At 47.2% G+C, this 143,167-nt stretch overlaps 2 protein-coding genes across 2 annotated transcripts; one reads left to right on the forward strand and one right to left on the reverse strand.

The window, feature by feature from the left end:
* The first annotated feature begins 7,583 nt into the window (after nt 1-7,583).
* GARS1 (glycyl-tRNA synthetase 1) lies at nt 7,584-52,536 on the forward strand. Its single transcript, XM_049641651.1, has 17 exons — nt 7,584-7,897; nt 19,008-19,109; nt 19,855-19,957; nt 21,007-21,148; nt 22,395-22,483; nt 23,400-23,476; nt 26,792-26,937; nt 29,298-29,447; nt 33,498-33,660; nt 34,969-35,133; nt 39,205-39,317; nt 40,148-40,288; nt 44,649-44,734; nt 46,515-46,624; nt 49,680-49,773; nt 50,454-50,644; nt 52,243-52,536. The coding sequence occupies exons 1-17, from the start codon at nt 7,676-7,678 to the stop codon at nt 52,366-52,368; spliced, it is 2,220 nt and encodes a 739-aa protein (XP_049497608.1). The 5' UTR covers nt 7,584-7,675; the 3' UTR covers nt 52,369-52,536.
* Nucleotides 52,537-68,057: 15,521 nt separating this feature from the next.
* Nucleotides 68,058-97,974, reverse strand: CRHR2 (corticotropin releasing hormone receptor 2). The gene is made up of 12 exons (XM_049641654.1): nt 97,802-97,974; nt 97,540-97,665; nt 83,916-84,001; nt 82,162-82,271; nt 81,701-81,818; nt 79,407-79,560; nt 78,830-78,890; nt 77,251-77,323; nt 71,022-71,107; nt 70,705-70,840; nt 70,257-70,298; nt 68,058-68,842 (listed from the first exon to the last, which is right to left on the reverse strand). The coding sequence occupies exons 1-12, from the start codon at nt 97,902-97,904 to the stop codon at nt 68,702-68,704; spliced, it is 1,236 nt and encodes a 411-aa protein (XP_049497611.1). The 5' UTR covers nt 97,905-97,974; the 3' UTR covers nt 68,058-68,701.
* Between the last annotated feature and the right edge of the window lie 45,193 nt (nt 97,975-143,167).

Raw genomic sequence — 143,167 nt, forward strand, 5'->3', positions numbered from 1 at the left:
TCACATTACAGGGATCTCAGAAGAAGACAAGAGAGAAAAGGGGCAGAAAATGTATTTGAAGAAATAATATCTGAAAACTTTCCTAATCTGGGGAAGGAAATAGATATCCAGATCCAGGAGACACAGAGATCCTCCCAAAATTCAACCCAAGGAGGTCCACACCAAGACATATAGTAAAAATGGCAAAAAGTAGTAATAAAGAAAAAAAATTAAAAGCAGCAAGAGAAAAGTCAATTACTTATAAGGAAAACCCCATAAGGCTATCAGTGGATTTTTTAGCAGAAACTCTGTAGGTCAGAAGGGAGTGGCATGATATATTCAAAGTGCTTAAAGGGAAAGATGTGCAGTCAAAAATACTCTATCCAGCAAGGCTATCATCCAGAATAGAAGGAGAGATAGAGAGTTTCTCAAACAAAAACTAAAAGAGTTCATGACCATTAAACCAGTCCTACAAGAAATATTAAAGGGGATTCTTTGAGTGGAAAGGAAAGAGCATACGTGAGTATGAAAAGTAAGAAACACAAAAGCAGTAAAAATAAATATTTTTGTAAAAATCAGTCAAGGGAATCATAAAATAAAAGGATGTAAAATATGACACCTTATACCTAAAACATAGGGAGCAGAGGAGTAAAGAATGGGTTTAAACTTAAGCAACCATCCACTTAATATTGATTGCTATAAGCAGATGTTATATACAAACCTAATGGTAACCACAAATCAAAAACAGTAACAGATATGCAAAGACTAAGGAGAAAGAAATCCAAATATATCACTAAAGAAAGCCAACAAACCATGAAGTAGAGCAAGAGAAGAAATGATCAGAGAAAATCTATGGCAACAACAACAAAACAAATTATAATATGGCAATAAATGCATATCTGTTGACAATTACTTTGGATGTAAATGGACTACACATTCCAATCAAAAGACATCGGGTGACAGAGTAGATAAAAAATCAAGACCCATCCATGTGTTACCTATAAGAGACTCATTTCAGACAAGACACCTGCAGATTGAAAGTGAGGGGATGGACAAACATCATAAAAATGGATGTCAAAAGAAAGCCAGGATAGTAATATTTATATCAGACAAAGTAGACTTTACCTTTTTTTTTTTTAAGTTTATTTATTTATTTTGAGAGAGAGAGGGAAAGAGAGAGGGAGGGGTAGAGAGAGAGATGGGGAGAGAGAGAATCCCAAGCAGACTCCATGCTGTTAGCACAAAGCCTGACATGGGCCTCGAACCCACAAATTGTGAGATCATGACCTGAGGTGAAGTCAAAAGTCGGGTGCTTAACTGACTGAGCCACCCAGGTGCCCAGACAAAATAGACTTTAAAACAAAGACTATAACAAAGACTGTAACAAGAGACAAAGAAGGACACTATATAGTAATAAAGGGGACTATACAAGAGGACATAACAACAGTAAATATTTATGCACCCAAGATGGAAGCACCTAAATACATAAAACATTTAAAAACAAACATAAGGAAATAATCGACAGTAATACAACACTAGGGAACATTAACACCCCACTTACCTCAAGGGACAGGTCATCCAAACAGAAAATCAAGGAAACAGTGGCTTTGAATGACACACTGGACTAGATGGATTTAACAGACATGTTCAGAACATTCTATACTAAAACAGTAGAATACACATTCTTTTTAAATGCACATGGAACATTCTCCAGAATAGATCACATATGAGGCCACAAAAAAAGTTCTCAACAAATTTTAAAAAATTGAAGTCTACCACACATCTTTTCTGATCACAGTGCTATCAGACTAGAAATCAACAACAAGAAAAAATCTGGAAAGAGCAGAAATACATGGAGGTTAAATAACATGCTACTAAACAATGAATGGGTCAACCAGGAAATCAAGGAAGATATCAAAATTACATGGAAACAGATGAAATGAAAACACAGTGGTCCAAAATCTTTGGGATAAAGCAAAAGTTCTAACAGGGAAGTTTATAGCAATACAGATCTGCCTCGAGAAGCAAGAAAAATCTCAAATAAACAACCTAATTTTACACCCAAAAGGAGCTAGAAAAAGAACGAAACCCAAACCCAGCAAAAAGAAGGAAATAATAAAGATCAGAACAAAAATAAGTGACAAAGAAACTTAAAAAATAATAGAACAGATCAATGAGACAAGGGGCTGGTTCTTTGAAAAGATCAACAAAATTGATAAATCTCTGCCAAGACTCATAAGAAAAAAAAAAAAAAGAGCGGACCCAAATAAACAAGATCACTAATGAAAGAGAAATAACAACTGATACCACAAAAATACAGTTACAGACAGTTGTAACAGAGTATTATAAAAACCTACATGCCAAAAAATTGGATAACCTAGAAGAAATGGATAAATTCCTAGATACAAATAACCAACCAAAACGAAAGCAGGAATTATTTTTTTTTTTTAACGTCTATTTATTTTTGAGACAGAGAGAGACACAGCATGAACGGAGGAGGGGCAGAGAGAGAGGGAGACACAGAATCGGAAGCAGGCTTCAGGCTCTGAGCCATCAGCCCAGAGCCCGACGCGGGGCTCGAACTCGCGGACCGCGAGATCGTGACCTGAGCTGAAGTCGGACGCTTAACCGACTGAGCCACCCAGGCGCCCCCGAAAGCAGGAATTAATAGAAAATTTGAATAGACCAATTACCAGCAATGAAATTGAATCAGTAATAAAAAAAACTCCCAATAAACAAAAGTCCAAGACCAGACGGTTTCACAGGTGATTTCTACCAAACATTTAAAGAAGAGTTAATACCTATTCTTCTCAAACTATTCCAAGCAATACAAATTAATTCTATGAGGCCAGTATCACCCTTATGCCCAAACTAGATAAAGACACCATAAAAAAGAGAACTACCGGCCAATATCTCTCATGAATATGGATGCAAAAATCCTCAACAAAATATTAGCAAACTAAATCTAACAATACATTAAAAAATCATACATCATAATCAAGTGGGATTTATTCCTGGGATGCAAGCGTGGTTTAATATTTGCAAAACAACGTGACACATTACATCAATAAAAAAAGAATAAAAACTATATAATCATTTCAATGGATGCAGAGAGAGCATTTGACAAAGTACAACATCCATTTGTGATAAAAAGCCTTTGCAAATTAGGTCTGGAGGGAACATATCTGAACATAATAAATTCTTACATGAAAAACCCACAGCGAACATCATATTTAATAGTGAAAAACTAAGAGCTTTTCCCTTAAGGTCAGGTCAGGAACAATACAATGATGTCCACTCTTACCACTTTGATTTAACAATGGCATTGGAAGTCCTAGCCACAGCAATAAGACAACATAAATAAAAGGCATCCAATAAGGAAGAAGTAAAATTCTCAGTTGCAGATGAGATGATACTGTATATAGGAAACCTAAAGATTCTACAGAAAAACTACTAAAACTGATAAATTAATTCAGTAAAGTTGCAGAATATAAAATCAATGTACAGATATCTGTTGCGTTCCTATACACTAATAATGAAACAGCAGAAAGTGAAATCAAGACAACAATCTCATTTACAACTTCACCAAAACCAACAAAATATCTAGGAGTAAACTTAACCAAAGAGGTGAAAGAACTGTACATTGAAAACTATAAAACACTGATTGATAAAAGAAATTCAAGACAATGCAAAGTGGAAAGACAGTCCATGCTAATGGGTTGGAAGAACAAATACTGTGAAAATGTCCACAATGTCCAGAGCAATATACACATTTAATGCAATGCCTTTCAAAATACCAACAGCGTTTTTCACATAACTAGAATAAACAATCCTAAAATTTGTATGGAACCAAAAAACAAACAAACAAACAAACAAACAAAAAAAAAACAAAAAAAACCCCAAAACCCCAAACCCAAAAACCAAAACAACAACAAAAAGAAACCAAACCCAAATAGCCAAAACAATCTTGAAAAAGAAAAGCAAAGCTGGAGGCATCATAATTTTGGACTTCAAGTTATATTACAAAGTGGTGGTAATCAAAACAGTATGGTACTGGCATAAAAATAAACATATAAATCAATGGAGTAGAATAGAAAACCCAGATATAAACCCACAATTGTATTGGTCAATTAATCTTTGACAAAGTAGAAATGAATATACAGTGGGAAAAAGATAGTCTTTTCAACAAATGGTATTAGGAAAACTGGACAGCTACATGCAAAAGAATGAAACTGGACCACTTTCTTCCACAATACACAAAAATAAACTCAAAATAGATTTCAGTGTGAGACCTGAAACCATAAAAGCCCTAGAAGAGAGCACAGGCAGTAATCTCTTATTGCTCATTGGCATCGGCCGTAGCAACCTCTTTGTAGATGTATCTCCTCAGGCAAGGGAAATAAATGCAAGAAATAAACTATTGGGACTACATCAAAATAAAAAGTTTCTGCACAGTGAAGGAAACAATCAGCAAAACTAAAAGGCAACCTACTGAATGGGAAAAGATATTTGCAAATGACATATCCAACAAAAGGTTAGTATCCAAAATATATAAAGAATTGATACAACTTAGTACCTAAAGCCCAAATAATCCAATTTAAAAAATGAGCAGAAGACAAACAGACATTTCTCCAAAGAACACATACAGATGGCCAACAGACACATGAAAAGATGCTCAACAGCATCACTCATCATCAGGGAAATGCAAATCAAAACCATAATGAGATATCACCTCGTACCAACCAGGATGGCTAAAATAAAAAACACAAGAAACTACAGATGTTGGCAAAAAGAAAAAGAAACCGTCTTGCACTGTTGGTGGGGATGCAAATTGGTGCAACCACTGTGGAATAGGGTATAGAAATTCCTCAAAAAGTTAAAAACAGAACTACCCTATGATTCAGTAATCATGCTATTGGATATTTACCCAAAAAACACAAAAACACTAATTCAAAGGGGTACGTGCACCCCTGTGTTTATTGCATTATTTACAAAAGCTAAATCATGGAAGCAGCCCAAGTGTCCATCAATAGATGAATGGATAAGGAAGAGGTGATATATATATATATCTTCTTATTGTGTATATATATATATATATATATATATATATATATATATATACAATGGAACGTTATTTAGCCACAAAAAATAATGAAATCTTGCCATTTGCAACAACATGGATGGAACTAGAGAATACAATGCTAAGTAAAATAAGTCAATCAGAGAAAGACAAATACCATTTAATCTCACCTGTATTTGGAATTTAAGAAACAATACAAATGAGCAAAGAAAAAAAAGAGACAAACCGAGCTTCATTAAGTTATGTGGTAAAACTGCCTCTCCTCCTAACTCACATTCTGGCCCTCCACTCAGTAGTTGTGTGACCAGAGACAAGTTGTTTATATCTTAGTGTCCTGAACCCTGAACCCATAAAATGGGAATTATTATGGAGTCCATCTCACTGGGCTATGAATAAAATGCAGGAGATACTTAAAATGCTAACTGGTATGTAGTAAGCCTTCAATGAATATAATCTACTATTATTGTCTCGTAGATACAGTTTTTTAAGGGAAACCCTTAGGAAATTCTACTAAGGGCCATGTGGACCTATTGAAGATGCACAGCTTTGCCTTTTAGGGATAATTACTGAGGCAGCAGTGGGGAGGATGAACCAGAGTGGGGAAAAAGGGATTTGGAGACTAAAGCTGAGATTGTCCTCACATGAAAATCAATGAGACATTATTCATCTAAAGAATTAAAGATAGGGCGCCTGGGTGGCTCAGTCGGTTAAGCGTCCGACTTCAGCTCAGGTCACAATCTCGCGGTCCGTGAGTTCGAGCCCCGCATCGGGCTCTGGGCTGATGGCTCAGAGCCTGGAGCCTGCTTCCGATTCTGTGTCTCCCTCTCTCTCTGCCCCTCCCCCGTTCATGCTCTGTCTCTCTCTGTCTCAAAAATAAATAAACGTTAAAAAAAAAATTAAAAAAAAAAAGAATTAAAGATATACATATATATATGTTTCCAAAGTATACAGAATTTGAATTTTTCATAAAAATTCAAATAAAAATATATGTAAAAATTAGAATTGGTTTTCATTACAAATATTAAGCTAAATCCAAAATTACCTATTAAAGTGAAGCCAACTACAACTGTAATTAATGAGTATCAAATCTTGAAATAAAAGTTTTTTTTTTTTCAACGTTTTTTATTTATTTTTGGGACAGAGAGAGACAGAGCATGAACTGGGGAGGGGCAGAGAGAGAGGGAGACACAGAATCGGAAACAGGCTCCAGGCTCCGAGCCATCAGCCCAGAGCCTGACACGGGGCTCGAACTCACGGACCGCGAGATCGTGACCTGGCTGAAGTCGGACGCTTAACCGACTGCGCCACCCAGGCGCCCCGAAATAAAAGTTTTTAAAACACAAATTGCTTAATATTGCAGAAGCTTCTTCTGCACTTGACCTGCTTATGCTAAACTGTCAGTACTTTTCCAGAACCACGTATTGGAACGGGAAGAAGAGAATATGGATTTCCATAGTAGTGGGAAAGGCAACTTCATTTTGGTGAGTCTGTCTACTCTCCTAAACTCCTGGGGTGGAACTGTGGGTCACAGGGAAGGTGTGTGTGGCTGGCTTTAGCAGGAAACCCCAGACAGTTCTTTAACGTGGCTGAACTAGTTGACACTCCTCTCAGCAGTGTGGGACAGTCCCAGAGCCTTATTTGGCATTTTCCATAATTTTCATTTGGACATTCTGGTGGGTGTGCACAATGCTTTTTCTATAACCAACACTTTATCTTTAACGCTTTATTAATATCCATTCTCTCTGGAAAGGGAATCCACCTTTGCCAGCCCACCCACCTTTGGGGCAGAGGGGAGGGAGGGAGTCATCTCTGGAAGGTCCTCAGTGGGGGCCCAAGCACAAGAGGGCAGGTGGGCTGCGGCAAGGCCATGCAGAGGGATTCTCAGCTCCACTCCCCTGCATTACCTTGTTTCCTAGTCTTTCCTCCTCTCTCTGCTTCTCGCTTTTCCACATCTCTGCTGGGTCAAACCCTGCTCGCTCTGCAAAGGTTGCTCAGAACTGACCTTCTCCAAAGAGCCCCTCACCTCTCCGCAGCTATTTTCTTGAGGTCGACAAGGCAAGGGCGTGGTAAGACGGGCAAATCATTAACCAAGTCTTTTGTTTCCTCATGTGAGGAACAGGAGAGCCTGAGCAACATTGAGTCTGCGTCCTAGAGTCGATGTTTTATGAACCTTTAAGGCACTGGGAGCGCAAGAACACAAACAGAACTGTGTATTCCCGTGGGTGAGCCCCAGTGCAGTGCCCAAAGCCTATGCTTTGAAGGTCCTCGGGCGTCTCTGTCTGCAGGTCTCGGATGCGTCTGCGTCTTGGACTGTCCACTCTATTGGGGGGTGGCCTGACGCATCTTTGTGCAAGTCTGTTGGTGGGGTGTTACCTGAGATCCCGCAGCCCTCCCAGGCGCCGGAGGTGAAGCGAGCCCTCTCCAGGCTCCGAAGGGTTGCGGGTTCTGTGTCGAATCTGCTGGCGGTCACCCACCCGGCGCGGCGTCGCGGGGTTGGGGAATGTGCGGCTGCGCGCGCGCCGCGGCGTTTACGCGGCGATTTCATCATGCTTCGGGCCGGGCCGCGCGCGCCGCTTCCGCCGCCGCCCGCCCCGGACCGCCCAGGCCCGCCGGCTCATGCCATCTCTGCGTCCAGCGCTGCTTAGAGCCGCTCGCGCCGTGCTGCTGCTGTCGCTACCGTCCCGGCTCCCGGCCCAGCCTCTGCTCCGGCCCTGCCGGCGCCTCAGCACGCCCGCCCGCGCCCCGACCTCATTCCCCGCCGCAGCCTCCCGGAGCAGCATGGACGGTACCGGGGCTGAGGAGGTGCTCGCCCCTCTCAGGCTCGCAGTGCGCCAGCAGGTACCGGCATTCTGCGTCTCCCCTCGGCCCCGGGCTCTTCTCCCTCTGGTCTGCTCCGCGTCATCCTCTGTCCTCCTCGGGCACCCGTCCACCTCGCGCGTTGCTCCTTTCCTTCATCCGCTGGAAGCCCTTGGTTTCCTGGCATCTTCCTCGTCTCCCCCGATTCGGACTGAAGTCCCCGCGTGCGTCGGCCACCTTCCGTGTCGTGGACACGCGTCCTAGCCTCTCCTTGGGTGACTCCCTCGGATCCCTTTAGACATGCTGAGTCCGTCTCCTCGCGATCTGCTCTCCTTTCCCAATCCTTGTTAATGTCTGCGCCTTTCCTCTCTCCCATGGGGCTGGGATCTGTGACCTTTGATACTTCTCCTGGCCTAGCTCAATAACCTCAACTTCAGTTTTCCAATCTCTGCGGTGTTCTTTGTGCCACCCGGGTGGTGAGGTTCCCAGTTCTTTCCCGGTCAGAGGAGAAGCTGTCTGTTTTGTCTTCTTAAGACCGGACTCTTTTTTTTTTTTTTTTTTGTAAATCTTCAGGATGCTTTGAACAATGTTTCCTCCTTGACACCTTCCTTCATTTAGTGCTTGGTTTTGCCGAATGATGGGCTGATAAAAAATAAAAAGTTGAAGCGTGGATGTGAGGAGGTGTTGAACTTCTTTTTCTAATCATGATGTGAGTTCATCATCCTTAGCTCATCGTCCTTCGCTCCTGTCACCTTCTCTGGGTTCCTAATAGTCTTTTAGACTATTTGGAGTGAGTGAGCTTTCAGATCGTAAACCTGGGAAACTGTAAATATTGTTGGGTTCCTGGGTGAAGTCAGCCATCCTCTGTATGGAACACTGAAATTTGATTTTGCGGAAAGGAGGGAAGTTTCATGGACTGGAGTGCTTGGTAATTTAATACAGGCCTCCTTTTCCTAGGGTACTGCATGAATATTAGAATTTAGAAAGGACAAGGAAAAGATTAGTTCAAGTGGATTCCTCCATCAAGTCAGGCAGAGCCAAAAGCTTGGAATAGGACCCCAGAATTGATGACCTAGGAGTAAATACCAAATAGGTTTCTCCTGCACGGGTGCCTGATGCAATAACTTCCCTTAGCTACGGAGGGTGGAACCCTCTCTCTCTCTCGGAAATAATTCATTGGGGCACAGTTGCCAAAAATTCAGCAAATTTTGCCACTTTGTAATGTCTGCTTCTCTCTAGTTTGAGAGTGACTGATTCAATCGTATTTTGTTTTGAAATTTCACTATAGGCTTAATTTCTTCTTATTCTTGGGGTCAGAAGGCTGTGTATGCTTATTCTCCGTCTCCCTCCACCCTACCCAAATAAATTAGGTGTGGTTCCTTTGTCTTTCCTGTAACTCACAATTTTTTTTCCATATCTTTTACTTGAAGAAGGAGAATACATCTAATTTGGGAAAACACACCCCCAAACCCCTCCCTCTGCCACGTTTGCCTGAAACTGCTGTGCAGATTATCCATGTGTAGTAAGACTATGGGACTAGTGTAACAGAAGTCAACTTTGATCATGGAACAACTTTCCGATGCAGTTACTATTAGTGTATCGTTTATGTTAGCTTGGGGTTTTTTGTTTTGTTTTGTGTTTTTGTTTTTGGGACTTTAAGATTTTTTTCTGAAGATGTAAGTTAGTTGCTGTCAGTTAGTTCGAGTTCTTTTTCCATTTCTCTAGGACCACACATGTATCAGTTAGCTACCTGGAACTTTGAATCACACAGATTCCAGTGTCAGCTGGAAGGGAATTTAAAGGTCACTTACTTAAAGCCTTTTTTTTTTTTTTTTTTTTTTTGCTTATGAGGAGATGAGACACTATCACATCTGTCCATTTGACATACTTCCATTGGGAAGTTTGTGCAGTTGAAGACATTCTTGGAGTGGGATTTTTAAGGCACTTAACAACTGGTCTTGTTAGTGGCATGTTTTTTTTTTTTTTTTTTTAATTTTTGAAAAAATTTATTTTTTGATAGAGACCGAGCGCAAGTGGGGGAGGGGAGGGGCAGAGAGAGAAGGAGACACAGAATCCAAAGCAGGCTCCAGGCTCTGAGCTATCAGCACAGAACCCGCCGCGGGGCTTGAACTCACAGATGGTGAGATCATGACCTGTCTTTGAGATCATGACCTGAGGTGAAGTCGGACGCTTAGCCGACCGAGCCACCCAGGTGCCCGTCATGTGGTTTATATAAATTTGCTAATCTGCTAGACTACGTGGATGCTGCTGCTTTTTCATTTGTTGATTGACTGAAATGTATTTTCCCATGGCATATTCTTAGTCATTTCCTGGAGACTTAGTTATGGAACTTGTTGGAGGGCTTCAGAGTATCTAGAAAACGCATTAGTTGTTTGATCAAGGGCACCCTAAGGCAGTTGAAGTTTTTAAAATTTTTATTATTATTATTTTTTTTAGTAATCTCTACTCCCAATTTTGGGCTCAAATTCACATGCTCCCTGAGCTGAGCCAGCCAGGCAGCCCAGGGCAATTGAGTTTTAAAAAAAGGTGGGTATAAGCACAGTATGGCCAACCTTCCTTTTGCCAAATAAGAGTAATTAAAAAATTCGTATAATCCTCAGACTACCATCTGCTTTCCCCTTTCATTTTATAAAAAAAAGTATATTTTAATACAGAAAAGCACATTATAACTCAAAGAACAGTCTTTTTTTTTTTTTTTTTTTTTTTTAAGGCTTTATTTTTTAAGTAATCTCTATACCCAGGGTGGGGCTCGAACTCACAACCTGGAGATCAAAAGTCATATGATCTACCAACAGAGTCAGGCACCCCGTTTTAAAAATTTAATTATTTATTTGTTTTAATATTTTAGTTAGTTAATATACAGTGCAATATTGGTTTCAGAAGTAGAATTCAGTGATTCATCCCTTACATACAACACCCAGTGTCATCACAACAGGTGCTCTTAGTTACCCCTCACCCATCACCCATCTAGCCCATCTCCCACCCATGTCCCTCCCTCAACCCTCAGTGTTTTCTTTATTAAGAGTCTCTTGTAGTTTGTTTCCCTTTATTCTTTACCCCCCTCCCCATATGTTCATCTGTTTTATATCTGAAATTCCACATATGAGTGAAATCATATATTTGTCTTTTTCTGATTGACTTATTTAGCTTAGCATAATACACTCTAGTTCCATCCACGTTGCAGATAGCAAGATTTTGTTCTTTTTGATGGCTGAGTAGTATCCCATTGTGTATATATACTACATCTGTATCCATTCTTCAGTTGGTGGACATTTGGGCTCTCTCCATAGTTTGGCTATTGTTGATAATGCTGCTATAAACATGGGGGTGCATGTACCCCTTCAAATCTGTATTTTTGTATCCTTTGGGTAAATACCTAATAGTGCAATTGCTGGATTGTAGGGTAGTTCTATTTTTAGTTTTTTGAGGAACCTCCATACTGTTCTCTAGAGTGGCTGTACCAGTTTGCATTCCCACCAGCAGTGCAAGAGGGCTCCTCTTTCTCTGTATCCCCGTTTTTAAGCAGCCTTTTATATTTATTATTTATTAATTAATATTTATTTTTTTATATTTAATAGGTTTAGGTTTGAAAAAAAGATCTAATGCATTGTCCCTTTTAATTTTTTTTCCTTTTTACTGTGTGTTGGAAAAACCTCTGTCTTGGAGTGTCTTGTTTGAGAACTATTGCTCTATGGCAGTGGTTCTCTGGTCTGCAAACCCTTGGTGGTCCTTAAGGTCAAAGTCAGTTTCATAATAAAACTGAGATGTTATTTTTGTTTTTTACTGTGTTGTTAATTTGCACTGAAAATGCAAAAGCAGTGGTGAATATAACTGCCTGCCCTTACTGCTAATCAAATGAGGACACCAAACCAAGTCCTATTGTCTGTCATACTCTGACAGTTAAAAAAAAAAAAAAAAAAAGTCAGTTTTGCTTTAGAGTGTCCTTGATGGAGCAGTAAAAATTATTAATTTTATTAAATCCAGGCCTTTGTTCGTACATCTTCTTAATGTTCTGTATGACAAAATGGGAAATACACGTAAAGCATACTGAAATATGATGATTGTCTCAGGAAGAACACTCGTGTGATTGAGTTGCAAGCTGACCTATCTGCTTATTTTCACAGAACACTATTTGTAAAATACAGTTTGAGCGTTCATTTTCTGGAAAATGAGTGATGTGAGTCTGTCATTTCAAGGAAACAACTGATGGTATATGTAGCCAATAATAAGATCAGGTTTTCGGTTAATTTTAGAGTTTTGGAAAACTTACCTGCTGCATAAGCTTGACAGACTTTTCTGATGAGATGAGTGGTGATATTAACAAATGTACTTGTTTTGATACAGTGTGATAAACAGGTCAGTATTTAGAAGATCTACATAACTCGGTTAACATTTTCCAAATGACCAATACATGTTGTTATGGAATCAAATATTGGTAAGAGATTTATTCAGAGTCTAAGATACATCAATGAATTTAATGTAACAGAGTATAAAAAGTTCCTTGTTATAGTTTCCAATTCCACAATGCTACTAACCTTTAAGAAACTAGACTTGTCAGAATTTTGGCATAGTCTAAAGAAGAATATTCACAATTATTTGAAAAGACTTTTAAAATTCTCCCTTAACTTATGATATTCTTTGTATACTTAACCATTAAAATGTTATTTTGCAAGATAGGCAGATACACACATCTAACTGTCTTCTATTAAGCTAGAAATTAAGGGATTTGCAAAATTACAAAACTGTCACTGTTTTGGCAAATACAGTCATTTTTACAAAAATGTTATTTTTATTCACGTTAGCACATATTGAGCTTTTATTTTTACTTTAAAAGAATTAATAAATATTTTAAAATTTGCATTTAAATTTTTTTTTTTTTGAATCGAGCCCTGCTCAGTTTTTGACTTTTTTTTTTTTAATTTTATTTAAATCCAAGTTAGTTAACATGTAGCGTAATAATGGTTTTAGGAGTAGAATTTAGTGATTCACTTGCATGTAACACCCAGTGCTCATCCCAACAAGTGCCCTCCTTGATGCCCATCACCCATTTAGCCCATCATGCATTTTAATTTCTAATATAGCACAAATAGGTAGAAATAACCCACAATAACAAAAGCTGTTTGGGATCCTCAGTATTTTTTTTTTTTTTAAGTTTATTGATTTATTTTGCGAGGGGGGTGGGGGGAGAGAGAGAGAGAGAATGAGAATCACCAGCAGGCTCTGCACTATCAGTGCAGAACCCGATGTAGGGCTCGAACTCATGAACTGTGAGATGGTGACTTGAGCTGAAACCAAGAGCTGGTTGCTTAACCGACTGTGTCACCCAGGCACCCTGGGATCCTCAGTAATTTTTTTTTATTTTTTTAAATATTTATTTATTTATTTATTTTTTTAGTAATTTTTAACAGTAGAAAGGGGTTCTAAGACCAAGAAGGTGTAGAACTGATGCGTTAGGGGAATGTAAAGGGCTCAGAATGCTGCCCACAGTGCATAGTATACTCTTGGTAAATGTTAAGTATTGTTCTGAAAGGATTGTGGCTTGTTAGAGCACTAGTGTTACCAAACAAACCATTGCTGGCATGGAGCTCACATTTTCTTGGGGTTGCCAGCTTGGTAACATTTTGCACCTTTACAAGAGGATTGATGTCTTCTGAATTTGGTGAGATAGGATGATAGAGGAACCTTTTTAGTGCTTACTTGGGAGGTCTTTAATAATGATTTACTGTCTGAACCTCTTACATGTCTAATGGTGGGAATAGACATGTGAATAACATTATTTGTGTTTCAGTATTTCACATTTTCTTTTGCTGTGATGGGGAAGATACAGGTGAAACTCTCATCTTGGTAGCAGTAAGAAGTCTTAGGGTTAAGAGCCCTGGATTTTTCTCTGCCCTGATTTTTCTGGACTGTGAGTGTACATTAAAGCTCTTGCTTAATCCAAAGGGCAAGTGAAAAGTTTATGAACTTTTTGTCAAGGATTATAATACACTTGGGAATCTGAGATGAACTCAACCCACGTATGTGTAAAGGCAGCATCTTACAAGGCCAGGAAATGTTTTCTTGTTGGTTTTTCTTGGCCAACTGAATATGCACCATGATATATATGAAGGATCCATTAAGATCCCTTGGAATGATTTCTCATCTAATAGCTACCCTGCTTTATAATCAGAGGCTTTTAGTTATTAATACATGTCTTAATGGTAGGAATTTACCCAGGAACTAAGCTTCTCAAGGATAATTTAGAGATATTGATGATATTTCATGTCAGTTTCATTCAGTACACACATAACATGCATGGAAGCACAACCCAAAATATAATCGATTGGTGAACAAAGAAGGAAGAAAAATAGTTAGAAGTTAGGCCTTCTTAAGTACCTTCATTCCATGTTTAGATCACCTCCAGTTCTTTTGTTTTCAGGATTGGATCATTATAAATCACGGTTTAATTATTCTATTATTCAGAATAAACATGATTATTTCCTTTCTTCACCGCATTTTACAGATGACTAACCCAGTGTGGGAATCCTCACTCACATACTGCTTCTTTTTAATAGCTGCACTTTCTTTGATGTATGTATTCTATGCCTGAACCTTAAAAGACCAAAAAAAAAGTGCTTCAAGGGAATTTATTTTAAATTCTTCCTGTCTCTACCTTTACGTGTGGCCTTGCTTGCTAGTGTTCTATGAGAAGCTCCAAAAGAAAAAGTGTATGAAATATGTGGGAGTGCTAATACGTGACATGTAGGGGATAGATATTCAGAAGAACTACTTACTTACTTATTCAGTCACTCATGAAGAACCACCATTTGCCAACCTCTTTTCAAAACAAAGGTTTTCACAGAGTTCTTATCCTCATCAAAAAGCACTGTTAGTGAACATTTATGAGATAGGTGCTCTTGGTAGGTAGAGGAAAGGAAAAGAACCACTGAGTAAAGAATAAGTCAGTAGATACTGACTGAATACTAAGTGCTTTGTACTGTGCTAGGTTTAGTTTGTGATATCAACCAACAAATATTTGAGTGCCAGAATTGACATGCCAGAATTCCCATCTTAAAAGGGGCTACTTTATACTGTGTGTAAATAAGTAAGGCACTGGATTGATAGGGTGACTTCAGTTATTCTAAGTGAAATGAAGAAGCTAAAGTTAGAAGATGACTGAGGATGTTGCTTTAGCTGGAGAGGCCAGTACAACGGTATAAAGACTGCTAGTGTATAATCACACCAGACTCACTTGCATATGATAAAATAAGAGGAATAACTAATTCAGTGGCTCTCAACTTTCAGACCCAGTGTCCCTTTTTACACCAGATATTTTGGAATCCCCCATTACGATCTGATAATGAAATTCATAGAAAATATCTATAAAATCTAATTAAAGTATGTGTACACATTGTGTTTTAAGTGTAATACAAAGAAATAATTTATAATAAAATAATTTGTATTTCTTTTTTTAAATGTTTGTTTATGTTGAGAGAGCATGCAGAGTCCTGGGGAGGGCCAGAGAGGTAGGGGGAGAGAGAATCCCAAGCAGGCTCTGTGCTGTCAGCGCAGAGCCCTATTTGGAGCTCAGTCCCACGAATCGTGGGGTCATGACCTGGGCCAAAATCGAGAGTCGGATGCTTAACTGATTGAGCCACCCAGGTGCCCCTAAAATAACGTGTATTTCATTGTGTAAATTCTTGGGTATGAATCCACTGGAAGTTATGCAGAAGTAAGCGAATGCTTCTACCTGTACATGGATTTACAGTGAGTGTGATTGTAATGGATACACATTGATAAAGGTGTATCCTGTTGGTTGCTCAGATACCACGACAACATTGCCATTGGTTACATGTTGTTGTTTGTTTCAAATAATAACTGTTTGTAAAATTGTGAACAAAACAGTGTATAGTTTATATAATCTTCTTTTAAATTATATTTTCCTGGCATTCCTGGAAAACTCAGTGGATGTTAAAACTGGGAGAATACTTCTTATTATATGTAAGCAGAGTTAGGTTCTAGGTTCAGGTAATTATGAACATCGTTGTCACCTCCTGACCAGGACATTCTAAAGTAGAGTGAATTGCAGAGAGGGAAACTGTCACTGAAAGAGGGAAGTGGGAGCTTAGAAGATGTCAGCAACAAGAGGAAAGGGTAATGATGGGCACTTCAAAGGAGCTTGTGTTTTAGAAGGAGGAAAGAGAAATCAGTTTGAAAGTGCAGAGAGGAGTAAGGAAGACATGATCCCATTTCCAGCCTCTGAAGATCAAAGGGCTGGGATAGAAAACTCACCCTGTAGTTGAAACAGCGTCAAGAGGGGGAACTATTGTAATGCTGGAGTATTTGGGAAATGAATTTCATTAAGTGAAGGAAGATGCTTTTGGATAAGCGGATGAACATTATTGGAAGCATGGGGGTAGGAACAGTCACCAAACTAAGAATGCTATGTGTTTGTGAGAAGTTTACAAAGGTGGGAGAGAAATGACATGAATTAGGGTGGTTTGGGGTGAGTGTATCTCAGTGCAGACACCTTTGGATGAGAACCAAACTGGTCATCTCTTCTAGCAATCTAGTTTGTGAGGTGTGAAAGGGGGAGTGTAGACTGAAATTTGAAACTGACCACATATTGGAGGTAAAGAAGGATAACTTGATGTTTCTTGTTTGGAAAGTGGTAGATGTTGTTAACAAATAGCAATACATAGGAGAAGGAACAAGTTTAGGACAGAGAACAATAATAATTCAGTCATAAACAAGTTCTGTTTGAAGTATTTGAAAATAACTCAGCCACAACCAAGTTCGGGTGTTTTATAGCATGATAACAGCTATCAGTTTTTGTGTGTCTGATGTTTGTTAGGTACTGTTGAAAATATTCTACTTAAATTGTTTCATTTGCTCTTTATAGCAATTCAGTGAGGTATTATCATCCTGATTTTATAGTTGAGGAAACGAGCTCAAAGAGGTTTCAGCTTGTTCAAGGTTTCACGGTTACCTGATCAGGGATGAAAAATCCACGTCTTTAATCCCTCATAAGTACCATATTTTACAGACTTGTCTAGATGTGGATTTTTGTTTTGCATGTCGTTTGAATTTCATTGTGCTTCCTAAATCTGAGAATTCCTGTCTTTGAGCAATTATAGAAAAATTCATAGTCATTATCTTTTCAAATGGAACCTCTTACAGATTTTCTTTACTTTCTTTGAGAATTCTGGCTGGATAAACGTTAGACTCTCTTTTTTTCTGTGTCTCATTACCCTGTTTATATTTTTAACTCTTTGTCTCGCTGCTCCATTCCATGGATTACCCATGGATAATTTATTTAGGTCTATACTCTTAAGTCACTAATTTTCTCTTCTACTTTGATCTGCTATTTAACATGTCCATTGAGTTTTTAATTTCAGTGATTCATTTCTAGATGATCGATGTGGTTCTTTTTTCCCCTTTTTTATTGTTTATATTGAAGTATATCTGACACACCGTGTTACATAGGTGTACAACATAGTGATTTGACAGGTTTATACATTATGCTGTGCTCACCACAAGAATAACTACCACCTGTCACCATACAACACTATTACGGTATCATTGACTATATTCTCTGTGCTGTACCTTTTATCCTCATGACTTACTCATTCCATAACTAGAAGCCTGTGTCTCCCACTCCTCTTCACTCATTTTCCCCAGTCCTCACCCTCTCCCCCTGTCATCTCATGGGACCTGAACCTGTATGGTTCTTTTTCAGGTTTCCTGATGGTTTTTGATAGTCTCTTATTTATTGCTCATGTTTTTGACTCCTTTCATTATTTTTTTTAAAACCGTCTTAAGCGTTTACAAAGTGTATTTGATCTTTCTAATACTTTGGAGGCTCTAATTCTGTTGTCATTTCTGCTGAGTCTCATCTATGGTGGCTTGTTTCCTCATGGGTTTTTAAATTTTGAGCTGAATGCTTATTATTTTGGTGACCTTGATCTGTGAAAATCCTAAAAAGCCTATGTGGAAGGTCTAGAGAGCAGTTACTTCTGCTGGAAACCCAAAGGCTCTGTCAAGTTGACAGCTTTAATTTCTCAGCTTGAAGTTTCCCAGACCATGTAAGTAATGTTTTTGTGCTTTCTCAGATTACTATCTCCACCACATTACCCTAAGTGTTGGGATCAATGTACAGGTGGTAGGTTGTTGGAAGTGAACAAGATATTCTAGAGAAATTAGTGAGGAAAAATTCTAACAATTAAGAAAAGGGCAGAGGCGGGGGATGCCTGGGTGGCTCAGTCGGTTAAACGTCCAACTTTAGCTCTGGTCATGATCTCGCAGTTTGAGTTTGAGCCCCACATCCGGCTCTGTGCTGACAGCTCAGAGCCTGGAGCCTGCTTCAGATTCTGTGTCTCCCTCTCTCTCTGACCCTCCCCCGTTCATGCTCTGTCTCTCCCCCCCCCCCTCTCTTTGTTTTTGTTAAAAAAACAAAAAAGTTTAAAAAAAAATAGAAAAGGGCAGAGGAATATGAGTCAGTAGTGACCCAGAAGAAATGGGGTGTCTGGGTGGCTCAGTCGGTTAGGCTTCTGACTTTGGCTCAGGTCATGATCTTATGGTTCTTGGATTTCAGCCCTGTGTCTGGCTCTGTGTTGACAATGTGGAGCCTGCTTGGGATTCTCTCTCTTTCCCTCTCTCTCTGCCCCTCCCCAACTCACGCTATCTCTTTCTTTCTCTCTCAAAAATAAAATAAATAAACTTAAAAAAAAAAAGAAATGGCCAGAGAAGTAGGTGGGAAAGCAATATAGTCTGTTTTTTATAAATAGGGGAGAGATTCAAGGGGAGGGTGGTTGATTTATTGGCTCTTCGTGTTCTCAGTACTAACCTGTTCTTTCATACTTTTTATTAATGCTTTTCTCTCCTCCTTTTCCATTTGTCCCCTCTCCCAAAAGGAAAAAGAAAGCACACTAGTACTTATCCCCTTAGAACATAGTTATTTGTATAGTAATCTGGGTTTGTGTGTTTTGCTGAGGGCACAGACCTTCAGTTATTTATGACCTCTCACGTAATAAACATTTGAATTGCCTTATTCTTACACAGATGCTTTTTAAAAGGCATGCTTAAAAACACATTCAAAACTTTTCTTGACTTCTGAAACCAGTCCTGACTATACATTCTCTTTGTTGGCCAGGGAGATCTTGTACGAAAACTGAAAGAAGATAAAGCACCCCAAGTAGATGTAGACAAAGCCGTAGCAGAGCTCAAAGCACGGAAGAGGGTCCTGGAAGCAAAGGTGAGTCTTGGGATCCTAAAATAGGAACGTAAATTGGTCTAGGATTGTTAATCTGTCAGGGTGGGAAAGACCTAGAAGAGTGTCTGAACAAATATCATTTGCTTTATCTCTATTTATCCAGAATGCCTTCTCCTCCCCCACTACCCAGCAGACTTCTCATCCTTTCAAACTGCATCTCAAAATGTCACCTTTTCTATGAAGCCTCCCTGACTTCTGACCTCCCCCTCCCCCAAATGCTAGACTCAGTATGCTCCGTGAATTTCCCTAGAAGGCATTGTGCTCACTCTTCTTTATGAATTCTTCCATGCCTGTAAATAGTGGTTTTGTGTTAAATTTTTTCTTTTAAGGAAAAGGTATATCCATCTAATACTTGCTCCCAAATCTTTCAAACAATAAATCTCCCATCACCAAACTGAAATCGTGTGGAATTCTAATTCATGATCTTACTACTGTCATCCACTAAAAATTCAGACATTGCTTATCAGTATCTGCATCTAATAAGTAAGCTTAGTCTTGCAATCTTGGAAATGATCATATACTTTGCTAAATAATTAAGTAAAGGTACCTTTTCTGTAACTCAAAGGGGGAAAAAACCCTAAGGTTTCTATTTTTTAAAGGTATCAAAATCTTGTCTGATAAATTTTATATTGAATTTTGTTGAGGAATCAACTGAATTCACATATATAAATTCATATTTCCACTCACCCCTCCAGTCACACGTTTTCTATTTAAAAATCCCTTACAGGAGCTAGCATTACAGCCCAAAGATGACATTGTAGACAGAGCAAAAATGGAAGATACCCTGAAGAGGAGATTTTTCTACGATCAAGCTTTTGCTATTTATGGAGGTAGGGGATTAATGATAGAGCAGTTATGTTGTTGGTGGTTTTAATATGTGCTTAAATCAAAAACATGGCTTTTCAATTGATACCTAATTGTATCAAGTCACGTAAAACAGGATATTTTGCTTTTGTTCCTTTAAAGTTGGCCATTGGTGTAAAATCTGTTTATGTCTTTCCACCCTACTTATTCTTAAAGACTGCTTTTTTCCATTAGGATGTAGGGAATTGGTAGGGGCCCAGGTATTAAGCACTTAATATGTCCATGTACCTATCAGATAGACTCTTCTTTGGAGCACTCGAGCGCCATTGTAACATTGGCCGGCTGTACTGTGCACCTCCACACAAGGGCAGTGATAAGCCAGGGTCCCCCAGATTATTCTTTATGGCAACTGCCAAGAGAAAGCGTTCTTCACAGGTATGTAGATAAATCTCTATAATTATATTTGCCTATCTGCCTATCTGTAGGCAAATATAATTACTGATTAAATGTGTAGTGGTATTTTTCAGTTAGTGGAGATCATTGCAGTAGGATTAGACTTTTAGTACTTTGCCACTGAAACTTGATTCAGGTTTGGCTAAGCAGATCTCTAAATGTTTAACTTCTTAAGGTTTAAATATAGTGGCTCATATACTCAAGATTAAGTATAGTGGCTCATATACCCAAGAATAATTTAGAGAATTGGGTGCTAAAATATTAGGTCATTTTACCAGCTGCCGCAGCAAGTTATATCTATGGCACAAAACTGTAATCTGCTTTTTCATTCTGTTTCTCATATATGGAGGAACATCATTTGCTTTTAGTTTTTTTCTAAACCTACTTGGAACTCTTAATGTGTGAATATAATAAATGGAGTATGAGCTTTTAAATGTTACATCTGTTGGCTAGCTGGAAGTAAGACTCTTCAGTATTGAGGGATTCGAATTGCTGACTTTAATACCTTTTTAGGGAGTGTGTGAAGTCTTACAGTTTCTCGTGTCTTTTTGCTTTCATTTGCTTAGAGTGACAAGTTTGCTTAGAGTGACAAGTCCACGTTTTACTCATTCATATTTTATAGGCGTTAGTGGTCTGTATGATTTTGGGCCAGTTGGATGTGCTTTGAAGAACAATATTATTCAGACCTGGAGGCAGCACTTTATCCAAGAGGAGCAGATCCTAGAGATTGATTGTACCATGCTTACTCCCGAACCAGTTTTAAAGTAAGATCTCTACTTTGGGGGCTGAAATTCTTTAATAATGCATATTTAAGTAACTTCTCCTGATTACAAAAACTACCCATATTCACTATAAAAATCTGGAAAATAAAGACAAACAAAGAAAATACATACCTAATGTCCATAGACAGCCAAGTTAAAATTACTGTATATATTCTTACTGTGTTCTTTCTCTGGAAGTCTCTGTATATACATCAACATCAGCAGCACACTGCTTTTTTCATGTAATGTAGGTGAACATTTACTTACATCGTTAAATGTTCTTCTAAAGCGTTTTTAATGACAGCATAGTATTCTCTTGTGGATGTGCCATAATTTATTTAGTTAGTGCCATATTGTAGGCATTTAAATTGTTCCTCATTTTTGAGTCTGCTGAACATCTGATAGATGGATTTTTGCAAATATATATGATTATTTCCTTACTCTGAGTTTTTAGAAGTTTTGGGCAAAGGTGTGTGTGCATTTAGAATTGAATACTGCTATTTGTGTTGAAGTTTTAGTGCAGAAATTTAGATTATCCCTACTAACATTGTTGAAAGCAGGGCAGGATTGCTTGAATATAAAACAGAAAGAAGAATTCTTACCATTTTGTATCTCATCACTTCATTTCATGTTGCCTGGTAAAGAGTTAATTTTCACTGTTTGCATCCTTTGGGCTCTCTCAATAATTTCAGCCAATTAAAAGAAAAAAACTGGTAATGGATCTAAAAGATCTAACCTGGATCTAACCTGTCCTTTAGCCGTTTGCTCCACTAATAGGAACTGTGTAACAGGTAATACCAGTGTCCATTCAGGTTTCAGTGGCAGAAAACTCTTTCCTTAAGATTCAGGATCCATGCTGAGTATCATGAATTCTTGCCTAGTTACATTCCCTATGGTTTCGGCCTTTGCTTAGATCGTTAATAATGGGGTAGGCATGGATTAATTGATTCTGCAAAGTAGCACATGCTTTATGGCAACTTGTGGAAAAGTATAATCTAGTTGATGTCTTTTCCCTATGGGAAGAAAGAACTTAGGGAAAGGGTGAGGATGTATTTGAAGAAGAATGTTCTCAGCATACATTATTATCTACCATGGATACATCATTATATACATACGGGAGCTTCCACCTCTCAGATGCATAGATATAAGCTTAATATACTCCATATAGCAGGAAGATTGTCTTATAAGGTAAAATCTATGTTTTAATTTGTATGAAAGTGACAGATTGGCTTGGCATTTGTTAACTTAGGACCTCTGGCCACGTAGATAAATTTGCTGACTTCATGGTGAAAGATGTAAAAAATGGAGAGTGTTTTCGTGCTGACCATCTGTTAAAAGGTATGGTTTTTCATCTCAGACATTCTTCCAGGTTGAATTCATCAAAACAAAGGGTTTAGATTAAACTTTTCTCATATTTTTTCTCTTAAAAATTTGTTGGTGCACCTGAAACCAATTTTACCATATATGTTAACTACAATTTAAATAAAAATTCGAACTAAAAAAAAATTGGGGGCATAACATACAAAGATTAAAGTGCGCAGATCTTACATATACAGGCATACCTCACTTTATTGCATTCCACCTTATTGTGCTTGGCAGATACTGCATTTTTTTACAAATGGAAAGTTTGTGGCAACCCTGTATCAGGCAAGTCTATCAGCACTGTTTTTCCAGCTGCTTTTGCTCACTTTGTCTCTGTCACAAAGAGAATCACAAGAATTTGGTAATTCTTGCAATATTTTAAACTTTTTCATAATTATTGTATTTGTTATGGTGATCAGTGATTAGGACTTTCTGAGAGCTCAAATGATAGCATTTTAGCAATAAAATATTTTTAAATAAGGTATGTACTTTTTTAGATATAATGCTGTTGCATATTTAACAGAGTACAGTATGATGCAGACCTAACTTTTATATGTACTGGGAAACCAAAACATTCATTTGACTTGCTTTATTGCAATATTTGTTATATTGTGGTTTGGAACCGAACCCACAATATATCTGAGGTATGCCTGTATGGATCCAGTCCCTTATTTAACAAGAAGTTTTTATACATGATAAGTAGAAACTCTAAGTCCTGCAAAAGAATCAAGACAGTGTTATGGTTCTCCCTGTAAAATCAACCATGGAGTTTATATAAAGTAAGAACACTATCCTTGGATTCATTTTCTTACCACTTGAGCACTGAATCTCAAAGTGCATTTTCCTTTTTCCCATTGATTGAAATTGACATGTACCAACACTGTTCTTGTAGCTCATTTACAGAAATTGATGTCTGATAAGAAGTGCTCTGCTGAGAAGAAATCAGAGATGGAAAGTGTCTTGGCTCAGGTGAGTACTTTAGAGATGTTATCACAGTAACTCAGGAAGGTGCTGTCTTTCTTTCACTGTTTGGTGACTGTTGAATTTCACATTGCGCTGACCCTGGCCACAATTGTAAAGAAGTAGAGTTTACCTTCTGTCTCTCTTTGCATTTTTATTTTCTTCTTTCGCTGCCTTCTGTGGCTAATACTTTATGTTAGCCCAAACTAGCAATTCAGTGTAAATAGGCATGAAATTTGTTCTGTCTCCTTCGAAACCAGTTTTCTGGATTCAATAGCAAAAACCAGACGAGTGGCTGAAGATGAATGTTGTTCAGTCTTGCTGTAGAGATTTTGGGGAAGATACCTTCATGAGCACTGTCTCATCAGCCACTTGATCTACTTGTGGTTGCACCGTCCCTGACTCCATGCTGTTACTGTTAAAACCCAGTGAGCAGGCCCCTGCTTTCCCTATAGACTAAAAGTTTCATAATTTCTATTTAAGTTGGCAAAGTTTAGGGAAGACAAAAGAGACCATAGAGATAATCGATTCTTGTACCAAGTGCAGGAATACCTTCTATATCAGAAATAGTTCTTATCCTCCTTTTGGGTCACAGATCACTTTAAGAATATTATGAAAACTGCACCTCTTTGCCCCAGGAATATGCACATGCCCATGTACATATGTTGCTGATTTCTCATGTCGTGTATTCATTTAAGCAAAGTACATTTCTCCAACACCATGTTTGATCATGAGGTCCATCAAAGCTTACCTCTTAAATTTTATGTACTTCCTTGGGTAAAAATACACACACACACACACACACACACACACACCACTGCTATATTTATACATCTTTTCTTTATATTGGTATATATATATGTGAGGCTGAATGTAGGAATCCCTACCTCTTTGCTTTTTACTCATGCGAATTTATTAGATACTTTTCCACTGTTGCCTTATTTTCTACAAATATGCTGATTTTTCGCTGTGATATCTAGCTTTCTAACGGTAGAGAAATTTTTTCCTTCCTCGTTTAAATTGAAAGAAAATCTCAATTTGGCTGTTGACTAATCTGCCAATTGATTTTAGTCCTTGTGAGGTATATTTTATCCTTTGCTTAAAGCTCATTACTTTAGTATTGTTGTTCATGGTTTAGTAAATCAGTTCTTGAGTTTTGACAGTCGTAGTTACACATTCATTTCTCATTTCCTTTTCCAAAGGCATGACCTTTAATAGAAAGAAGAAATGAAAAGCACTTCTAATTACCCCTAAATTACTGTTTCCCGTTTAGTATGTTAGACCTACTAAGTTTTTGTGAGTATGTATCTTTGATCTTAGCAGTTTCATTCATTTCCGAGTCAAGTGTCAGACCAGGAAGTAATTAGCTGATTTGTTAAGTCATAATTTATGGTTTGAAATCTGACTCTGTTTCATCTCATATGCATGGTCTTGGGAGAGCAGTCTGTTTTTTGATTTGCCATATCAGATACACATACAAGCTGTCAATGTAATGTTCAGTGAAAAGTTGGGGACTGTGGTCTGGTACTCAGAAATGGCCCTGGTGGATTCACAGCCAAAGGCCCATCTGTTTACTTGAGTGAGTAATAATATTTTCTCCACCTGTTAGTGCCTTTGATTCCTTTTCAGCTGTATGAAGCATGATAGCTTCTTTAAAAGCACCGATTCACCCTCTGAGTTAGGATGAGCTTTGTTCCTGTTATGTGGATCCAGTAGCTCAGAATTAATTGTTTTTCTTCTGTATCCATTTTTGCTGACCTATTTCTGAATGTACCAGTTTTTAAAGTCATTTTTTAACTTCCATTAAAAAAAATTGGTAATATATTTTTAAATGTATATTTATTTTTGAGAGAGAGAGAGAGCATGAGCGGGAGATTTGCAGAGAGAGGGGGGGACAGAGGATCCAAAGCGGGCTCCACAATGACAGTAGAGAGCCTGATGCAGGGCTCAAACTCAAACTGCGAGATCATTATCTGAGCTGAAGTTGGATGCTCAACCGACTGAGCCACCCAGGCGCCCCTAAAAAATTATTTTTTAAAGTTGAATCATTTGTTCCTTAGTGTTTCCTACTGTCTGGATTTGGCTGACTGTATCATTTTAGTGATATTTTACATGTTCCTCCGTTTCCATATTTCTTGTAATTTGGTAGTCAGATCTAGAGGCCCGATCAGATATCTTTGTTAAGACACTTAGTAAGTAGTATAATGTATGCTATGTGCCAGGCCCTGTGCTAAGTACTTTACATAATCTTTTTTTTTTTTTTTAAGTTTATTTATTTTGAGAGAGAGAGAGCACAAGGAGGGGAGGGGCAGAGAAGGAGAGAGAGGGAGAGAGAGGAAATCCCAAGCAGGCTCCACACTGTCAGCACAGAGTCTGACACGGGGCTTGAACTCATGAACCACAAGATCATGACCTGAGCCGAAATCAAGAGTTAGACACTTAACTGACTAAGCCACCCAGGTGCCCCTACATAGTTAATATTCATAGTAGCCCTTCATAGTGAAGTAGGTTCTGTTTTCCTGTTTCACAGAGAAGCAAAATGAGGCTCTGAGAGGTTAGGTAAGAACTTACTTTTAAGTCACACAACCCATTAGTGGTAGAGTTGGGCAGGTTATCTAGCGTTTTCTGACTCCAGAGCCTCAGTTCTTATGGCCATGAGTTGATTTATCTAATTATTTTGTTTCTCTTGGGAGATTTTTTTTTTTTAAGTTTTGAATATTCTTTAGTATTAGATGGTTTGTCATGGTCATTTGAAATTTTTGAATTGGAGGGTCATACATTATTTTAGAGTTTGGCATTGATTATCGATGTATAAAATGTGCAATAAATTGGAACAAGCAGACATGAATAAGAAACAGCTTCTTCCTTCAAGATCTTAATATCTAGTGGGAAAGAAAAGGTATATGCACATTTAATGAATAGACAGGGAAGGGAACCTGACTGAAATATGCACAGAGTGGTAAAATTCAACTTGGAACACTTACTTACATGATTTCAGATGCTTGCCAGTCAGTAGCTATTGTAACTGAACCAGAGACACTTTTGCTTTATCTTTCATTGTGAGATGGTGAATGTGTGAGTTTTAGGTCAGTCCCAGAAAGATACTCCATTTTTCTAGAATGGTAAATGGTAAATTGATAAATGGAAAGTGTGTGAACTGGTTATGGTTTTAATTTGGATATCTTGGGGGTTAGGTTAATTCTGATGTTCTTGTTTTGGGTGACTTTTAATGATGGATGGGTTTTATATATAATACTCTTATCTTATGCCCTGTTTTTTTTCCTCAGTCTTTTACATTAATTATTTTCTTGACCTATCCTTTAGCTTGATAACTATGGACAGCAAGAACTTGGGGATCTTTTTGTGAACTATAATGTAAAATCCCCCATTACTGGAAATGATCTGTCCCCTCCAGTATCTTTTAACTTAATGTTCAAGACCTTCATTGGGCCTGGAGGAAACATGCCTGGGTATGTATCACTTATTCTTTATGTAATGAAGGTATTAAAATTTCTCATAATAAAAAGTGAACATCATTATCAGCCATGAAGGAAAACTTTTGATAAGTGATATGTAGAAAGTGCAGATAAATATATTAAGGAGAAATAATGACAGACATATTATTAAGTATATTCCTTCTAACTCTTTCTGAATGTAATTTTTTTAGTGTATGTGATAATTTTTTTTTTGTCACAAAATAAAAGTCTGTGATCATCATGTCTTCTAATTATAGCTGTATAGGGCAAAAGAGATAGTTGAAGAATGATTTTGGAAGTCATTGAATTTATTGTTGAAGGACACTTAGGGAAGAATTTTGTCTAGATCAGCACTTTGCAATAGAACTTTCTGCAGTGGTGGAAATGTTCTGTAATCTGTGCTGTCCAGTATGGTGGGCATCAGCCACATATGGCTTTTGAGCACTTGAAATGGCATTAGTGCTTCTGAGAGGAACTGAATTTTAAAATATATTTAATTTTAATTAATTTAAATAGGCATTCGACTAGTGGCCTACCATACTGAATAACGTAGGTTTAGCTTGTTATTTTACAAGATGTGGTTTTCACAGTAAAGAAAGCTGAACAGCTTACAATATGATCCAGAGCTGGAATCTGTATTTACAGATTTCTTCTCCATGTTAACACACTTAGCCAAAGTATTACACTTCATAGCTTCAGATATTTTTCTTACGGTCTCATTGTAGAATAATGGAGTGTAGGCATTGGCTGAAGCTAGACAGATCATGTTTCCTGGAGTAGAAACTAAAGAACAATGAAAAGTAATTGTGACAGAATGTATTACTGGAATTGTTTTAGTCACACACTGTGTTGATTTGGGATATTTTATGGAGAGAGGCCAAAGGCAAGCCTTTCATTTTGACAGTACATACAGAGAGTCATTAAATGGGCCAAACCCTCTGACCTGTCATCCCACTCCTGGGAATTTATCTGAGGAAATAATTCAAAAGGAAAGGAAGCTATAGTTATCAAGAGTACATAAATTAAAAGTAGAAATAATCTATTTAATAATTTGAGATGGTTAAGTAAATTATTGTAAAGTAGTTCATTTTAGTAAAATACTCTGCAACTGCTAAATATGTTACATTTTTATGATTATTTAGAAAATGGAAAAATAACGAACACATCATTTTACACACTCTACTTATAAATAATGCATATAGGGGCATCTGGCTGGCTCAGTTAATAGAGAATGTGACTCTTGATCTCGGGGTTGTGAGTTTGAGCCCCATGTTGGGTGTGGAGCTTACCTAAAAATAAATAAACAGACAAACTTACAGCTTTAAAAAAAATGCATATAAACTGTAGTTCTGCTTCTATGTGTATCAAAACTGGAAAGCACCACCAAGATGAGGAGTTGGTGTGTTAGAGTGAGAGCAGGGTGAAATTATAAGTTAATTTTTCTTTGTTGTTTTGTTTTCAAGTTTGTTTATTTTTGAGAGAGAGAGGGTGAGTGCCAGGAGGGGCAGAGAGAGAGGGGGACAGAGTGTCTGAAACAGGCTCTGTACTGATATTAGAGAGCCCGATGCGGGGCTTGATCCCATGAACTATGAGATCATGACCTGAGCCGAAGTTGGATGCTTACCTACTGAGCCACTCAGGTGCCCCCTTTTTTTGTTTTAAAGTTCTTTTCACAAAATATTTATTTTGAAGCAGGCTGTTGGGAAAGCTTTCTTAGTTGATACTTTTGCACAGAATACTTTCTGTAAAATAGAGGACAGTGGATATCTTGGAGTAGTTGCTTGGCTGTATCTTTAAAACATGGAGGAAAAGAGAAGAAGCCTCTGGCTGGAAATGTAGAACACCACAGAAAAGAAAATGACAGGGAGGATCCGGAAAATTGCCTGGCTTGTTGTAATGATCGTGATGAGTGAGCTCTAATGTCAAGTGTTAGCCCATAATGGATTCTTTTGAGCCATCAGCAGCACTCTCCTGGGTGGGTTCGTAGAGGTACACCTAGGCAGGGTCTTATTTTCCGAAGGATCCAAAACTGTTGTCTGCCTCCGTGTAAATGATTAACCAGGTTTTAGGGACATTGAGAGGTGCTATTTGACTCACTAGAGAGATAAAATAAAATCACATTTCTAGTAGTAGTATTACCATGCCAACTGCTTGATACATTCTCTAACACGGGCTTGAGAATGCTCGCCACCAAGAAAAATGTGTATTCCTAAAACTTTTCTTTAGGGCGCGTATGTACAGTTTTGTGCAAAAATAGTATAGTATTTAGGACTTTGAGGATTTGTATCTAGAGTTTCAGATTTTTGGAACACAATTTCTTTCCTTCTAACCAACTGATTTATTTAAACTCTTAGGTACTTGAGACCAGAAACTGCACAGGGGATTTTCCTGAATTTTAAGAGACTTTTGGAATTCAACCAAGGAAAGTTGCCTTTTGCTGCTGCTCAGATTGGAAATTCTTTTAGAAATGAGATCTCCCCTCGATCTGGACTGATCAGAGTCAGGTACTGCCCATATTATTCTGCTGGTAAAAATCGTGAATGACCTTGGCATTGAATGGGAAAGGAAATCTTGCTATGTTGAAACAATTCTGCTTCATTTTTACATGGGTTAGAATTTATTTTTGTCCTCCAAAAGATTATGTTTTACATTTGTAACCTCTGGGACATCAGGTAGTTTTGAGTAACTAATATGAACTGAAGGGAAAGGAAGGGAGGTGAAGGATAGGTCACATTTCTCACCTCCAAAATAATCTTTCCCCCTTGTTCATCATATGTTTAGAGAATGGCAAGATCTTGACTGTCTAAACAAGGGCATTTTCTGTCAGTGGTGATATATATAAGTATAGGGTGAGGTGGGGATGAGGTGATGCTTATGAGAGGGAGTCCTCAGTGTCCAGGGCAAACAACAGTGCTCGACTTGGGCTGAGAGTGCTTCCATAACCAGTTGACATTCCTCCAGATACTTGAGGCGTCTATATGACAGAAAGGCCAGCTAACAGGCTTATTTTTATCTAGCCTACTCACTCGCTTCTGTTCTAATAACCTCCCTTTGCCAGATGTATCCAGGAATATGTAGGGCGGCATATTAGCACTTAGTTAACATTTTTCTTTAGAAACATACTGTGACTTAGCTGTTTGTGACTTAAATTTTTTGTGGTTTCTATACATTTTTCTTACTAATATCATCTTTTGGGGTAATAAAGTCCATATAAAAATAAGATGTAGGTAAACCTAACTATCTTAGGCTCCAAATGATTTTCCACAGCCCCACCACCCCATCCTTCTCCTCTCTCCTTACTCACTGTAATTACAGACTTTAGTAATAGCATGTCCCAACCACTGACTCTACATCAAAGCACCCAAACCACCTGCCTAATCTTGTTAGTCCCCATGACCCCCACTGAGGAAACACTCCTGTGATTGACCAAACTGTATCTTCAGGCCTATGATTCCTTCAGCCTTCTGGTCTAGAAAGGGGAGACTGCACAGAGGAAGGGCTTCAAGACTTAGAAAAACAGGTGGAAGAAAAAAGAGGTGCAGAAAAAAAGAGGTGGTCAGAAACTTTAGCCAGCTATGATAACAGTGCAAAACTTGTCAGGTTTGAGTCTTTTATTTTTCTGTTTTTTTCTGTCTTTTTTTTTTTTTTCCTTTTGTTTTTTGGCTTTCTGTCTGCTCCAGTAGTGTCTGCAGGCATGCTTTCAAAATACCGAGGAAGCTGGGTAAGACTAACTTTGTCTAAAGCCGGTGTTTTAGAGAGGGTTTACATCATGTAGAGTAGCTCTTGGAAGTTATAAAGGATCACAAAGTAAGGCCTTTGGAATAAAAAGTGGTAAATCGGAAAACCAACTCAGAACTGAGGAGTGATTCTAGGAGTTAACTGGTGAAAGGCTGTGGGACTTCATGACATTTTATTCCTTGGTCATTTTCACTTTATTATTATTATTTAAATTTTTTTCAATGTTTATTTTTGAGAGAGAGAGAGAGCACGAGCAAGGGAGGGACAGAGAGAAAGGAGACCCAGAATCCAAAGCAGGCTCCAGGTTCTGAGCTGTCAGCACAGAACCTGATGTGGGGCTCAAACCATGAACTCATGACCTGAGCCGAAGTCGGAGCTTAACTGACTGAGCCACTGAGGCACCCCGGTCATTTTCACTTTAAAGCATCCTGTCTGGATTCTGGCTGGTTTTTGGTATATGCCCCTGTAAGATCCTGACTTAGAAGGCTGTTCATTCTTCCATGAGCCAGTAACCCCGTGTTTTTTGTTACATGGGTTGGGTAGGGCTAGGATTTGTTTAGTGTTATGATTTCCTCTTGATGACATAGGGTTATTAGGTCTTTGCCTGGCTGTGATTTCTTTAGGTTGGGAGTATTGGAGTGTTCATATGAAATTTTTAAAATTAATTAATTATTAATTTACGTTTATTTATTTATTTTTGAAAGAGAGAGGGAATCCCAAGCAGGTTCCACGCTCTGTGCCGAGCCTGATGTGGGGCTCAGTCCCACCACCCTGGGATCATGACCTGAGCTGAAATTGAGTTGGATTTTTTTTTTTTTTAAGTTTATTTATTTATTTTGAGAGAGAGAGAGCAAGAGCGAGCATGGGTGAGAGAGGGGAGAGAGAGAGAGGGAGACAGAGAATCCCAGGCAAGCTCCACGCTGACAGCTCGGAACTGTGAGATCATGACCTGAGCCGAAATCAAGAGTCAGAAGACGCTTAACCAACTGAGCCACCTAGGAGCCCCTAAAAATTTATTTTTACTTTGATTGGCTGGTTCTGTCTTCTAGACCTATATGTGTTTTTGTTCTCCGCAGTTCCAGGTACAGTCTCTGAACTCAAAGACAGGAGACTGCTGGTAAAATCCGTGTTTAGTTTTGATTTCCACCTCCTGTCTGTGAGCTGACAGATGGAAAGGCTTTGGCAGCAGATTATTTTGGGATTCTGGGCCGGGCCCTTATTTTGATATGCCCTGCATTTTAGATGTTCTATTCCTAACAGCCCAGCTCTAAGCTATGTAAGGACAGATATTGTGCTTCTCTGTCATGTTTCAATGCACACAGATGTTTGATAGTGGTCAGAAGACAAGATATAGGTGCTGTGGGGCCAAGTAAATACCATTAAAAAATAAAATTTAAAAATCAGAGCTCTTTTGCAATGCATTTCATGTATTTTTAAAACCCATTTAAGCAATTTTTCTTTACTTTGAAACATCTGAAATAATCATGAAAGTGCAGTAGTAAATGTGTGTGTGGGGGGGAGAGTTTGTTTAAAGAAGAGAGATTTGATTTTCACTCATGGCTTAAACCACTTTTCCCTCAATAGTTACTTAATTGCCATTCAGGGAAATCTCTTTGGGAAACCATTACTATATGCATATTTATTTCAGCATTATGCAGTTAGCTTAGTGTTAGCCTGTTCAATTTATACCTTATGTCCTCAACCTTGAATAACACTTTATTCAAGAAGCTGTTACTCTAAAGAAGCCAGCCGTATGGTGCCATTATCTGTCATTTACTTGTTCAGAGCAAGAAAAAGGAAGAAACCAAACTGCTATAAAAGCTAAAGAACAGTTTCACTTCATTTTTAATTTCACATTGGAACTCATTTAGTGTATATTTATAAAGACTTGCTAGTGCTTTAAGGAAAACCATTTTATTTGGAAGTCACTATTAAATATCTCATTTCTTTTTTGCATCTGACTTTGGCTTAAGTTTTCCTAATATTAAAAACTGTATCAATCTGTTCTTTAAAAATTATTTTCCATTGAAAGTAAGAATCTTTTGTTGTGGTGGTTAGTATCAAAGGAAAAACAGAGATGGACAGTAATGAAAGTGGTAGAAACAGATTTTATTCAAGATTATTATGGTAGGGGAAAAGGATCTCAGTATAGAACAGGGCTCAATTTTGAATATATCATGGGTAAGAGGGGATTTATAGCCAAGGAGCATGGTGGGGGTCAGTAGTTAGAAAATTACTAAAAGGGAATATGAGGGGAAAGGGGGATTCTGACTAAACCAGCCTAACAGGATCTTGCCGAAGGCAGGCCAGGGTGATCAGATACCATGTGGGGGATGGTGGAGGATGACAAACCCTAAAAGATACCAGAAGTGATCACACGTAGCAAGCGGGGGAGGGGTTCTGGCTAAATTGACTTAGCAGGGTGCTTGCTAAAATTGGATTTTACAAGGAAGTGTACAGATGGGCCTAGGAGGAGTTTCAGGAGACTGAATAAAGTTTGGCCAAGCAAAGAATCTTTGTCATTAGATAGAAGGAGTTAATATTTGAGATAAATTTGACTGTATTTATTTCTTTAAAATACTATTTAAGCAAGTAGTGAAGTTTTCATTAATGTGTCTAAAAATAACAACTACCTACACAAACTTAATCAGACTTTTTTTTTTTTTCATGCCATTCCCTTAGGAAACAATTTTCTTGTTTAGTGATAAAAGATTCCTGTCGTGTGAGGGGTTATATCATGGTAGAATAAAGTTGAAAATAAGGGCCTCATTTATTTTTTATACTTAAGCATGCCACTTTTATGTTTTTGCTTCCAGAGAATTCACAATGGCAGAAATTGAGCACTTTGTAGATCCCAGTGAGAAGGACCATCCCAAGTTCCAGAATGTCGCAGACCTCCACCTTTATTTGTATTCAGCAAAAGCCCAGGTCAGCGGACAGTCTGCTAGGAAAATGCGCCTAGGAGATGCTGTTGAACAGGTAAGATTCTGTCGGTAACTTCCTTTAGGTTATTCCTCTTCAGGGACTCCAGCACTTAACAAATTCTGTGTACTGAATGATAAAAAATTTACTTTAGCAGTCACTGTATTATTTTATTATTTTTTAATTTTTATTTATTTTTGAGAGAGCATGAGCGGGGGAAGGGCAGAGAGAGGTGGGGACAGAGGATCTGAAGCGGGCTTGTGCTGACAGAAGAGAGCCCGATGCAGGGCTTAAACTCAAGAACTGCGAGATCATGACCTGAGCTGAAGTCAGGTGCTTAACTGACTGAGCCACCTGGGCAACCCGGTCATTTTATTTTTTATATGGTGTCTGTTTTTATATAGTATTTATTCTATACTATTGTTATAATGGGAGGAAATTACGTGAACATGCCGATTTGTGGGCCATTGGGTCTAACGTGAAAAACAGATTTAGCAGAGCACTTGGAAAAAAGATCTTGGTTTGAACTCTGCATTATCAATCCAACTTTTTTCAGTATGTGCTACTTTGGGGGAGACATTGTGACTCACAGAAAGCAAGCCCTCGGGATTTTAATCTCTTCTGTATTGGGATAAAGTCTTGCATAGAATAAAATTTCTCCAATCATTTGTCTGGAGAAATGAGTGAGTGAAAACTTTCTTATAGTAGCCGTGGCCTGATAGTGGAGTGAATTGCTTCAGGAAACAATGAACTTCCTGCCCCTGAAAATACTCCACTGGAGGCTGGGTGATAACTTGGCAGCTATTTTGTAGAGAAGAGCCCAGCAGCAGGTTGGAGATGGGGGCTAGATGATTTCTAAGATCCTTCTGGTACTGTAATACTAAGATGACACATACAATGTGGGGTGTACAAACTTCAGTGCATAAGGATACGTTAAAATCCCCTCAACGTGTCTTATTACTTCTGTTAATTCAGAAGAAATATATCTTCCAATCCATAGGGTCATTATTATGAATGTCATTTTTAATACTGTAGTTATAGAGGGTGTGAGGTATTGGGCTGAATTTTTTGCTGACCCAGTGAGTATGGCAGAAAGATTTTGAATCACTCCATTATTATCAGCTTGTTAACTTGACGTTAACCCCATTAAAAATAGCCACAGTCACATTCTGGGTATTTGAGATTGTTCTGAAAGCTGGATAAATTAGCTTACTTTGTGTTTCGAATGTTTTTCAGTAGATTATGAATAGATTGAAAACGGTATGTTGGCCTTTGAAAGAATGTGCATGTTTTTTTCCTTCCTCTGTGCTTGCTTGCATGTTTGCTTGCTTATTTATTTACTTGTTTATTCATTAATTTTTTTAGGGTGTGATTAACAACTCAGTATTAGGCTACTTCATTGGCCGCATCTACCTCTACCTCACGAAGGTTGGAGTATCTCCAGATAAACTCCGCTTCCGACAGCACATGGAGAATGAGATGGCCCACTATGCCTGTGACTGTTGGGATGCCGAATCTAAAACGTCCTATGTAAGGAGAATGGAAGGGTTGTTAGCATGTGACCGTCACGCTGTTAACTTAGGAGCATGAATATCAAAATTGCCTTTTATGTGCTTTATGTCAGAGTGGAACAAGGAGAAAAGGTTTTTTTTTTCTGAAGCAAAATGGAAAAGGCAATTGCCTCATGCCCCCTCATGTCCCAAGAGGGCTTTGTAGACTTAGACGGCTTTAATGGAGACAGAGAGTAAGAGAGAGACACAGGGAGAGATGGAGAGAGAGTGAAAGTCTAATGGGGCAGTGTTGGTGTGTATATTCTTGGGGTGGCCAGTATTTCTGGTAATATCCCTGGGTGCGCCTAAGATGGGGTGGCCTCCTTCCTGACAAGGACCCCAGAAAGTGTTGGGAATGGTGGTAGGGCCGAGTAAAGAAAAACATGGTGCTCTTTGTTTAGAGAGCTATTTGGTAGGTTTTGGCAATAGACAAGGAGATTATTATCTCTTGTTTAGGAACTACCTTTCTTCAAATTCTGTGTATTTAACGGTTATTCAGAGAAGACCTCCAGGTTACTGCTTCACTGTACCACCCCATCCCCACCTCCCAAACATGAACATTCGTACTGGAGCTTAGAAGTGACAAACATTTGGGCATAGGAGGGGCGCCTGGCTGTCTCTGTCAAAAGAGCATGTGACTCTTGACCTCTGGGTCATAAGTTGGAGTCCCACATTGGACGTAGACATTACTAAAAATAAACGTTTAAAAAAAAAAGTCATTTGGATATAGGTGATGCTTTCTGCTCTGGTGGCGGTGAGAACAAGGTGGCATCCAGAACAAGGAGGTGGAGAGCCTTCTGGCATTTCCCTTATTTGGTACTGGAGAGGCGTCTCAGTGACTTTTGACAGTCATTGGTTCCCATATGCCCTTCACTCTTTACTTTTCAAAATGACTTTCTTTTAATAGGTTCATTTTTGAGAATTAAAAATAAAAATGAGTCATTTAAAGATGACTCATTTTTGTAAAACGAAAAAAAGTAATTCTGAAGAATATTATGTAGAAAGCGAAACTTCCAGTTGTATATATCTCCCCAAAAGTGGTTCACGTCTCTTCTAGATCAGGGATCAGCAAGCGTTTTCTATGGTAAATGTAAAAATATTTTAGGCTTTGTGGATTTCTGTTGCATATCTTCTTTGCTGTTGTTTCTTTTATTCTTTTTTTTTTTTAATGTTTATTTATTTTTGAGAGACAGAGACAGAGCACGAGCAGGGGAGGGGCAGATGAGGGAGAGAGACACAGAATCAGAAGCAGGCTCCAGGATCCGAGCTGTCAGCACAAAGCCCAATGCGGGGCTCGAACTTCTGAGCCGTGAGATCATCATTTGAGCCAAAGTTGGACACTTTGGCTGAGCCACCCGACTGAGCCACCCAGGCGCCCCTTATTCTTTTTTTAATAACCTTAAAAAATGTAAAAACCATTCTTAGCCCCATAGGTTTTTCCAGCCACTGTGTTAGATGACTTTACATGCATTGCAAACATACACACATGTATATATGTATAATGGTATACAAATACCTGTAGCGGCTGTCACCGATGTTTTAAAATATTCTTTTTCTTTTGTGAATTTAGGAAAGAATTTCTGTAATCTGTTAAGATTTTCTTATTACATTCTTTTCCTCGTAGGTTTGCATGACAGACGTATGCCAAAATGATAGTAGTCATTACTTTTGGATTGTAGGTGAATGCTCACTTCTTTACATGTTTTAGATTTTCTGGAATTTCTTATTTACAGATCAAACCAACAAAATATTTCCTGTTTTGTGTGAGAGAAGATTATTTCTTTTCTCTTTAAGTTCCCTTTCTTAATTTGCTCTGACTCTAATTTCACTAAAGCAGATACAGATTCTTGTCTTGCAGTCTCAATTTAAATTCTGGATGTGGCCTGGATTACATTTTATTTATTCCATTTGTTTCTTCATTTGACATGTATATTTGGCAAGGGCCGTGTACCATTCTAAGTGCTTCATATGTATTATTTTATGTAATCCTCCTCATAGGTTCTATTTCTGAGGAGGCTGAAGCACTGAGAAGTAATATGCTTGAGCCACACAGGTAGTGAGTGGTAGAGCTGGGACACGAACCAGGGCGGTCTCACTCAGGCCCGTGCTCTTAACCATTGTGCCACATTGCTTTAATGAAGCCTGCTACTTCATGCTCCTCCTTTTCCGAGGGCCCCTGCGAGCCGTGGCCAAACCGTCAAGTATTGGGAATGAGAAAATGTGGGCTTCAGTCCGGGAGAGGTGACGAACAGCATGGTGACTGTGGTTAATAACGCTGTTTCGTATATTTGAAAGTTGCTGAGAGAGTAAATCCTACAAGTTCTGTAACCATGTCTGGTGCCGGATGTTAACTGGACTTCCTGTGGCACTCAGTTTGCAGTATGTATGAATACTGAATCAATACATTGCACACCTGAAACTAACACAATGCTGCATGTCCATTGTACCTCGATGTTTTTTTACAAATAAAGAAAATATTTTAAAAAAGGGCATGTGGGCTCAGCATTGAGATTAGGCTGCAACATTTTACGGAAGGTCATTGGAAAGCTAAACAAAACCAGAAGCCTAAAAGTACCAGGCACTTCTCAGGGGAGGGGAGAGCTCCTTTAAAGATTTTTTTTATTGTTTTAAGTCCTCACAGTAGTGATTTTATTAAATTAGCTGCTTTATAAAATGTCATAGTTGTTAACAGTTTACCAAACTGTAGTGACCTGGTGCAATTTGCTGAGCATGTTGTAGAAAGGAAAGGAAATGCCAAAACCCTATTCAAGTTGACCCATTGCAGCCTAGAACAAAGGAGAGTTGTTTCTCCTTCACTTAAATCAGGGAAATGAAACAGGTAAAGAACTTCCCTGCCCATCTGAAGCCTCTGTCAGTACAACAGTCCGCTCAGTAGAAACTAGATGGTCTATGCATTCGAGAAAAGGCTTTAACACTTTATTATTGTGTACTTCATATTTTATTTATTTCAATTAAAAAAAAAAAAAGTTGCTGAGACCTCTAATGCTTCACCCTTTTCTTCTCCTTCCTCAGAGGTAAGCACTAGCCCAGAATTGTTGCCATCCTCAGGCATGTTTTTGTAATGTTACCTTTTACTATGTAAATATGTTGACATCTTTCGTGAATGTCAGATGATCAAGTTACGTGCTTTTAGGCTTCGTTCTTCTCTTTAATTCCTGTTTTGTTGTTGTGGTTATGTATTGGGGCTTCTGAGCTTACGAGGTTTATATTTGCCCTCTCTAGTCCCCACACCCCGCGTGGTAACATGTGCTTGGAAAGCTTATGGTTGCGATGGTTGCATTTTTCCATTCTCTTTGGATCAAAGGCCAAAAACTACATACGAGAAGGACTAACTAGATATCTACTAAAACAAGCCTTTTACTTCTTTAGATCTTACTCAAATAACAGGTTATTAAAGGTCTTTGAAAACAATGTAGATTGTGCTTTTGAAAAGTATCATAGATATTAACAGGAAATGACCCTGACATCTCTGTGGTGGTAATGCTGTGAAGTTTTAGTCTATGACTTAAATGTTACCTGCTCTTTACCGAGATTTCTTTTGTTGGGTAGGAAACTGAATCGAACATTAATGCCCATGCTCATGGCCAGCCGAGGTGTGTGTTTAGCACAGCCACATGATGCCAAGCTGTGACAGCAAGTAGACACTTCATCCTCAGAGAGTAGTGGTTTTTGCCAGATTCATTTGGAATCACGGTCACAAATTTGAAACACATCTACTGGTTTTGTCTAAGTTCACATTTTATTTCCATACATAAATCCTAGAATATATTAGTTTACCCCACATTCACAATATGGCAAAATAAATCTGTCCAAAAAACAAGACAGTTTTGCGTATATGTGTGAATTATATTTTATAGGGTTGTTAGCTGCCTGATATATAAAACTATTCCCATTCCAAATATTTATAAAAGATGAATGAAGATGCTATAATTGAATTATCTTTGGGTATGTGAAAGAGTTATAATATGCATGCATCTGTGAATGAGCTCAGCGTAAGTAATAAGTGTTTTTATCTGTTGTGTCTTCTTAGGGCTGGATTGAGATTGTCGGATGTGCTGATCGTTCCTGTTATGACCTTTCTTGTCATGCTCGAGCCACCAAAGTCCCACTTGTAGCTGAGAAACCTCTGAAAGAGCCTATATCCTTTCTGGTCACTTTAACAACTCTGGACTCAAGTGTAAACATCCTGAAAATGGCTAAGTCCATTTCTGTACACTCTATGGATAAACTGAGATGTTTTGGATGTTGTGGCAACACTTATTTAAACCTATTATACACTTGTCATTGCTTCTTTCCTGTTCTCATTTTTCTAATCCGACACACCCATCCGATGTTTGGTCTTTCAAAGAAGCATATTCATAAAAATGCTCTGAACATCTTTCACAGTATTGGCCAGTTTTTGTCAGCTGTTTCCAAAATGCATTTCCCCACACCTGCACCCACCTACATGCTCTTTGAATAAAGGGCACCTGGTGAGTACTACTTCTATTAAAAGATGAGTGCCATTTAATGGTAGGTGAAATAATAATTTAGTTCACTTGATCTGTAAATCCGTAAAGTAGAACTTTCCATTCTTTACCAGGCAGTGAGTTTATGAGCTTACCTCAGGGCTAGGCCAGTGACAGGAAATAGATCCTGTTGTGTTTGAGACATTTCAGAAGTCCGTTAAATGGTTAGCAGAGGTTATTATGCTGTGTATCAGGGTGTGTTGCTGATTAGATAATATCCCTTTCATGTCACTATAACTTTGTAAAAATCTCTGTTGACAGCATTTACCTATTTTGAGTGAGGATTTGTCTGAATGATTTTGAGGGTAGTTATTTCATTTTGCATTTGATGTCAGTATAAACAGTGTCTGGGATGCCAATAGAGAACTGGTCGTTGTTTTATGTCGACGATGGATTGTTCTCAAGATCATTCCCATAGTATGGCAGTTCTGTGTTTTTGGATTCCTTGACTACTTCATACAAAACAGTCAATGTTGTTCAGTTTGAACCCAATAAGGGAGCAATTGGGAAGGCATATAAGAAGGATGCAAAGCTGGTGCTGGAATACCTTACCATTTGTGAGGAGTGCTACATTACAGAGATGGAAAAACTACTGAATGAGAAAGGGTAAGATTTAAGATATGTACTCTTTTTTTTTTTTTAATTGGGGAGAGAGAGAGAGAGAGAGAGTGTATGCGTGGGCAGAGGGAGAGAGAGAGAATCTTAATCAGGCTCCATGCTGAGTGTGGAGCCCACTGTGGGGCCCAGTCCCATGACTGGTATCGTGACCTGAGCCAAAATCAAGAACTGACTGAGCTACCCCAGGCGTCCCTAAGATGTGTACTTTTATCTGCTTCAGTTAGAGATGTTCTCTCTGCAGGTTCTGAAAGGGTGAGATCAGTTTCTTTAGAAATTTTTTGCAGGTAAGTATTATCTCTTGGCTATATTTCTAGAACTGTCATTCCTGAGATTTTGACATTATAGCCTGGAAATAGATTTGAAATGAACTATAAAGATCTTTTTTCCCCCAATAGCTTTCTTAGAGGAGGAGACTTGTCCAAGGAAGTGACTGAGGAATAATTAGAAATGACATATGCCTCTCAGTCATTGCTCTCTTTTTGAGCTTTGGAGTGGTCTCTGTAATTGTTTTAAGCATGAATATAAAAACAGTAGAGACAAATCTGTAAAGGAATATGACAAAATCCAGCACTAAATGATATAAAATGTACCATGTTTGACAAACAATAAAAAAATTTGTAAACACATGAAAAAGCATGAAAACATAGCCCATATTGAGGAGGTCAGTCAAAAGAAACACCTAGAAGTGACAAACATGATGAATAAATACATAAGGATGTTAAAACAGTAATAAATATGCTTCATATGCTCACAGATGTAAGGGAAAACATGAACATCTGAGGTGAGAAATGGAAATATATATATAAAAAGAGACAGTGGACATCTAGAGGCAGTTTTGCAAATGAAATTTCACCAAATGGGATGAACAGTAGATTAAACATCGCAGAAGGAAGATCATTGAACTCAAAGACATAGCAATAGAAACTATCCAAAAAGAAGCTATAGAAAAAAAGAAAGACTGGGGAAAAAATGTCCTTTGGATTAATATGAGGCTGTCTAACATATCTGTAATTGGGAGTCCCAGAGACGGTATACAGAGAAAATAGCTGAAGATACATACAGTTGCTCAGAAATTTCCAAATTTGTTACAAACAGAAAACCCAGATTTAAAAAGTTCAAACTCAAGCAAAATAAACACAAAACCACATGAAGGTACATTAGAATCAAATTGCTGAAAACCAGTCATGAAGAGAAATGTCCTTAAAGTAGCCAGGGGAACAAAGGCTCATTACATTAAAATGAGCAAAGATAAGAATGCAAACCACAGCACAATAGAATAAAATCTTTTAAGGTGCTTAACCAAAAATCCTCTGCCAAGCAAAATACTTTCTTACAAACAAAAGCTGAGAGAATACATTGCCAGCAGACCTATACTAGGTGAAGTGTTAGAGGAAGCTCTTCAGGCAGAAGTGTGGAAATTAGCTACCAAAGAAATAAAGAGCTCTAGAAACAACAATTCATAATATGGGTAAGATAAAGGACATTTTATTTAATTTCTTTAAAAGATAATGTGCTGTTTAAAGCAAAAACAATAACAACATATTGTGAAATTTACAACATACAGAAGTAAAACGTGTGCCGTCAGTAACTCAAAGGATGAGAGCAAAGAATTGGGAATATACTGTTGTAAGGTGCATATATTATATGTGAAGTGGCATAATACTATTTGAGAGTAGACTATGATAAGTTTGAAAAAATACATATGGTGAACTCTAGAGCAATTACCTGGAAAAATACAAAAACCAAAGGAATGTAACTAATAAACCAATAAGGGAGATAAAATAGAATAATAAAAAATACTCCAGAAGAAGACAAGAGGAGAAAAACAAAGAAAAGATGGGACAAATAGAAAGTAACTCATGAGATGGTAGCAAATTCAACAGTATTAGTAATTATATTAAATGTAGTTATCTAAACAGTTGAATTAATAGCCATCGATTGTCAGACTAGCTAAAGAAATCAAGACCCAATTAAGTGCTATTTACAGGAAATTTGCTGTGATTATAATACACAAATAGGCTTAAAAGTAAAAGAATAAAAAATATTTCCCATACAAACATTAATCATTAAGTTAGAAGTAGCTGAATTAACATCAAAGTCAATTCAGAACAAGGGAAGTTAGTATAGAAAGAGTTACATTTCATAACGTTAAAGGGATCAGTTCATCAAGAAGGCATATTCTAACTGTATACAACTAAAAACAACCTCAAAATATGTAAAACAAACCTGACAGAACTAGAAGGAAAAATAGACATATCCACAATTATAGTCAAAGATTTCTATTCCCTTTTCTCAATATTTGGTAGAGTAAGCAGACAAAACAAAAATAGGAGTTTAAAACAAAACAAAAACAATAGGAGTTTAAAGGTATAAACACTTAATCAACTTAATTGCCATTTATAGACTACTTAAACCAAAGAATACAGGTTTTTTTTTAAATTTTATTGAGGGGTGCAGAGAGTGAAAGGGACCGAGGATCTGAAGCAGGCTCTGTGCTGACAGCAGACAGCCCGATGCAGGGCTTGAACTCATGAACCATGAGATCATGACCTTAAGTCAGACGCTTAACCGACCAAGCCACCCAGGCACCCGAGAGTACAGTTTTTTAAGTGCACTTGAAAAATCTTTTATATTTTTTTTGTACAGCCCTCCAACTAAGAATGAGTTTTGCATTTTCAAGGAGTTACTTAAAAAAACAAAGAGTACGAGAGACTGCATATGGCCTGCAAACCCTGATATATTTCATACTTGACCCTAGACAATAGGCTAAGTGAAAGAAATCTGACACAAATATGCAAAGCCCTGGGAAAGGTGAAACTAGTTTATAGTGATAGAAAGCACGTCACTTGCTGATTGTTAGTGGAGGGGATTGAAATGGAGCCATGGAGCCTTGGCGTGATTGATGGTGGTTGCATGTGTACATACATTTAGTCAAAAGAACTATCATACAGGGCACCTGGGTGGCTTGGTTGGTTAAGCGTCTGACTGGATTTTGGCTCAGGTCATGATCATACGATTCATGAGTTCGAGCCCCACATCCAGCTCCACGCTGACAGCACAGAGCCTGCTTGGGATTCTGTCTCTTCCTCTCTCTCTTTGCACCTTCCTTGCTTGTGCTCTCTCTCTCTTTCAAAATAAATAAACTTAAAAAAAAAACTGTCGTAAGATGAATGCTTATAACAAGTTGAAGATATGATCGTCCATTTCAGTAGGAAATTTTAAAACATTCTGGTCTCCCAGAATTAACAATGCTTATGCTAAAACAACATCAAATCCCATTAAAATGGACAAGTTAGAGCACTAGTTAGATACCATTATTTGTCACAAACATGACCACTTCCTTTATTAATTATTCTTACGTAATGGGTATCTTTTTGCTAATTTCAGCTTTTTTATAACTGTTACCTACTCTGCACTTAGACTGTACTCACAGAGAGAATATGTGATAATGTTTATGTAATGGAATTTTAATGCACTTAACAAACTTCAGACAAAATGGTAAAAATGAAGGAAATCAGTGAAAACCACTCAAAAAATGCATGAGATTATCAGTGCTACAGACTAGCAAAAACACACAGTGCAACATGTGCCAAGTATACAGCTCCAAAGACAACCACACGAGGGCTCTCTTTTCCTGGCACCGAGCTGCTTGTGAGCCAAGATGAATGCAGACCAGTTATAATGTGAGAAATACCTCCTAAGCTGAAATATAGGTACTGCAATGAAGTGCTTTGTAAAGGTAAATTGTTATAACCTGAAATGGAACGGGCAGATCTCAGGACCTGAACACAATGCAAGTCAGTGATTTTTGGAGGGATATCAGACAGAATCATTAAACTTCTTGAAGCTGATCCTCACCAACAGAAGTGTCAAAGTTTATTTTGGAATAGTGTGGAGATTTTAAAATTACTTCCTATTAGATGACAACCTTGTCACTTTTACATTAGTTGGAACAGTAATGAGAACAGTGGTCTTTTTGCCAGCAGGCCTGTTTCTGACAAATTCATTGCAATTATTCTAAAACTGAATTTAAAAAAAAAAATTGGTTTGGGCTTTATTTTCATCTCAAAACAAAAGGAATTAGTCATTGGGTCACTTGTGGAATTTTATAAGACAAGTCATATTTTTGGGTGCTTCCTACAATATTATTTGGTGCCATTGTTAATATAATACTTAGTTTGGTATTCCTTATGAAATATTTTAAATTTGGCTTTACCTATTTTACCTGGAGAGTTGACCAAGCTGTATTCCACTTAAAATGAAAACAGTATAGCAGTTGGTAAAACTCCTTTAAATTAAGGCATAAGGATGCATGATTTCACTAATGCAAGATGTGTTTTGTTTGTAGGGAATTCACTATTGAAACTGAGGGGAAAACATTTCAGTTAACAAAAGACATGGTCAACGTGAAGAGATTCCAGAAAACACTACATGGTAAATTTCTTAAAATAATTAAACACGGAGTGCCTGGGCGGTGCAGTTAGTTAAGCGTCCGACTCTTGTTGGCTCAGGTCATGATCTCAGGGTTCGTCAGTTCCAGTCCCATGTTGGGCTCTTCTGTCAGATTCTCTCTCTGCCCCTCCCCCCCGTTTCACGAGCATTCTCTCTCTCTCAAAATAAATAAATAAATAAACTTAAAATCATCACAATCCTTGAAGTTTTTTTTTTTCTTTAAGTTTTATGACATAACCATTTTACAGAAAATTTGAAGAGGAAAAATAGATCTTTAATGCCACAACCCTAAATCTGATGAATATGTTTAAGGCATTATCTTTTGCCTTTTTAAAAAATTTGTGTCAATATTGAAAAATAGTTTGTAATGCCACCTTTATATTTCCTATGGCCTGAGATGCATATGAAGAATATCTCTTTGATGAAAACCATCTTTTTTTTTTTTTCCTTCATTTTAAGGAAAAGTCCTTTTGTTTCTTAAGCAAAGGAGAGAACTCACCCCTCCTGTCTTTTGTGGCAAAATCTGTTAAAAGTCATTTAGATTAATGATCTTTCCTGCTTCTTTAAAAGACAAGGAGATGATTATTTTTATAGAACAAATTATATGAATTGGGATTTTTGGAGAATATACAGAGGATGCTTATGGTTAATTGTGGCTGAGTAGAAGTTTCTGGAAACTGAGAGTAGTAGGTGGGTATTTGAGAAGGGACTGCTAATGGAGAGAGTAGGCCTACTTTTCCATTTGTGTTTGGCCAGCCCTATAGCCAGGCTTCCGTGAGCTGTAAAAGCAGTCTGAGCAGTGATGGGAGTAAGCAGGGGATACTTCTTGCTTTGGGGCTTTTTAGCCACCACTCTGGCGGCTGGTTCAGAACTGCACTTTACTGTTGCTTGGATGACCCAGAAGGATGGGCAGAAAATACCTTGGTCATATTTCTACCATGTTACTCTTACTCTTTATCACAGACAAAAGAAACAGCCTCCCTTTTCCTCCACATATGTGAATTTTTGGTTCTACTTATCTCCTTTCCCTTGAAACAAATTCTCTAAGGTTAAGCTCAGTTACCTTAGACCCAGTGCTTAGCAGTGTTTTCTTTGTGAGTAGTAAGTAATGAATACATTTCCTATGTGTACCACAGGTATAGCCTCACCCATGTGGGGCCTCTGGTAAATGTCTTTGATTGAGAACAGATTCCTGCGCAAACTTCTCTGAAGGCCTCTTGACCCCAGAGCCTTGGAAGTACAATGGCAGTAACTTGACTTTCTTAAAGAGTTCTCATCAAGATAGCAAGATAAAAACACAAAAGCATGTGATACTTGTTGTGTGTAGGAATTGTCTTTGTTAGTTTTGTCTGCTGTGGTGGTAGATCTTTGGTTCTAGCAAAGTCTTATAAAAGCTCGAGAGTTTTAATGTTTTCTGCAAGGCAAGGCAAGGCAGATGATGGAGTAGCTGCTGTTGATCGTAGCTTACCAACTGTAGTATACTGTGGAAGGAACACTCTGGTACCTTGTGTCATTTTTATTGCCATATAAACAACTAAATTTGGTGAAAAACTTTTTCACTCCACTTTCACTCTTTAAAGGCATCATGTTTCCTACCAGCAAATAGTTTTAAGGAATGTTCTGCTTTTGTTCTGATGTACGGGAGCAGTCAAATCCATCCAGAATAGATATTTTTAGTGCTAATAAGACTTGTTTAGAGAGGAGCTGCAATGCATTACGCAGGGTTTGAGAGAATGTTACTGGATTTCTATCTCGTTTGCAGTGGAAGAAGTTGTTCCGAATGTAATCGAACCCTCCTTTGGCCTGGGCAGGATCATGTATACGGTATTTGAACATACATTCCATGTACGGGAGGGAGATGAACAGAGAACGGTAAGTTGTCTTGTACAGTACACTATTCTCTTACAGTGTCAGAGAATGTAATTTCCTGAAGTACATTATTAAGAAGACTCTGGATGATTGATTAATTACTAAATGTTTTAGTGATGTTAACATTCCTCTTTGCTTAACTCTTTACAAAGCAAAAAACTTTCTTATGTAGCTCACTTGAGCTTTAGGATGTGCAGGTTATTCTAGATGCCATTGTGTTAGTTGCCTGGTGCTCTTTATTCTGAGACAGAACATATTACTTTGGGGGAACTATCTGTGTTGCATCAATGGAAGATACTGGTACATGTTTTCAGAAAATTGGGAAGCAGGGGACAGCTCAGAGAATTTAGCCAAGCCACTTAACTGTATCTGTGCACTGGTGAAGTGTTAAAGGGAACTTTCTCAAACAGCATAAAATTGGGGGATTTGGGGGGTAAAGGTTCTCCTCCAGAGATACTGATTCACAGATCTGAGACCTAGGGATCTGTATTTTTTTTATAAGAACCCCAAGCGATTCTAGTGCGGGAGATTGACAGGTAGTAAATTGGGCAGTAACGTCCGCGGTACAGCCCTCCTAGCATTCAAGCACTGCTAAGGATAAATGTTTCTAAGAAGTCTTCATTAACTCCCACAAGCTTTCTTTTGACCCTGATGCTTCTGAATCACTGCTCCATGCCTTCCACTTTATCTCTTCATTCTGCCTCCCTTCACCTTTCTTACCTCTCTACTGCCTGCAGAAATTACACTCCTTTAATTTATAGGCACAGATTTCCAGGAAATCAATCAGAAGACCGGCTAGAGTGGAGAGACCGTGTATATCAAATTAACTGAATGAAACAGTCTTACCTGCATGGCCATTCTGCAGCTGAGTGTACGTGACGTTAGACGTCAACTCTCTAGTTCTTTTTGGGACATTTAACCTTGAAGAATAGACTGATAAGTTCTTGGTGCCAGTATTTTAAAAAGTCTGATATACTCTTGGTAATAAGGCAGCTAATAAACTTACTATTTTGTTCTCTGCCCTCATTGCGTCTTCATTTCCTGACATTTGAGGAACAGCTTTTCATTCATTCAACAGAACCTAGTCTAGACACCAGACATGTAAATATAAGGCACGGTTATTCTTGAGGCATGGCAGCATACAGAAAGTGTTCTTTTTAGATATCAAGTTTGCTGCAAGCCTTTTCTGTTTATTTTTCTAATAAAAGGATTAAAAAAGTCTTTTAGCTGTTCCTTTGAATATAACAATACGGATATAAGTAGGATTTTAGTAGAAATTTCATAAGGGCTAAGCAAGAATAAATTAGTGACATGTTTTATGAATGGCATAGAGAGTACCCTCATGAAGAGAAATTTCAGTAGGTTCTGGGAAGCCAAAAATGTTTCTAAACTATTATCACATAGTCCCTTAATCAATTTTCCTATAAGTTTGGTATAAAAACATTGCCAGTGAGATTTAAAAAATTATTTTTCTATAAAGGCAGGTCCTCGCTTCTCTCTCACATTAAATAGAATTATCACAAGATAGAGGCGAGGAGGGGTGCCTGGGTGGCTCATTGGTTAAGCATCCGACTCTTGATTTTGGCCCAAGTCATGATCTCACGGTCGTGAGAGCGAGCCCCACATCAGGCTTCACACTGAGCTCGGAGCCTGCTTGGGATTCTCTCTTTCCTTCTCTTTCTCTGCCCCTCCTTTGCTCGTTCTCTCTCTCTCTCTCTCTCAAAATAAATCAATAAACATTAAAAAGAGAGAGAGATTGAGAAGAGGGGCACCTGGGTGGCTCAGTTGGTTAAACATCTGACTTCAGCTTAGGTCATGATCTCACAGTTTGTGAGTTCTAGCCCTGCTTCTCTCTCTCTTCCTCTCTCTCTGCCCTTCGTGTGAGTCTCTCTCTACTCCTCTCTCTCTCTGCTCCTCAATCACTTCTGCCCTCTCTCTCTTTCAGGAAAAAAAAAAAAGACAAGTGGAATGCGAATGTTCTAGGATTTGGGCAGCCATGGAGTCTAGGGTTTACTTACAGCGGGATAGTCACAGTTGCTTAGCATTTAAATAGGCTTTTGAGGGACTTTGCTGGAACCCATGTCATTTATTTTTGTGGAACCTATTCATTCTGCGTTCCATATTCTTGCTTTGCCATGGACCTTTTATACAAATGTTACTGAAAAACTGGTCAGCTCTTATTTCCAACTCAAAATGGTAGACTAGTTTGCCTTCCACAAAATATCTTTGCTTTCTTTATTTCTGAGTAACTCTGAAGCCTATTTCAGGAGCAGTTTAGGAGGATTGTACTTTTTATTATAGGTATACAAAACATCTCTTTTTGTTTTATACTGTTTCTTTTGGATATACATTTGTGAGGTAATTAAGCTTGTCTGTTTTACCTGGTCACTAAGACTCATAGATCCTTTGGCTATGCTGAATTTTTTAAAGGACAGAATTGGATCTTGTGTTTTGGCACTATTTACTATTTGATGATTTAGAGGGAAGTTCCACAGAAAGAAGTAAGGCTTTTATGTGGTACCAAAAAATAACCATCTTCTATAGTAGCTTTCTGTTTTTTATTTTATTTTTTAATTTTGAGAGAGAGAGAGAGAGAGAGAGAGAGAGCATGCATACGCATGAGGGGAGGAGGGGCAGAGAGAGAGGGAGAGAGAATCTTCCAGCAGGCTCTGCACTGATGTGGGGCTTGAACTTAGGAACCGTGAGATCATGACCTGAGCCAAAATCCAGAGTCAGATGCTTAACCGACTGAGCCCCCCAGGCGCCCCTATGGTAGCTTTCTGGATGCTTCACGTCATTCAGCTTTTTATAACGGACCTATGAAGTAAACAGAGCAGATGGTAGACAGGTGCTTTTTAGATGAAGAAACCAAGATCCAGAGCTCACTAAGGTGGTTCGAATTCAGAGCTGCAAACCAGATCCTTCTGGTTCTATCTTGTTTTCTGTCTTTTGTCACACTGCTTTTCATGTCATGTTTTCTGGTATTTTGATAATGAAGTTTGGACCGTAATGTTTATAAACTAATGTATTTGGATGTTCTTCTTTTTAAACCATGTAGTTCTTCAGTTTCCCTGCTGTCGTAGCTCCATTCAAATGTTCGGTCCTGCCACTGAGCCAAAACCAGGAGTTCATGCCATTTGTCAAGGAATTATGTAAGCAAATCTAATCGGGTAATCTCCAGGAGAACGCTGTCAAGTAGACTCAGTTTTAGGAAGTGTATCTTGTTTTCAGTAAAAATACATGTCGAATAAAGAACACATCTAAGTGATTTTAGCCTCTGCTCTTACTTCTAAGAGATGTATGCTTGTTCAGGACGTTTTCTCCTAGCATTTGAGTTAGGGTAGGACCCAAGTGTCAGATTTGAAATATCCTTGCTTCTCTTCTTGACCTCAGTGCTGCTCCCTCCATCAGGGGCTCCTAGTGAGTGTTAACAACCCGAGGGGGTCTGCATCCACTGGACCCATAGCACTGAAAGGGCTCCTCCTGGTCCTCTGGCGGTCCACTTATTTCAGAGTTGGGAAATGGGAAGAGTTCACTGAGCTGCTTGGGGTTGTACAAGTAGAGGTGGTGGAGTCTGGACGGGGCCTCCTGGCCTTGGCTTTTGATTGGATACTTGTTGCCCTGCAGCTGTGTGAGATGTAGGTAGGACTGAGGGGTTGGGCTCCAGCAAGCCACCTAGGAAACTTGGGGGATTTTTCTTTCTTTTGCAACTGTTACTTATTGCTCTCTTGTCTTGGTTCCTTTTATAAGTTTCCTGAGCTTGTATGACGATATTTAGTTGATATTGGGACTTTCTCCATTTTTTATCTTTAATTTACTGTATCTTGGACAGCGGAAGCCCTGACCAGGAACAGCGTCTCTCACAAAGTAGACGACTCCTCTGGGTCTATTGGAAGACGTTATGCCAGGACTGATGAGATTGGTGTGGCTTTTGGCATCACCATCGACTTCGATACGGTGAACAAGACCCCTCACACGGCAACTCTGCGGGACCGAGACTCCATGCGGCAGATTAGAGCAGAGGTGGCTGGCCTTCTCTTCGGCTTTTTTTTTTTTTTTTAATTTTTTTAATGTTTATTTATTTTTGAGAGAGAAAGACACACAGAGTGTGAGTGGAGGAGGGGCAGAGAGGGAAGGAGACACAGAATCTGAAGCAGTCTCCAGGCTCTGAGCTATCAGCCCAGAGCCCAATGCGGGTCTCAAACCCATGAACCGTGAGATCACGACTTGAGTTGAAGTCAGACACTTAACTGACTCAGCCACCCAAGCGCCCAGGCATTTTAGTCTTAGAAATGTGTACTGGTGCCTTCTGATTTGAGCTGGGTTTTGTTGTATTTATGCCCCCCCTCCTCTTTTCTTTCATTTGAATTTTAATCATAGGCTTATATCAGAGCACAGATTCACAAATCCCCTTGGTTTAATTATGAAAATACCGTTAACAGTTATCTAATATTTTATAACCATTTGGCTCACTCTGGGCTCATTCTCCAGCAGTTTGCTTTTATGTAGTTGTTTGTTTATTTGGGCAAGAGAAGTATGATCCCAAGTGGTTGCTTCCATAGTTTTATTGGCAGGCTTGGGCGGAGGGGGGGGGTGCTTAGACATTTTATCTTTATATCTCTTTATAAATGTATACCTGTGTATGTCTAAACTTTTCCTGTTAATCTATTCAAAACAGCCAATAATGGTTCAGTAATTTTACTTAATGAGGAGGGATGATAGGGATAATAGGAAAAGTATGAAAGGGGAAGGAAAGAACAGCCACTTTGACAACTGCCTGACTCCTTTATTAATTTTTAGCAGAGGTTTTATTTAGAGTACGTATTGTGTGCTCAGCTTGCTACAGAGAGTTAATTAGGGAAAACAAAAGTAAAAGGCTGCTTTTTTCCACAGGAGTTTATAGTCTAAGTTGTAAGTCCTGCATTTCTGGTTTGTCTTTTTACAAAACCAGTTCTGGCTACTCTGGACCTACATTCCCATCTGATAGCGATTCTCAGAATGGGGTGCCTGGACCAGCAGCCTTCACATCACCTGGGATTTTGTTAAATAAGCAAAATCTTCACCCCAGACCCACTGAAACAGAAGGGTGGGCTGGGAGGTTGGAGATGGATAGAGGGTGGGCATGACTGTTCCAACGGTCTGGATGATTCTGATGCATGTTCAGTTTAGGAACTTCTGCCGTGTGGTAGCCAGTGTTTGGTTATGGCTGAAGAACAGCTGGCCCCCTTGGTTGGGGCTCTCCAGTTTGCCAGTCTCCGCTCATTCGTGTTCCTTGACGAGCTCCTCTTCTTAGGGTTAAATTTAACACCTGGAGTAGCTTCAGGTGACACAAATTTAGAATAATTAGGAAGGGCTCTGGGGGAGGATTGAGTTATCCAGGGGGAGCCGGTAGACATTCCGGGCTGGGAGGAAAAGCATGAACGCAGGCCCGGCAGAGAAGTCAGTATAGTTAAGGAGGCTTCCGTGAGAGTGACGAAAAACATTCTGTGGGGACCAGTTTGTAGAGGGACTTTGTCATTAGTTAGACACTGATTTGGCTCTCCTGAGTTCAGGGTGAATTTTCTTTCTGACAGTCTGATCAAGTCGGTTGATTCTTGGAATTCTCCTTCCTGTTACTGCAGGTCTCTGAACTGCCCAGTGTGGTCTGCGATCTGGCCAATGGCAGCATCACGTGGGCCGATGTGGAGGCCAGGTATCCTGTCTTTGAAGGGCAAGAGACTGGTAAAAAAGAAACAATCGAGGAATGACGACAGTTTTGGCGACTTCTGACCACTTGCCCTAATTGAAAAAAAAAAAAAAGCTCTTCTCATGTCCACTTGACAAACAGCATCGCATTTGCTCCCGGGGACTGCATTTTATCCTCAGTGGCTGCCTGACCTTACCCCACAATTAAAGTCGAAGGAATTCTGAACAAACTTGTAATCCATTTGCTCATGTTTCTGCACTTTCAGTAGAGCTGTTTTTCCCACTTTCAGTAGAGCTGTTTTTCCCACCGTTGCGTAGACATGCTCATGCTTAATGTTAAACACAGTTGATACATGTTTTTCAATTAACGGCCATATTGGGGTAAAAGTTACATACCATAAAACGCACCAGTTTTAAGTGTCCAATTCAGTGACGTTTATTTAGTGTATTTTAGAGTTGTGCAGCCATCGCTGCAGTCCAGTTTTAGAACATCTCCATCACTCCAGAAAGAAGTTACATGTGCACTTAGCATCACAGTTCATTCCCAGCCCCAAGCAACCACTTGTCTACTTTCTGTCTCTCTAGATTTGCTGTTCCTACTCTTTCTCTTTTTCTGAGAAAGCGATGCATTGCGCTAGAGAGACAGCATTCCCTAAGCAGCTGGAATAACGACGAGGAGAAGCTGAGGTGGGGAGGGGCGGCAGGGGCGGTGGGGGGAGGCACCTGCTGCTGTGGGGGTGCAGGGTGCCAACCATGATGCTCTGCGGACAGAAGATGACGCTCTGCTAGGTCTCCGGGAGGGAACACATTGGCAGAAACCTGCTATTTTAAGGCGTGCTTGTACTTGGCTTCTCGTCGAACCCCTGATGCTGAAGGAGCCCCACCCCTCGTGCCTGACTTGGCATTCTTCACCATCCCGGTGATGATTCCAGCTGGGTGGTTTGGGCTCAGCTTTTGAGGGACTTTACTCATGTTATGTTTTTGCATAGAACACTCAGAACACGTATATTTATTTGTCAGGAAGATATTCAAGGATGTGTGAATTTGAACAACTCTTCCCAGGGTTAGGACTTTGTCTAGTGTCTCAGCCTCCTCTCAGACAGTATAGGGCGGGGGCGGGGTGATCTCCAGAATGTTGCCTTGGCCTTGGGTGTGAAGAACAATTGAAGTAGTGGATCTCCACCACCCCCCATCCCCCCCCGGAGATTCTCTCATTTTTCTCTCCTCTCTGATGATGCCTACCACAGTACTGTGCGTAGTAGGTATTCAGTGAATAGACTTTGGATGAGTCTTGAATTTTTAAGCAAACCTCTTGGGAAGAAAGCCTTTTACTGAAGCTTATTTCTCTCCTGCCTGGTGCTTTCATTAAGCATCAAGGAACTAGATTTTGAATAAACTGAGTATCCATTTTCTAGGGATTTCTTTCACCTCATACTCTTATAATATAGCTCTTGACTTGTTGCATATTCTTATGTTGGGACTGGGGGTTGTCTTTCCTTTTTCTCACGGACTTCTTTTACAGCGAGTACCTCCATAGTGGGTCATCACCACCTCAGACGTTGTTACGAGCTCATTAATAGTAAAGATACATGTAATCCATAGTGGGATCTGCCTACTTTGGATCATAAAGGGATTAGAAGTAAAGCTCTTTTCACTTTTCATTGGCAAATACATCTGTCATGAGTTCAGCTGCTGGATACTAATTCTGGGAGCCCTCCCTTTCTCTGTACCGCCCCCCCCCCCCCCAGGGCAGTGCATGATTTCTCCTGAGAGAACACACTCGGTCTCTGAAGTGACTGATGACCTGAGTGGGGCCGGTGGGCCAGTGGCAGAGCTCGCTGGTTCTGTTTGTGCCATATATACTTGATTCTGAGCACAAGCAGAAGGGGCTCTTCACACATGAGAGTTTTGTGTGTGCACACGCACGCGATATACCCCTCTTCGGTTCCAGCTCAATGTGTATTTACAGCCCGTTCTTTCCGGGTGGCTGTGCTGTGAGGACTTTTCATTATTTATATATTTATATGTATTAGACTGTGGGCTAGTTCGACAAGGGCTAGATCAATAGTACCGTCTCCCAGAGAAGTTACTCTCGCTCATCACTTTCTCCAAAAACAGTGATGGGGAAGAAGCGTCAGATTTGGACTGTTTTTCACGGAATGTACATAAGAATGCAGTAGTTTCTTTGAAACAGATTGGATTTGAGGGCATTTGAATACAATGAGTTAAGTCCGGAGAAGTGGCCTGTGCCCGACTTCTGCAGGAGCCCAGAGCCTTAATACGGCTTAACAGCTCATAATAGTAAAATACGGAATACAGATGGATGTTCCGGAAAAGGAATTCATTGCCACGTCATAAAAATACAGAAATGATCTTACTAATTGGGTGAGATGGTGCTAGAGATGTCAGATGTCAAATGGCTTTCTGTGACAACAGCTTGGAAAATTATCTTGTTCAATAAATCACTTGAAATAGATTCATTTGGGCCCTTTAATATGTTTCCCTGAACCAGTATAAACTTAGGGGAATGGTACCAACTGTCTTAGCCGATGGAATCTATTCATGAGAGAACTGGATGCCCTGGAAGTAAATCCAAATTCTCTCTGGATACAGTTGCACTTAACCTTCTGTCACCAGGAAAAACGATTACTCTGTATCTCTTGGTTGGGGCTACGATGGAGAGGTTTTGATAGCATTGCTCACATTAAAGAAACTTGCACCAGCATCTTTGCTGATAGTCTGTTTAATGGCAGCTTCTAATTTGGCATTGGGCCAACACCACAAAGAAATTTAGTTGATTCAGTAAGTGAACGGATGAATAATTTTGCTGTGCCTCAAAATTCACCTTATTGCCTCTTCAATAATTCTTGCTTATTGGGCTGCTTCTGAGCAGTAATTGTGTTAAAATCATGTGGATGGAATTAAGTTCTCTTCCGGAAATTGGGATACAATCTGGGAGCTTCGACAAGAATTGCTGGAAAGAAGCAGCCTGTGGCCCTGCCCTCTTGTGTTTGTGACATGCTGTTCTCCCAGCTGGATGGTGTATCTTCCTAGCCATGGTAAAGGACATCTTTTTAAATCTGTTGCAGCAATGAAAGGTGTTAACCCCAGCTGCACATTAGAATCACAGGAGCTTTAAAAAAAAAATGCCCATGTCTCTGTCCCCTCCAAACCAACTTAATAAGTTTCTCCAGGGTGGGGCCTACATACCAATATTATTTTGAAATCATCTTAGGAGAGCCACTGCTGTAATGGATGCTTCAGCTCAAGCCATAAAGAGCCTGAGAACTCCCGCCTCCAAACCTGGGAAGGTCTTCTGAATGAAGGGTTTCTTCTGACAATAGGGGTCAAGTCAACACCAAAGTTTCCAGAAAAGATGAATTTCATGGGTGTTGTTTTTTTCCACTCCACTGAGGTGTCTCTAAATGTGCTGTCACAAACCCCGAGCATCTTGTGTTGGGGGCTGAACTCCCCCCTTCTGTCCCATTTGCCCGCCTGCTCTGATTCTGTCCAGAGACTTCTGTGAACTTGTAACAGGATTTCCAGAGGGAAAGGCACTTTTGTAGGGTACCTACCATGTGCCAGGTGGTGTTCAAAGAGGGTCCCTGTGTGTTCGGTCTTCTCATCCATATAATAAGTATTATTAATGTCCTTTCACATAAAAGGAAAAGAAAGCTAAACCTTTTCAGGTTCACTCAGCTAATTGAGGGCAGAACCAATTTTGAACCAAGTTCAACGTACGTGATCATGTCACAGCATGCTGCCACCTGGGTTTTGCTACTTTCTTTCGTGACTACAGATGAAGATCACTTGAGAAAGAGTGTCTTGAAGTGTCTAAGAAAATCTCGCCTTTAAAGAAATGTTTCAGGATATTCAACCTCAGTGAGGAAATCCACATGTTCTCCGACAGCAGCAGGAACACGGGGAGGCTCAAGAGGTAAATGCAATCAAAATGGCTGATCTTGAGCTGAGAGCCAGCTCGATCAGGGTCTTAGAATCCTGGAGTTGGTTTTGTGGCTCACTGGATGGGCTTGCACGTCTGTGAGGGACAGGGCTTCTGGAGAAGCCTAACGAACTTTCCTTCCTGTCCCGGCCACTCTCCTAACTGCACCGGAGCTGTACTCAGTCACTTATTACAACGTTTAAATAGTTTATTGCTCTCAGAACATGCTTACTTGCATATAACCTTGCCCTAGAACTCAAGACCTTTCCTTCCAGTGCCACACTTGGGAGTTGGTGAAAGATGCTTCCAGCCAGGTTAAGTCTATTCTATCATCGTGACTTATCTTAAGAGAACTGTCTGTAGGTCTTGCTTGGAGGAAGGTGTTGCTTACACTAGAGAAGAAGATGAGAGAAGGTGCGAGAAGACTATTCGTAGGCTCGCTGTGTGCTACAGAACAGCTATTTCCTGTGTCCTTGCACCTCACTTTCCGTCCTCAACCACTGACCGCTTAATGCCCTAGCTAGATAATTTTTTCCCCATCTGTCCTTCTCTCCCTTCCTCTCCCTTCCCCCTCCCCCCGCCTCCTCTCCCCTCTCCTCTCCTTCCCCTTTCTTCTCTCTCTGATCTGGCACTTGCTCGTCTTCCTGCTTTTACCTCTTGTTTGCTGTTCAACATTAGCCCGTTTGGGGATATTTGCCCAAAAGAACATACAGTTTTTACTTGGCATCAGGAACTTCTTTCAGAACACTCCTGTTTGCCTCGATACCTGGATTTACCCAAACCATTTAGGTACCATTTGGGAAACTGTTTAAGATTGTTTTGCTTGGGTCAGGGCTCATGTCAGAACTGAGTCAGTGGCCCAGGCAGTTAGCAAGGGCACAAACCTGTGCACAGCTGTGTGACGCACAGTGCTGTGATGGGTGCTGAAGGAAGTATTATAAAAGGAACCATGAAGTAGGGCCCTTGTTTGGAGAGCGGAGAGGTCAGTTGTCACTTGAGTCACTTGGTCCTTTTGCTGCTGTCCTCGGGGGTTATTTCCTTTTCTGGAAGCCGGTTGAGCAGAATGAGTCAGTTTTTACTTAGCCTGCTCGTGAGACAGCCGAATGTGTGTCCCTCCCCCTCACTCCTTGAAGTTTGCCATCAGAGCTGGTTGAGGGGAAAGTTCCTGTCCTGGGCCTGAATTCTCACACCCACGTGGGAATCGGGCTCTCACCCTGCACACAGGTAGTGTTACCGTGGGCGGTTTGTATAATCTAAAGCTGACAAGCCTTCACCATTACAGATACTTCATGTCCTCATTTAAAAAAAAGGAAGCAGCCCTCCGCCAGCAGAGCTTTAGGTAGAGATGAACCTGTGTGGAGCCCAGTGGGGCCAGTGGGGTGGCTGGCTCTCGTGTTTGGTGAAGAAGGCCAATGAGAGCCATTTCTGGCTTGAGTTTTAAATCTAAGGCCCCTCCAAGCTGGCTAGAGAGGAGATCGCAGAATGACAGCCAGGACTGGCTTGAGACGCATCCGTCCTGGTCATGTGCATTTGGATTTCACAGAGAAAGGGGTCTGTTTAAATTGGCAAATGTCCATCTACCCTGAGGAGCCCAGACTCTGTAATGGGTGTGTTCGGAGCAGGGACAATGTAGTCAAGATGAGCGTTTTGGAACCCCTCAGAGGGGATTGTGCTTCCTTTTGGTATTTACCCGACCATCTATCATTGTGAACTCTCTTACCATGTGAACGCTGGACCCATTGCTCCTCCGAAAGGGCTTTCTTTTGAGAAGGTGAATTTATAAGGACCTTGCACCCAATGAGACAATTAGACAAGCGGGGCCGGGTAGGGGGCAAGCGTGCTGTGGGTTTTCAGTTTCCCTGAGTGATCCCATGGAGCCACAGGCTTGCAGGATGCGGGTGGGTGGGGCTGTACTGGACACAGTGCATTCTAGTCCCGACCCTTCCAGAATCTAGATGTGATGATCCTCTATGCCTCTGTTCCAAGCCACAGCCTGAGCCTGAACCTAACTGAAGAAGCTTCATGAGCATGAGGCTGGGAAGAGAGAGCCCTTCTGGCTTTGGGGGCCAAAGCTGTCTGCTTCCTCTTGTAATATTCTGGACTTGGTGCAGAAGTGAGCCCATGTAGTGAAAGAGCAGACCTAGGCCGGCTGACTAGTGACTATGTCCCCGACATGGCCGCAGAAAGAAGTTCCCGCTCAAACCTCAGACCACGCATCCTCCCCTTGAGTAACTTATATTTTCTAAGAAAGCAGGCTACCGATTGATGGATACTTCTGAAGTCTGAGGTGGGAGGAAGGTGAGTGTGAAAGGCATGGAAAGTGTGAGTAGAAAAGGGAGGGCTTCTCTCAGGTAGGGGTCAGAGGCAGGAGCCCTCAACCCTGTCCAGGCTTAGAAAGACCTGGGAGCATTTTACCCCTCCCCAAACCAGTTAAATCAGAGTCTCTGGGGATGGTGTTTGGTGCTAGGTATTTATATAGCACAGCAAGGCTGACAGCCAATGGTTAATAGGTGGCCAGTGAGAAACGTTCTGTATACACTGAGGCCAAATATGTTAACCTCAGACATAATGGTTCTTAAACTTCAGGTGCATCAGAATCTCCTGGAAGACTTGTTCAAACATGGATTGCTGAGCCCCACCCCCAGAGTCTCTGATTCAGTGGGCCTGTGACCACCAAGCCCAACATTTGCATTTTTAACAAGTTCCAGGTGACGCTGATAATTGCTGATCTGGGACCACACTTTGGCAGGCAATCGGCTGAGGCCACGACCCTTCCCCAGCCAATCGGCTAAGGCCATGATCCCTATAAAACCTTTGTGCTTTTGAAACTCGCTCTCTCTCTCCGGTATCTCACCGCTGCTTTGGTGCAGGTAGGCGATTGAGCTCGAGCTAGCTCGAATAAAGGCTCTTTGCTTTTTGCATCGGACTCGGCTCCCTGGTGGTCTTTGGGGATCACGAATTCTGGGCATAACAGTAGAATTTTTCCAGACAGTATCTGCATTTGTTATGTCTTAAAACTCAATCACTAACAATGCAAAAGTAGTTATGCTACCTAAAATAACTTAGGCTAATTAAAGCCTTTTTTTGGTCATCAAAACCCACTGTTCTACATCTGAGTGCAAGTTGATAGATGAAACACAGCGAGATTGTAGGAAAGGAAAAAAACACTGACAAGCCTTAAAAAAAAAATCCTTATTAGCATTCTTTTAAAGATCGAGACCTGGGGCTTCTGGGTGGCTCAGTCAGTTAAGCGTCCGACTCTTGAGTTCAGCTCAGGTCACGATCTCACAGTTCGTGAGTCTGAGTCCTGCATCGGGCTCTGTGCTGATAGCACACAGATTGCTTGGGATTCTCTGTCTCCCTCTCTCTGCACCTCTCCCTCTCATGCTCTCTGTGTCTCTCTCTTTAAAAAATAAATAAAAAAATATATAAACAAATCGAGACCAGACTTTCCATTTTCTGAAAAGAATTACTAAGCAGGCTTGTGAACCTGACTTCTTGGTTAGTAACTGCTCCTCAATGCCAGTCCTGACTGCTCCTTCTCTTACATGCCTCTTCCAGGCCATCAACTCCGTCCTTACTGGTATTCTGAATCTGGCCACCACCATCTCCCCACTGGTTTAATGCAAGACTCTCATCTGCACTCTACCTCACAATCTATTTTCTTTTTTTTTTTTTTTTAATTAATTTACTTTGAGAGAAACAGAGTGTGACTTGGGGGAGGGGCAGAGAGAGAGGGAGAATTCCAAGCAGGTTCTGTGAGGTCAGTGCATAGCGCTCGCACACGAAGCCATGAGATCATGACCTGAGCCAAAATCAAGAGTTGGACACTTAACCGACTGAGCCACCCAGGTGCCCCTTGCAGTGTATTTTCTACACAGCAGCTGAAGTGACCCCATTCATCCTAAAAGTTCAAATTCAGTGGCTTTTCTTCTCAAGAATAACACCTGCATGATCTCCCCCATCTTCCTTCCCATCACACACACAGACACACACACCTCTTTCCTGTTGCCCCAACACACCCAGAAGCAGGACCTTGGCATTCACTTTTCCGCCTGTCTACAATGCTTCCCTCCAGGACCCAGATGCTCGTGAGTACCTCCCAACCCTCAAGACTATTCAGCAGTCACCCCAGCGAGGCCTCCCTAGCCATTTCACTGACAGTTTCAACCTCCAGCCAAACCCTCCTCCCTTCACGTTCAGACCCAAGCATGCTTTATATCCCCTTCCCTGTCTTCTTTTTCCTCCGTAGTGATTAACACTTTATAGCACATTTTACTTCATTATCTTGTTTAATTTTCCCTCTCCTGGTCAGAAAGTAAGTTCTGTGAGGTCTGGGATCTGGGTCTGTTTTCTTCATGGCTATGTGCCCGTTATGCCCAGAGGAGAGCCTAGCATTGGGTGGCTGCTCAAAAAATATTTGAATGGTTGATGAATGAATATTCTTCAGGGCAGCTCCCACATTATTTTTTTTTAATTTTTTTAACGTTTTATTTATTTTTGAGACCGAGAGAGACAGAGCATGAACAGGGGAGGGTCAGCGAGAGGGAGACACAGAATCTGAAACAGGCTCCAGGCTCTGAGCTGTCAGCACAGAGCCCGACGTGGGGCTCGAACTCACGGACCGCGAGATCATGACCTGAGCCGAAGTCAGCCGCTTAACCAACTGAGCCACCGAGGCGCCCCCACATTCAGTATTTTGATGTCAAAACTGGCTAACTTTGGAATGTCTACCCCCTGACGTACATACATAACTTTGTAAGAGCCCTGCAGTCACGGAGTAGTTAGTACCAAGGCAGGGTCACAAAGTTAGTGTGTTATAGTGATTTTTGTAGTGGAAACAAAATCTCAACCCCCCCATGGAATACGTTAGGGAATCCCTGGTTTGAGGAACTTTAGCTAATGTTTTGTTTTGTTTTGTTTGAAGTAGGGTTTATGCTCAGCACGGAACCCAATGTGGGGCTTGAACTCACGACCCGGAGATCAAGACGTGGGCTGAGATCCCAGAGTTGGATGCTTAACGGACTGAGCCACCCAGGGGCCCCCAGTGTTTTGTGTTATTAACCTGTCTTTCAACTGACACCGTGAAAAGGGCGTTTTAAGGTAAAATATTCTTTTAAGATGATTACTTTTAAGATGATTACTAAATTTGTAAGTGTATCACTAGCTTTTAAAGGTTATAACTAAAATGAAAGCAGTAGATTAAAAAATTCTTGTACAACTTGTAGACTCTGAGAAGAGGTTCCAGGTAGAAAAACTGTAAGACTTCAAGATCTTTTAGGGACAAGAGTTCCAGGCCCGGGTTAGACTCTCTGAAAGGAACTGGTAGCTCATAGTAGCTAGCATTTTTTTTTTTTTTCTTTGTAAGATGAGTTTTTCAATATTGCAGGATTTTAAAAGATTATAAGTGAGAAAGTACCTGGAAAAACATTTAGTCCAGTCTGCCATGCAGAGAGGCAGGTGGTGTTCACTTCTTTCCTTTCTCCCTCCAAATTCAGTGCACTGATACATCCGGACCTGCTACGTGTACTAATTTGTGCACCGTCTAGTTTGATTCCACTGAGCTTTGGTAGAAGTTGCCTCCAGCAATCTCACTTAGAAAACTACTTCCTATCCTGGGCACCACAAGTTGAGAGTCCAAGGGACTAGGATTGTGTAAATTCAGTGGTTTTCAGATGTGTGCTTTTGGAACCCTTTGTTCAAATGAAGTCTCTCTTGGAACGCTGACATTTCCTGGATCCTGGCAATTCAGGGCTGGGGCAGACAAGGCCCTGCCCTCGTGCCCGTCATGACCTACTGGAGACCCAACCTTCGTACAGGGGGTGGGGCAGGGAAGGCAGAGCCGTGCTTCGCAGGGGTGAGGTGGTCATGGTGGGAGACACAGGGAGCCAAGGGTCTTGTGTGCCAGGGAGAAGGGCCTTGTGGGCTGGTGGATCCCAGGGCCTTTCTGTGTGAGAAGCACTCCTGGAGCCTGTTAAAAGTGTGAATTCACACCTCCTGGGGTCATGTTCCAGGACGTCTGGAGTGGGCTCAGAAAGCTGTGTGACGCAGAACGCCCCGTGCTTCTAACACACAGGCAGGTTTGAGCACCGCCGATGTAGCAAACTCTTCAATTAGCTACATGAGAGCGTTTTTATTTTATCTTGAGGTCGCAGGCATTTAAACATGGGTCTGTGGTTCTTTTGAGGATTTCTGTAGAAATTTTGTGCACTATTTAATGCACAGTATTTGTACATTTTATACGTTTATATTTTTCTTTTTAATTTTTTCAAGTTTATGTATTTAGAGAGAGAGACAGAGCGAGTGGGGAAAGGGCAGAGAGAGGGAGAGAGAGAATCCCAAGTGGGCCCCACACTGTCAGCACAGATCCCGACACGGGCCTCGAACTCACAAACCACGAGTTCATGACCCGAGGTGAAACCAAAAGTCCGACGCTTAACCGACTGAGCCACCCAGGTGCCCCTATTTTTTCTAGGTAGGAAAAAGAATCCATTACAATTCCAAGGAAGGGCCTTTTCCCCCTCATTCCTTCAGTTGTAAATGTTGAGAAAAACAAAGGTGGGAAAAATATGACTAAGAATAAATCATCTTACAACTTGTGGCCCACTGTTGCACATCTGAGACACGCAGAACATGACATTCTTAAAGGGTCTGATGACTAACGTCTAGATTTACCAGTTAATGAAGGGTAACCTTATCTTGACAATAGCCAGACCTTCAAGGTCCTGCAGACCTCACCTTCAACATACACGAGTTCCTTAGAGACTCACTTATGCTTCACCCCCACTAACTAAAAAGAGTAGAATCAGTCACTCCTTGTAATCACAAGTGCAGTGTGGCCCCGTAGGTCCTGTCCCGGTGCTATAATAAAAGCACCTTTTTTCACTGGGAAATGTTTCAAGAATTCTTTCTGGACCTTCACACTCCACACTCCTGCATTATTTTTTTTTTTTAATTTTTATTTTATTTTTTTTAACATTTATTTATTTTTGAGACAGAGAGAGACAGAGCATGAGCAGGGGAGGGTCAGAGAGAGAGGGAGACCCAGAATCCGAAACAGGCTCCAGGCTCCGAGCTGTCAGCACAGAGCCCGATGCGGGGCTCGAACTCACGGACCGCGAGATCATGACCTGAGCCGAAGTCGGATGCCCAACCGACTGAGCCACCCAGGCACCCCACGCTCCCGCATTATAAAGATCTTAGCATTTAGGTGTGCAATGTTAAGGGGGTGGGGGCAGCCAAGAATCTGTTTCAAACTGAGGACTGATAGATTTGGAGCCACAGGGCCGGGGGAGGAACAGAGAGGAACGAGAGGCACAGACTCCATAGTGCATGCTTTGGAAAGCCCCGAAAGGGTAAGATATTCAGGCCAAGCAGGAAGAATAAGGAAAGGAGGCATCTGCAGGGCTCCTCATAGGTCCACCACCAGTCTTCTCCAGGGGACGTGGAGACCAGAACTGGGGAGAAGCAGGAAGAAAAGACAAGTCTTAGGATTTCCCTGTCTTCTTGGGCAGAGGGGCCTCCGTGGGGATGCGTGATGCTGGCCTGTTCATTGCACGCGGTTGGGCCTCAGCGAGCCAGAGGCGGCCTTGCTCGGTGCCCCGCAGATCTGATTATGAAGCACAATTAACTACTGTCTTGTTTTCACAGCAGAAGCAGAGTCCGTTTTCTTCCGGAGCCAGGATCAGCTCCCCCTGCCCCTTCCTGCTCACTCACGTGCCCAGCAAGACCAGATAAGGGCTTTGCCTTGGAAGGGCCCTTTGCGCGGGTTGTTTTTCCAAAGTGCAGTAGCTAGCATTCCGGACTTTCTGTGGCCCTGGCTTTCTTCCTTCATTTCTCCAGGCAGCATGTGTGGCCCGTGCTGCGTACTCAGACCAATGTGGGGTTTCAGCAGAGCGATCGTACAGTTAATCCTCTAAGCCAGGACGTGTGCTTGGGAGAGCTGCTTCGGCTCCTCCAGCACAGGACAGCAGGCACAGCCCTAGACGGGTGGGACACAGGTGTGGTCGGCCCAACTCTACCCTGTAGGAAGTCAGGGCCCATCAAGGCCTGGGGGCCCCTCAGCCTGAGACTGATGGATGGACACCTGCAGGCGAGTCTTGGAAGGATGTGGGCGTGCTCTTCCAATTTCCTGCCTGCATGCGGAGAGGCGGATGCCTGCAGGCTGGGCCTGGCCCCTCCGGTTCTGGTGGTGAGGGGAGATATGGAGCCGGAGAATGGATTTTCTCCCCCTTTCAAAGCTCATAGATCTCTGGGATTCTGTGTGTCTTTGGTCTGTCCTGCTGGCACTGAACGCTGGCCTGTGAGTTACTAGCAAATATGAAAGGCCAGTTTGTTCAATGAATATTTCTAGAGCTCCTCCTGTGTGCAGAGTTCTTGCTATGGGTATAAGTAATGGCACATGCCTTGAGCAGTTCCCAGCCTGGTGGCGGAGCCTGGCAAGGATTGCCCTGGGAGCTCCTAGAGGGGCCTTGTCTGACTGACACTGGTAGGAGGCTTCCTGGAAGGGAGGCTCTTGGGGCTGAGTCCTGTAGGATGGATGGGATTTGCCAGATGGAGTCCACCGTGGTGGTTCTGTGGTGGGGGAAGCATGCTCCAGCTCTGTGGGAGGGCCTCAAGCTCTGAGCAAAGAAATCCCTGCCGACAAAATCTGGGGAAACTCAGTCAACACGGGGCAGTGATCTCAGGGCGCTCTCCGCCCATTCCCCCTGCTAACTGACTTCTCTAGGTGGGGTGGCTCCCTCAAGAGGTTTAGTGGCATCTCAGGGGGCAAAGCCTGGAAATCATACTAAGCATATTGATGGGAAAATTTACGTGTTCCGTACCTGCTTCTTTCCCTCCTGCTACAACTGCCTTCCCCTAAAGGCTTCCAGAAAGGCAGGCGAGGTCACTCACCTTTCCAAAGTGGTACATGTGTGCGTGTTGGAAAAAGGAGACGAGACGTTTCCTTCTTCCACGGCTCCCACGCCAGACAGCAACAGAAACGCCTGGGGGGCTTGTTAATGTGCAGATTCCCAGATTCCACCCCGTCTGGAAATAGAGGTTCCCAAAGTCTCTTCTCAAAGAGCAACCTAGTTGGTTCCCTTGAGCCACCCAGGCGTGTTCTCAGAGCTGTGGGCCCCTGGCCAGGCTCTTTTCCACAGACTTCTCCCTGACCCCGGCTGAAGCGTCACGCTAGAAAAGGACTCCCTTGGGCCTTGCAGCCCCAGACATACCCCGCGTCAGCCTCAGACACGTGAAGGGGAACCTATTGTGCGACAGCCCCCTTCCCACCCAGCTGCCTCACTGCCCGCCGTGGCAGTCCCGGGTTCCCCGGACAGTGGGAGAAGGGAAAGGAGTAGGGGAGGGCATCCGAGGTTCTTGTGTCCCCCAAACCTTTGTCTGGCTTGGGGCCACCATGGGTGTGGGCTCAGAGAGATGGAAAAAATAGGGAGCTGAGGAAAGGGCCGGCCGCAGAACCTGACTTGTTTTCAGTCCTCGGACCCGACCCTCTTCTCCCCTCACCACAGCACGTGGATGTGGATGTGGACGTGGACACCAGGGATCCAGCCAGGCGGGACACAGAGCACAGATCCTTTCTTCTGCTTTTTACCTTGTACCGTTTGGGAGCTGTTTCTTCCCAACTAGATTCTGAGTTTCTTGAAACAGGAACCTCGCGTTATTAGTGGTGTTATTTCCATACGTGGCACAGGGTGGTGTCCAGGAAATGGGGAGTGACAGACGGATGGGCGCGTGTGTATCTAGTGTCTGGGTGCACCCGTGCGTGTCTCCAGGGGTCTCCCCGGGTCCCTCTGGGCCTCCCTGTGTGGCCCCAGGAGTGTTTGCCTCCACGTCTGCGCACCTCTGTGTGTCTCTGGCTACGGACCCCCACATGTTGGTGGTCAGTTTCTGTGAGCCTTCATTCCGCTCTGTCCATTTTCTTTCCTACTGCTAGTTAGCCTCCTCCACAGGAAACCGGGGGTCTGGAGGCTTCAGGCCGCGGGTAGCACCTCCCCCACATACCCTCCCAGCAGGGAAATGTCAGCTCACCTTCCACCTCCCACCCCACAGATGCTCCACACCTGCCATGCCTGCCGGCATCGTTGCCGTCTACAGGCTCACACCCCAACAGGCACTTCGTGGCCCCACTTTGCTGCATAGCACTCAGGTGCGTTGGCCAGCAGTTAACCTCTCCTGGCTCAGCCCAAGGGCCAAGCAGCTCCCAGATGCCCCTGCGTAGCCAAGCCCTTGGGGAAGGCTGATGGTTTTCTTTTTTTTTTTTTTTAGCCAGATTTAAAGAGGACTTAATCAAGTGGCTGACACATAATTTTTGATGATAGATCGCGATGCAGTTTTTGGCATCCATCTGGGGAGTTCAGAGAAGTGCGTGACCTCTACTTATTTATGTGCAAAGGCTTCTCTGCGTGTGGGGGTATAAAAATGAAGAAAAGAAAAAAGAAAAGAAACGATGCCGAGTCCTGATTCGTTCTGGCAATAAACATTCACCCACGGATTCATGAACGATGAAATGCCTATCCATTCCATTAAGATGTGTTTCCAATACATTTCCCTTTTGAGGTTTAACATCGACTTACAAAAACGTTTAGTGTCTGTGTTGTGTGATTCAATTGTATACTATATCTTATATGAAAAATAGTGGTAACAACTCAATCTGGAAGACGTTTTCAAAAAACTTACAGATTTCGGTCGCAGAAAATTAAATATCTCTATTTCAATTTATAAACATATTTTGTGGCAGAGAAGTATGATAAGGTGAGCAAAGAAAGACTTTCAACCGTAAAAATACTGCATTACTAGAAAATTCCATAGGGGAAATGGAATGAAGATACAAGTTCAAAGTGAAAAGGAACAATGTAAAATTTTTTGCTGTTGAGGGAGAGTTAGCTGGTTAGCATGTTTTTTTAAACAGGTGAGGGTGGTTATTAAATCACTGTTGTGTTGGGATTCTGAACGATGTATTTTAAAGTGTTGTGGCAGGTTTGTGTTAAAATGTGAATATTTGCCAAATGCCAGATATCACTCTCTCTTGCACATTTGAAAACGTATGTAGAAATTTTAGATGTCAACTTAAAAACACGCAAGATGGGATACCGGATTACAAAAAAAAATGTTCTGGGGGTATTCCTAGAGCAAAAGCCCTTTTGAATCCTGGCCTGATGGCTCCTCAGTCCCTTCCACTCCCACCGTCTCCTGGAAACTCCCTCATGGTTGTTTCCATGTGGGGCCCCATGTGGGGCCTTGTCTACACTTGCCTCTGGATTTCAGGACACTGGCCTTTGGGACGGGCTGCGGCCTGCTGTGTGAATTGCACCGGTCCTCTGTGCTGAATTAAACTGCCCTTGGTTGGGGAGGAGGGGCAGACACTGTCCCGGGGAATGATAATGGACAGACCTGCAGACACACAGGTCAGAGATGGAGAACCAGCCCTAGGCCAGGGCCATGGGCTCTGCAAACGAGAATGGATCCAGCCCCCCATCCTTGGCCACAGCACCCCTTCGCATGCCTGGTTGACTTGACCTGAGGGGAGGCTGTTTCCACAGAGGCATGGTTTATTTTGCAGAGAGCAGAGACGTGGTTTCTGAAGGGGAGGCTGAAATGAAGCCCAGTCTGAGGTGGGGGTTGGGAGATTGGTTCTGATCATCAAAGACCCACTTTGGTTTCTGATATTCCAGTCCTACTCCTTGCCCCGGTGGAGGAGTGGGGGGCAGCCTCCTCCTCCCTTGTCCTGCACTACACCTTTTGGTTGGCCTAACAGTGTATGGCTGCCCTAACTGTGTCTTCCTCCCCACAAGTCCCTCCCCAAGGTCTCCCAAGACAGGAAGCAGCATCCTTCCTAGGACCCCAGGGACAGGAGCATGGCTGGGGAGGGGCAGAGAGATGACCTGGTCTGGGGTGGGGGGTAGGTGAGAGCCCCTGGGATGAAGCCAAATTAATCCTTTACTTCCTATTGCTGTGACCACCACCCTCAACCGCAGAGGGCAGCACTGAGCATGGAGGCAGAAGGCAAGGAGGGCCAACTGCATTGAAGGGGGCAGTGGGGACCCCCGGCTCTGCTGAGAACTAGCTGTAGGACTTGGGCAGGCCCCTCCTGGCTCGGGGCCTCAGTTTCCTCATCTGTGAATGGGGCTACGGTGAGGATGCAGTGAGAGGCTGGTGTGGGCAAATGCCTGAAGACTTGTAAACTGCTCCTCTGTGGGGAGGGGGGGGCTGGTCCCTGTGACTCCCCTCTGCTCCCTCTGCACTGACACTTCTGGCCCGGCTGGCCCTGGCTCCTGAGAGCCTGTCAGGCCACCTGCCGCACAGCCTCTCTCCAGCTGGCCGGGCTGGTCTCTTCTCTCCCTTCCGCCCCCACCAGGGCCCGCGAAGCAAGGTGAACCCAGAGACAGGCGCCAGACAAGGATGGGGAAGCTGTCCCTAAGGTGGAGTGATGGGCGAGCGGGGTGGCGGAGGGGTCACACGGCGGCCGTCTGCTTGATGCTGTGGAAGCTGATCCGTGTGGGCGACGTGGGGATGGACGTGGCCCGGGCCACGGGCACTCGGAGGGAGTGGTGGTCTTGCCAGCGGTGCCACCTCTTTCTCACGGCCGAGCGCACCTGAGGGAGAGGCAGAGGCTTAGCTGAGCCTGTGGGGGCCAGTCCTGGGACCCAGAGTCTTCTCCCCTGCCCCCTGCCCCTCGCAGGGCCCTTCAAGGGAGGTGGGGCGCCCTTCTGACCGCCACCCTCACACCCAGGCACTGGCTGGTTCCAAAGGCAGGTCCTCCCCCTGAAGCCCCTGTTGGCCTTGGAATCTCAGCCTTGGCGCCTCTCCCCTCCTCTGCACTGACCAGGGCCCTCTGGCCTCATCCCTCTCCTGAAGAAGCTCCCAGCCCCCACTCTTCCTTGGGACACCCTGCCTTCCCTGCCCCATCCCTCTGCCACCTCATAGCTATGGTGGGACCACAGCAGCTTCTCAGATCTGTCTCTCGCTCTCCCGGGGCATCTGCCGAACTGTGAGCTCCTCATGCATACTCAGCATCGCTCTCCCTCCTGAAAGTCCTTCCTCCAACCTCCTCCACCTGCTGACAGACCCTACCTCACTGACAGCATGTGCTGCTGAGATGGAGAGCCAACGGTTCTATTCGTTTCAAAACCTGACCGTCGCTGATGCCGTATTATTCTCATTTGCATGGTAAGAATTTTTCTGCACAATGGATCGTGTTCCCCATATGCTAGCTTAGCACACGGCTGGACAGAAGAAATGCCCCAGAGACATTCATTGTTTGTTTGCTTTCACGGCTCTTTCTCTCCCTGCCCCGGCCAGTCTCCACCGCTGGACTTTGCCGTCTGCGGTCTGCATTCATCGACCGAGACCTAAGCGAGCAGAGACACCCCACCGTCGTCCCCTACGTCGGCAGGTGACGTGCCTCAGGATGGCACTGGCCCTCCTCCTATTTGGAAGCTCTCAGCACCTGGGGACTGTGTCTAGTCTTTGCCCCATAACCCACCGTGTGTCCTCAACCACCACCGGCCTGTGTGAGCATCTCTCCCAAGCTGGTCACACTAAGATTCTGGGCTTTGCGAGCTAACCAACCAGGCCGCCCCCGGTGCCTCGCTCCCTGGAGCTGGCCTGAGGGTGTATGGTCCTCCCTGTGGTGGGGGAATGTGCTGGTGTCTTTCCTGCTCCCTGGGTCCATAAAGGCCTGGCTGCGTGGCTCACACCTGACTCGCTCCCGGAATGCTTTCCCCTGTCCGCCTGTGTTCTGCTTCCCTCTCCTATGGGACCCCTGCAGCCCGGGCTCCTCTGCTCATTGCTCGTCCGGCTCTCCGAGTGCATTTGTGAAGCGCTGGCGTGTTGTTTCTGGCCAGCACGGTTGGCCTTCTAAACTGGTTTGAGACCCTCAGGCAGGATTCCCGTTTCCCGAAGTTGGGTGGTAGAGCTCAGCAGAGCCAGGGACCCAGGCACTTCCAAAAGGCTGGGCTACTCCACCAGAGTGGGAACTGAGGACTAACCCGGAGCCTGGTCTCCTACCTCTCCATTGAAGAAGCAGTAGAAGACAGACACAAAGAAACCCTGGAAAGGAAGGAGGGAGGCGTCAGTGACTTGCTTGGTGAGCCACGCGGCAGGGCTGGCCCGGAACACTCTGCCCCCGAGGACCCCAGAGGCTAAGGGCTGCGGGGAGCCAACCCCTCATGGCGCGGGTGTCCTGGGGTCTACTGCAAGCGACAGGCTGCCACGAATCCTCAGAACAGGTGCCGGACCTTCGGTAGGTGCAGGCTAGGGTGACTGAGACCCAGTCAGGAGGGGAGCCCACCCTGGGGTGGGGGTGCCAGGGGCCGGGGCTCGGGACCAGTGTGTGCATGCATTCATATTGCAGTGTGCACATGTATACACCAGTCCCGGCGGAAGTCTCTGTGAGGGCACTGGTGCCCGAGCATTCTAGGGCAGGAAGAAGTCCCCATCAGGTCACACGCCCCACCTGGAATGACTGCAGGAAGGAGTTGAAGTAGATGAACACGATCTGCGACAGGTCGTCCTCCCCAGGGTTGATGAAGAAGAGCATGTAGGTGATGCCCAGGAGGGGCAGGAGAACCAGGGTGGCCTTCACTGCCTTCCTGGGGGGGCGGGGGTGAGAGGGTGACAGGACTGGTCTGAGACCACACTGCAGGCAGGGCCCCACTCGGGTGCTGTTTCTTCTGGGACCCCTCAGCAAGCTCCCCGGCTGAGGACCAGGAGGACTAAGAGGGCCAGGCCGGAGGCAGGCTCCCCTCGGGGGGCTAAGGCGCCCACGCTCACCGGTACTGGATTGTTTCCGATGTGGTGGATGCTCGCAATTTCGTCATTAGGATCCTGACGATGTTGAAGAGAAATACAAAGTTGATCTGGAGGGGGAGGCAGGGAAAAAGGAAGGCGCATGAGGTGGGGAAAGAACCGACAGGCAGCCACTGACGCCTGGAGCCCACCGAGACGCATGCCCCATGCACACATCCATTCTACCGGTCACCCCAGCCCCTGCCTGGGGGCCCGAGGCCTCTGTTTCTCCCGCACCAGGACAGGCAGGCACTTTGCTCAATTCCTTGTCACCCGAGGGCTCCAGAGCCTGCTTCTCCACCTCCAGAGCCAAGAGGAAAAGCAGCCTTAGAAAGCAGTGAACAAGGGCACAAAGGCTGCTTCTCCTGAGCCGCAGCTCCTCAGAGAGTCCCCAAGCCCCTGCTCCTGCCTTGTCGATTGAGGGTTCCCCTGAGGCCCTTTGACCCTTGGAGCAGACCTGGCCAGGAGTGACTAATCTCTCCCCATCCGTCCCCTGCATCCAGGAAAACTCTAGAACCGTCACAGACACATCTGAGGCCACGGAGATGAACGATCTGCTGGGCTGACTCCCAGGCTCCTGGAAGGACCTCATTTATCTTCATCCTGAGCCTCTTCCTCAGCATCAGAGCCCATGCACGCAGCCTCTTCCTGGGACCTGCCCGTGGGGCCTCCTCCTGAGTCATCCTCACGCTGTGTACGGTCACCGTGGGCCGCAAGTGTCCCGTCCATCTCCGTCAGCTCGTCTGTGCGACTGGTCTGGGGCGGGTCGAACCTTCCGGTGGGTCTGTTCTCTGTGCCTGTGTGTGTTTGCCTCAGAGAGTGTGTGTTCGTGTGTGAGTGTGTATCTGGGGGCGTGGGCAATGCCAGTGTTTCTCTCTATCCATCTCCAAGTGTGAGCAGACAGGAAAGTGAGACTCCCTTTCTTGGGAATCTCTCCCGAGAAAGTGCACTTGAGTCACAGGGTGTCTGCTGGCTCATGCAGATGCACACACACGAGTACATATGTGTGCACACGCATACACACAAACTCCTCCCGTGTCTCTGTCCTGAGAATCCGTCACTTCTTAAGCCCTCCTAGGTTCTGGGTATATACCAGGCTGGGAGTTGGGCTATACCGGCAGACATGATCAACCACAGCCTGCTGCTCTCGTGCCCATGGCGGCATGGCCAGGGTATGGGGTGGGAGGGATGCCTTCAGCCAGCGGCCCGCTGTGCTCTGCTTCTTCTTCAGGCTCGTTTCATTTCTAGCCCCTGGGTTTCTGGTATATTTCCTTGGATCACAAGAGCACCATAACACATAGGTCAATCCTAATTTTCTCGTACAAGTGATACAAAATACTTGACCTTTTCTGATTCTTTCTCACCTCTCTGAGAGTAGAGGCAACATATTCTCATTTCTGCCACATTCCCTGCATTATATCTATTTACCCATCATCTATCAACCCGCTACCAATTCATTCAATTATCCATCCATCATCCATCCAAGTATCTACTCAACAATCCATTCATCAGTTTATCTACTCACCCGTCCATCCACCCACACACCCATCCATTCTGTCAGTGAGTTGCAGAGCACCTGCAGGGTCCTGTCCCATGTGCTGAGGCAAAAGCAGGGACAGGGTCTAGTGTGGAGGATCTGGGAGATAAGACCTTATCCTCTCTACTCCGTGAGGCAGGCAGTTAGTGATGCTGCCCCTGCCGCATCACAGCCTGGGTCTGTGCAGCCCGGAAGTCACTCTTCCCTTGTGAGCGTGGTTCCCAGCCTCCCCCTCCACCACACCTTCCCCACCTCACCCTCTCACAGGCACCTTCCCCCTCCTCCAGGGAGTCTCTCACCATCCAGCCCACACGGAGCTTTCCCTTCCTGGCCTCCCAACCCTGCCCCAAATCCCAGCTCTTCAGTGAGCACTGCTTACTGTCCCATAGCCTTGACCAGCCTAGTCTCTTCATTCATTCATTCATTCATTCATCTAACTGACTTGCTATGTGTCAGGCCCCTGCTCCCAGAAGTCTTGTGGTCTGGAGGGAGGGGGGGGCATGCGTCTTTCCTAAGGGGTCAGAAAGGCCTAGAGAAATGGCACTGAAGGAAGGTGGGGGATTGTGTCCCAAGCAGAGAAAGGGCCAGGGGAGAAAGCCTTGGGGTGGGGGAGATAGGCCGGCTGGGGCCACTGCAGTGAGTCCAGACAGTGGAATCTATCTACCTCCTTCTACAACAGCAGCTGCAAGGCCCTCCCGGCCTGGGATGTTCCCAGGGCAGCCTGTGTGGCATAGGCTCTGGGAATGTTGAGGGGAGAGGGTGCAGGATGAGAGGGCAAGGCCAGACCCCGTGGAAAAACTCCCCCAGAGAAGTCCAGCCTCGCATCCTCCTGCCCCGTGTGTCCGGAAGCTCTGATGCCGGCAGCTTGGGTTCCCACTGGCACGTTAGGTCCTCGTGAGGCGCTACAGGAAGAATGCCCCAGGCTGGTCAGAGCTCTGGCAGGTGGTGGGTGTCAGGCCCAAGCTGGGGGTCTGGACATTACGGTTGCTACCAGGACCGACACGGGAGGTTCGGTGTTCCCTAACGTGGCCCAGGACTCACACCATTCCAGGTTTTGTTTTAAGCACTACACAGCTACTCCTCAAGCAGCAGCTGTGATCGTTATTCCTATTTTACAGATGGACAAACTGAGGCTCAGATAGGCTACATCACTTGCCCCTGCCACAGACGTAGAAGGCGTTGGTATCAGGATTCGAACTGAGGCAGCTGGCCTCGGCATCCTTCTCCTCACTCCCACATCATGCTGCTGCTCCTGCAGGGGTTAATGAAATCTGGGCCAGACGGAAGGAACTAGAGTGAAGGCCCTCAGCACATGGCCGGGGAGGGGTGATCAGAGCTCAGGATAGCACCGCATGGCCCGTCAGCACAGGATCCAAACCTGTGGCTCCAGGGGCTGGGCGGTGCCCCTGTGTCCCGGGCCGCTGGTCCTCACGGTGACCCCATGAAGCAGGGACTGGCATCCTCGTGTTACAGGTAAGAAACTGAGGCTCCGAGCAAAGAGCTCCCTCGGGGTCACCCCGCAAATCCCAGGCGGCTGCCGCCAGTGCTCGTTCCAGGATGCCACAGAGCATATCGCCTCCCACCAAGGCAGAGACGATGAACAGACGCAGCTCACTGGCTCTTAACCTCCAGCGCATGAGTCCCATGGGCCCTCACCACCCCTGCGAGGGGGAGGGTGCTTGCTGACTCCTGGTGCTCATGGGAGACCCTCCTCCAACTTCACTGTCACACCTGCAGTGGCAGGCAGGGAGGGAGGGAGAAGGAAAGGGGATGACATTTCTGCCTCCTGCCTTCAGACACGGTTCCCAGCCTTGGGGATGTCCTCTGCTCCCTCCAGTTCGGGTATCCAGTGGGTTTAATGGGGGTGCTGCGAGGTTCCTCCTCTCACCGCTCCACAGTTCTCAGCCTCCTGTACTGCACATGCACCCGGGCAGTTAAACACGGCCAGCCTGCCTGAGCCCCGTGCATCCGTGGAGCCTGGTAACTTGTCAAGATGGAATTGGGGGTGCCCTCAAAACGTGGAGACCAGTCTGTTTCACGGCCCCTGGGGGCCTGGTCCTCACTGGATGCCTCTGTTTTCTCCTCCTGTTGGCATTTTCTAGGCAGGTGAAGCCTTAAAGGCCTACGTCCTGAATCCTATGATGCGCGGGATCCTGGCTGGGCCGTAGAGAACCGGACAACACACGTCCCTGCTTGGCAGGGCCCCGGACGCTGTGGGTCTCCAACTAGAGTGTGCGCATCAAAGGTACTTGGGGCCATTGGTCCAAATGCAGATCTGGCCCCCTGCCCCAGGCATTCCCAGTGGTGGGTGAGGGGCCTGGAATTTCTATTTGGAACAGGGGCTGCTAGGACATTGCTGGGGGGAGCACCGAGCGAGGAGACTTTAGTCAGACCCGATGTGGCACACCCTGTAGGCATGCGGGGTTCCGGGGTTCCGGGGACCTGCGTTCACTAGCAGCTGCAGGGGACGTTTCTCGGCCTCAGGCTTCCTCTGGGGTGGGGGAGCTAGTTCAGCCTCAAAGCAGGGGACCTGGAAATATGGGGGTCTCCTGTCCACAGAGCAACCTCCACTGATGGGGCGTGAAATGTGTAGATATGTAACCCAGCTTCCAAACCTTCCACGGGGAGTTCTGAGACTCTTCTGCGTGGTCGCCTCCATGGAAGCCAGCTCGTCACCTCACGCTTTGTTGGTTTCCTTCCTTCCTTGTCTTCCACTCCCTCCTCCCTCGCTGTACTTCCTTGGACCAACTCTCACTTGAATGCCTGGCACACGATCTTGTCACATGGTGCTAATTCTGGCTGTTCAACTGGCATTCAGGTGGCCCTGGGCAAGTTGCTTAATTAACCTCCCTAGCTTCTGCTTCGTCACTGGTCCAAAAGGGATACCACAGAGCCTGTCTGAGAAGGTTGGCACAGGTTAAAATACTCATGGAGAGCACTGAGCCTCGGGCCTGGTCCAGAGCGGAACCCAAGAAGTGCCACATGCCTTTCCCATGACAACAGCCTCCTACAAACTGAACCAACCAATTCACTTCCCGGAACCCAGAAATAAGCTCGTTCATGTCTTTCAGCAGCAGAAATGCAGCTGTGAACCATTGGGGGAGGGCAGAGCACTGAGCACGTATCCAATGCAGAGGACAGGCAGGTGGTGGGTGACTGGCCCCGAGTCTCAGCTCAGCAGGCAGTTTCATCTCAGTTCCTTCATCTGTAAAATGGGCATCATAATTCCCGTTTCCAGGCAGTGACGATATGAGATTTGGAAGTAATGAAGATGGGGCTTCTGGACAGGCTCAGTCTGGAACCTGGAAGCCTTTTACGTGTGATGGCTGGCCGTGTGCTAGGCCCAAAGGGAGAAGCAAAGGGCTCTTGGACCGAGAGGTGAGGGCAGAAGCAGAGAAAGAGGCGTGGAACAACAGGTGAGGAGTGGGGGCTGGCACGGAGCCCTCCGTGCCTTTCCCCCCTTCTCCATTTCCTTACTGCTGCCCAACATCCTTGCAGCCGGGAGTCCCTCCCCACTCTTGCTGACCATCCCCCCTCCCCCCCGCCCCCCAGGCCAGCCTTCCTTGGCAGGATCCCAGATTCACAAAAACCCCTCTCCCTCCACGATGGGCTCTCAGCAGCTGGCTGGGAGGGGACGGGTCTCAAGGGGTTTCCGTTCACACTGGGGGTAGGGATGAGTGACTCATTGCAGCTGGGACTCCAAGGACACTCACTACTTCTGCCTTTGAAATGAGGTGGAATTTCTGATGGTGGAATTTCAGGCAGTGGGTAGAAACCTCCCTAGTCATCTCTAGTGCATATACATCAAGGACACTCCAAAGACAGGGGTCATATGAATCCCAGAAGAAGTCACAAAAAGGAGGAGAGTCAGGAAATGAAAGAGATAAACACTCACTGTCTCCAAGGTAGACCAAAGAACCCCCGTTAGGCACCTGCTGTGTACAAGAGGAGGATGGCGATTGTATCCCACAAGGAGCGGGTGGCCCTTTAAGGAAGCTGGTGCATACAGGAGCCCGAAATTACCAAGCCTGAAATAAGTCTTACGTAAATGCCAATTTCTTATGGGGCTTTTTTGCATGTCTCTTTTTTAAAATGTGTGATATATAGTGGGTTCGCTTTTGCAGAACGCAGCCTCTACTTAAACTCTACCTTAATTAAAGCTCGTTACGGATTAAAGATGTGGCGCAATTATACCTTAGATGTGAATACATTTGGCAAAGGGCGGGGAGCTGGACAAGGAACAATTGCTCATTACGCTTCATTCTGGTACCACTGCTCCAGGCTGGGGGCGGTGGGCTGGGCCCCGGAGGGGGGCGCTGGGGGCTGAGGAGGATGTTGGTCAGAAGTCCACACCCCCTTCTCTTGCCACCAGCTGCCCCCTCACCTGGCTGTCTCAGGACCTGGCAAGGGGATGTCAGATATGGGGGGCGCTAGAAATCTGCCGGTCAGAACCATTCTCTGCCCAGAGAGAGAACCCAAGGGCCAGAGGTGACGGGGCTGCGCCAGGGCATGAAGCTGGAGAAGGGATAGCGGGAGGGGGTTGCCGGGAATGGGCTGGCGAGTACGGAGTGTGTGCAGGGGCCATTCCAGGCCATGTCTTCCCCAGCATCCCTGCAGGGTAGGTCATCTGCTGTCCTCCTGGTGCCCTCCCCATCCCAGTCCCCACTGAGGACCTACCAGGAGCACGAGGATGATGGGGCCTTGGTAGATATAGTCCACCAGGTCACCAGGCTCCTTGCCAAACCAGCACCTGCAAAGACGGGGTGGCTGTGAGTGGCCTGCTGAGCGGTAGTCTGGGCACCACAGTAGACCTGGGCCCAGGGTTCTCCGGCTTGACCCTTCCTGAGACCCAGTCTCTAGGGCTGTGCCTTCCCCAAAACCGTGGGACCTTCTTGGCTCACCCCCGGGGCTGCCTTTTACCTTCCATGGAGGGCCTGGTCTCCCCAGCTGGAGACCTGGGTCTCCTCCTCCTCCTCCCTCCCCTCCTCATTCCAGACTGCTGGGCCCAGGGCGGGCCATGCAGGAGGCTCGTGAGTGATGGGACAGCCAGTCCCCCCCTTGCTGGCCCAGGGCCCAACCACCCTGTACCACCTGTTTCTGCATCGCCTGGAACCTGCCGCCCCACGTGCCAGGTACTCGGCTGCACAAAGCAACAGATGTAGAGGCGGGAGCGGTCTCCGGGCCTGAACTCTGGCCTTTCTCTGAGCTGAGCCTCATTCACCCAGTGAGAGGAGCCCACTGCTCCCAGAGGCTTGGTTATTCTCTGGGGATGCGGCGGGTGGAGAAGCTCGAGTCCAGGGGAAGGGTGGGCCCGGGATACAGTCTGGCTCTGTCAACAACTCCTGCTGCACCTCCGGAAGGTCCACGTGGACTTTGGGCAATTCTGGCTGTGTCCTTGGAAACCTTAGAGGTCACCCAGTGCACACGGCCTTAGACAGGAATCTGCCCCGGTACCTGCCAGCACTGAGGTTTCTGATCTTTGCTTCAACACCCCCTTGGATGGGAACCTCGCTACTTTACAAAGGCGGCCTTCCTACTCTTGGGTAGTTTTTATCTTCAGGAGCTCTTCCCGATGTTGAGCTCTCGGAGCCCACCCAACTCTGCCCCTGCTCCCAAATCCCATCTGCTTTCTCTCACCTCAGAGACCCCTTGGAGATTTTTATCCAGAGACTGACATTCCCCTGTCCCCTCTATTTTCAGCTGGAGGTACCCAACTTCCCAGCCACTTCTTGGCTGACACGTGGCCAGAACTGCCATCATCTGGGTGTGGCTTCTATTATCAGCATCTCTGGTGCAGGGAGGGTCCCAAGATGGGACAATGTACCCTCGGCAGAGACTGGGAGGCCTGAATAAAACAAGCATCCACTGCCCTGGTCCAGGGGTCTGTGAAAAAGGCTCAGTGACACAGCTTTGGATGTGCTCTAGGCTGAAAGCCTCCTGTATATACCCTTGGCCAGACCTGCCACTCCGAGGGGGAGGCCTTACCAAAGGCCAAAGGCCTTACCAAAGGGGGTCAAGCGTTAGGGCACTTAAAGGAGCCATGACTCCTAACTCAGATCAACAAAGTTGACTTGACATCTACCACATGAGTACCCCTGGGTGCCAGGGATTTTTTTTTTTTTTTCAATTTTTAAGACAATGAGAAAATAAATCTGTCCTGGAAGGACTTCATTTCCTGCCCCATGGCTTGGCTGGAGCCCTTGGCTGACCTTTTCTAACACCCCACGGGCCCCTGTGACAGGTCAGTCCTACTTACTGTTCATTTTCATAGTAGAGTTTGCCAATGGCCCAGGCGATGATGATGGGGCAGGGGATGCCTGAAAGAAGGACACACACAGGCTACAGCAGACAGACAGATGGACAAGGACCGTCCTGTAGAACACAGGGTGAGGGGACCACAAGGGGCCTGGAACCAATCGCCAAGTGCATGGCCATCCATGGTCCCAGGAGGGGCCTGCCCTAGACCCTGACCGCACCCTTCCCCCTCTCAGCATCCCCCTGCTAAACAGGTCAGACAGATGAGGGGATGACATGGTTTTCTGAGATTGTTGGATAGAGAAGTGATGCTGGCTGGCTTCTCTTTCCCGGCGAGAGACAAAGGTCCTTGGATTGGCCTTTCCAGGCAGAGAGAGGAGGACTACTTGTAAAATGTTCTTTTGGAGGGACAATTTGCTCCTTCCTCACCAGCAATGGAAGGGAGTGTGCATCCTCAGACTGTCCTGGGGACAGCAGGCAGGGCTGTGGACCTGTCCTTGGACCCAAGATGAAGGGAGGTGACCTTGTCAGCAGTGCCCCCTCCCCACCAGGCCCTGCGGCCTCCCCGGGAACCTCACACCATCCGATGAAGAGGAAGAGCCACTTGCGCAGGCGCTCGGTGGAGTAGGTCATGACAATGGCCGTGTGCAGGTAGCAGCCCTCCACGAACATCCAGAAGAAGTTGGTCACCACGAAGTAGTTGAAGATGGTGGTAATGCAGCGGCACCAGACCTGCACGGGGCAGGCGGCGGTCAGGGGCCGCTTGGGGCCGGGGCCCAAGTGCGCCACAGGCGCCCGTCTGAGTCGTCTAGTGGACACGGTGTTAAATACCCTCGAATCTCGCTCTGGGAAGCTTCAGCTGCCGCCATTTCTCTTTCATGGTTTTGGAACCAGGTAAGGCGCCGGTCTGCCCTGGTTCCTTCTTTGGCGTCTCCCCAGCACTTGCTAATCTCCCTTTTTAACAGAGAAAGAGGGAGCCTGGCTCTGAGCTTTCTGCAGGCAGGGGCTAGAACTGAACAACACTGTGGTGTTTTCGTGGTCATTTTTCTGAGAGTCACCTTCAATCCACAGCAAGTCAGACTGGTGTCCACTCAATATGAAATTGCATGTAGGAAAAAAGGAGGGGGTCAGTGAAAAGAAAGTTGTTATGTAAATAACAGAACGGGGTTCATGAAGGGGAGCTGTAGCTATGGAGGGGTTCTGTAGAATCTCCCGTTTGGGAAGATTCTGGACTTAGTATGATCACTGCTGGCTATGGAGGGAGACTCACCAACGCCGGGCGAGTCGACACATCCCTCTGAGCCTCAGTGGGACATGGAGAAAGTAAGAATGCCATCTTACAGGGCAGTTGAAGATGAGAGTGGCTAAGGCAGGCACCAAGAAATGAAGGTTACGTTGCCATCTGCCTTCCCGGCAGAGGGAAGGGGATTGGTCCTTGTCCCTTTGAGCAGGGCTACTTTCCTGATACCCTGCAGACTGAAGGTGGGCATGCAGACGGACAGAAAGCCTATCCGGGGCCACAGCAAGCCACGGCCAGGCCTCAGGCCTCCAGGCCAGACCTCTACTCAGCAGACCCTCCCTGGCCACCTTTCCCCAGGCTTCGTCCCCCAGGCATACTCAGAGCCGAGGCTGAGATAAGGGAATGGTGGTCAGAAGAGCCCAAGTTCTCTGCCCCCACCTCCCCCCGCTCCGTGGACAGCACATCCCCTCTCTGGCTGGCTCTGATGGCTGTCAGATGGTCCTGTGCCGCTCTGGTCTCTGCCTCTGCAGCTTTCCCCCATGGTCCCAGCCCTGATCTTGGGCCCCATGTGGTTGTCTGTCTCCTCTTCTCAAAAAGTCCTGCCGAGGGGGAAAGCTAAAGATCCCCTCCTCCCAGCCTTGCTTTTTCTCCAGGTTAAGCGACAGTTTATGAGCTCAAACTAACATCGGGCTGCAGCATACCCAAAATGGGATTTAACTCAGTTAGCACTGAGGCAGGGCTTAATGTGGGGCCAAGTTAAGGGTCAAGCCAGGCCGCATGTCGGCGCAGGCCCGCTGTCCAAAGAAAATGTATTGAGAAGTCTCTGATGGGGTGCCACAGAACTCTGTGCTTGGCCTCATTAGTCTCAGTGGCCTGGACATACATAGTACAGCGGCAGTTGATGCAAATCCAGGGGCACATAGCAAACACATGGGGTGGCCTGGTCAAGATCCTGCTGGCTCAGATGTAGAGGCATCAGTAAAGACTCACATAACCTGGGGCGCCTGGGTGGCTCAGTCGGTTAAGCGGCCGACTTCGGCTCAGGTCATGATCTCACGGTCCGTGAGTTCGAGCCCCGCATCGGGCTCTGTGCTGACAGCTCAGAGCCTGGAGCCTGCTTCGGATTCTGTGTCTCCCTCTCTCTCTGACCCTCCCCCGTTCATGCTCTGTCTCTGTCTCTGTCTCAAAAATAAACAAACATTAAAAAAAAAAAAAAAAAAAAAGACTCACATAACCTCCCTGAGCCTCAGTTTCCATGTCTGTGTCACGGGGAAAATAATCCCTACAGGCGTCTCATTGGAATTAAGCGACATAAAGCTCAACAGAGCCGACTTCCAGCCTCTTCTTCTCTAAGGGGTCTTTGGGAGGCCCTGAATTCAGAAGATGGGCCGTGGGACAGGATCAACCAGTCTTGTGTGAGTTTAGGTCTGCTTCCAAGACCTGGGCCTGGCAGTGCCTCCCTGCCCCCACCCCTACCCAGCCCTGACTCTGGCCCCAGCTCTGGAGGGATAACGACTGGGGCAGAGGTGAGCTCAGGCCAGGCCTACACCTGAGGACTGGGCCCCAGAGGATGCCGCCAGAGCCCAAAAGCACCCCCCCCCCCACCCCAGCCCCAAGCCTCAGCCCAGTGACCTCGTTGCTCTCATGCACTTCGTGGTCGATGAGCTGCAGCAGGAACCACATGATATTTCGCAGGATAAAGGTGGTGATGAGATTCCAGTGAATCACGTTCCGCAGACAGCGGATACTCCTGTGGGAGGCCCAGGTCAGGGGTCAGCCGGGGACGGGGAGTCGGCGGAGATGGGCTCTGCCTGGGGTCAGGGACCAGTGGGAATGGTGCCTCCCAAGGCCTGGGGTGAAGGCAGGTCTGCACCAGGAGCCACATTCCCGCCTGTGGCGGCCATGGCTGGGTCGCTCAGTTCCCCTTTTGCATCCTGCAGGCCTGCCACAGGTTGGTGGCCTGGCACCTCCCCGCACTCCTGTCCACTGGCTTCAGGGCCCTCAGAGTGGAGGCGAGAATGTCTGGGAGGGGTGAAGGGGGTGCTGTGGGGGGAGGGGCAGGGAGAAGCGGCCGTGGGTAAGGATGGACTCACCGCAGAGCCAGGAAAAGCAGGAAAGCGGCCACCAGGGCTGCCACAGAGACGCAGTGGCCCAGGTAGTTGACAACGAGGGCGACGTGGTAGTGTATGTCGTACTTCCTTTGCTGGACAGACAGACACGTACACAGGCAGACGGAGGCACGGGGCGCATGAAGGTTTGGCTGGGCACTCTAGCTATGGCCACCCTGCGTGTCCTGACCTTGGAGGCAGAAGTGGCTTCAAGTGTCATCATCACACCTGGCTCCCAGGGCTCACGCCTGTTGGCCATGAGGCTTTTGGTATAAATGGCTGTAATCAGGCCTCCCGACATGCAATCTGGGGGCAGGCTTGGACACAAGGCATTCTGAGATATGCCCGAGGTGTGGCTCCCTAGATTTTATGGTCTCTTTAACTCTGGACTCGGGAGTTGCCACACCTGTGTTTCACCTCAGCTCAGACCCTTGCTGGCTGAGTGACTGTCAGTTGATTTCTATCACCGGGCCTCGGTTTTGACATCTGTACAGTGGGCCAAAATGCCCTCCTGCCCCAGAAGCAGCAAGCTCTGGGAAGTCTGGGGGAAGCCTTGGGATCAGTCTGTCCCGGATGTAGCAAGGAGGGGGTGCAACGTCTGTAGAGAAGTTAAGAACAGTATCAAAACCAAATAGAAGCCAGTCTCCTTGTACTGACCCCCATGTGCCGGCAATTATAAACAGAAGCAGTGATAAAATACTCCTTCCTGCCAGGGCAGGCTGTCCCCACCCCGTGCCCACTGTGGTCTGCCGCTGCTCAGAGGTGGGGAGGGGAGGACAGAGGTCTGGCAAGAACCTCCTTCTTTCCTTTATGACCTGTCCCACTAGCCATTCCTGTGGCCCCACTGCAGACCCCCTTTGGCTCGAATTTTGTAGAATCACGTTCTCAGGGTAGATAAATGTTTTTCCTCGGAACTTGAACTTCTTTGGGGGGGCAAGTTCCAGCCTCACTGGGGGCTGTAATGGGTGAAGGAAGAGGGAGATGAAGGGGGCACGTATCATTTTGGGCCAGGAGGGAGGCGTAGCTTCAAAGGAGAGGAGGCTGGCACTGTAAGCGGCAGGGGGTCTGGTTCCTGAGCAAGGGGGCTGGTGAGGTCTGAGCAGGACCAGCTTCTCATGGGGCTCACCCTTCTGGGGGCTGTGCTTATCTCCCTGCGGAGTCACAGAATCAGAATGCCAGGTGGGTTGGGGCGCCTGGGAGGCTCAGTTGGCTAAGCATCCGACTTCGGCTCAGGTCATGATCTCGTGGTTCGTGGGTTCGAGCCCCGCATGGGCTCTGCGCTGACAGCTCAGAGCCTGGAGCCTGCTTAGGATTCTGTGTCTCCCTCTCTCTCTGCCCCTCCCCTGTTCTCTCTCTCTCAAAAATAAACAAACATTAAATAAATTTTTTTTTTAAAGAATGACAGATGGGGGGACTGAAGCCTGGGGAGGAAGGAAGTCACACCGCCTATTAGATGTTGGGACACTGATCACACCGTCATTCCTTTCTTATGTCACGTGCCATCTTGGTTGTGTCTTCTGCTAGCCGGAGCTCTCCCAAAGGTGGGGGTCCCTGTCCCCCTTCTCTACTATAGTGTCACTGAGCAGGGGACAGGACATGGGGGCAGGAGAAGCAAGTGCAAAAAGGTGTGGTTGGATTGCACAAGGACCGATTCTGTCACCCTTGGGATCCTCCTATGCTCAACCTGAGTCCTGATGCTTATACAAGGACCAGGGTTGGGGCTGGTGGGAGCCACTCACCTTGTCATCCAAAATGGGCTCGCACTGTGAGTAGTTGATCCGTGAAGCCCACGTCCCATTCTCCAAGCACTCTCTGTAGGCGTTCCCTACAAAAGATGCCAACCACCAAGGGGCAGGTCCCTCCTCTCCTCAAGAACACTCCCTGGCTCCCTGGGGCCCACAGGATGAGGGCCATACTTCTCAGCCTCTCTAAGCCAGGAAACACAACGCCCGTCTAAAAGTTCACGTGAAAGTCATTTATGTGAAGGTTGTGCAAAAGGCTGCCCACACATGGCAGCTAAAAGGCATGATAAAACCCGTTTCTGACACAATCTGTGACTAGCATTGTGTATACTTTCTTCAATTGTATTCGAAACGGAACCTGACTGTGAGCCCTGGGTTGTGGCTGAAGATTCGCTGCTTTCAGCACACCACATAATTTCCATTCTTCTCTCGTTTTATACTTATGAGATCTGTACCTTCCCCACCAGTACCAGCATTTCTGGTTTAGTAACTCTGGGGCACCTGAGTGGCTCAGTCTGGCACGTGTCTGACTCTTGATTTTGGCTCAGGATTATGGTCTCATGGTTCGTGAGATCGAGCCCCACATTGGGTTCTGCGCTGACACTGTGGAGCCTGCTTGGAAGTCTCTCTCTCTCTCCCCCCCTCTCCCCCGCTGTGCTCTCTTCTCTCTCTAAAATGAATGAGTGAATGAATGAATGAATGAATAACAACTACCATTCACATAGGCGTTTACCACAGACCAGAACCTCTTTTAACCGCTTTGGGTATTGTCCATTCAGTCCTCCCAGCAACCCCATGAGTAATATAAACCTATTTTACAGAGGAGGAAACTGAGGCACAAAGAGATTAACCTACTTGTCAAGGATATAAAAATGAGAAGAGGTAGAGCCAGGCTTCAAATCCAGAAGGTCTAGCTTCGGGTTGCCTGTTCTTAACCCCTAGGCTGCTGTGCAGGGGTACACGGGAATGAGGCACGTTTGGGGAAACAGGACTGTGTTGCCAGACTTGAGCTGCCACTGCCTGGGAGAGCACCCCCATGTGAGATCTCCCAGTGTCTGACAACCGGCCTCCCTGTTAAAACTGGAACGTGATACGTGAAAAGACATTTCAGAGCACCGATGTCTGAGATATACGAGTGCAGGTTTCGCCAGCGGGGAATGTAGGGAGGCCAGAGAAGGCTTAGACTTACTTTCCTTGAAATCCTAGCTTGACCGTCAGTCCTAGCTCTTAGGCCACCTCCTCCAGGGAGCCCACCCTCAACTACCACCCAGAAGGAACCCTCCCACCTGAGAACTCCAAAGCCCTTTGCCAGCCTCTGCTTTGCATAATTAGAGTGTATCTGACCTCCCCCACTTCGTTAGGAATCCTGAACGATCCATTGTTTGGGAGTGACGTGTACTAGGGTTTTCTGCTCTCTGGCTAATGGACAGTTGTTTGTAGATTTTTCTTTTGGGTTGATGTTAGATATGTGACATAAAGCTAATTAAAATACATAGGTCACAGAGCACAGAATCACAGAGTTGGAGGGGGAAACGGGTTGTTTTTGGAAGCAGTGAGTTCTAAAATAATGAAGGTACTTTAAAAACCCACTTCTGTTGAGCTGACAGTTAAAAGCAATGGAATTATTGAGGGAGCACTTGCTAAGGAGCAGAAACAATGGGGGAGATTCTACTAGCTTAATTGTTTTTTAATTTGGTGCTCTGAGCTCCCGAGTTTCAAATTCAGGGTCGTTACTGGCCTGTGCCTGCCTCCCGGGCCTGTCAGCTAGAGGCTGCCTTGGGCAGGGCTCTGGCCCTGGTGGGAGTCAAGGCGGTTCTGACCCCAACGTTGAAGACACCAGCTCTTCGCCCCTCACCCGGGCACCCACATCCACTCTTGACACCCTTGGGTTTTCTCATTCCTCAGGGTTGTTTTGCTACAGAATGGTTGTGTGTTAAGAGAATTTGATGCACAGGGTTAGTGATGTTACTGAACTAAAGGACAGTGTGGAGTGAGTCAAAAGGACCCACGTAGAGGTATCCGGGGAGGACAGATCCTTTTGTAAGATGAACAATCCCTTTAGAGTCCCTCTCAACAGGCCTGGTTTAAAGCGCAGAACGTTTATCTTCCGGGGATGTGTTCATAGATGTTATCCAGCTTTCCTGAAGTTCAGTGCTAAGCCCCTTCTTCCAGGAAGGCCTCTTTGATTGCTCCCATCTCACAGATTTCTCTCCCCTAAGCCCTCCCACCCCCTACCTCACCCCAGAGTCCTCATAGCCTGAGCCTCACGCTTCATCCCTGGCTCATTACCTGGCCTGAGTTGTTCAGGTGTGTGAGTCTGGTCTTGCTGATCAGTGTGGGGCTAACCAAAGACGGGAACTCAAGAATCCTTTCCCGAGTATGATAGCTCTTGATGGCACTGACTACAGGGTGGGCTTGAGGGTGGGAGGGAGTCAGGATAGAGATGCTGCAAATCTGAGACCATTCTGGTCCCTCACATCAATGTCCCCCGGGGTACCAGGTTTTATGAATTCTGTCTCCTGGTTTTCTTTCTCTGGAACCCACCCCCCTTCCCGCCACCTCTCCACATGGCACTTATCACTTGCCCTCGCAGGTCTGGCACCCAGCCGGATCTAGGCTGAGCCACCCCTTGAAACACACTCCTCGATGCTCTCACCCATGGCTCACTGACAAATGCCTACCTACCTTTGAAACCCCAGCTCAAATGCCATCTTCTCCTGAAGGCTTCCCCAACACCCTAGGCATTTAAGGAGTCACTTCTTCTTCTCCCTCTAAAAGCCTTCTCTAGGTCTTGCCATCTCTCGAAACATAGGCCTTCACATTCTACTGTGCTTGAACCACAGCAGTGTATCTATTTTATGTCAAAATCCCGTACTCACCCCTCCACCCCGCCTCACACACACCCCCTGCATTGGTGGGTCCCGTTTCACAAAGCAAAATTTATCTTGACCACAGCTATAATACTTCTCTTCCTATTCTGTTCTACTGAGTTCTATTTATTTTATGTACAAATGCTGGTCATGACTCACTAAATTGACTTCATAATCCACTATTGTGCTCTAACCCATAGTTTGAAAACCAAAAAGCTATTTTAGACGATTTGCCATAATTCACTACGGACTTCATCTTTTTGGACCTGATTCTTTTTTTTTTTTTTTTTCCTTTGCTGCTGAAGTCAAGCTCCCTGGGGTAGGTAGGCAGAGACCATATGGGAGTCTCTGGACCCCCCCCCCCCCACCCACCCCTTAGGAATCAGCCATCAAATACACCTTTTCAGCATCAAACAAACTCAGATGTGCCAAAACCTTGGAAAGCAGGGTCTGAGATGTGGGATGTGCTGGTGGAAAGGGGCTGCCCTCTTGGGGCCCAGTTGTGCCTGGAGATGAGGTTCTGGCTACAGACACCAGGTACCAGAGGACTGGAAGACAAATGTGCCCAGTTCTCCAGGGGAGCCGGCTAATGGGGACACTGTGCCCTCAAGCACAGCTTTAGACAGGAGAGACTAAAACAGGAGCCCCCTGCCCCCTACACCTGGGAATTATGGGAGGATGAGCACGGAAAGTCTGAGGGCAGGTGGCCAGACAAGAATCGCAGGGATGGATGCAGCGAGGTGGGTGCCTGTTACCACAGCAACACAAGCGCCCCTGCCGAAGATCAATGCTGATGGTGTGCGGCATGGCCTGCCAGGGGCATTAGGGTCTGGATGATGCAAGCAAGATCCTCTCTTCCAGGGCTCTGTGGCCTGGGAATCCTGGTCCCTATCACCAGCAGCGTGCCAGATCTCTTCCCGCAAAGTGGCCCTGGTCTGCTGAAAGCTCCCATTATAACAGCCTTTCCCTCTTTCAGATGCCAACCCCTTTTTGATAAGAGCTCCTCGTTCAGACAGTCACCTGCGTGGTTCAGAAGCCAGGCTGGGAGAAGATGAGGGCTTATATGCTAGCTGTGGTTTTGTCTCTGGCTGGTTGGCTAAGTGACCTTAGCTAAGTCCCTTCCCTCTTGGCCTCAGTTTCTCCTCTCAGTAAAAGTAATGTACATCATCTGAAGGATGTTATTTATTGGCATGTCAGGAAGGTCAGGTATCTATTGTGTGGGACTTTTCAATCCACTAAATGCCAGTGGAGCCATTATGGCAACCCCAAACACCCCTATGTCACTTTCAAGTGCTCTGTAGACTGGCATTTCTATCTCTGATAGTCTAGCTGACAAGGCATGGGGGACAGGGACTACAGGGCCCGTTTTGGGTGGGAGTTATGGGGGAGTGGGTGCCAGAGACAGGCTGGGCATGGGGAGTGAATGGGACTGGTGGAAGGGGCGCAACATGGTCATTGGATATCTGGAAAGAAAATGACAGGAAGTTAGGGCAAGAAGGTGCTGGCAGGGAGGTGGGAAGGGTCAGAAGCAATATTTACTGAAGGAATGGGGTCACTGTGCACGGCAGGACCTTTCAGCACTGCGGACAGAAGAATGACACCACTCTCCGCTCCCCACCAAGGCCTGTGTGAGACACTGGAAAGCTCCTGAGACACAGCCCTCCCACCCTGCATTCACCCTACGTCCCTGGGCCCAGCCCAAGAAGATCACACTAATTCAGGCTCTGTCTCAAGGCCCAGCTTCAGCCCCAGCTCCTCTAGGTGCTTCCAAGCCTGCTCTGGCCCCTCGAGGGTTCCACTACTCACTTCTCCCAGCCCACTCTGGGTCAGGATTGCTCTTTCCTAGCTAGTGGGGCAAGGCCAAGGTTGCCCTCCCCTCCGGCCCTCTCTTAAGAGCTACATAGAATCGAGTGCACGGGATGGACCGAGATGGTGCTGTTGTCTATGTGACTCTGGATGAAGACAAGAGACTCACTTGGAGTGGGCCAAGAAGACCGTTGGCCACCTCGGGGGCCCAGGCTCTGGAAGCTGCACTTTGTAAATGCAAAACAGTCACACATGCAGGAGGCATCTCGGGTCTCATCCACATGCCACAGGTGGGCCGAGCACGACTGCCAGCGCTGTGGACACCGTCAGGACAACCCCACGAGGGGTAGGAATGGCAGTCTAAAATCGCAAAGCTGCTGTCAGGCATCCTCCAGATTCTAGGCAAGAAAGCCTCGACCATTCCCAGGAAAGCACGCTGGAAACGGAGTCAGCAGGCACCCCCTCTTGGGAATTTAAGAGGGGGAGGCAGTTTCTCCCTCATTTGGTCTGGAGGAGCCCGAAGAGGGACAATGACACGTTGGGGGTCGCCGAGCAACTGTGTTCCAGGAGATGCGGCAACTTGTGCCTCTACTGCGGTGTCTTAGCTACTTCATGTCCAGATCCCCAGTGCGGGAGATGCCTGCAGGAGATGCCCGACGTCCCATCCTCAGTCCCCTTACTGACCTTCCCTGGGAGTTGGGCTACTCCAGATGTGGCCATATCCTTCCCGTCTGGCTTGGGGCCTTGCTGGGAAACCGTGGCCCTTCACCTTGCTCACCTTTCTTATCTCTTAATCTCTACTGCCTGAACGAGGCAGTGATGCTGTGGGGCATGACAAACAGTTTTCTTGCCTCCAGTTAAGACACCCTTTGGGAAGCGAGGCAAGGTCATGGCACCAGCAGTGAGTTCCCCTGAGCTTCCCAAACACAGGGCTTCTCCCTGAGTTAACACTCTTGCATCGCTGAAATGCTGCTGCGGCTGACCAGGGCCGGCCTGCTCTGGGGCCTGGCTTCAGCGTGTCCTGTGTTGGTCTGATCGCAGCCCGCTGGTGGCGGGGGCTGCAGTGGTGACGCTCCTCTAAGCTCAACCAGCGTGACCTGGGTTGCGACACTGGGAATCTGCCATCGTCCACACGGTCATCAGGTTGGGAAGGGCCTCCCCAGGGCCATCTGCTCAGGATATGTGGGACGAGAGACAGGGAACTGCTATTCCATTTCTTCAGTGTCGTATGGACACTGCTCCCGGGGCCCCAGCTGTCCGTCTGGACCTCCGAAAAACCCTCAGCTCCTTATTTCCAAAGGCCTTTTCACTAATGATGCCCTTTCCTCCTTGAGTACGCATGGCACGGTTAAGTGTCTAAACTTAGAGCAGACGGGGGGTGGAAACTGAGTCAGGGAGGCATGGAGCAGTTTAATGGAGACCACACTGGGCCCATGAAACAGGGAAGAGGTATGACTGGAAGGCAGCTCACTGTGTGAGGTCACTGCCCTCCCCAGGGTGGGTGCAAGTGGGAGGAGGTGCCTATCCCCTGCTCTCGCCTCTACTGTGCAAGGCTTCCTCCTTGTAGACTTCCCTAGCAACACTCAATGGGCCTGTCGCCATGACGCCAGTCTGTGGCCTGCAGGGGGAAATAGGGAAGAGAAGGCGAGCAGGGGACCCCTGAGGCAGAGGCTGCTGTGGCACAGAGGAACATCAGGGTTTGGGGACCATGAGAGCTTGTCAAGCTCACCCCCCGCCTAATACAGAGACACGAAGCCTCAAAGAGGATAACGTATAGCCCAAAGGGGAGACAAGCAGGCTGTGGCCTGGCCGGAATCAGAACAGGCCTTCAGGGGCGCCTGGGTGACTCAGTCGGTTAAGCGTCCGACTTCAGCTCAGGTCACGATCTCGCGGTTCGTGAGTTCGAGCCCTGTGCCGGGCTCTGTGCTGACAGTTCAGAGCCTGGAGCCTGCTTCAGATTCTGTGTCTCCCTCTCTCTCTGCCCTTCCTCTGCTCATGCTCCATCTGTCTCTCTCAAAAATAAATAAACATTAAAAAAAATTTTTTTTAACAAAAAAATAAAAAAACAGGATTTCAACTTGAGTTTCTGTGAGGTAATGTGGAGTCAAGACATCTTTGTCTGGCAGAATCCTATGTCCTCCCTTTACCAACAATGGCATTTCTCTGGAGGGCCAAGGACCTGCCTCTCTCCAGAGGCCTTTGGGGATCAGGCCGCGGAGTGTAGGTGGATTGCTCCCTCCCACAACACCATCCAGGGGCCATAGACTTGTGGTGGCTCTCGGAGATGACAGAGGCCACACCCCCCAGAACGAGGACAGCCATCCTTGGCATGAACAGGACCCTCAAGGACATGATCCCAAGGATACAACTGCTCCTTGGTCTGGGCCCCATACCCCCCCTTTACTCCTCCTGCTGACAACACTCCAGCTGTCCTCAGGAACCCCAAACAGCATCGTCTCCCCAGTTTTGACAGGGCCTCACAAGGTCAGCATGTTTTCTGTCCCTGTCACACAGATGAGGACACTGAGACTTGGATGAGGGGGACCTCCCTGTCACTCAGTGAATCAGGGCATAGCCAGGATTTAGATCTGCCCTCCTGAATCTGGGCCTGGGTTCCTCCTGGTCTCCTTCACCCCAGCCTCCACCCCTGCAGGTGCTAGGAAAGGAACTTCCCACCAGACTCTGGAGCGCCTGATTTCAGGTGGGTGGATTGCACTTGGGGCCTTTGGGAGGATGGTCCCTGGGAGTCAGTGGGGGTGGGGCTTTGCTGTGGGGTTCCAGACTCAGCAGGTGGTTGCTTAGCGGGTGGAGGGGGTGTTCTCAAAGTTCTCAACCAGCCTGGATTTAGATTTCAAAGGTACATCCTGAAAATCAAGCAGTGTCCCACCAGAATATTCTGTTCCTGCACCATGGGGCTATGAACAAGCATCTGGGAGCACTACCACTAGCAGAATCGAGGCCCACACCCTGGTTTGGCATTCAAAGCCTCCATGACCCTGTTCCCTTCACCCATGTCTCCTCTCCATCTATTCCCACTCTCCCTTCCAGCTGGCACAACACTGGCCCGAGTTTTCAAGGCCCCATCCAACAACACTTCCTCTGTGAAGTCTTCCCAGCTTGCTTTCCATTCCTTTTGGAATCGACCTCCTCCCATGTGCTCCTACAATCTTGACTTCACTTAAGAGTAAATATCAAAAAGTTCTCTTCAAGAGTCTCTCTTGGGAATCCCTGGAAGGCAGGCTCAGGTCTTCCGCACATTTGAAACCCTTGTTTACAGTGAGGAGAGGCCAATACTCCCACGAAGCCAATGAGAGGTGAGCCTGGGCAGGAAAAGGGCCTGTAAGCAGCTGGAGAGGTCCTGGGGAGGGAGGGAGAGGAGATCGGGAGTGGCTGTGCTTTTGGTCCTCTCTGAGATGAAGGGTCCTCAGGCAGGGAACACCTGAGATTCCCCCAGCACACTTCTTGGCCACCTGGGCCCCATGCATGCAGAGGTGGAAAAATGCCAGAGCAGGTGCCAAGAGCTCTCACAGCCAGCAGATGCCGTTCAGGGCCCTGGCTTTCTGCGAGACCCTGGGCAAGTGTCTTTTGCTCTCTGGGCCAGTCATTTCCCACCCTTAAGTAGCAGGGGAGGAGAGGCCTGGACCGGAACAGGCTCCTGGCCTCAGGGGTCAAGGTGTGAACAGATCTCGCTGGGGACTAAGAATGAAGACCTGAGTTTCTGGACTCACGGCTTCTACTTCCTCAACCCAGAGGGGAGACTCTGTTTAGAGCCCTCCCTGAGGCTCATACCCTTGCCTCATGGGCCAATAGGTGTGACATCTCCACCATCAAGAAGCACTCCCACCTCCTCAAGGAAGCTTTCCAGGAATGCTCCAGTGCCCACCGCTGGAGCCCCCCTATCCAATCCCTGACTGCTGGCTTGTGTGAGTCTGGCCTTGAGGCAGCCTGGAGTTCTCTGAGGGCCGGGCTCAGCACTGATCACCGCATGCCCTCAGGGCTGAAGAGGCGATTTCTACAGAAGCGGGAGATCCCAACAGTTTATGTGTTTCCAGCGCAAGCAGTGTTTCAGCATGTCTCTAGAGTGGGGTTCTGGGAAGTAGGGACCCACAGTCCTCTCCGTGGGGTTAGGTTAGGTGGCGTGTATGTTTTCCCCTTGTCCTGGCAGATGCCTCAGTACACATGGGCCCAAAAGTTCCTAATAGGTTATGGAGGGAGTCTGAGGTCAAGGAGACTGAGGCTGAGCTATGCTGGGTTTAGCAAGTCTGCAGGAGGAAATGAAAATGAACCCCATCCAGGGGGCAGCAGGACCCTCCTTTGCAGCCACAAGGGCCACAGGAACAGGCAGGAGGAGGTATGGGACCACGGCAGATAAAATGAGGGATGGGAGGAGGGAGAGGCAGAGGATTGAGCAGGGGGTGGAGAGGGGGAGGGAGGGAAAGAGGGAGTAAGGGAGCTGGAAAGGGAGAGTGGAGGGTGGGAAGGAGGGAAAGAGAAGGAAGCAGGGATAGAAAACGAGAGAAACTGGGAAAGACAGAGACATACACATAGAAAGAAATAGAAAATATACCCACAGACAAAGACAGAGCCACACACAGGCAGACACAGAAACAGAGACAGGGAGACATACAGACATGCACACACAGACATGGGCTCAGAGTCTGCACAGGATGGTGGGAGGTGGGAGGGAAGGGAGTATATTGCCTGCTTCTGGCCAACCCACTGGGGCTAATCAATTTCCTTTCTCCTTGCAGACAGGGAGACTGAGGCCCCGGAAGGGTTTTAGAATTGCACCGGCTTATACTACGTACAGACATTATGGAATTTGGGTGGCCCAGGACTTGAACCTGCATGCTGTATGGGCTCCGGGAAAACTGTGGGGGCCAGAGGCCACTTCCTGCCACAGAGCTGAAATGCCAGGTTCTCACCTTCCAGGCTTCCCCCTAGTCAGAGCTGGAGTGTGGGACCTAGAGCCTCCCATAGTCCCCCACCCCACCAGATGCACCTGCTCCAAGGGAATTATGGAGCTGGGGGTCCACAAAACAGAAACGGAGAAGGCCTCCCTGAGGCCACTGCAGAAAGCTTAAGCATCACAGGCGGGGTTGGTAGCAGGAGTGTGGCCTATCTGGTGGCCGGTCTTAGAGAGAGTAAGTTTCCCTCACTGGGCCAGCTCTGCCCTGAGCTCTTGGCTGGGGGCCCCAGCCCACCCAGTGATTCCACAAGCTCCTTGATATTCTTTTACCCAATCCCTTCTCTGTTTAAACCGGCACAGTTGCTTTCTGAGAGGCAGCAGAGCCCGAGTTGGAATCCTTACTCTTTTATAAGCTGTGTGACTATCATCAAGTCAATTAACTTCTCTGTGTCTCCGTTTCCCCATGTGTAATATGAGGATAATATTACACCTCATCAAAGGGTCAATGTAAAGATTAATGAGTTAACAAAGGTCAAACGACAACACAGACACGTGGACCCTGGGCCACGGAAGTGTGGGTGGTGGGCAGAATCCTGGAGGGAACTCAGACACACAGACTCTTAACTTGGCTCTGCAGGGACAGCATGTGTGACCATGGACAAGTCCCATCCCTTCCTTTGGTCGTGCTGCAGCTGGAAATGGTCTCTGGGTGAAAATCATTAAGGCTCTGCATGGGCCTCCTGCATTGCCCCCTGCAGCAGTTAGCTAACCACACATCCAAGAACTCTCAATGCCTTGCTTCTAGCAGGAAGTGCTCTCCTGGGCTTTCCTCTTCTGGCCGACTGCATCCTGGATGGACACCTGCACTCAGATGTCTCTCCAGCACCTGAGGGACTACGTGTCTCCAACTATGCTCAGCATTTTCCTGGTGTCATCCCTGACTCCTCCCGCATCCCCGTCCCACCCCAGTCCTGTACGTGACAAGTACCCAAAGTCTCCTGCACCCATCCCCTCCTCTGCTCCCGCAGCCTCCATTAGACTTGGGCCAGCTGAAGTAGCCTCGTAACCCCTCCTCTTGTCTCTAGAGGCTCCGTGCTCCAAAGCTGAGCTCCTCTGCCCCAGGTTCCCTCCTGCACCTGACAGTGAAGTCCTCTGCAATGCCCTGCATCATCTGACCAACATCCACCCATCTGCTCTTGTCTGTTTCTGTCTCCTCCTACCTGTGCTCCACACAACACTCGCCAGTCCCGAGGCACAAAGCATGGTCCCATCTCCTCCTGTATACCTGTTACACTTTCACCTGCTCAAATCCCACTGGTCCTTAGAAGTCCAGCCCAGGGGGCTAAGCCCGCCCAGATCTTCCAGGGTAGAAGCAGCAGTCCTTTTCCTGTCTCCTCAAGAACTTTTTTCGAGGCAGTACTGCCCCAAAGAGAGCGAGGGCTGCGGATTCCTCTGCCTGCACTGGTGCATAGGAGGGGATTATATAACTTTGAAAAGTCACTTCGTGTCTCTAAGCCTCAGTTTTCCTGTCTGCAACATGGGCGTAAAAGCAGTACATATCTCAGGGGGCCTTCGGGAGGTGGGGATCGGTGGGATCACGTGTGCAAAGCTCTCTCAGTGGTAGGTGGTGCCTGGAAATGATCCTCTTGGTAGCTTTGTGGCAGACTCTCTGTGCTCAGCTGAGTGGAAGAAAGTTCATGGGGACTACAGGCTAAGCTGCTGTCTTACCCTGGGAATGCTGGCCCTCTAAAGAATGAGGCTTCAGTGGGGGGTTGACTATAGCATAGCAGAACTGGGCAGGAAGAGGAACCAGGTCCTTGCTCCTTTTCCTCAAGGCTTCTCATAGGAGTTCATTTCCTCCCTGCATCCTTTGTAAAGGAAAGATCCCATTGAGAAGGGAAAACAGCGTCCAGGAGGCAGGGCAGGGGAGAAATCAATCACATTTCCATTGCCATTAGCTTCCTCGCTCTTCCCACCTCAGCCGGCCGCTCTGGTTAATGGCAATGCTCCCAGCACCCCATGCTCCTGTTCCCCAGCAGCTGTAGTGTGGGCAGCACTTTGGTCCAAACGAGGAAAATTGCTCATTAGGTACCAGGAGCTAATTGGCACTCCATTTGCCAACCTCGGTGGCGCCCTGACCGTTTTTCAGCCTCTCACTTGATGTGACATGAGTGGTCTGGTATGTGCTCCAGCATCTCCTTTGGGAAGTCTTCCCTGCCTTGTCTGTCCCCTTCCCCCCATCCTACAGTCCCCTTGCTCTGCTCCATTTATCACTGTATTTCTGGGCATTTATCACTGTATTCCTTTGTCTGTTGCAATTGTGAGAGAGGGTGTCAATGATAGTGCAGTGGCTCGCATATAGTAGCTGATTAGTAAAAGGACTGACTCAGGACCGTGCTCAGCTCTGAAGAAGAGACCCAGGCTCTGCCCTCAAGGAGCTCCAGGCTGGTTGGGGAGAGCAGGGGACAGCCCAGGCTGAGGTAGAAACCAGAGTGGAGCCCCCTTAGGGCCACAGACCATGAGGTTGAGATGCCCCATCATCTCACTTGGCCCTTTGTCTCAGGCCCGGTCTGAACTAGAGACCCAATGATCCTGTGATCTGAAAGTACAGTTTTATAATCTCAGGACTGGAAAGGAGCATAAAAGTCACTCCTTCCGCTTGCATACTTCCTGGGTCGGGGAACTCACTTCCTCCCAGAGAGGTCGTTTTTTTAACACGGCCGGGAAGCACGTCCTTAGATAATGCAGAAATCTTCCTCAGCGGCTCAACTACCTCTACCACGGGCTTCCTTGGGAGCACCTCTCCCGATGGGCTCCTCAGAGCACAGCCCCTCCCTGGGCCCACCAGAGCCCTCTGTTGGGGCAGACAGGGAGTGCTGCTTAGCATCAGAGGCGGGCGAGGCTGTCTTGCTCTCTAGCCATCTCCTCAGCCCCTAAGAGTCTGGACAGGTGTGTGTGAGTCGGGGCTGTGGGGGCGGGGGGGGGGGCATACACATGTGCCAAGTGTGAGATAACAGGGGGGGCTATGCTACTGTTCAGGCACAGACATACAGAGAGAGGTTGCTACAACGTTTCCAGGTTCAGGGGCTTCAGATAAACAACCCAGCTTCCCTGAAGGTCTGAGAAGGACCTCTCTCTGCTGGTGGGCTGGGGCTGGAGATGTGAGTGGCCGGTCAGGGTGGCCAGTGATGCTGTGTCCCACAGCCTCACAAGACACTCCCACTTGGCACCCGTGAGGCCTTCCCCAGGGCACAGATTCTGGTCCCCTCACTCCCAGTGCCCATGCTGCATCACCCCACCTGGGTGCTCTGTGACTCCAGCAGCTTCCGCTGCCGTCTTCCCCAGAGTGTCAAGCCAGCCAGTGACTTGCCAGGAGGAAGGAGGGCACAGGCTGTTCTCCCTGGGAGATGGGGGGTGGTCCTGATTCAGACACCACACATTACCTGGGCAGTAGGAGTAACGCTGCCCAGGAGCCCTGACTCACTGCCCAGAGGGCCACTCTCCCACATCCAGGTAGGGATGAGGTCACACCCACACACTCTGGCCCAGAAGTGCCTGTGCTCTGTCCCCACCCAACACAAGCGCACACTCCGTCTTTCCTGCCTCATGGCCCTCCTTCCTCTCTGGCAGGAAAGAGTCTGACCACCCCACTCACCCTGGGGTCTGGAAACCTAGCATGTGCGACCCCTCCTCCCTGGAGTGGATAGCATTGACTAAACAAAGAGGGGGAACTTCAGGCACTCAGAGTATATATTGTGAGAGGCAGGCCTGCCCTCAAAAGGGAGGAAGAATTTCCTCCTTCCCTTTCTGGGCTCTGGGCAAATCACTGTCTTAACTGAGGTCTGAAGCTACCGTGGGGTAGGGCCAGGGGGAGAGCCCCCGACATTACAAGGGGCTCAGCGTTACGACGCTGCCACCGCCTCAGCAGGTCTCCGACGCTAGGTCCGGAGCCGTCCCTACTCCCTAAACCGCTCTTCTGGGCGGCGGGCGCAGAGCCCGCGGCGGAGGATCGGGCGTGGGGGGGGGGGGCACTCACGGGTCGTGTTGTACTTGACGCCGTTGAAGTACTCAGGGCACGGCCTCTCCACCAGGGCTCCGGCGGCGCTCCGGGGCCAGCACGTCCCGATCTGGTCCAAGGTGGTGTTGCAGTAGGAGTCGGGACCTGGAGACGGGAGAGAGAGGAGAGGGGCTCCGGTAGGTGGCCGGCGGCGCGGGGCGCTCAGAGCGCGGGGCCTGGGGCGCACTCAGCACGCCGGGGAAGGAGCCCCGCGCCGCCCGCTCCGCTCGCCTCCGCCTACCCTCGGGGTCCAGGGGCAGCCCCCAGCCGTCCAAGAGCAGCTCTTCGGCCAGCGCCAGGCTGCAGTTGGCCTCCAGCAGGCTGTAGAGCAGCGCCGCGTCCATCGCGCCCGGGAGCCGCGCGCCGACAGGGAGTGTGAGTGCGCGCCCGGCGTGGCTGCGAGGGACTGGGTGCCAGAGTGAGCGGTCCCGAGAGCGCCGGGTCCCGGCCCCTGCCCGCCCAGCCGCGACCTGCCGGGCAGCCTCGGAGCGCCGCGACCCGCCGCCCGTCGCTGCCAAGTCGGGACCCTCGCGGAGAGGAGCCGCGGAGCGCGCGGAGCCGCGGGTCCACCCGCTCGGTCGCGGCCAATGGCGGCGCCAGGGGGCGGGGCCGGATGGCTCCAGTCGGCCGGGCCCAGCCTCCAGCCCCCCGGCCACCAGTCCCCGCCGGTCCCCGGCCCTGCCCCGAGTCCGCCTTCTCAGGCGCGGGCGCCGTCCAGACGAGGGCGGCGGGGATGGACCAGGTGGACCTGGGGTGGTGGAATGCCCCGTCCGAGGACCGCAGGCCCCGGGGCTGCACGGGGCAGCAAAGCGCGCTCGCCCCCGCGCCGGGGAGCCCCCCGCGGCAGGCATCCCTCACCGAGAGCCAGGACTGGGCGGCTTGACGCTTGCGTTTCCTCTCCTAGAGCCAGGGCACTGGAGACGGGAGCCGGGGGGAGGGGGGGAGCGGAGAGTCCACGTGCAAGTCTGTGCTCTAGAAGAGCCCCGGTGGCCGATGGGAAGGAAGTGGACTGGAGGGGCTTTGAGGGCAGCAGGGAGGCCACGGAACAGTCTAGCGAGATGTAGTGGGCTGAACGGGTGAACACTTGCACCAGGCGGTGGGGCTGGATGGAGCAGTATTTCAGAGGACAGCTTGCTCTGGTGAAGACGGATTGGAGAGAGGGTTCCAGCAGGAGCCAGGAAGGCAGGGATAGCACCACGTCTTCCCCTTGGGTGACTGGGGAGGGGACAGTGTTGCCATTTAATGAGATGGGCAAGTCCAGGGGAGAAATTGGCTGAAATTATCTGGAGGACTTCAAACACCCTGGTCTTACTCTCCCAGGCTCCAGAGAGAATAAAGTGAGAAGTGAGAACCTCTCTCTGTTCTTCTTGGCTTTGGGCAGGGCCACCTGAAACTACTTTCCATATGTGTGTGTGTGCGCACGTGTGCCCACGCATGTGTGTGTAGTACCTAAACACCTTTATATGGAATTTGCCCATAATGTGTTCTGTGTTCTGATTTCACTGTCAGAGTGTGCAAGGTGGGCCGGCTGCTCACCCCTGCTGACCGGGTGGGGGGGGGGGGGGGATCCTGGCTCAGGAGGCAGGGCCTGGGTGTGGTATGTGTCAGCTCAGGCTGGATTCTGGTTTTGCCTCTCTCTATTCTCCCTGCATGTTACCCCAGTTCCTGCCCTCCCTTTTGGGGCTGTTTCTCCATAAGGGAAAGGTTCTCTGAGGCCCCTCCCATCCCTGAGAGTCTCTGGTTCTGAGTTTTGAGATGCAAAGGCAGAGGGAGATGTGCATGTGAGTGTGTGTTGAGTGTTTCTATCTTTAGACGGCAGGGAGAGCTGGGACCCAGTCCCAGCTGGGTTGGAGGTCTCAGAGGAACTAGTCTTGTCCTCCCCCTTGCCGGTCTCCTCTGGGGACAAAGCTGCCAGAGAAGGTCAATAGCACCCTGAACCAGCACTATGCCCTAAGCAGAGAGAGGGGGAAGAGGCAGGCTGGGCTGCCTTTATGTGCTCCGGTTTCACCAGCCTCCGTATTAATGCTTCCGTCACTGCCCCGGCAGAGCCAGAGAGCACTGAGACCAGGGATGAGCACTGGACTCTCTCCAGGGCTTGCTGATTGGCAAGTATAAGGTGCAGATCAGCCAGCCAGCCTGTCCTCTGCCTCTTGAATGGACAGTTAGAGCCCTTGGCTCAGCTCTGGGCATCTGCAGAGGCAAAGATCCCTTGGTGTTCATAACAACCATTGCCAGGAGCAGGGGAGGATAGGTTGGGTCCCAACCCCAGCCTAAGATCTGAGTCTCAAACCCAACCCTAGGCAGAGCACTGTCCCCAGTCCCGGGCTAAGCCCTACCCCACAGGGTCCCACATAGGCCAGAATGTGGCAGGCAGGGTCAGCCCACGTCTTCACTGGGAAATAGTCTCATTCATGCACAAAGGAGGGCGCTCCACACATGGATCGCAGTACAGGGGGAAAGGGAGACATCAAGCTTATGAATGTGCTTGTCACCAGAAACACCACGCAGGGGAATTAGCTATCTTGGGGTGGGGGGAGTGCCCAGCGACAAGAGGCCAAGACTTCTTGCCCCACGTGCTACTTTCTGCAGAGCAGAATGGCCTGGGACACTTGGATCGCTCTTCACTGGGAGAGCACATGTAATAGAGATTCCTCTGGGAAGTGACTATTTTAACAGTAGAGCCAAAAGATGTTCTGCGTCCTGATGGACAGTCAGGGCCCGAGCACAGACCCATGGACCCAAGGTGCCCTGGCTTCCAGGATGAGGGGCATTTCTTCATGGACCTTTTTACAAGCACAATTGTTTGTTACCCTAGATGTGACAGAGAGGAAACAGCTTTGGAACGAGTTGGCTCTTATAGCTCACTTGAGTGTTTGAAAATAGGTGAATGAGGAAGAAATTGTAGAGAGCTAAAAATTTCCTCAATTAGGTTACATCCAACTGCAAATAAAGTCTGGGCCTTTTTGCCAACTAAGGAAGCAGAGGCAGAGGGGAGGCCCCTGGGACGGAGAGGGGCTCTCAGGCTGGGCACTGGGGGAGAGGTATTGGGATGGTTGTGTGCCCCCAGGCTGGTGAGACAGGTTGCAGGTAAGTTCAGGGACGTGTGACACCTGCGTGTCAGGAGCAGTATGGGGTGAGGTAGGAGCTCCTGGCCCACCTCTGACGTCAGCTGCAGTGGCAGGGGACAGTTTCAGACATCCTGGTCCTCCAGAGGGCACAGCCTAATAGGCAGGCAGAGCGCACTGGAAACACGCACAGCATCTCATGGTCATTGCCTCCACAGAATCACCCACTTCCTCCCATTCATCCCACCATCCATCACATGTCAGCTGGAAAACAGGGTTTGAGGAGATAGTCTGTCTCTGCCTCTCTGAGGGGCGATGCCTGGTCAGACAGAATACACAAGGAGTGAGCAGATCCGGGTCAACGCTGTGGGGTTTTCTGGGCGTTTTCATGGGTCTGCTCAGGGCATGGAGTCTTGGGAGAGGCCAGAAGGTGCCTTACGCTTGTCTGGTGGCACTGAAGTTGGTGGCCCCAGGGCGGACACTTCTCCCCTACACATCCTACGCCATCTTGGCACAGGAGGATGGCCAAGCGGAGATGATATCTTCAAGTCCAACCATGGGCCAGGCTGTGGGATCAGGAAGGGCCCTCAGACACTGATTTTTCTACAATTAAGGTCATGGCATTCCTCCTAAGAGTGGCTCCCCATTGCCCTCAGGCTGGAGCCCAGCTTCTTTAGCAGTGCAAAGAACACTCTTCAAGATTGTCTATCCTTCCTGCTCTCCCTCCTGCCAACCTTGAGATGCTTTTTGGAACAACTTGTCATTCCCTGGAACCATTGTATACCCCCACACCTTTGCATGTGCTGTTCCCTCTGCCGGGATGCCCTTACCGCTCTACACTCCAGTTAGCCTCGCTGACTCCCGCTTGCCCTTCAAACGTTCAGCTTGGCTCTCCCCTTCTGGGTCTTGTCTGGGTTGGGTGGCCCTCCTCATTGCCTCCATCTCTTGGGACTGATCTATATCACGCCAAGGTTGTTAGTTTTTTACTGTCTCCTCTATCAACCCATGGCTCCCTGAGGACAGGGCTGGTCATGTTCACTGACTGGTCCCCAGCACCTATCAGAATGCTCTAGGCCAGTCTCCCTGACCAAGACTCTTTTCCCATTTGACCAGCCTTCGTGTGTGTGTGTGTGTGTGTGTGTGTGTGTGTGTGTGTGTGTGTGTTTGTGTGCACTCATGTTGGATTGGGGAGTTGCTTTATTTCAGGGGATCCATGAATCCATTGGGATCCTTATGTTGCCTAAAGACCGAATAAATAAAATGCCATACAGTCTATGCCCTAATAGGTGCCTCTGTGATGAACAAAACAAATAATCCATTTAAAGCCTGTCTGAAGTCTCTTGTGGTTATGTGTGGTTTTCCTTTATTTGCACCTCAGAGGCATACAATTTAACTGGTCATAGCCTTTGATTTATGACCACCTGTCATCGTTAGCCCACACATGGCCCAAATTTATTTTATTTTAATTTTTTCTTTTATGGAAGTTTGGGTACAGTGGTAAATAACACAGAATCTATCACTGAATCCAAAACTAGATCGTTGCCAGTCACTTCCATATTTATCTAAATACTCCTTCCCCGGAGGGAACATTCTCTTGGACATTTCATTGATCATTCTCTTGCTCTTAGTTTTTCGGTTTTATCATATGTACGTATGTCTAAAGAACAGATTGGTTTTACTTGTGTCCGCACTTTATGTTAGTCATGGTCCATTTTCTCAATCGGTGGAGATCACTGAAATCATGAAAGGAGATCATTTTCCTGTGGGAACCTCAGGTTGCAGGGCATCTTATCTGTCTGAGTCCCAACCTAAGGGCATGGTGAGTGAAGGAAGGTGAGTCCCACCACCGCTGCTGCTAAGAAGCATCATCAGTGATATGGTGGAGGCATATTTCATGACATGGGAAAGCACTCACCCTGAGTTATAAGACCAAAAAAGCAGGTTACAGAATTGTGGACACAGGATCATCCCAGTTTGGTCAAAAAACATGAGGCTCTCTAGACCGATAGACTCCTAGGGGATATAATAATAAAAATTCCCAGATGGTGGGATAGTGAGTCCTCATGGTGTTCTTTGATTTGTAAAAAATCCCCCCCCCAAATTTATATTAATGTAATGTACCCCATTTACAAATGGATGAATGATATTATCAGTTATGTAGGGGAGGCCTGTTTGGAAAAGTTGAACCCCTCCCCACTAGACTCAGACCTGCATCCACCAGGGGTCAGGGGAAGGTGAGGATCTGTGCCATGTACTGGAGAAGGCAGGGGGTTTGCTGATAAACCAGTGTTTCCCTCCTGACAGCAGAGAGCTCTGGTCGGGGACCCCCTGAAATAGGGGTCTTTCATTGCCTGGCTCATGGAGCATGCTGGGTGTCTCCGTGACCTCTCATTCAAACTCCAGAGTAAGCCTCTGAGCCTGACTTAGATCTGTTCCTAACAGATGAGGAAACTGAGGCTCAGACGGTCTTATGGGCTGAATGGCTGAATTATGTCCCCCAAAATCTATATGTTAAAGCCCTAACCCCCAATAACTCAGAATGTGACCTTATTTGGAGACAGGTAATGAAATTAAGACGAGGTCGTCAGTGTCGGACCTCATCCAAATGTGACTGGGGTCCTTGCAAGAAAAGGAATCGAGAGGTGCCTGGGTGGCTCAGTGGCTTAAACATCGACTTGGTTTCAGCTCAGGTCATGATCTCACAGTTCGTGAGTTTGAGCCTCACGTTGCAGAGTGCAGAGCCTGCTTGGGATTCGTTCTCTCCTCTCTCTCTCTCTGCCCCTACCCTGCTTGTGCTCTCTCTCTCTCCAAAGAAATAAATAAACTTAACAAAATGAAAAATGAGTAAAATAAACAAAATTTAAAAAACAAACAAGAAGAAGAACCAAGGACCCAGACGTGCACAAAAGAAAGAGCACATGAAGACAAAAGGGAGGAGACGGCCACTGCAAGCCAAGGACAGAGGCCTCAGAAGAAACCACCTCTGCTGACATCTTGATCTTGGACTTCTAGCCTCCAGAATCGTGAGAAAATACATTTCCCCCATTTAAGCCACCCGGTCTGTGGTATGTTACATCAGCCCTCGCAAACTAATACAGATGGCTTAGGTGACTCAGCCATTGCTTCTAGGTGGAGAAGGTGGGACCCAGACTTGGGTCTGTCTGACCCCTGCACTGAAAGGCAGGCTGGTAACAGGGCCGTTCTCCTGGACACCTGACCCAGGCTGCGTGTGGGGCTGGGCCCCATTGCTGGGCAGCACCCTTACCTCCTTGTTGCCTTGCCAGCAACTTCAGATCCTGGGGCCCTCCCCAGGCCTCCTCCTTCCCTGCTGCTACCGTGGGTGCAGACCTGAGACCGCCACGACACCGGGCAGGGCTTGGGGACTGCTCTCCAGAGCCCGTGAGAGCCCAAGGCTTTTCTGAGCTCCGCAGGTGGCTGACCCTGACTCCAAGTCAGCGGTGGGGCGGGGGGGGGGGGGACTCTGAGGAGTCAGAATTCAGAGGCCCAGCTGCTGTCTTGCAAGTCCTTACCAGGAGGTGACACCTGTATAAAGTTTATAAACAGAGGGTTACCCCCTCCTTGTGCTCTCGAATGCCAGCCCAGCTAGCTTCTGTTACGTGCGGGGAGCTGGGAGCTGAGGGCTGGAGGAGGATGTCCAGCCAAGTCCTTCATCATCAGTGAAGGGCCGGAGCCCCAAACGGGGAAGGGGCCTGCTCAAGGACAGAAGCCGGCATTCACCACCCCACATGGCTTGGGCTGGTCCAGGAGAGCGGCCTCATCCCTCCTGGCCCTGAGGCTCACCGTTCTCTCTTGGGGTCTGCCCCAGGGTGGCAGCGGTGGGCTTACCTGCGAGGTTGGCGAGAGTCATCACTGCCCGGCAGTATTGCTCCAGCATTGCCCACAGGGGCTGGTCTATGGGCGCCTGGCTTGGCCCGGCAGCCTAGGGGATAGGACGGGTGAGGGTCAGAGGTCAGGCCCTGGCTAGCCCCTGTAGCACCCGTCTGCTCCCCTTACCCGGTTCTGTCACTCATGCATGCAGCAGAATGGCAGCCTGGCCTGGCCAGGAACCCCAAAAAGGTCTCAGAAGTGTTCCAGTGCAGCGTGACCTCGGAGGCAGGGATCTGTGCTTTCTAGCCCCTGGCGTCCAAAGCTCTCCTCCTCAGGACGGGATGTGCCCCGTGTCCTTCGGTCAGCAAAGCCAGGTGGGGAGTCCACCAGCTGTTTGTTTACCTAACAAATATTTGTAGAATGCCTGCTATGTGTCTGGCCCTAGTTGGAAGACCCAATGGCTATCCTTGGGGTAGTCCCAGGCCAGGCAGGGATCCCCTCAACTTAGAAGGTACAGAAGGGAGGGGAGGAGAGTAGACAGTGTAACTTTGTTTCCCTCTCACACAGGGAAACAGGCAGTTAACAACAAAAGGCGTCTCCCCGTGGAAGAGATTTCCCTGGATTTGGGAAAACAGGGAAGGCTTCCTGGAAGAGGTAGCACTTTGGGGGCAAGCAGAAGAATGAGTAGGGGAAAAGGAAGGGACCACTGTGCCAATGTGGACACTCACCAGGGAACAGACATGGTTGTTGCTACCATGGCAATTCCATCCAAAAGATAAAAAACCATCCAGGATCCCATCTTCTGAAAACACCATGAGAATCGGTGCTGGGGATGGAGGAATAAAGTAAAGGTGGTTATCTCTGCCCCTGAGGAGCCCATCTTCTGGCGGGAAAGAGGGATGGGTGACCAGGTTGCTACAGCATCGATAACTTGCTGAGGTGGAATGGGGTAGCATCTCGGAGAAGGTCATGCTGATGTGGGCTTTGAAGGCTGAGTAGGAGTTTGCCCAGCTGATAAGGATGGTGCCGGGAAGAGCATCCTAGGTAGAGAGCACAGCATGTGCAAAGGCAGAAAGGCTGGGAAATGGCGTGAGACTGAACGAGAGTAATGGACTCTAGAATTCTAACCCTCGCCCACTATTTCTCCCAAAGGCACCACTTTTCCAACTCTGTGGCCTGTGTGTGTGTGTGTGTGTGTGTGTGTGTACGTGCATTTGTGTCCCCGTACGTATGTGCGTGTATACGCAAAATGACTTCTGTGCCTCTCCCAACCCTGACATTCCTGATTCCAAGATTGTAGAAGGCACTGCCCACCAGTGGGCAGCCCCTCCCCTTTCCCTGGCCAGTCACATGTTCTCTCCATGACAGCTGGATCAATGTTTGTCCCGGGATGTCCCCAGAGCTAGAGCCCAACAGCCCTCAAACATCACGTTCCCCACATCTGGCTCAATCCATTTCCTGTGCCGGGGCTGGAGGCTGCACGTTTAGCCTCAGCAGGCTGGCCTGGAGCTCCTAATAAATGACCCCACCTGGCCAGATGGGTTTACACTGCCTGCTGCTTCTCGGAAAGCCGAGGGCAGCGGGGACGCCATTCATAGGGAGTCACTGCACCTGGGACCAGCCAACTCTCTCCGAGGAGGCTGGGTACAGAAGGAGGTGCTGGGGAGCAGAGACATGTGTGCGTAAGGTGTATGTGTGTGGGTGTGTATTATGTCTGTGTAGCACCTGTGGTTGTGTGAGTAGTATATGTGTAGGGTGCATTGTGGGTATGTGTGTGTGTGTGTGTGTGTGTGTGTGTGTCTGTAAGGGGCTCTCTGGGCCATGAGCTGGGAGCTCTGGCCTCTCAGCCTGCAGGACAGACACTGGGGGCCATGGCCTTGCTGTTCACATATCCCGGAGGCTACTGGGAGCTTTCAGCATCAGCTTCTTGGGCATCAGGAAGGCCTCGCTGCCCAGTGAGTCCCTGCCAGCGGTGAGGTGGCTAGGAAGGAGAGGGGACACTCTTTGTCTTGGGATCTCCAGAAGAATTCTGAGGCCCCACACTCAGCTGGATCTGGGGAGATTGTGGGCTCTAGGCCTGACCCATCATACACTTCCCAGCCCTCTTCTTGTTTGAGAAGCAGCTAGTAATGCCCTCCCCGGGGTGGGAGACAGAAGTTCCAGGGAGTCAGCCTCATCTGGAGGTCATGGCAGAGGCAGTGCTCCACCCAGAGGTGCGTGGTGTTGCTGGTGGACCTCCAGGCTGATCAGATTTTGTGTCTTAGATGCAAGCTCCTTCTCTCAGAGCCCCCCAACTGCCACGTTTTGACCGCATCCCCCAGCTGTCTCATGTTCACCTTTGGGCGGGCAGTCTGAATCCCTGGCTCTGAGCCCACAGACGGAGGGGCGGGGTCCGGGCATCCTCACTCGGGCAATGCGGGGCTGTCCCTGCATCAGACGCTATGGTCTCAGGCTGCGGCTGGGTCCCCTTGCTGCACAGAGCACTGGGGCGCAGGTGACCGCGCTCAGTATTGACGTGTGCCCTTCAGGCGTGGGCAGCATGGGCGAGCAGCTCAAAAGAGGTTTTGGAGTGACTCCCAGATCTGGGCTCCATCTTCTGTAACTTCTCCACCAGTCCAATAAGCTGGCACAGCTAAAGATGTTCTTTCTCTTCAAGGGGGCTGGCTGGGTGGATTTGACTCAGTTCAAACCCATGACATCCCCTGCTGCTGGCGGCGGTGGTGGGTGGGCAGCAAGGAGGGAGAAGAGGCCGCCGCTCTCTGGAAGCACACAGTGGCCCCGGGAAAGCAGAGACACGGCCATGAACAGTTACACCTCAAGGCCTGGGCCGTGAGCTCTCGGAGCAGCTAGGCTGTAAACACCCCCATGTTCAGGGCTCCGGGCATGGTGCTTGTTAGCCCTGTGGCCTTGGCCAAGTGACTTAACTTCTCTGAGCCTCGCTCTCCTCATCTGTAAAATGGAGACAATACAGAGCCCATAGGGCTTTGGAGTACATTAAACAAATGACTGTACGTCACGAGCCTGGCATATAGAAGGCATGTGTCACATGGTGGCCCCTGTCAAGGACTCGAGGAGGGGTCCAATTAGAGAGCTCAGAGATAGGGGGTGGGGGTTCAAGCCCCACTGTGGGGAGTGCTGAGGCCCAACTCAAATCCTTCTCCAGAAAAGCTTCCTAGAACCGTATGTCCCTCCTTCCCCACCTCTCTCGCCAGCACAGATACCCCTCAGCTTTCAGCACCCCTCCCAGCACTGGGCCCTGGCAATGCAGCCTGAAGCCCCCTCATTGGGCACACTGTTCAGCAGTGCCCAGTCAACGCTGGCTGGGGAAACTCAGGGCTCCGTGGAGGGCTGGGCACTGGAGCTCAGTCCAAAAGCATGGAACCAGGGTCCAAGGTAGGGGGAAGGATAAGAAGAGCAGAAAGAGATCCCCGAGGCAGGAGCCGAGCAAAGGCTTGGAGGCAGGAAGGCACAGGGCCTGCTCAGGAACCAGCCGGCCTCTGGTTTGAGGATGCCATTCACAGGGCAGAGGGAGACAGGAGAGAAGGAGAGGCTTCTTTAACCTGAAATCAGCACTCACAGTGTGCCGCACACAGCTCTCAGGGCTTCACGACAGCTCATTTGAGCCTCACAACAGCCTCTGAGGTAGCGACAGATAACCCCATTGTACAGATGAGGCAACTGAGGCCCAGAGAGGTAACGTCATCTCCCAAGGCCACGCAGCAAGCAGGTAAGGGGCGGAGGCAGGACCGGACAGCCAGTCTGGTAGGCTGTGGCCTGGTCAGATACACAGAGAGGCGTTGGTCCTGGGTGGGGAATTAAAGGAAGGCCTGTGGTCCACAGATGCCGAGAGTATCACACAGTCCCAAACAGGGTGGCTGTGGGGCTTAGGAGGCCACTCAAGTAAGAAGCTGTTGTCACCCGTGCGGTGGGGCCTATAGGCAGAAAGCTGGGTCACAGGAGGAGTGTGGGCGGACCCAGCCAGCCGGGCAGGACCTTGCACATGAAGTTTGGGCTCTATAACTTATCCTGAGCCCCCTGAAGACCCATTATTTTCTCTTCTGCAGAGAACACTTGAGGCTTCTGTGCCCAGCTCTTGGGTGTCCTAGGGGCAGAGAGCCACCCTCCACCCCTCACCTCTACCCAGTGAGACCATAGGTGGCCCACATCTGCCTGGTTCGCATCTGTGTCCCCAGTTCTCAGTTCAGAGCCTGGCACATGGCAGGTGCTCAACAACTGTTTGCTTGGACGGACGGACGAACGCGACCACAGTCCCGTCAGCCAGGTGGAGCTGCACCCCTACCCCCAGTTCTGGGAAGCTCAGGTTCTGGGCTCTCTTCCTGCTTGTCGGATTCCTTCTCTCTCACTTTTCACTTTGAGGCCAGCCAGTTCCTGGTTCCAGCCTCTGCGTGTCTGGAATTGGAAGCCTTCGTGTTACAGAGGGCAGGGGAGAGGCCCCGGCAGGAGGAGGCAGCAGGTCAGAGCCAAGATGCCAGCTGCTCTTCTTCCACCTTGGGCCCTGTCCAGGCAGAACCTGTGCTCCAGGGACCAGGCAGGCCTCAAAGGTGTCACCTCCCTGGAGCCAGGGTGTCGGCCCAGCCTGGTGCTGCCTCCTGTTCTGGCTACAAAACTTCGTCTAAATTTAGCCCCTAGTCTAAGCCTGGGAGATTTACGGACCACAGGTCCTGTGGCCAGGCTGCCAGTCGCCAGAGAGGAATGGGGTGAGCTCCCTTCCTGCCTCCTCCCTCTCTGCCCAAGGTCAGGGAGGACTCCTCTGGGAGGGAGAGGATCCCTCCCCACTGTTTCCTCTCATTCACTGGTTTCACTGAGCCTGAGTTAGGGCTAGAGGAGGAAGAAACTCAGCCCTGAGAGAAAGAGGAGAGGAGGATGCTGGAGATGGGGAGAAGGTGGGATAGGGGAAGGGGGGAGGAGGGGGAAAAGGAGGTGCTGGGGGGATGGCAGGAAGGTGAGAAGGAGGGAGACCCTGGGCGCTGAGCAGACCCACAGGAGGCAGTACTGGAGCTGAGGCTGGTTGAGGCAGAGGGGAAGGGACCGGAGGTCATAAGAAGGAAGTAGGCCATTATTTTCTGGAGTATCTGGGCAGGCTTCCTGGGAGGGGAGACTAGATACTCAGTTCTAACTTACCAGGTGCTACACTTCAAGTGAGGACCTCAAAAGCCCCAGCAGCTTCCTGTGGGTCCTCCCATCCCTGAGGGGTCCAGCAGGTGACTCTTCTTAAGATGCCCACTCTCCCATCCAGTTTTAACAGCCAACAACTCCCCTGGAGAAACTTCCAGGCCTCTTTTTACCATGTGCTCTCTGACAGCCTGTGACTCTCTCTTCTCCATGCCTCTCCCCTTCCTATGCCAAGCTCTGGGCCCTCACGCAGATGTCTGAGGATGGGGGACGTGTAGGATGGGGAGGCCCACTAAAGGGGGAGGCAGCTGGCCAGCAGGAGGCCCTAGAACAGGTCACTAGGCCTCAAATGATCTCCTTACTTATCAACTCATCTAATGTCCAGTTGACCTAAAAGTCACTCCATTCTGATTTGTTTTAGTCTCTGAGTGTCCTAATTAAATTCTTGGAGAGGGAAGATAATCTGGAGTCAGGCTGCTCGGTTTGAATCCTGACCCTGCCACTACCAGAAGAGTGACCTTGGGCACGTGAGGTCACCTCAGCTCCCTCATCTGTAAAATGGGAGTATTGATGGTCTTATCCTCTAGGGATTTTACAAAGCTTAAAACAGGCAATGGGTACCAGGACTTAGGACAGTGCTGAGCATGTGCTGAGCCCAGTGTAGATGCTAAATAGAATAAACAAAATAAGCTTATTGGATAATCTATCCTTCCCTCTGGTGGATTTGAAATGACATTTTAAAAAAATTACAATTTTGAAGAAAGCGACTTTAGACAAACTGGCTGAGGATTCCTAATAATGGCTAAAATCAGATAAAAGGAGAAAATAGCAGCTAAGAGGATACAGAGTAGTCCTGTAATTCGTAAAGTGCTGCAAATTTAAGACTTACCAGGAATACAAAATTAAGTAAACAGTGCTCTCAGACAAATTGGTTTTTTAAAAAGTACATAAACATCAACAAAGTGGCAAGAAAAAAAAAAAAAAAACCAGAAAGATTAAATTAGATGATTGGCTTAGTCAACTACTCCGAGAGTAGTTGAATTTTAGGGAAAGGTTATTACGATTTAGCTCCTGGCAAATGGCCCTTGAGCCCCCTGCCCACACCCTGTAGACCCTGGGTGTGTAGGAGAGGTGTGCAGGGCCCTGGCATTAGTCTTGGGGAGGGCTGTGCAGCTCAGGAAGGGTCCAGGCTTCTGGAGCCAGGGACTTTTCTTGTTGCTGAGCCTCCTCGGGCCAGAGCCCCCCACCAGAAGGCAGGACCTAGAGTAAGAGGCCACAGAAGCGCTGTTCTGAGACCTTGGGGGTGCTACCCAAAGGTCCAAGAGGCTGAACCCAGCCAAGAGGAACTGATAGACTCCTGGGATCTTCACAGAGGGTAAGTCAACTACCTCAAGAGGTTAGAATCAAGAGTTTCAGAATCCAGCGGCCATAGTACTTAGCCTCACTCAACCTCGGTTTCCACCTTCCGCCCTTAGCCCAGCCTGGTGCACGAGATAGGCTTCATGATTCCATGCTGCCACCTGAAGCAGCTTCCCAAAGGCCTCGCAGGGCAACCAGGAACACCAAGGTCAAGGCTCGGCTCCTCTGGGCTCTTGCAGTGTGGGCTGGGTCCAGGGGTCTGCCTCGCTAAACTGCCAGTTGGAACTTCCACAATGGCAAATCAGGGTAGCCCCCTCCCCTACTCAGGAAGCTTCCAGAGCTCCCCAAGCTTTCAGGACAGAAATCTGATCCCACCAGGGCCCAGCAGACCCCAAAAGCCTGGTGCCATCTCTTCTCAGGGTTGGGGCTTGTCCGGGGCCCTCACCCATTACTTGCTTTCCCCTTGGCCATCTTCCAGGGCTGCCCCATCCCTACCCCTGCTGTCCCATCTACCTCCACCAGACTTTATCATAACCCCCCCACACTTTTCTTCGTTCCGAAGACCAGAGTTTATAAAGGCACACTTATTCCTAGCCATTATTTTCTTCCTGCCGGTGCCTCCGGCTGGGCCATCAACCCCAGAGGGCAGGAGCCCTGGGCGGGTGTTTTCACCTCCTTGTCCCTACCACGCATCATCCTCCTTAAATGCCAATTCAGTAAACGAGAGGCATCCTGGAGACCTGGCTCCTCCTGCATCACCTTCCTTCCCTACCGCCTGCTCTGGGTCCCATGTTCTCTTTTCACAGTGAGCAGAAATCTCAGAATAGTTGGACGAGGACCCAGAAATAAATTCTGTTACCACAAGGAAGCCTGCACTTTCGGGCCAGAGAGATCACAGTTCAGTTCCTCTCCAGGAGGTTATGTGCTGAGCAACTTTGGCCAAATAACTAATCTTCAGCCTCAGGCTGAAGTCTCCCGGGGAGGGTCTGGTTGACTCTAAGGGGCTACAGACTGTTGCCTCTGGGCTTCTCAGTTCTGACACCCCCAGAACCCAGGGGACCCTCCCACAGACTCCCTCCGCATTGGCCTGGCTCTGGGGCAGGGACCAGAAAGCTCTCCTTGGCTCACCAGCTTATGTAATCGGCATCATGGCCCCACAGAGGGGAGGGTCAAGGGGCAGCCCTGGGCCTAACATCCGGCTCTCTTGGAAGGCATGTATCTTGAGAACACGTGGCAGGAGGCAAAAAAGAGCTTAAAACTCAGGGGATGTGGGGTGGGGGAAGCAGGTGAGAGTGAACCCATCCCACAGCCTCTACTCATCCCAAGTATAGACTTCAATGTCGTTAAAAGAACCTGGCAGATTTCAGGACCATCCGCCCATGGGGGGCACTGATCGCCCCTCTCCTGCACCTGACTGGACCCACCGGGAAGGCATCATGCCTTATCTATAGTGCCTGGCACAAAACCGTAGCTGAATTTACTGACGGCTTACTCTGTGCCAGGCACGGTGCTAAGAGCTTTACTCTATTATCTAATATAGCCTAATATTATCTCAACTATTCCTCATGACAACTCTATCCAGTAGGCACTGATATCACCTTCATTTTACCCATGAGGAAACTGAGGCTTGGAAAATTGGAGTAACCTGTCCGAGGTTACACATTAAGCGGCAAAGCAGGGATTTGAATCAGGTGTGTTGGCAAAGCCACTTTGCCACAATGGATGCTCACTACCTCTCTGTTGAATGAGCGTTGAACAAATGAGTCCTCTGTGTACATACGGGACATGGCGACCCAGGCAGTCCCAGAGGCTGGCGTGTGGTACAGTAGGGACAAGACCTGGTTTTCTGACTTCTAGCCTGGTTCTTCTCCCCTGCACTGTGTGGCCCCGGGGCCCCTCTTGCCTCTCTGAACCCCTTTAATGTCTTGGCTCTTCATAAGAAGTGTGACTTAGGACAGATGTCCCTCCTTCTCTGAGCTTTGGTTTCCCCATCTGTAAAATGGGGAGAGGGTTAGAGGTGGACTCCTCCTGCATCTGTTTCTGGGAACCATCCCGTCCCAGCCCCACCTCCACTTCTTCAGCTCTTTCTGTATAGTCCCATCCCCCCTCCACCCCTGTACCCACCTGTACACCTTGACTCTGGCCACAGGCAGGGGTGGGGGGTGTGCCCACAGTTTTCAGAAACCCTTGGCTAGATTGGTCCTCCCGGTGCCTCCTCCGCCTCATTGCTCAACGGGGACTGGGGGTTGCTGCTTTAAGGCACTGAGAGGAGGGTAGGCAAAGGGTGGCAGGAGATGGGGGGCACAGCTCTGGTGGGCCCTTGTGGGAAGGGCTGGAACTGAGGCGGGGTGAGGAAGGGTGTGATGGGAAGATGGAGAGGGACCCGCAGGGGAGGGTACAAAATGGACAGGGGATAGGGAATGCCTGGACCTGAGGACGAATTTTTGTCCTAGAAATGAGTGTCACCAGGAACACTCTGTCCATCCATAAGGGTTTCCATGTCCCATCCTAGTTGATGTTAGTTTCATCTCCCCTCCACCTGCCCCCCCCTCCCATCCCGGCAGGAGATCTATCTGCACCCCCTCATCCCATATAGGGATCCCCAACCTCAACCCGGCCACCAAGTCCTGAGATCTCCCCAACCCATCTCCTAACTGGGCTGAGTGAAACCCGGACCAGTAACTAACTGAGCAATGAGACCCGCCTCCCACCCCGGAGCTCCGCGCTCCCGGGCGCCCCCACCCCGAGCCGGATCCCCATCTTCCTGCACTTACTTTGAGCAGCGGCGGGAGGAGGCAGAGCAGGCAGAGGAGGGGGTGGCCGGCGTGGACGAGGCGTGGGGGCCCCTTGGGACCCCCCATGCTCTCGGTGGCTCGGGAAAGGAGCGCACCTCCCCTGCGCGACGGTCCCGCCCAGCTTGCCCCTCCCCTCTCCCCCCTCTCCCCCAGCCGGAGCCCAGTTGGCCACCTCCCTCCCTACCCGCGTGCGTTGGCCCAGGTAAGGCCCTGGGCCCAGGGACCATTCTCTCCACCCCCACCCCCACCCCCACCCCAGGGCGGCGTGACACCTCCCCACAGCCTGCCCCTCCGGGTTATTTATAGCGGGTGCCGGGCAGCCGCTTCTGCCTCCGCAGCCAGGGGCCAAGCTCTGCGTCCCGCCTGCACACAAGGGGTTAATGCCTTTTATCAGCCCGCCCCTTTTGCTAGGGCTGTAGCTTCCCAACTTGTGGAGAGTGGAACTGAGAAAGAAAGGAGGGGGCCTTGGGCTGTGGTGGCAGCCACAGCACAGAGTGGCTTAGGCGGGTCGCATCCCCACCAGGCTTCCTGAGGGCATCTTCTGATTATCTGGGGAGCTTTACCAGGCTCCAGTGCCTATTGGGATAATTGAATTGAATGTGGCAGCGAAATTAAATAATAGTACTGTATCAATGTTCAACTTCCTGGTTTTGATAACGACACTGTGGGTAAGAGAATGTTCTTGCCTTTAAAAAGTACACATTTAGGGATAAAGGGGCACCACGTTTCTAAGTTACTTTCAGATGGTTGGGAAATATACACACACATGCACACAGAACAACAAAGCAAAATGTTGATAACTGGTAAATGTGGGCAATGGGTATATGGTATAGATTTGATCATTCCTCCAACTTTTCTGTAAATATGAAATAAAATCCTAAATTAAAAAAACAAACACACAAACCCAGGGGCACCTGGGTGGTTCAGTCTGGTAAGCATTGGACTCTTGATTTTGGCTCAGGTCATGATCTTGAGGTTTGTGAGTTCAAGGCCCACGTGGGGCTGTGTGCTGTAGCTTGGAGCCTGCTTGTGATTCTGTCTCCCTCTCTCTCTGCCCCTCCCCTGCTCAAGCTCTCTCTCTCTCTCTCAAAGAGAAATAAACATTAAAAAAACAAGAACGACAACAACAACAAAAAACAAACAACAATAACAACAAATGCATCAATGCCAGACCCCCCACCCTCGGGGATTTTGATTATAGGTGGTGATGGTCAGGGACTCAGTCAGGCACTGGTATGTTTCAGAATTGCTCAAGGATCCTAATGTCAAGGCAAGGCTGAGCAGTATTGGCCTTGGGTGGTGACGGGCCTGGGTCAGGGTTCAGGAGGTGAGGCCTGCTCTCTGGGAGCCACTGAAGCTGCCCTTGCGATTGTTCTAAAGGCGGGCCTGGTGTAGGGACTTTAACAGCTTAAACAGAAGTTCCAGCGTCTTAAAATGTGAGGCGAAAGCATTTGAGGAATGTGATTAGTGGGGCATTTAGCTTTTCCTGGAGGTTGCAGTCAAGGTGGGGACAGGCCCTGGAGAACTCAGCCTGAATTCAAGAAACTTAGACACTCTGTGTTTACTCTGGTCTCTCTGCCTGGGACACTCTTCTGTCCCTCCGCTCCTCCTCCCCTCCACCTGCTTCCTCCAGGCAGCCTTACTGGACTGCACCAGCTGTGGAGTGTGACCCTCCCCTGAAATCTCACAGGCCAGAGTCAGCCCCTGGCTCTTCCTCAATGTGGACTGTTCTCTGTCCCTGGGGCGGTTGAGGCCGGCCTCCAGCCAGCTTGGGGGAGGAGGCAGGAATCACTTCCTGAGGGCAGACCCCCGGTCTCCCCTCCTCTGTTTATTTCTTCTCCCCTCCCTCCTCTGTTGCACAGAGCCTAGCCCCAGTGGTGGTGGGTGGGGCGGGGGGGACTCTTTATGGAAACACTGAGGAAAAGTTGACAAGATCTCTCCATTCATTTGAAGGTGACAGGGTAGAAACCCCCTTCCAAGTCTTGGGACAGGATATGGCTTGCTGGACTTAGTCAGATGGGCTTCCGGGCTCCTGGCAGGAGATGATCGCTTGGCAGGACTCAGAAGGGTGGGCAGACTCAGAAAGAGAGCTGATGGGTCGGCATGAGGTGCACCTGTGCTCTTCAGCACCTGTCACTGAGCATCTGCATGGCTGGTCTCACCATGACCCTGTTCAACAGACAGCAGAAGCTCTGACCTCAAGGCTGATCTCCTAGCCTGGGGAGTGTGAGGAGTATGCCAGAAGAGGAAAGGGATGCGGAGCCCATGAGGTGTGGGCATAAATAACGGAGATGGGAGCTGAGAGATGGTACAAGGTGTGGGGCAGCTCAGGGAGTGACGGACAGGACGTCGGGGGGAGGTGCTGCAGAAGCACCTTGACTGGTTTAAACAGATGGAGAAGGGCACATCTTTACTCCAGATGTAGGAGTCAGGGTGGGCAGAAGCAGAGAGCTGGGCAAGTACAGGCTGGCTGGGCCGGGGGCCTGGCTGGGTGGGGACAGGGTAGGGCCAGGGAATGGGGGGCAGGCTGGAAGGAAGCTAGATCCACTCTGGTTCTAGGGGGATCTGTAGAGCAGGCACATAGGTGCTCGGCCGCAGTCCTCCCTAGCAGGGCATTCCTTGTTGGAAAACTAGAACTGTATTTTGTATGAGGTAGGGATCCCCAGGCATCCAGAGTTTACATCCCCCCCATGCTCAAAGGCATGCTTAACCATTGACTGCCTGGTGCTCCTTTGGCCAGAGGTGGGTGAACGCCAGGTGTAACTAACACGTGGGGCTCCTGTGGGGTCAGGGGAGGCTGGCACTCGGCATGGCATCTCGCTGCGGTGGGACTTCTTTGCTTTCTCTGTCCTGCTTTGCCCCTTCTCTTCCCATCTCACCTGGGAGCACTTCCCTCATCACTGCTTGTGAATTCTTATCTCACCCCTAGGGACCTAGGGGAGCCTAGAAGGTCATGGAAGTCTGAACTGGACCTCTCTACATGTAATGGGTTAAAAACAAACTACAACAACAATAAGACACCGAACAAAAACGGCTGAGCCTCTGGGGTGTCCTCTGAATAGCGCTTCTTGACTTTCAGAGGCTGTGCTGGTGGAAGAAACCCAGCTTACAACTGTGATCTGAGCAAGCGAATACAAAATTGTCATGAATACAACATTGTCATTCGCAAGCTCTGTGTTCCTGAGGGCAGACTCCAGGGCGGAGAAGCCTTTTTATTTTTGAAATGCCTTCAAGGCTCTTTTTGATTATGAAAGACGAACTCAGGGTGGTCTGGAAGGAAGGTGGGTGGTTTGCTTTGTAAAAATCAAACAGTGGAAATTCTTACATTGAGCTTGGCATCCAAGATGGTGAAGGGGAGCAGGCCTAGGATCAGGGCGGGGGATTCTTCCACGGACTTAGAGGGAAAAGCGGGCATAAGGACTGGTGGGGCTGACCAGGTGCAAGGGGGATGGGCGGGCAGGCCTTCCCCGTGGTGTGAGTGGTCACTGAACATTAGTAATGGGGCTGTGATGAGCCTCCCTGGTCTCCGTCTTCAAATTTTTTTTTTTTAACGTTTATTTATTTTTGAGACAGAGAGAGACAGAGCATGGACGGGGGAGGGTCAGAGAGAGGGAGACACAGAATCTGAAACAGGCTCCAGGCTCTGAGCTGTCAGCACAGAGCCTGACGCGGGACTCGAACTCATGGACCGCGAGATCGTGACCTGAGCCGAAGTCGGCCGCTTAACCGACTGAGCCACCCAGGTGCCCCCCTGGTCTCCATCTTCAAGAGAAGTGCACACCGGCGTGTGTCACCGTGCTTGGGGGGAGGGGGAAGTGCTGCAGGAAGCGGGAGGGGGACTGGACATTTGTTTGTTTTGTCCAGAATGCTCCCGTCCTTCTGAGATGTGCCCCATCCTCAACTCCGGTGTTGCTCAATGTTGCTTCTTTTCATGATCACCACCCCTCCTGCCCCCGAAAGAAGCCTTTTTAGATTTTTTCCTTAATTGCCCTCCCCACTATGAAATTTCAGTACTATGGACATACTGTGTGTCTGGTTATGTACTGTGGTTCTCTGGAGGGCCACCAACCTTGTCACACCCAAGATCGTTCTGCCCTCTGAGAACTGCCTTCGCCTTTTGCGGGGGGGGCACTGTTGCCCACTTTGAGAGTGCATGCTCTGCTCCCACACGTGATTTAATTGTTTTTTTTTTTTTATTTTATATTTGAGAGAGACAGAGCGCAAGCAGGGGAAGGGCAGAGAGACGGAGACAGAATCTGAAACAGGTTCCAGGCTCTGAAACAGGTTCCAGGCTCTCGGCTGTCAGCACAGAGCCCGACACGGGACTCGAACTGACGAACTGCTAGATCATGACCCGAGCCGAAGTCGGACGCTTAACCGACTGAGCCACCCAGGGGCCCCGCACACCATGTGATATGATTGGCAGCGGCCACTGTGGACTGGCCCAGTGCACTCGAGCAGGCAGGGTACATGGGAGGCCTTCCTGCACTGACCACAGCTGGTTGGTACAGGAATGGACAGCTGATCTGAACTGACTCGATCACAGTCTTTCCCTGGGATTTAAAAACTTTGCATCAAAGAGGAACTATTCCTCTTGGAAACAGTGAGAGCGGCCACGCGCAGCAGCTACGTGGCTGTGGGCTGCTGTTAGGAGAAGGCCAAACCAAGAGGATGAGCATCCACACACAGGGAGCAGGGAAGAGAGGGGGAGAGGAGGTCCTGGTGGCCTTCCAGCCTCTGGTTCCAGTTCAGTCGGAAGCCCGCTTTGCCGCTGCCCCCAGTAAGGGAGCTCTCCAACAATTCTTCCCTGATGCTTGAGCTACTTTGAGGGGTCTCTGCCGCTTACTACTCTAGGCATTCTGACCAACACAGAAGGGATCAGAAAATGAACAGGAGTAGCATTCAGAGTGAAAGGTGACCAGGAAAATGTGTGGGAATGACAAGAGGTGAAGGGGGTCCAGAGTTTTCTGTAAATCTGATGGGCTGGGGGCAGGCGAGTCATCGTGTGTGGCGATGCAAGGAAAGGGTGACTTTGGAGGACTGGAGTTTTAGAGGGACTTGAGTTGAGCAGGGGAGGGATGGGATTGGGTCTGCGTTCTAGGAGGCTTGCTTGAACAGCAGGGTGGTCTTGGGTTGGAGACAGCAAGCCTGGAGCTAAGGAGAGAGCAGGGCAATGGGTACAGCCGTCCAGGCAAGACATACGATGGTATCTCAGTCCAGAGCGGGGTCTGTGGGGGAAAAGGCAGGACCTGCACCACGCAGAGGCCATCAGCCAGACTCCCTGTCCTACCTTTTGGGGCCCCACACTGACCCTCTCTCTCTTGTCTGGGGCTGAGCCTTGCCAGACCAGGCACCATAGCAGATGAGGGGGTGCTCTCCCCCATCTTGTCCCCCAGGCTCATGACGCCTTTTATTTTAGCTGTGGTCACACCGATTTAGCCTCAGACTGAAGAGTCTGCTTTTGCAATGCAATTTCAGGATACAATTTTATAGCCTTGGTAGAAGAACAGGCATTGATTTTGCTCATGTTTTTATTTTTATTTTTTTCTGTGGGTTCTGTGGGATTTTACTTCGATTTCTCTCTCTCTCTCTCTCTCTCTCTCTCTCTCTCTTTCCTCCTTAATCTTGCTTCAGGAAGGCCAGGTCCAAGCATGAGTTCTGATCCGCTATTGTTGTCACTCGACTCTAAAGAAAAACAAGTTATCGTGTTGATTAGTAGGGATTAAATCTACTCTGGCAGAGTTTCTACCTGCCCATGAAGGAGCCTTGAACTTTGTGCCTGGAGAACAGCTGTGGGGCTAGTGTTTTCCGGAATAGTTTGGGTTCCAGTGTCAAGTGGCACTCGGGGCGTGGCTCCTGCTTGTCATGTCTGTGGTTTCAGGGTCCTCTGTCTCCTGTGCAGGCTCCTCCCAGGAGCAGGCGGCATGGGCTGGGCTGGGCTGGGCAGCAACCCATGGAGGGGATCCCAAGGGCAGTGAGGAACAGGCTGATGCTGTCCCCTGGGAATAGTCTATGGGTCCCACCTCCGCCCCCGCTCCAGCATTTGCTGTGACCCCTGTGACGTACATCTTGCTCCCTTCACCTTTTCTCCTGAATTCCTCCACTGCAAAATGAAATAATAACACCTGCCACGGAGGGCCATACCATTTTGAGGACTGGGTGGGAAAACCACTCCCTAGGAATGTGAGGACATACCATTACTGTCACTGTTTCTTCCAGACACTGAGGGGCGCCCGGGTGGCCCAGTCGGTTAAGCATCCGACTTTGGCTCAGGTCATGATCTCGTGGTTTGCAGGTTTGAGCCCTGTGTCGGGCTCTGTGCTGACAGCTCGGAGCCTGGAGCCTGCTTCGGGATTCTGTGTCTCCTGCTCTCTGCCCCTCCCTTGCTCACACTCTGTCTCTCTAAAAAATAAATAAAACATTTTTTAAAAATTAAAAAAAAGTCAGCACACATTGAGGACCCACTAGGCACAAGATCCTGTGCAAGACATTACTATACATGCCTAAAATGGAATAGATTCTGAACGGATGTTTGTCAAGTGAACAAATGAATGAGGATGACCATGGGGGTCGCAGGGCAAGAGGTTTGGAATGTCAGGGACAGAGGGATTTGAGAAGCCCCGACACAGTGGGCAGAATCTGGCTGTTTCCACCCAGGTCTGTTTCCTGGACTCCTACAAGAGCACCAGGCTAGAAGACAGAAGACTGTCCTCAGTATGAGGTCCACATACATTTATCAAGCACCTGTTAAGTGCAGGGTGCAGGGAGAGAAGACATAGTGGCTGTCACAGCATGGGGGGGGGGGGACACAGACCAGTAAATAGGCAACGGCTATGAGGGCCAGTGAGTATGGGGTCACCAATCCAGCCACCAGGATCGTGGAGGATGAGCAGAGCTCAACTGGGTGAGGGTGAAGGTGTGGAGGCCAGTGGAAGTGGTGGTCAAGGTGGAAGGAGGGACTCCCAGAGGATGAGACAGGCTCAGGGACATGTGGAGGTTTGTGGGGGTGGAGTCCATCGCAGATGGTAGTAGGGACTACCTTGGTGACCCTGAGCAGTGGACAGAGCCCCGGCCAGGGGGTGTCGGGGCTGGGCAGGGCCGCCACTGGAGGAATCAATCATGGAGGCGACATGGTCACATGGGCATTGTAGAAAAAACTGGGTGGAGAATGGCTTGGCTGAGATACGAGAGAGGCAGGGGGGGCCAGTCAGGAGGCTCTGCAGGTAAGAAGTAGTGGGGGCCTGAGTTCTGGTTCTGATTCCGGTCCCCGGAGAACCTTGGAGCCAGAAGGGACCTTAACAGTCACACAGTTCACATTCCTATTTCATAGATAAGAAACTGAGGCCCAGTGAAGCCTGATGGCCTTGCACCTGCAGCAAGGCCATATCTCAGAAGGCTTCTCCTCGGCTGCTGTGCTGGCTCACCCCCCTGTCCCACTCTGCCTGCAGAGTGAGATGAGACAAGGACACATGTCCCTTGCTCTTCTTCTGGATCAGGTTGCCTCTGTTTTGGGGTGACTTGGGGGCAGAAGCCTAAGACATAAGTTAAAAACAGGTGAGTGGTCTGTGAGGCTCATAGGGCCTGGATTCAGCCTTTTGCTGGTCAGAGGTCAGGGCTAGTACCTGGGTGGCTTGGGGGGCATCTGATTGAACCTCGGAATATAACCAAATGTGTGGCGAAGGCCAAGGCTGGTGGTACCAGACTGGCAAGGCGAGGAGGTGGCCTTTGCTAATGGAGCTCCCTGGGGCCACAGGAGGACAAAGGAGCAAGCCAGAGGAAACCAGAGTTCGACACCCCATCTACTCCAGACTGTTCTCCGGTGGCCAGTGGGACGGGCTGGGAGAGTGTGGTAGCAAGGCCAGTGGCCTGGAAGTCTTGTCCTCTGCCTTGCTCACTTGGCCCCACGCCTGGACTGGGAGTGAGGGTTCTGGTCCTGCTGTATCACTTACCAGCTGTCCACCCTTGGAAGAAAACGTCCCCCTCGGGGCCTCAGGCTTCTCATCTGTTGAGTGGGGATAAGGATCATCTGTGTGGCTGGGCTGCCTTACATTACCCTCAGGTCATGGAAGAAGCCAGAGAAGTTCAGATTCCTGGGGCTGTGGGCTCCCTGTTGGGGCCCCTGTTCTCTGCTTGGCCACTCTCCGTGCTGGCCTCTCGGGCAGATGCTGTGATAGCCTTCCTGGTCTGGTGGTGGGTGGAAAGTCCGCTTTGCTCCCTCAGCCTCAGCCAGCCCATCAGTAACGTGGGATGAAATCCACTTCCTTCCACCCCTTATCTCTTCTCCGTGGTCCTCAGCTGTTCCTGCAACAAGACGAGGCCCTGAAAAGGACAGATTAGGCCCTGAGAAGGACAGCTGAAAGTAGGCCCTCCTGATTCACTCCCCTCCCACCTTCCCAAGATACACAAAAGTCACCAACAGGGCTGAAGGCTAGAAATAAACCAGAAACAAGGAGGCATTTAACTAATCAAAATCCAAGAAAGGCCTGAAGCAGGACACTGGACCCCTTGTATGCCCTGCCTTCCTGCCAGCATGCTTTGGCCCGTGGAGAAGAGGGAAGCCGGGTCCCAAACTGTGTGAGGGCTGCTGTCTCCTCAGCTGTGCCCATCCATATCTCTTTCCATGTGATGACAGCTGTCCTTTGAGATTTAACTCAAGTCGGTGCAAGCACGCTATCCTGCATCCCAGGGGAGGCTCCGTGACCTCCCTGGGCGGTTATGTATTCCAGGGAGCTCATGTTCTCATGGATGCCTCTGGGCAGAGTCCCGCTTTCCGCTGGTTTCTTGATCTAGCTCTCGTCTCTTCTCTCTGGCTTGCACAGATTCATGCGTGGATGTCCCCTGAGCCCCTGACCGTGGAACAGGGTGCAGCCACTCCTGCCACATGGAAACGCTGCTGCAAGACAGGCTTCCACCTTGAGGAGCCGGAGACCCTGCCGCTCCAGACCGGCTGTGCTGGGATCTGCTGCCTCTAACTTGGCATCTGCCACGCGTTGGCCCCACTCGCTCTTGCCTGGGGACAGCACATGGCTGACCGTGTGGGCCCCTGAAGTCCCTGCAGCCTGCTGGCAGATAGGGAGGGAGAATAGTCTCCTCCTCTGGTGTTTCTCTGTTTGGGATCCCACAGAAAGCTGCTGTGGTGGGGATGGTTCAAATGACAGTCACTGGGACACACTGAGGCCATTCTTTTTCTCTGGCCTCTGGCCTGCCGTGTCTCCCCCTTGAGGGTCTCAGAGCAGCTCTGCCATTTCACCTTTGCTTATCTTAGGGTTCTCCAGAAGAACAAAACCAGTAGGATATGTATACAGAGAGATTAAAAAAAATTTTCTTTAACGTTTATTCATTTTTGAGAGACAGAGAGAGACAAAGTGCAAGCAGGGGAGGGGCAGAGAGAGAGGGAGACACAGAATCCGAAGTAGGCTCCAGGCTCTGAGCCATCAGCACAGAACTCGGTGTGGGGCTCAAACTCACGGACTGTGAAATCATGACCTGAGCCGAAATCAGATGCTCAGCCGACTGAGCCACCCAGGCGACCCCAGAGAGATTTTTTTGGTAAGTTTATTTTATTTATTTTGAGAGAGAGAGAGAGAAAGAGAGAGCGTGCATGCATGCGAGTGGGGGAGGAGCAGAGAGTGAGGGAGAGAGAGAATCCCAAGCAGGCTCCATGCTGTCCCTGCAAAGCCTGACGGGGAGGTGGGGGCTCGAGCTCACACACCGTAAGATCATGACCTGAGCCGAAATCAAGAGTCAGACGCTTAACCAACTGAGCCACCCAGGAGCCCCTGTAGTGAGATTTATTTTAAGGAACTGCCTTATACGGTTGTAGGGACTGGCAAGTCTGAAATCCAGAGGTAAGCCGGCAGGTTGGCAATTGAGGTGAGAGTTGATGTTGCAGTCTGGGGTCTGAAATCTGTAGGTCAGGCCAGGCAGTCTGGAAACTCAGGCAGGCCTTTCATGTGGCAGTTGTTTTTTTTTTGTTTTTTTTGTTTTTTTTTTAATTTTTTTTTAACACTTATTTATTTTTGAGACAGAGAGAGAGAGAGCATGAACAGGGGAGGGTCAGAGGAAGAGGGAGACATAGAATCTGAAACAGGCTCCAGTCTCTGAGCTGTCAGCACAGAGCCTGATGCGGGGCTTGAACCCACAGACCGCGAGATCATGACCTGAGCCGAAGTCGGATGCTTAACCGACTGAGCCACCCAGGTGCCCCTTTTCTTTTCTTTTTTTTTTTTTGTTTGTTTTTTAACTGAAGTATAGTTGACCAATGATGTACATTGGTTTCAGGTGTACAACATGGTGATTTGGCAAGTCTGAACATCATGCTGTGCTCCTCACAAGTGCACCGACCCTCTGTCCCCGGACAGCGCTATTCCCGTTGACGACACCCACGGGGCCGACCTGAGGCTCAGTTCCTTCATCTTTGGGAAAACCTTACTCCTTGTTCTTAAGAACTTCCGCTGATTGGCTGAAGCCCATCCACATTACAGAGGGTAATCTGCTTTACTTAAGATCTGCTGGCTTAGGGGCGCCTGGGTGGCTCAGTCGGTTGAGCGTCTGACTTCAGCTCGGGTCATGATCTCACAGTTTGTGGGTGCCAGCCCCGCATCGGGCTCTATGAGGACAGCTCAGGGCCTGGAGCCTGCTTCGGATTCTGTGTCTCCCTCTCTCTACCCCTCTTCTGCTCGCATTCTGTCTCTCTCTCTCAAAAATAAATAAACATTGAAAATAAAAAAAGATCTGCTGGCTTAAATGTTAGTCACATCTGAAAAATACCTCCGTAGCAACACCTGGACAGGAGTTTGACCAAGTAACTGGGTGCCGTAGCTAGCCAAGTTGGCACATAACATTAACCATGGCACAGCCCTACACCTGTTTATGTTATAGTCCTGTGTGGGTGAACCCTGAATGTGGTGAACTTGGCTTTGATTTTTCCTGGGAGCCCCGTAGACCACCTGTCAACATCCAATGCTGCCAGTTGAGTGTAGAGGCCTAACTCCTTTCCTTGGATATTGCTGAAGCTTGTGCATCTAATATCATCTGTTATGAGAGGATAGAACCATGTTGTCAGATAATTCCAGATCATGGGAATATCAATGATTTATTTTGTGTGTGTGTGTGCTTTTTAGTATTTTCCAAACATTTGCAAGGATATATATTACTTTTAGTAAATACTTTTACTTTAGTAAATTACTTTTAGTAATATATAGTAAGAAAAAAGTATTTAAAATGGAAGGGATTGGCCTTTAGCAGGGGAGATAGGTTATGGCTTACTCTGTGGGATGGAAAGGGTTTCCTTCAGCCCTCTACTTGGGTGGGTTAGTCGGGGCATTTGAGCAAGGGTACCATGGAGTAGACCACAGACCTCCTGACCCCTGGGCCTGAGCTGCCCCCACCTCACTGCACAGCCTCACGGTTCCCAGTTCCAGTTGGAGACTTGGAGGCTAGAGGGTGCAGCAAGAGTGAGGCCATTTGGGTTAATCCAGGGCCTGGAGCCTGGGGATCTGGGGATCCCTCACATACAAGCCTACAGGGTGTGGTGGGGGATCTGTTTCTGGGTCAGACTGGGGAAAAGTGCAAAAATTAAACCCCAGCCAGGCTTTTGAAAATCCTAGAAGGCATCAGAGAGTAGGCCAGCCCTTTTAGGCTGGTGGAAGCCACACTCTGTAGATGGCTTTGCGGATTAGTTGTGGCCAGAGTCACCCTAGAATGTCTTCGGAGCAACCTTGTTGCCTGTGGTCAGTTGGTATGATTAGCCCTTCTCCTGATCCTTTCTGTGGGCCTAGCCCTGTCTCAGCTCTCCTCAGGGAGGATGAGAAGAGGCGACCCAGGCTGATCCAGAGGACAAGAAGCAGGGGAGGAGAAGCAGAGGGAAAACCCAGACCCCCCTTCTCAGCCTGACTCCCCCACCACTGGAGAACAACCCAGGCTGGGGTGTACAAGGCAGCCAAGGAGAGGCCATGGGAACCCAAGGACGGGTACAGTTGGACAGTGGAAGGAAGAAGGGAAAGATGGACATTCTTGTTGCTTTGCATTCAGGGAAGGCCGTCACACTGCTCTTAGAAGGAAGCATATTTAACGAGAAAGTGGAATCCCACACTTAAACTCTTACACTTCCAAATAGTGGACTTTCTGAGTTAACCTGGAACTGAAATAATAACACTGATGCATATACTGAATGGAATTCTGTATTCAGAAAACTTACTGGAGTCCATTTTGGGGATGAAGAAACTGAAACACAAGAGAGATTAGATAATGGACCCAAGGTCACAGATCCAATAAGTGGTAGGCCCAGGAGTTGAACCCAGGCAGTCTGGGTTAGGAGGCCATGCTCTTAACCTCTATGCTAGGGTATCTTTCTTCAGGAAGAGTTCCCTCGGGTCTGCAGGTCCTTAGAAAAGCCACTCTTGTTTTCTCAGAGTTTGCTATGAAATCTCCCACCCAGTTCTTGTGACAAAGTTCAGAGCCAAGGGGGTCATCACCCATCTGCCCCCCTAGCTGCCCCCCTAGCCAGTCTTTACCAGGAGGCTGTTTGTGAAGGAAGAATTGGAATTTCACTCAAAAACTTTTTCTTCCCCTAAGAAAGATAGTGCTCTCCAGCTTAGCACTGAAGCCACTGATTCAGTAACAGTAAGATGTATTTGTGTGGAGAACTGCATCTCCCTGCACAATCTGCTAATGTTCTCTTTGGCATGTAGATAGAATATCGACAGGAGAAATCCCAATTGTCCTGCATTTCCCCTGGCTGCTTGGGAAGAAGGAGCGATTGGTTTTTAACAAAGCAAAAATAGCATCAGAGATGTCCCCGAATATTGATTCTGTGCAGGGGCTTGTATCATATGCACATAGTAGGGGCCCAACAGCAATTGATTGAAGCCAGACTGCCTGGTTAGAATTGTGTCTGTTGCATTCCAGTGGCATGACGTTGGGGGAGTTCCTTCAGTTTTTTGGGTCATAATTCCCCATGTAAAGTGGAGCTCAGCAGGGTACCTTTTATAATCCCTACCTCCTCTGAGGATAATGGGGTAATCATAGCAGAGTGGTTAGTTCAATGACAGGCCCATCACACACTCTCAACCCGTCTAGCTGCTGCTGTGACAGGTTTTATATGGGAAAGTGAGTGGAGAATGTGGCCAAGATGGAGGAGATCACCCTGGCTACCCTGTTCCCGATGGTCTAGGCCAGAAGTGATATTGATCTTTTACGGATGTTTCTGTTGTGATGGAAGTCTAGGAATAATTGGCAAATTAATATAGAGTTTTCAAGTGACTTTAGAGAGCATCTAATTTAATTACCCTCATTGTAGCTGTGGAAATAGAGGCCCAGAGAAGGGAAGTTCTAGAGTTGGGACTTAAGTCCCTCTAGGGTGCATTGCTTTCCAGATTTGTTTCTCTATCCATGACCGTGATCTGATCATAGGTCTGAATGTCAAAGAATCAAGAACTCGCCTTTAGGAAAAGGCAAACACAACTCATGGTAGCAAGTTTGGCACTGAGGTGGTGCCAGGATCTACCTATGGAGGGACAGCGGCCATCAGTTTAATCATCAGACCTCTTAGGCTCGGTCGGTTAAGTGACTGAGTTTTGATTTCAGCTCAGGTCATGATCTTGTGGTTCATGAGATCGAGCCCTGTGTCAGGCTCATGCTGAAAGTGCAGAGCCTGCTTGGGATTCTCTCTTCTCTCTCTGCCTGTCTTTCTGCCACTCCCCAACTTGTGTGCATGCTCTCTCTCTCTCAAAATAAATAAATAGATAGATAGATAGATAGATAGATAGATAGATAGATTAAAAAAATAATCAGACCTCTTAGTTCTGTGACTAGTTAGCCAGGGAATTCTTTCTGAGAGGATCTCACCGTGATTTCTGTCCCAGCCATTGATGACCGAATCTATGGGGTGATAGGCATTTTCCAGATCACCGGAACCACAGTAATGACATGGCAGGATCCAGAGACACCTTTCTGCCCAGTTCATAGGGAAGGAAAAATGACACCCAGGGAAATATTATTTGCCTCTTAGCTAGTGAGTGATAGACTTAAAACCAGAACCCAGAATTGCTGACTTCACAACCAGGAATCTAACTGCAAGAAAACAGTTCTTGCCGCAAATCTCCTCTTACTGATTTTCCTAGTAGTGATGTTTTTGAGAGGTATTTCAGAAAATACCCCAATTCTGGCCCTTATAAAGATGGACCCTATGGATATGGGAAAGAGGATCTGATGCTCATCCAGATTTGAGAATGGTAGACATGACTCCAGGAGCAAGTTAGGCTTTGGTCATTTTTGTCTGGCTTTGACCGACCCTGAGAGTAAGAGGTCTAGCCTAGCGCTGCTCAAAGCAGGTGTCCACAGATGCTGTCAGTTTGTAAACTTTTGGCTACCAGTCTGCAGTAAGTACAGAAATTGAGAAGAAGCATATGGAAACTTTTATGGCAATTGACAGAGCAGTTTTATGCTTGCCGAATCTAAGAATTAAAATGTGACCATATGTTTGTGCAACTTTATGGTTTATTTCATTTTTTCTAGGTGTCTCTTGTGTGTGTGTGTATCTCTCGAAAGTGCTGCTCTACAACTGATTGACAATAATGGACAAGTAGCGGTCCTTCACCTTAGATGAAGTCTGAGAAGCTCTGCTGCCTGAGTCTCTTCTCCAGAGATTCTGATGTAATTGGTCAAGGAAGCAATCCAGGCACTGGGTGGTTTCAAAGCCTCCCCCCAGGGAATTCTGACCAGGAGTAGGACTGCGAACCACTGCTGTTCCGGATCAGCAACATCAGCATTACCTGGGCACTTGTTAGAAATGCAGACTCTCTGCTTCACCCCACACCTACTGGATCAGCAATTCTCTGGATGGGGCACAACAATCCTCCAGGCTGTTCTGATGCAGTCGACTACTGCCTTTGACTGAGTTCCTTAAGGTCAAGGTCTGGTCATCTCCCAACATTGCTCAGGGCCTAGCCCCGTAGGCACAGGCACATGTGGACTCATCTGGTGAACAGCTAGACCTGAAGCCCAAACATACCCTCCAAGGCCTGGAGCCTTTCCCCTCCCCAACCCCACTCCTGCAGGCACACGAGGAGAGCAGAAATCTTCTCTTTATACCTGTAGAGAAGAAAGCCTCTCTCTCTATCTTCTCCTTTTTCTCTGATGAGAAAGCCAGCATTGCCTATTTTTTACTTAATCATTATTCATTTATTCATTTATTCCATCATTTGTTGAACCAAGCGTTTTGATCTCTCTCTATACATAAGTGCAACGTGGGGGCTGGGAGAGTTGCAGGGCAGATGCAGATGAATGAGAGATTGGCAGGTGGGGTGGGGTGGATGGGGCAGGGCACCTTCCGCGTCCTGGTTCTGGCCCGCCTCTCTGCACCCCGGGCAAGTCATGCTCCTGCTGGTATCTGTAAAATGGGTGAAGTTTGGACTAGATGAACTCTGAGGGCCCTTCCAGCTCTAGCGACTTCTGCCGCCAAAGGACGGCAGATGGCTGACGGAGAGTACTGGGTCCATAGGCACACAGGCGGGAAATGAATGTATGATTTAATAAAGAATATGCAAATGAACAGATGAGCCAACAAAGGGACACGTGGATGAATGTGAAGGGGCAGGAGAGGTGGCGTGTGTGTGCGTGCGTGTGCGTGCGTGTGAGTGGTCCTGTGGCTTAAGCAATGGGGACATGTCAAGCCCTGCATCTCTGCTGTCCTGCACCCTGGTCCCCAGCATCATGGGCAGAGTGACCAGGACTTCCCAGCAGCCTGAGAAATCAGAGCACAGGAGAGGCTGGGCCAGGATCAACTCTATGAGGTTTCCTAGCCCTATTTCCTGTCTAGGCTGGAAGCTCCCTATGCAGCTTCCCAGGGGCTGGGCACCCAGCTTCTGCTGGGGCAACTCGTCCTCCTCAGCCACTCAGATCTCACCAGCCTTTGGGGGATCCCTCCTCCAGGCTGCTTTCCTTGACCGTTCTAGCCCACAGTGACCTCCCACCCCTGTGCTCCCCCAGTCCCAAGTCTGAGCCTCATACTCCATTTTATTTGTTTGTTTATTTATTTATATTTTCTATTTATTTTTTATCTTTTAAAATTTTTATATTTTATTTTTAAATTTTATTTATTTGTTCGTTTATTTGTTTGCTTTATTTTTTAAATTTACATCCAAAGTAGTTAGCATATAGTGCAACAATGATTTCAGTAGATTCCTTAGTGTCCCTTACCCATTTAGCCCATCCTCCCCTCCCACAACCCCTCCAGAAACCCTCTGTTTGTTCTCCATATTTAAGAGTCTCTTCTGTTTTGTTGCCCTCCCTGTTTTTATATTATTTTTGCTTCCCTTCCTTTGCGTTCATCTGTTCTGTGTCTTAAAGTCCTCATATGAGTGAAGTCATATGATATTTTCTGAATGACTTTCTCTGAATGACTAATTTCGCTTAGCATAATACCCTCCAGTTCCATCCACGTAGTTGCAAATGGCAAGATTTCATTCTTTTTGCCGACTAATACCCCATTGTACATATATACCACATCTTCTTTATCCATTCATCCATCGATGGACATTTGGGCTCTTTCCATACTTTGGCTATTGTTGATAGTGCTGCTATAAACATTGGGGTGCATGTGCTCTTTTGAAACAGCACACCTGTATCCCTTGGATAAATACCTAGTAGTGCATTTGCTGGGTCATAGGGTAGTTCTATTTTTACTTTTTTGAGGTACCTCCATACTGTTTTCCAGAGTGGCTGTACCAGCTTGCAGTCCCACCAGCAATGAAAAAGAGATCCTCTGTCTCCACATCCTTGCCAACATCTGTAGTTGCCTGAGTTGTTCATGTTAGCCATTCTGACAGGTATAAGGTGGTATCTCATTGTGGTTTTGATTTGTATTTCCCTGATGATGAGTGGTGTGGAGCATTTTTTCATGTGTCAGTTGGCCATCTGGATGTCTTCTTTGGAGAAGTGTCTATTCATGTCTTTTGCCCATTTATTCACTGGATTATTTGTTTTTTGGGTGTTGAGTTTGATAAGTTCTTTATAGATTTTAGATACAAACCCTTTATCTGATATTTTGTTTGCAAATATCTTCTCCCATTCTATCGGTTGTCCTTTAGTTTTGCTGATTGTATCCTTTGCTGTGCAGAAGTTTTTTATTCTGATGACGTCCCAATAGTTCATTTTTGCTTTTGTTTCCCTTGCCTCCAGAGATGTGTTGAGTAAGTTGTTGCGGCCAAGATCAAAGAGGTTTTTGCCTGCTTTCTCCTCGAGGATTTTGATGCCTTCCTGTCTCACATTAGGTCTTTCATCCATTTTGAGTTTATTTTTGTGTATGGTGTAAGAAAGTGGTCCAGGTTCATTCTTCTGCATGTCGCTGTCCAGTTTTCCCAGCACCACTTGCTGAAGAGACCGTCTTTATTCCATTGGATATTCTTTCCTGCTTTGTCAAAGATTAGTTGGTCATATGTTTGTGGGTCCATTTCTGGATTCTCTATTCTGTTCCATTGATCTGAGTGTCTGTTTTTGTGCCAGTACCATACTGTCTTGAGGATTACAGCTTTGTGGTACAGCTTGAAGTCCGGGATTGTGATGCCTCCTGCTTTGGTTTTCTTTTTCAAGATTGCTTTGGCTATTCGGGGTCTTTTCTGGTTCCATACAAATTGTAGGATTATTTGTTCTAGCTCTGTGAAGAATGCTGGTGTTAGTTTGATAGGGATTGTATTGAATATGTAGATTGCTTTGGGTAGTGTCAACATTTTAACAATATTGTTCTTCCTATCAGGAGCATGGAATCTTTTTCCATTTTTTTTTCTTTGTGTCTTCTTCAATTTCTTTCATAAGCTTTCTATAGTTTTCATTGTATAGATTTTTCACTTCTTTGGTTAGATTTATTCCTAGGTATTTTATGGGTTTTGGTGCAATTGTAAGTGGGGCCCCAGAAATCAATTCCTTGATTTCTCTTTCTGTTGCTTCATTATTGGTGTATAGGAATGCAACCGATTTCTGTGCATTGATTTTATGTCCTGCAAGTTTGCTGAATTCATGGATCAGTTCTAGCAGTTTTTTGGTGGAATCTTTTGGGTTTTATGTATAGAGTATCATGTCATCTGCAACGAGTGAAAGTTTGACCTTCTCCTGGCCAATTTGGATGCCTTTTATTTCTTTGTGTTGTCTGATTGCAGAGGCTAAGACTTCCAACACTATGTTGAATAACAGTGGTGAGAGTGGACATCCCTGTCTTGTTCCCGACCTTAGGGGGAAAGCTCTCAGTTTTCCCCCTTGAGGATGATATTAGCGTTGAGTCTTTCATGGCTTTTGTGATCTCGAGGCATGATCCTTCTATCCCTACTTTCTTGAGGGTTTTTATCAAGAAAGGATGCTGTATTTTGTCAAATGCCTTCTCTGCATCTATTGAGAGGATCATATGGTTCTTGTCCTTTCTTTTATTGATGTGATGAATCACATTAATTGTTTTGCAGATATTGAATCAGCCCTACATCCCAGGTATAATCCCACTTGGTCGTGTCTCTTGTAAACAGCATATAGATGGATCTTGTTTTCTTATCCATTCTGTTACCCTATGTCTTTTGATTGGAGCACTTAGTCCATTGACATTTAGGGTGAGTACTGAAAGATACTCACTCTATTTTTTGCCGTTATGTTGCTTGTAGAGTTGGAGTTTCTGGAGGTGTTCTCGGTCCTTTCTAGTCTTTGTTGCTTTTGGTGTTTATTTATTTATTTATTTTTCATCTTTTCTCCCATCAGAGAATCCCCCTTAAAATTTCTTGCAGGGCTGGTTTAGTGGTCACAAACTCCTTTAATTTTTGTCTGGAAAACTTTTTATCTCTCCTATTTTGAATGACAGTCTTGCTGGCTAAAGAATTCTTGGCTGCGTATTTTTCTCATTCAGTACATTGAATATATCCTGCCACTCCTTTCTGGCCTGCCAAATTTCTGTGGATAGGTCTGCTGCAAACCTGATCTGTCTTCCCTTGTAGGTTAAGGACTTTTTTTCTCTTGCTGCTTTCATGATTCTCTCTTTGTCTGAGTATTTTGTGAATTTGACTATGATATGCCTGTTGATTGTTGGTTTTTGTTGAATCTAATGGGAGTCCTCTGTGCTTCCTGGATTTTGATATCTGTGTCTTTCCCCAGATTAGGAATATTTTCCGCTAAGATTTGCTCACATAACCCTTCTACCCTTATTTCTCTCTCTTCCTCTTCTGGGACCCCTATGATTCTGATGTTGTTCCTTTTTAATGAGTCACTGATTTCTTTAATTCTTAAATGATGCTCTTTTGCCTTAATCTCCCTCTTTTTTCCTGCTTCATTATTCTCCATAAGTTTGTCCTCTATATCGCCGAGTTGCTGCTCTGCCTCATCCATCCTTACCCCCGTGGCATCTATTTGAGATTGTAGCTCAGTTACAACATTTTTTATTTCACGTTGACTAGCTTTTACTTCTTTTATCTCTGAAGAAAGGGATTCTAATCTATTTGTGACTCCAGCTAGTATTCTTATTATTGTGATTCTAAATTCTGGTTCAGACATCTTGCTTGTATCTGTGTTGGTTAAATCCCTGACTGTCATTTCTTCACGCTCTTTGTTTTGGGGTGAATTCCTTCATTTTGTCATTTTGAAGGGAGAAAAGGAATTAATGAGGTAGAAAAATTAAAATGAAAAAATATTAAAATTTAAAACATTAAAACTTAAAAATATTAAAATTAAAAAATTAAACACACACACACACAAATCGAATAAATGATGTTAGGTTCTAGGTGTGCTTTGGTCTGGGTGTTGAAAGGGGTTTGATGGATTAGAGAAAAAAGGGGAAAGAAAAAAAGATAAAAAAAGGAAATCGTTTGAAAATTAAAAAAAAAATGAATACACTGAAGTAGACTAAAATGAAATGATGGAAGTAAAATAGAATTTGAAAAAATTTACACAAAAGTAAAAAATATAGTATAAAAAAATTAAAGAAAAATATTTTTAATAAAATTTGAAAATAACAATGAATTTTTTCTTTCTATATTCAAGAAAAAGAAAAGACATGAAAAAGAAAAAAGAAAAGAAAAGAAATAAAATTGAGTAGATGGACTGGCAAATAGACTGATAAATGACTGAAATTACTTCGTTTTCCCCTATAAGTCAAACTATGAAGCACTTTATAGTCCATAAACTAAGCAGGCGGAGAGACTTGTGTTTCTGAAGAGCGAGGTTGGCCCAGCTGGGCAAGGCTCTGTTTAGTGTAATGGCTCAGCGTAATGGCTCTGTTCTCCACTAGATGGCGCTGCTAGCCTACTGGGGTAGATCCTCGTGTCGCTTGTTGGTGCATATGCGCATGCGTGGGAGTGGTGAAAATGGCGTCACCCAGCTACCCAGTCTCTAGTGTCGGAACTGTGTTCTCCCGGATCAGCAATCGCACACCCGTCCTTTGTCTCTGGCTTCATCCACTCCCCGCTTTTACACAGTCTGTGACCAAGCCGCAGGCAGCACCTCCCTCCTGAGTTTTGTCTCCGATGCGGCTGTTTTTCCCGACCCCTTACTTCTGAGGGACTATGGCTTTGACCCGTTATGCCCCTCTACAGAGGGTCTCACCGAGCAATGGCCATGTGCCGGCCGCACCCAGGAACGTTTGCGGGTCTGTGCTGCTGCCGGTGTCCAGAGACTGCGGCCGGGTGCCAGCCTGCCCCAGAAAAAGTTCACGAGACAGTGTAGCAGCAGCGTTTCAGGGATTATGGAAAATCACAACACACGTCTGGCACCAGGCTTCACCCACAATGACCTTGTTCCAGCACCAGCGAATGTGGTTGTTCTCTGGGGTCTGCTGGGACCGGGCGGCCACAGTCTCCGCCAGATGTCCTCCCAGCAAGGGAACCGCCTGTCCCGTGTGGCCCGAGGACCGCCCGGACCCCGCTCTGCTCCTGGGGATTCGCCCTTCCCACCAGAGCACCGCCAGGTATGGAGCTGTGGCGTTTCAGACTCTGCCCTCCCCTGTTTACAGTCTTAATGGAAGTTAAACCCTCTCCTTTCTCCTTTCTCCCTTTTTAGTTCGGTCCCTGTGGCTGTTTCCACTTTTCCACTTTCTCTCCAGATGCTTTTGGGTGGGGAGGGTGCTTTTCCCAAACATCCCCCCCCCATCTCTGTCCTCTCTCTGCAAGCAAAACCAGCTCCCTGTCCTCCGTGGCTTCTCTCTCCCCCAGTTCACCTCTATGCACCGCGTACCTGCCGAATTCTGTGTTTCAGGTTGTGCAGATTGTTGTGTCAATCCTGAGATCAGTTTTCTAGGTGTGCAGGATGGTTTAATGTTGGTCTGGCTGTATTTCATGGGCGCGAGACACACACAAAACTTCCATGCTGTTCTGCCATCTTGGCTCCTCCTCCCTCATACTCCAGTTCTTTCTTCAGCCTGGATCCCAGCAACTGCCCCCAATAACCTAGAAGCACCCATAAGTATTCATAAATGCTTACTTTGAGAATTGTGTTCAGAGGCATCTGGGTGGCTCAGCCGATTAAGCATCTGACTCTTGATTTTAGTTCAGATCCTGATCTCACAGTTTGTGAGATTGAGCCCCACATCTGGCTCTGTGCTGACAGCCAGGAGTCTGCTTGAGATTCTCTCTCACTCTCTCTCTCTCTCTCTCAAAATAAATAAACTTAAACAAAGTTATGTTTAAAAACATAAGAAATATGCACAAATACATTATCATTGTTAAAAAAATAAGACAAACATTTCCTCTGATGCTCCCGATACCATCAGTCTCCCCAAATACTTTTTATGCTTGCAGAGGTCCTTTCCATGCCTTAAGCTTTTGCTTTTCCAGTAAGTTTTTGTATTCCTATTTTTCATGAGCTTGTTTACACAGATGCCCTACTGGAAAGACGCCCTTTCACTTGACAATATGTCTTAGAGACCTTTCAGCACCAGCCCTTCTGTGCTATGTGTCACACATGTGTGTCGTCTATGTGTATCATCTATGTTATGGTATGAATGTGGCCTGGAATACCACTTACGGCAATGGCTGCCTCGTGTACCAGAGCAAGGATACACTGCTCTTGTCAATGGAGGTGCGGTACATTTCCGGAATTCCACAGTTACTGACCATGCTGCAGAGAACACTTTTGCACATGCTTGTTTGTCTAACATGTGCAAGTATTTCCCTGGGGTATAAACTCAGAAGTGGGATTACTAAATCGGAAGATTTGGACATTTTGTATTTTAATATATGCTGCTAAACTGCCTTGCAGATTGCTTGCTTGTCAGCACCCGAGACCCCTGATATGCCTCACTCCTGTCTGCAGCAGCTATGATCAATCTTGATTTTGCCAACCTGATAAACAGGAGGGTGAATCTCATTCTTGCTTTAATTTGCATTTCCCTGATTATTCATGAGGCTGAGTATATTTTCATATGGTTATGGACCATTTGTAGAGGAAATGCTCATTGAATGAATTAGGTGCTTCGTAAAGGTACTGCTAAAGGAGGAGAAGAGTAATGGGCATGGTTCAAGGAAGATTTTTCTGTAAGGTTCCAGATCGCTGGGCTCGTCCAGGAGCAGTACTCATGGGACCTGGGTGGGGTGTAGGGTGAGGAAGGCGGTTCTGACACTTAGGACAATAGAGTCATACAGCCAATCAGAGACAAGGCTGGGACGTGAACTCAGGGCCTCCTGAGCTCATGGGGTCTCACCCTAACTGTGTGTCTCTCACTATCAGAATCATTGCTATCCAAACTCAGGAACCCAATAGTTGGGAGTAGTGAGGATTATAGTTTTTAGCTGCAATTTGTTTCAGTGATCTATTATTGAAGTGTAATGGTTAGAACAACAACAACATTTGTTTTCCCAGGCTTCTGCAATTTGGGGAGGGCTCAATGGGGGACAGCTCGGTTGTCAATGGCCAGCTCTATGAGTTGTCTGCTGGGGCTGGAACGTTCAAGAAGGCTTCTTCATTCACATGTCTGGAGGCTGGCTTGGGCTGGGCTGGGCATCTTTCTGGGGGCCTCTCCAAGTGGCTTAGCTCAGGCTTCCTCACAGCACTGTGGCTTCTGGGAAGTGACAGTTTTTACCTGGCAGCTGGCTGCCCCCAGAATGCAAAAGTGGAAGCTGTCAGATCTTCTTAATGCTGGTGCCTGGAAGCCCCAGAGTTTTATTGACCCCTCATGCCATTGACTAAACCAGTCAGGGGGCCAGGAGGAGAAATAGACATCACCCCTTGGATGGGGGCGTGGCCAGGCCCCACCGCAAGAGTAAATGGGCTGGGAGAGATGGTTGTGGTGTCTCGAAACACAATCTGCCACACAATTGAAATCGTCTCAAACCAGATTGAGGAAAGGAGAATGGATTATAAGCAGAGATTTTAGAGGGTTGTCTCAGAGAGCCCAAGGCCAGGACGTGCATTAGAGGGAAGGTCTGGATTGGGAGAACCATCTAAAACTTAGGCTGCATCCCTCTGACCTCCCCAGGGCACCATAGTTTCCCCAGCACACCTACTTTCTCTGTTTGTCCGTGTTCATAGACTCCGTGAGGCTGTTCCAGGAAAGCACCCTCAGCCTCCCACTTCAACTACCCCCAGTTTTTGTGGATCCCAGTTGCAAACTCCAGAGTGTCAGGGCAGGCCAGCCTCAGGCAGGTTTTCCCCAGATGTGGAAAATGGGACTCAGAGACTTGGAAGGTATGGCCCAACACTGGTAAGTGGCAGAGCCAGGTCCTGAACCTGGAACCTCCATCTGACTCGAGAGCCAAAGCTCATTCCAGCTGCCCTTGAACGCTCATTTGTCCACCCCCAGTGCTGGTGCCCCTTGCCAAGCTCCGACCTGTGGGAGCTGAGTGAGGCTGGATCCAAGAGCCAAGCCTCTTCCTGATCAGCGGCCTCCTCTGGTTCTTGCTTGGAGGGGGTAGCATTGTGCCATGCAGGGTGGATAGGGGGGCTGCTTAGAGGTGTAATTCACCTAGAGTGAAGGGCTTCAATCACCCCAGTAGGTTTTCTGCCTTCCCACCTAAGCTCCAGTGTGGGCTGAGAATGTATAGTTTTTGAGGCAAGGTGCAGAACGGTCCGGGCAGTAATGTTCACTTCTGAGCCTTCTTTGTGAGGGCAATCCATCCTTCCGGCAGCTCTGATGAGAAGGCTCATTATATCTCCCTGGGGTCTGGCTGCCTGACTGGGATGGGACTCCCTAGGGCTGCCTCTGACCTACACCCTCTCCTATAGTCTAGGCAAAAACCTGATTTGTGGCCCCAGGGTCAACTGCACCACTTTCCCGGCCCTGCCCAGGGGCTGGCCTGTTAGGGGACCTCTGTGCCTTCTTCCTCTTCTCTGCAGGGCCTTGGCTGATATCAGCCCACAGCTTGGAATGCCCCCCTCCTCTGCTCGACCTGAGTGTATCCTCCCCACCCTCCAAGGTGTGGTGCAAAGGCCATCTCCTTCACGATGTCTCCTCTAGGTCCCTGAGAAGCATTTCTACCTCCATTTGGACATCTGTCTCCCTTCAACTTGGATCACTGGACTTTGGGGCACAGGATGTAAGGCTTGACATATGCTCATAACACATTACTTTCTTATTCAACAACTGTTCATTGAGTGCCTACTATGTGCCAGGGCACTAGGGTAGCACTGGGGAACAGAAGGGGTGAAAATCACTGCCCTCATGGGTCTGAGATTCTTTGTGGGGGGCAGGTGATAAACAAGTTGATCCATTCAAGCACATAGTAAGTCACGAGGAGGTAGGTGCTATGGGGTGAAATGAAGCAGGGGAGGGAGATTGGAGTGCCCCTGGATGGGGTAGGATGGTACAATTTTAAAAGGGGTGAGGGAAGGACTCACTGAGAAGGAGACATTTGGGCAGACGTGAAGCAGGTGAGGGAGTGAGCTATGGAGCTTTTGGGGAAAGAGCCTGGCAGAGAACAGGTGCCAAGGACCTGGGGCAGGAGCGTATCTGGCGTGTCTGAGACACAATGCAACAAGTGCATTTTGATCAGGGGGGAAACAGGTAGAAGATGGGGCCAGTGAAGAAACCAGGCAAGGTCAGGTGAAGTCCTATGGGCTATCAAAAGGCCATTGGCTTTCACACTGAGATGGGGCTACTGAAGGGTGTCATTATTATCTTACTATTATTAATAAAAGTGCATGACAAGTGACCATGAAATTAACAGCATATAATAACTAGTGCTATTATTTAGTTCTTCCTATGTGCCAAGCACTGTGCTAGTACTTTACATAAATGACCCCATTTAATCCTTGTTGATCACCCCGTGAGTTGGTACTCTCATTATCTGCATTTTACAAATGAGAAAACTGAGTCTCAGGAAGCTGTAATAAATTTCCCAACATCACACAGCTAGCAAGTCATAGAACAGATATATCAATCCAGGCTGACTCCTGAGGCCATACTTGGGACTACTTCTTACACTACGTTAAATTCCGTATTCACGGAATCCCTCCTAGCTCTCATGCGGTTCTGGTCAGTTTCAAGATGAGAGGATATAGTCATGCCCTGATCTTACTCTTTTAGATGAATGCCCATCACCCACCCATCTACTCATCCATCCGTCCATCCATCCATCTGGCCATCCATCTGTCCATCCACCCTTCTCTGCTTCCCTCCCTTCTATTTACCCATCCACTCATTCACCCATTCAGTATTCATTGAGGCTTCCTATGAGTCTAGGCCATGCTAGACCAGGGTCCTCAGCTGTTTCCTGTTGACATTTTCTTTTTTTTTATGTTTATTTTATGTTATTATATATATTTATTTTATGTCTATGTTTATTTTGAGAGAGAGTAAGCAGGGTAGGGGCAGAGAGAGACACACACACACAGAATCTGAAGCAGGGTCCAGACTCTGAGCTGTCTGCACAGAGCCTGATGCAGGGTTCATGAACCCTGCGAGATCATGAACCGCGAGATCATGACTTGAGCCCAAGTTGGGTGCTTAACCGACTGAGCCCCCCAGGCGCCCCTGCACTTTCTTATTCAGTGGAGAAAGGCAGCAGGAATTGGAAGGGAGCCTCAGATTTCACCCAGCTCTATCCTAACCAGCCCTGTGACCTCTCTGAGCTTGACTTCTCTGCCTGGTTCCAGAGGGGCTTAGCCTGTGCTTGGCAGCCCACTCCGAGCTTTCCTGGCTGTTGTATGCGCTCTTCTGTGGCAGGTGAGCTGTCCCCATGCTGCTTCTGCTGCCTGCAAGTGGGTGTGGGGAGGGCACGTGTTGCGTATTTGGTTCAGGAGGCCCAGGTTAGGGGTGGCCTTTTCGTTGTGCTCAACAAAGAGCTTTGTGTTCTGCCCTTTGCGTGGGGTGCCATGAGCCTGTTCCCTGCCACCTTCACTTTGAGTGAGCCCTGGGTGGGACCACCATCCCAGGGTCATAGAAACCAGGCTCATTTCCACCCCCTCCCCCGTCCCCATTCCTGCTGCAGGAGGCTGCCCACCTAGGCAGAGATGGGACCCTGGAGCAGCAAGGGGCTTCCTTTAGCCAAAGTGGGGGTCCCACCTACTGGGGACAGAATGATGGATTTGTGGAGAATGGCCTGATCCCACAGCCTGGCTCACTGCCCTGTCCTGCCCTTCAAAACTCTGCTCACATTTAAACTTCATGGAAACTCCTATATGAGACAGCCAGAGGGTAACGAAGGATTATGCCCACACTGTTAGGAACTGAGTGTGTTCCCCCCAAATTCATATGTGAATGCTCTAACTCATGTGATGGTATTAGGTGGGGGGGGGGGGGGGGTTGGAAAGGGATCCCCGTCATGGGGTTAGTGTCCTATGGCTGTGGAGGACAATACATTTGGGACTTGAGAAGGTTTCTCAGCTATACAAAAGCAGGGCTCAGCCTGGTTTCTGCTGATATTTTTAGGTTGCATAATGTAATTCTACCTTGAATTTGCATTGCCAATTTTTTTTTTCTTTTCGAAGCGCTGTCACATCAACCCCTTCCATGCCAGTACCTCTTGCCACAGTGTAGATCAGTCATAAGGCTTCTTCCCATTCCCCTAAAGCAAACTGAGGCTTCTTGAGGCCACCCAGCAGGTCCCAGGAGCTCGAGACCTGCTGAGAGCCCATGCTGACAGCTCCCACCTCTGACAGAAACATGACTCAGTGATGAACAGAGGCTTCATTATCCCCGATCCTCAACTGTGTGGACAGTGCTCTGGGTCCCAGTGTGAGAGCAGAGGGTGGAGAGAGCCTAGACTCTGGAAGGGAAGACACCCGCCCCCCTACTCCCAGGACTGCACCTGGAGCATAACCACCCTCTGATCCACAGCATCTTCAAGGACCTGGCAGCTTCCAGGCAGCCTGGGGGGCTGGAGTCATGAAAATTGCTGGATTTGGTTTTAATTTATTTGCAGACGAATATCCCTCCCCGGAGGCAGGAGGAGGGGGAGTGAACAGTCTCTTTTTAATTATTCTGGGCATTATTTATAAAGCCCTCTGAGCTGAGGGCATGCTTGAGTGTGATTCTGGTCTCCAGTGAGGCTCCTCCCGACTGTTCTTCCAATAACACACCCAAGAAATTGTCCAGGGTGCAGGAGGAGCCCGACGGCTTCTTTCTCTGCTGCTTCCCCAGCCCCGTCTCTTTGCATCCCCTGGCTTGGCGCCTCTGCTCATGGGGCTTTGGAAAGCACTGCCGAGCCCAGTCCTAAGCACCGGCACGGGTGGTGCTAGGGCTGGAACCAGATGCCCAGGCAGAGGCGTGAGGTTCCCAGGGAGCTGCTTTCACACTCACCTCCTTACGTGGGCCTTGAAGGTTAAGTCTGATCATGTTCCTCCTCTGCTCAAGTGCCTCCAATGACTTCTACCTGCTCAGAGTGAGAGCCTGGGCCTTACAGTGGCCCACAAGGCCCTCCACACACATAGGCATGCGTGTGCATGCACATGCACGCACACGGGTCCACACGGACAACACAGGTGCCACTGACAGACACACCTGCCGGCACACGTGTCCCCTGTGCACATGCACCCGGATCCTTGCGTGAACCACACACACACGTGCCTGAAGACTTGCACGTCCCGTGCCCCCCCACCACATGCCTGCATGAACAACAAACACACACATGCACATACACACCGTTCCTGGAACTTGCCAGGCAAGTTTCTTTAGGCTGGTACACATGGCCCAGGTGTTTGCCCTTGCAGGCGGGAGAGCTGCCTGGCCTGGAACATTCCTCCACCTCTCCCCTTCCACCTGCCCTGGGGGACCAGGCTGAAGCCCCAGGCTTGCCCGCCCCCCCCCCCCCCCGCCTGCACGGCTCCTCTTCCCTCTGTACACCATGTGCCAAATCCTCACGACGGGCTCTGCTCCAGGGGACTGGGCAGAAGACACGCTATTTAGAATCGCAATCCCCATTGCTCCCCTACATCCTCTCCATTCTTTGCTGGACTCTCTGCTTTATTGTTCCTAACTGGCAGCCTTCTAATATAGAATTTTAGTTGTTTCTCTTGTTTTCTGCTTTTTTTTTCCCTACAAACTTAGAAGGTAAAGTCCTACTTAGAAGGCAGGGATTTTATCGGTTTTGTTCTCTCTGTTCACTGCCTACAAATAATAGGTGCTCAATAAACAGCTATTGAGTGAATGAACACGTGGAATAGGTACCACTGTATCTGTGAGTGCCGTGGGCAGTCAGAGGAAGGTGTTCCTGCCTAGGGCTGGGCCCAGGGATGGCTTCTGGAGTGGATGAGCTCTTTTGCCAATGGCATTACTGTCTCCCCCACCCCTTCCCAGTCCTTCCTCAGACCTAGGGCAATCCCAGGCAGGAGAGCCACCCCTCAGCCAGGTCTCCCTGGCTCCACACCTCCAAGCATTTCATCCTCACACAACCCAAGGGGAAGATTTTATGATCACCCACATTTTACAGATGCAGAACCCAAAAGCTCACTCATGGCACCTGTAGAGCAGAGCTGGGATTCAAATGCAGATCTGTCTGTCTGTCTGTGGAGTTATGCAGACTCTGGAAACTGCCTTCCTGACCCCTCTGCCCTGGTGTACAGAGCATCCTCTGGGCACCGAGCACCTGAGTCACCTGCCTCACCACCCCCCACCCCCCATCCCGCTTTGTAGGTGTGATGGCACAGTGAGGGTAGAGTCCCAGCCTGCCACTCACTTACTGTGTGGCCCTAGGCAGGTTACTTAACTTCTCTGAGCCTCAGCTCCCACATCTATAAAATGGGGCTACTTTGAATCACTTGGTGGTTGTTTACCGAACACTTAGTACGTGCCAGGTGTTGGGGATAGACACAGTTTGTGGTGCATGTGGACGAATGGGGAAGGCTGATGTGGAGCAAATAATTCTAGATACCTAAATAATCACTGGGGCTTAACAGAACTCCTCACACAGCCTTGTTTGTGAATGGCACGGCTGAGGGGGGAGGTGAGCCCACCTCTGCATGCAGACCTCAGTGTGAGTTAGGCACCTTCTGCCTTGTACATCTGCCCCTTGAAACAGTGGAGCTAAGAGG

Source organism: Panthera uncia, chromosome A2 (genome assembly GCF_023721935.1).
Source record: "Panthera uncia isolate 11264 chromosome A2, Puncia_PCG_1.0, whole genome shotgun sequence".
Taxonomy (NCBI): Eukaryota; Metazoa; Chordata; class Mammalia; order Carnivora; family Felidae; genus Panthera; species Panthera uncia.

Coding starts and splice junctions, on each gene's coding strand:
- GARS1 (XM_049641651.1), top strand. CDS start 7,676: ATGCCATCTCTGCGTCCAGCGCTGCTTAGAGCCGCTCGCGCCGTGCTG. Junction 7,898..19,007: donor GGCTCGCAGTGCGCCAGCAG/GTACCGGCATTC, acceptor TTTGTTGGCCAG/GGAGATCTTGTACGAAAACT. Junction 22,484..23,399: donor TGCTGACCATCTGTTAAAAG/GTATGGTTTTTC, acceptor CTGTTCTTGTAG/CTCATTTACAGAAATTGATG.
- CRHR2 (XM_049641654.1), bottom strand. CDS start 97,904: ATGGACGCGGCGCTGCTCTACAGCCTGCTGGAGGCCAACTGCAGCCTG. Junction 81,819..82,161: donor CTGCTTTTCCTGGCTCTGCG/GTGAGTCCATCC, acceptor GGCCTCCCACAG/GAGTATCCGCTGTCTGCGGA. Junction 79,561..81,700: donor AAGTGCATGAGAGCAACGAG/GTCACTGGGCTG, acceptor TGCCCCGTGCAG/GTCTGGTGCCGCTGCATTAC.